Source organism: Aulonocara stuartgranti (assembly GCF_965226115.1).
Source record: "Aulonocara stuartgranti genome assembly, chromosome: 22".
In the NCBI taxonomy this organism is placed as follows: domain Eukaryota; kingdom Metazoa; phylum Chordata; class Actinopteri; order Cichliformes; family Cichlidae; genus Aulonocara; species Aulonocara stuartgranti.
The window spans coordinates 15,771,030-15,912,168 of NC_138957.1; the positions used below are offsets into that span (position 1 = coordinate 15,771,030).

Below are 141,139 nucleotides of genomic sequence, written 5' to 3' on the forward strand. Positions count from 1 at the left end.
TGGACAAAAGTCACTGTTAGTGTTTTCTTTAAATAAAAAATGCGTCCTATGAAATAACACTGGACAATTTGACATGCTTAGATTGTAGAAACTGTGTTGTACACGATGCACAACATCACTCCACGCGCTGTCAGCCGTGAATGAGCTCTGCATTCAGGGCCGGCTCTTTGCGTTGCTCTTTACATTGACCTTCGCTGTCTCTGAGCATAATGGAGGACAGGCCTGCAACCTTCACTTAGCCTGCAGTGCAGCTTTCAAGCTTGATAGCGTGATTTTGGAAGATAATCTTGTAATACAGCACAAAGACCCCAAGCGGACATAAGCTTACCCAAGACCGTGACAGCGGGCCAATAGAAGCACTTGACCGAGATTATATGAAAGCCTCCTCCATGCCCCAGTCGGCGCCTCAGTCTTTATAGACAGAGCGGGTTTCCTGTCCGGATATCAGATCATCTCATGTATAAATGCCCCAAAATGTACTGTCTTCATTCACGAAGGGTATACAGACTAGATTTAAGAAGGATGTACCGGCAAGGATGCGTCAGTCAAAGCTAGCCACTCGTTTGTAGGTTTGCGAACACCCCCAGCACAAAATTGTTCATTTTAAATGGTGGTCAACAATAACAAAGATCATTATACATAATATGTCGAATCAATTGTGTGATCAGTTGATCTGTGATAACTTGAATTCTTATTATGTGGGCAAGTCGAAAAGACTCCACGGAAACGAAAGAAATACATCTATTGTTGTTTTTTAGAACCTGCTGTCCTTCTCTTATATAAATAGCAAATTCACTGAATCATCTTACCTGATTTAGAAGATTCATTTATAATAAGTGAAGCAAATTGTGGGAGTTTCACATTTGTTTGTGAATCCACGTAAAGAAAAAAAAAAAGAATTAAAATCCACTTGACAGTTTAAAGTATAATCCGTTATTTCACGATGATTTGGTAACCATGAGGGCCATTTATATTTGTGAACGAAAGTAGAATTTTTGAAGTCGCCCATTATTATTTGAGCTTAGATTCAGCAATTAAACAAAAGAAAAAAGAAAGAAAAGAAAAGAAAAAAAAAGAAAAAAGAAAAAAGAAAAAAGAAAAAAAGCAAGAAACTCGGCGTTGCATCCGCAAGATGTCAACATCTTGAGAAGATCATTTCAGCGCCGAGCAAGCTGAAAAAATATACAACAGAAAAGGAAAATACTGAAGGTTAATGTGGTGTAAAAATGTGACTTTTTAGTAAGAAAGAAAGAAAGAAACGCAGGTCGGGATTTGCGTTATTTGACGCACACTGCGCCTGTTTTAAGACCCCAAACAGATTTTTTCTCTCTCCTCGTTTAAGTAAAACTAAACGTCGCATGGTCGTGTAATTTTATCAAATGTCCTTTCAAAGCGATCGTTTTTTTCATGTTGTGGGAGATCGCAACTAAACACTGGAACTCAACCAAAGATCTGGCGCATGTAGGCTTCTAGTTTTATTTATTAGAGGACTGAAATCCAACTGGTTACCTATAAGAAATAAAATAACTAAGATCTTCTAAGAATACTCACAATTTCTGGGTTTATTTGCCGAACGCTTTTTATGTAAAAAAAACGAATTTTCTATTTCATTATTCTATTTTGTACTTTGTGAGGAGTTTTATTTTTATTAATGAAGATGAAATCCTTTAATTTCGCTTTACTCGCGTCTTGGTTCTTTCTCGTATTCCTTGTTATTCTTTCAAATGACCTCTTTGTAAATATTCTTTTATTCCCCACACCACTTTATGTCCTTTTGTCCAGTCCCGCTCCTCCTGGCGCCTTGTTTCTCATGACACCCTCTGCAGGCTAATCCAGCCTTGTGATTCTCCCCTGACTAGCCGGAGGCGCTCCCGTTGACCGTGGAGTTGGTCAGTTTCGCCTTGGAGCCCTTGTGTGGTCCGCCAGGCCTCTCTGTCATCGCCCTCGTTTCTGTCACCTGTGGATAAATCAACAGATGTTCGCTTAATCGGGTTCACGTTTGCTGATATATTCCAGCTCGTTCGTTTGTACGCAACCAAGTGCGAGCTCTGATTGTTTCATGTTTCAGTCTGATGGTTTTATAATCCCCCAGTAAGATGGTGGCGGCTGAGCAAGCCCATGTACAATTCAAGTTCAAAAACACTTTATATATTAATGTAGTGCGATTTTTTAGGACACACAAGCAGACGAATTTGCAGTTTGAAGAACTGCTTTGGCGAAACAGAAATAAAGGAAGCCATGATTAGTCTACTCTAGGCTAATCTGTTGGCTATTTTGGTAGTGCAGTTCCCGGCTGGTTTATGCGCAATAAAGCAAAGTGTTTAGTAAAATTGTGTTTTATTGAAAATATAGGAACACGCTCATTAAAAGGCACAATCAAACACCTGTGTTCTTTTTGTGTTGGTCGACTGTTTGTGTATTTGTTTAGACTAAGGAAGATTTTGAGATGAAGAATCTAGTCAATAGATCCTCTGAGGTGCAGGTGTGGTGGCCTATTTCTCAGCCACAGAATGAAAACAAAAAACAGCCTGTAGTAAAGCTCTGAGCTTTTTCTTTTCCTTGAAGACTGAAACTACAGGAGGTTTCACTGCAGGAGATTGAATACTCCTATTTAGCCCCCTTTACGGCCTATAGGGCCTACCTGACAGGGCGTTAAACTGTACTTTCAGATCCTCCCCACACTTGATTGTTTACTTGTTGTCTGACAAGGTTTTATGGCACAAGGATTGGGCAATCTACACGTCGCATTCTCGTCCTGACTACAAAAAAAAGAAAAAAACGGAAAAACAATGCCAAACTATGCCACTATGCCAAACCAAGGACTCTTATTTTGAAGTGTTGCTATTTTATGCACAATTTTCTTTAATTGCGTGTTTGTTCTAAAAAAGCAAATCCAATGTGTGTTTATGCGTGCTGTGTGCGTTAAAGAAAACACAACAAGGAAACTTTAAGGTCATAAAAACGAGTGCCCTTGAGTAAAGTCACTTATTTGTCTGTCTTGGTGTCAAATCTATTGAATAGTCTCGCGTGGTTATGTCTTATACCCCAACCCCCTTTATTATTACTATTATTGTTATTATTATTATCATAAAACTTATCAGCTAGATGCTGACTGTGGATACTAGGCACAAGACAAAGCTGAACTCTAAGGGGTCGCTTTGAGCACGAAGTCACACAAGGAGTGTGTTGTTTTCTCTTCTATTAATAATTTGGATAAAAACCACAGCAGACGGTTAGGGCCCACAACTCTAATAACAGACATACTATTAGCTGCTTGCAATTATAAATTCACGTTATCAGGCAATCTTGCGACTCAAGGCATGAGTGGATGCAAAGGCAATTAAATGGAACTCCATCCGGGGCAAATGGAGCCCTTTGCTCTTTGTGAAGGACCCCCTCTCTCCCCGAACTTGAAGTCGACCGAAGAGACAAAGCTTTGGCTTTGAGAGCTTTTACGCAGCGCCAGACGGCAGTTTTTTTTCTGACCAAAAACAACACACGAAAGGCGGACTGAGGATCCACAGAACGACTTCCTTTAACGAAAGCACATTTGACATAAATCTGGCTCTCAGCTCACTTGTATCAACTGTTTTATGATCACTGTCTTTGTTAAAATTAACAAAAATTGTAATATTTCTAGACATTTCTTAGAGAAATACCGATTTATTCAAAGGAGAACTCTTACCTTAGCTGTGTACAGACACATGTTTCTATGTTGCTGAAATTCCCCAGCCGCTGACTTTGAGTCAGTGTAGGTGGTGACTTCCTATCACGCTTGACCGATTTTGTGGTGTCTGTCTGGCTTGAGGGGAAAGGCGCACAAGAATACTATAGCAGCTATAAAAACCCAGGTCTGTGCAGTGCTGGCTTTGGTTTTCCTGGGCATCCTGTCCTCAATTACAGCTTAAAAGCTTCGGCACAACTCTTAGAATTTGTCTGGATTGACCGAGAGGCGGAGCGTGTGACCGCAAAGACACTCGAGTTGTTTGTGTCCCTGCAATTTATCCACATTAAACTGCCTGTAAGGGTCTGGAACGATTCATATCAGGTTTTTTCCGTTTTTCTTTTTGACACAATCGCTGGGTTCTAGTATTAGTTGGTTCTCGCACAGTATTATTAGTATGTATGATATTTCAAGGTCATGTTTCACATGTGCCATCAAGAGCCCCTCGAATCCCTATATGCACATTGGGCAGTGGGGGCAGACCAGCCGCGGCGGTCTTAATCCGAGCTCAGGTCTCTCATTCACAGCACATTAGAGTCAAGTTGCAGCCTCTCCAAAACAAGCTCCACGGTGGCCTCAGAGCAGGGAGCCGGGGAATGTGCACTGTGGCGTGTTTCCCCAATTCAAATAGCAGAAATTTATTTCACAGGATTCAACACATTTCTTATCTTGTTTTACTTTAGTTTCTGTGAGGAATAGACTCCATATGACCATATGACAATCTTAACCATTTGGATTATCTACATCCAATACTTAAAAATATTCATAGAGTACATTAGTTGCTAACATGTTCCGAGCTATAATTGTAAAAATACTGACAGCGCTGTTATTTTAAAATAATCCATTAATATGTGTTTAGAAACGATTTTACACGGTGGTGAGATTTACGTAAATGTTTTTCGTTGTTCATCTGAGTAAAAATATCACGGAACTGGTGGAAGTTATTATTTGTCAGTACATAATGATATCTAAATGTCATGTAAATTTCTGGACGCCGTCTTCTTGCTTAACAGTGAACATTTGGATACATATTTGGACCAAAATGCTGCGAGATCGCCATGCGTAAAAGTGGAGCAAGCTTGACTGTTGCAACTTTAAAAGCTGCCAGCAGATGCATAAAATTGTTAACTTGAAGCAAAGCAGAAGAGCGAGGCGAAACCCGTTAAAAATGGAACAATGTTGTTATTCAGCAACAAGCTAATTAAATATGGACATTGAAGCATTCTATATTTAGGCAACAGACTGTACCTTTCAGCTGATGAGTATTTTTCTCAACAATTGATCGCTGTTGCTTGCGGAATATCTGTCAGTTTCTTCTAATGTTGAGGGTACGTATTAACTATCACAATAATTTCAAGTAAACGTCTTAATATTATTATTTGATAATCCATTAATGGCACAAGGTTTTGTACACACACTGTGTGTTTTATGTCTTGAAGTTAGAAACTGTTCCTCGAGCTACCTATTTTAAAGACGTTTTGAATTTATCCTGTCAAAATTCCAGTTTGGTCTTATAATGGTTCTAAGACAAGGCTGTGGCCAGCTGAAACATTAGCCGCTACTTTGAACATGACCCTGATAACCAAATGCCCACTCAGCCAAATGCTGTGCCGTAAAAGCCACCTAATGATGACCACTCAGACATTTCTAAAAGCGGACTTTACAAATAAGCTGTTTTCTTCCTCTGATAATGTGTTGTTCGAGTTATATAGTTCATATTAGATAGTTTGGACAATGTAGTGTTCATGATCCTTCTTTTTTTTTCATTTTGCTATTAAACAAGTCTTCATGCACATTTCCCCCCGAAAGACTGAAAAGTGATTTCAGCATCTGAGGTGTAAATAGACTGCATAAAACTTTGACTGCAACAGGCAGCATCCATTTATGGTTCATCATTCTCCTGACACGGTTGCATGTTAAGGAATTTATTTTTAAGCAAACATGGCGATAAAAGCACCAATGTCAAGCTTTAGGACACACGGCAGTCATGTCTCTTACACTCCTACACGCACACACTCTTTCCTGCAAGCGCACGCGCGACGTGGCGCGCGCTCACACACTATACGCGCGCACACACTGCACGCACACACAAGTGGGGCCTGAAAATCTGTCAATTTCTGCCGTGTGGTCGGTCACGTGACCTCCTCCTCCGTGGAGTGGATGGAGATGACTCTCACGTCAGCCTACGTCTCCCAATTTCTGCTTAGCGAACCTGCTTCAAAGAGGCAAGAGGCACGGCGCTTCAGAGCCATGTTCAGGGCGGTTATAGAGGAATCGTAGCCCAGCAGAGAGTTGTAGAAGTGGGTGAATACGATGATGGATTTTGACGAAAGGGTCCCCGTCGGATCGAACATGTATCTGCCCAGCTGCACGTATTATGTGTCGGCGGGCGCTGATTTCTCCGGTCTTCCATCGTTTTTGTCCCAGACCCCGTCCACCCGCCCCATGACATACTCCTACTCCTCTAACCTCCCGCAGGTTCAACCCGTCAGAGAAGTGACATTCAGGGACTATGCAGCCATTGATGCATCCGGTAAATGGCCGCACCGGGGGAACTTGCCTCAGTGCTACCCCAGCGCGGAGGACATGGTACACCGGGACTGCCTGTCAGCTCAATCCGCCGTCGTAGGGGACATGTTCGGTAAAAGCAGCCCAGCAGCCGCCGCTGCCGCATACCACCACCACCACCACCACCACGCGAGTGCTGGCTCCGCTGCTACCAATTTCTATGGGAATGTGGGCAGAAATGGAGTGCTGCCGCAAGCTTTCGACCAGTTTTACGAGACGGCGTACGGGAACGCGTCGGAGAGCTCCTCCGCGAATGGCTACTCAGGGGACAAAACGGCGACCAAGCCTCCCGGCTCCGTGCAGGAGGAAGCGCCATCGTGCCCGGACAGCGAGTCGAAGGAGCAGCGGGATGAAACGAGCAGCCCGGAGTTGTCTTCCGGCAACAATGAGGAGAAAACCGGCGGCAGCAGTACGTATTAAAGTCAGCGCCTCGGTTATGAGAGAAAGTTTGCAATCTTGCGCGCCGCTGTTAAAAATTTTATATGCTGTTTTATAAGCATATAAGGTTTATAGAGGGCCTGCAGACCCCCCACCCCCTTCCCACCCCCCAACAAAACTTTGTTATAAACTGCAGGATCACGTGTTTGGAGTTGAAATTGGCCGTGAAAGACACCAAGGCGGATATTTTTCTGTAAAACTCCCCGATGTTTACCAATATATATAATATATATATAATATATATAATATATTACCAATATATATATATACCCAGTAATGCCCAGCAATGAGTTGCTATACAGATCCGCGTTGATTATATCCACTTATTATGACCGTGCTTGTTTCACGGGTTCTTAGCGTTAAAAAGACCCCTTGCATGTAATTGAGGGTGGTGCCTCTGGTTTAAGGTTTAGCACACACGAGGTCTTATGTTAAAGCTAGCATGGAGCTGCTGTTCCTACTTGTACATTTCCCCTTTATTTGCTCTGTAAAAAACAAAAAACAAACAAACCAAAAAAGCTTTCACGTAAAACTCAATGCAGCAGAGTCTCATTTACCTGCGTCTACCAGAGGCGTCTACTTTAAAGTGAACTTGTTGTTTTCACTTGCTAGTAAAGGTCAAAGCCCAAGTGTATTGTCTAGCGAGCCAGCAGCGAATGGCTTGGTAATCTTTCCAGTGTAATATAATATCAGTATATATGACACTTGAAAGGTTGAAATGGGAAATATGTTATTAATGCTTCATGTTCAGGAAATCCTCTCATGCGTAATCTGGGCGACATCCCACCCGTATAAATCTCTTTCTGTAAAATAGTCACGGCTAATTTGAAGTGTTTAGATTTTCTGTGACGCCTGTATTTCTTCTTCTCCCTCTTCTATTTTTGTGGCTTTCAGGTGGACAGAGGACCCGGAAGAAAAGATGCCCTTATTCCAAATATCAAATCAGAGAACTTGAAAGAGAATTCTTTTTCAGTGTGTACATAAACAAGGAGAAGCGGCTGCAACTGTCTCGGATGCTCAACCTGACCGACCGACAAGTAAAGATCTGGTTTCAGAACCGTCGCATGAAGGAGAAGAAACTAAACAGAGACAGATTACAATATTATACGTCCAATCCTCTGCTTTAGGGGGGTCGGGGAGAAGACGGCCACAGCTCCATTAGTCCTCTGCTTGTGGGACTGGTTACCTTTACAGACTGACTGACTCGCCTGGCTGTGTCTCTCCCCGTGTACATTGTGTACCACATTGGCCGCAGCAGCAGCAGCAGCAGCAGCAGCAGCAGCAACACTGCTCGATGGTTAATTTCAAGTTCGAGGACAACAGTATCTTGTGATCTGCAATACTCAAACAAAGAGGGAGTACGAACAGAGGCGGTCCGCGGACTTTGATTTCGCTCCTCATTGTCTCACTTTTGAAAATGTTGATTTTTTGACATCGCCAAGACTGTGTTTGCGAAGGCCTTGTTCATAATGTGACCTAAGACGCTTCATTTTCCTTTCGCGCGAGAAAAAAAAAGAAAAGAAAAAAAGACGTAATGAATTGACTGATCTAGTGTATTTTGTATTCAAAAGATCTGATTTTTTTTCTCCTGTTTTTCAAATCAGAAAACTTGTGGATTTAGGCTGATGGTGAATATCTTGCCAACCGAATCTATATTGGTGTGACCAAATAATGAATCCGACGGATGACAATGATGTGGGTTTTTTCTTGTTTTGTGTGCTTATTTATTTTGTAGCCTCTCGTTTACCATCTTACTTTGATGCCACGGCTATCCAAGCTAAAATCGGTTAATACACGCTGACTACTGGGATCCCATGTTGTAGTCTGAGCTGACCTCAAAACGAGCTTTTGTCGTATTTTCTGTGCCCTGCAAACCAAGGATTAGCAGACTAATTTTGTATTTTGCGTATCTTTCAATTTCCAAATCAATTCTAAGATGTCTCTTTTGATTTTATCAATCCAGTATTAATAATCCAGGTCTATGGGTCCGTGTGGATTTGCACTGAGGTACACGCCCCGAGATGTTCACAACAGGTAACCTTACGCGGTGGGCCCCTTCGTTTTAAACAAGATTTTCAGTTCACGATTCTTGAATCTTGACAATTGTCGTTTAAATAAAACAGAAAAAAAGAAGAGAAAAAGAAAGATGAAGATTAAAAAGATTAATTTTTAATCTTAATTTTTACCGTCAGGGCGAGGCTGGCCAGGATGATCACACTGAATTTAACTGCTTGGTCTGCCCGAAATATTGTGTATCATCATTATATCATTATATTTCCAAATAATAAAAAGTGGAATATTACCGAAAATCAACTTGACTTGTATTTTGTCAGTGACTTTGCTTTTTCAATGTGTGTGTGTATGTATATATGTATATATATATATATATGTATGTATATATGTATATATCTCACACTTACAGCGCAGCAATCACAGTGAGCTACCTACAGGTATGAAACAAAACAACGGAAACAATGACTTTCAGTGAATTTAAAGGCTGAAATACGAAATATTAACCAAACAGTCGCACTCTCTACCACACTACTGCAGATTAAACTCCTCCTGTGTGAATGAAGCAAAATCAATAAATCATTAAATAAATACCCAACAATTCAGAGTCTTTGCCAGCTGTGTGCTTAGATAGGTTATACAAATATAAAAACAATAATAAACCTGAATCGATACTTAAATTATGTTTGTGCTGCTGTGCTCTCCAAACATTTTTCAGTCTCCCTTGCTGTATTTTGAGTTATATAACATATTTTGCAATTCTTGCATTCCATCTAAAGGAAATCATTGTTACTGAATCTTTGCAGATAGCTTATAGGTCACCTTTTATCTGTCACAGTCATATTTATTGTTGCCAGCATATTGCACCATGTGTACTTTATTCTCGAATCTTTTCTCTCTGCTTGTGTCTGTCCGTGTGCGCAAACTGTCATTTTGCTGATTGGCTTTGGGAACCCTCTCCAACTGGAGTCTCCTTTGGCGAGGGTCGCCATATTTGCTGTTGTTATCGCTGTGTTTATGGGAGCTAGCCGCAGCGCATTGGCGTTCATATATGACAGTCAAAAGGGCCATAAACTCAGGGAGAGAGGCTGAAGTTTATGGTTGCCTCTCGCTGCCATAGTCCGGCCTTGCCTTGCGCATCCTTTACTGCGCGCTGGAATTCCGTCCCTAATTACGGGACATCCTCCCCGTTGCCGCAGCAACGCGGCCATAAAAGCTGTCTGAGAGTCTGGAGCATTTGTACAATTGGAGTGCAGTGCAATAAACCGTCTGAGACCCAAGGTTATTAACTGTGTTACCAAGGAGGCGACAGCAACGACAGGCAGAGGACGGATAGGAAAAGCTTCTGCTCGCTCGCTGCACCGGCTTCATTTGAGAGGCTTTTCCCTGTAGCGTGGTTTATCCACTTCAAATCATTCCTGAGGAAAAGGCTGCACTTGGGATTGGACTCTCCTACCACCGGGCGGCGCTATTGGGACCAATGTCACGGCCCTGGATCTTTTGATCTCCAAACTCACCTTAAAAGCAAACAGGTAAAAGTCTGGACCTTGAATAGTTTTGCTCTGCACTAAAAAAAACCCAATTGTTCATTGCTTGAATTCTTGCCTTGCATGCAAGCCCTGTTAGTCCGAGATAAGAGCCTCTTTTTTTTTTTTTAGTTTAGTTTCCACATTTTTCCTCTGGTGCCCAAAGGCTTACGCGCTAGAGAAAGTCTTCCTGGGGGCCCTAATAAGGCAGCACATCTGTGCCAAGGCTTCATGCTGCATGTGCTATTCATTTTGCTGGGCTAGAGCTTTTTAATGGTTGGAGTGTAGCATAGCCGCCTTGTACCTGGAGAGATCTGCAACCCCTCCCGAGTCTAACCACAAATGTTTTGTATTTCGGGAAACTCTGCCTTAATTATTAGACAAAGGTGGACACAGCTCGTACGTTAATGACACAAACTAGGCAGTGGGTCCTGGAAGGAAAACAAACGGTTTTATTTTTCACATACTAATGCAGCTCATCTTAAATCACAGTAGTCGCCTCTGTGATCATTCTTCTCCGTGCTCTTCCTCTTAAAGGAATCCATTAAAATCATTTGACGTCGTTCCAAAACACACAATTCCCTGTCTACGTGCCAAAGCTGTGATTAAAAAGGTCGATTTGATTGCGATAGGGCAGCAATCGCGTCTCCTTTTCCTTCCTGTAACAGACACTATAGGGCTGAGGTTTGAGGCTATTCTGTATCAGTCCAAGTGGCGAGTGGCTATTCTAAACCCTAATGCGTGTGGACCCAGTCTCTTTTCTCTTTCTCTCTCTCTCTCTCTCCTTTGTCTCTCGTGAAAAATAAATGCTTCCGCTTGGACGTAATAAAACGCCGCGTTATTGTTCATAACTGCACTCGGGACGAACATGATACGATTCAAACGGCCTCTTCGGCCACGATTATATGGGCCTGATCAAAGCCAGTGGTCAGACTAAACTGTGTTCAGGATATAATAGCCGGGCAGCTGTGAAAATGAAGATTTAATAGCTACAATTAATAACTGCAACACAACGGTATCGATAGGCCCCCATGCCACTACAACATCATGAAGTGTGCGGGCCAAAACACTTTAATACCAGGCACACATAATTAATTGAGGTATTTGGTTTCCCTGTTGGCTCATGTGTCCCACGTGCAACAGGCCACTGTGGGGACAAGCGCACATGATTTTAAACCTATTGTTGTTCGTTTATCTGTGTCACTGGGCTAACAGTGTTGTGGTTCATTTTATGTTTTGGGGGAAATTTTACAAACGGACACAAACGCTCCGGCCGCTCACGGCCTTTATTCTGAAATCTCAAAACGCCTTTTAAAAAAATACAATTCCATAATAGATCATTTTCTTCTCAAATTGGCCATTGCATTATATTCTCATGCGCATAAATAACCCGCATCCAGCCTCAGTCATTTAAGTAATTTGAAGTATGCTCGCACTGAGCAGCAGCGATTGACAAACGTCCGCCGTGACTCGGTAAAACTCCAAGTCAGTGTACATATAAATGACAGAAAACCTAAATGGGCTCAATTTATGAATAACTCCCGAATTTCCTCTTTTTTTTTCTTTCTTTCTTTCTTTCTCTCTGTTTTTTTTATTTTTTTGCAAAACAAACTGGGGGGGTGTAAGGGCCACCTGGGCCTGGTAATGGCAAAGCTGGCCAAGATTAACTTCAACCTGGAGACAGAGCAATGGAGTGCACATGGCCAAGGACACGACAAGATGGAAGGAGAGTTTTATTGTGGACCTTATTGCCCCAAATTGGACAAACTGGATGGCTTGTGAATGTGGAAGCTTTATGTCGGCTTTACTGTGGCGCAAAGGGACTTTTCCCTCACAACAACGTGATCAATATTTTGGCAGATTAACGAATGTAAATTTGCGTATTGAAGTCCGCTTTGAGGTTTTTTTTTTTGAATGTTTGTAAGAAAGGAATCCAAACAGCGTAGTGCTGCATGGTGATATCATTTGTAGCGTTTGAGCAAAAGCACACGCAGGCTTGACCTTTTTACATGTTGCCCGTAATGATTGCTTGGATACAATTAAATACATTCTATATTTTGCGTTTTTGGAAAAAAAAAACAGACAAAGAGCATAGTTATTGCGTTGTCTAATTTGAAATTGATAGATTGAAAAAACATGTGTTCATGTTCTTAGTGTAAAATTTAAAATTATATGGACACAGGATTTATATAAAATTAAGAAAGTGCCTTCAGAGGCTTTGTTGGATGGAAAGTAGAATGACAGGGAATTTTAGAAATTTGGTTTTTAAATGATTTAATTATTTTAATTATTTTTCTATGTATTTGTGCATTCTTCAGTTGCGTTCAGACCCATCGACAATGTGTTTTCTTTGTCACGCAGCACTGCTTTGTTAATCTTCGCGAATTTTCCAAGAATTTAATATTTGCCCAAACTCTCAAGTGAAAAGTGATTTTGCTACAAACATGTACAAAGTGACTTAGAACAGTACAACTAAACGATCCGGACTAAAATGAAAATATGAACTTTTCAGAGGCATTATCTTCCGCATGTTTGATAGCAATCACTATATCTGTAGGCAACAATATTCCAAACACTTCTGTTTTTATTGCAGAGGAGCTCAGACTTGCTTTGGGCTGCAGGATGGACAACATAAAACAAGACATTTTGCCAAAGGCGCATTCTCCCTACAGTCAAAAAGACTTTATTACCGTTAAGCTTTGTCTTGTGTCTTTGTTGATGGGTTTCAGAAGGCTCACACGTTTTAAATTGATCTGACACCTTAAAGCCACACCGGCTTAAAGCGAAATTGTATAATAAATTGTATTATTTGCTTATATTTTCCCACTTACATCACTTTTATCGTTCAGGGGCTTGGCAGGTTATACATATAGTACGTCCTACTGTCCTGTATAGCTAAGCGTTGTGCTAACATTTGATTTGCATTGCATTTGTTGGAAAGTGGAAGTCAGTGCTTCAGGCCTTTGTGTACTTGTGCAATGGAAATAATGCTTCCAAAGCTTTTCTAAAGAACACATGCACGAATTACACAATTCAAAGACAGATGTTTTAAAACTTCTGAATCGTGTTGCACCTCGTCACTTCAAGGTAGCGCATAAGGAGAGGTGAGGCACTGATTGCTGTGCTGTCTTCTTTCTCTGCCTCAGCTCCAAGATGGATATCGTTACGTAGCCCCAGAGTGGGAGGGACTGCCCATCTTCCAGCTTTTCCATTGGTTTCACAGTCTGCTCGGCGGAGAGGGGGTGCCTCTAATCATATCCAGCATGTTTTGCACAAGAAATGTCAGCCAGAAAGGGCTACCTTCTCTCTTCGCCAAAATACACCACAATAATGTCATGTTCGGACAGCCCGTCAGGAAATGCGTTTCTAGTGGATTCTCTGATCAGTGGCCGCAATGAGAGCGGCGGAGGTCACTACACCGGGAGCGCACTGTGCGTGCCTCACAGCACTGCCACAGAAGTGCCTTACGGACTACACAACTATGGATACTTCCCAGGTATGGGTAAGCGGAGCGAGGTGGGTCCACAAAACGTGGTTTCCGCCTCGGGCGCTTACATGTCCACCATGGAAATGTGGATGGACGCACAGAGGTCATGTCGGATGGACCAAGATCACCCGGTAGGTCCTCAGGTCGCGCCCTGCTCGTTCCCGCAAAATATAAAGGAAGAGAGCACCTACTGCCTGTACGAGCAGGCGAAGTGTCCTAAAGCCTCCACCGCAGAAGATCTCACATATTCAAGGTTAACTGGAGCCGGCCAAGGGTCGAGTTCTTGTACAGTTACCGATGGCGGCGGCGGGGGCTCAGTGCCTGTGCCGGGCTACTTCCGCTTGTCTCAGACGCACGCACATTCTCATAAACTTTACAACTCCAGCGGCCCCCAGTCGAACCCTTCCCATTCCCATTTTGGCCTACACCCCACTGCTCCAGCTCGCTTCCACACACCTCCAACCTCGACTTCTGCTCCAGCCACGGCACAGGAGGGGAGGAACACCGAGGGGCCCGTGTCCTCGGGAAACGCAGACCTGCAGCCTCACGCTGCGACTGGGACCGAGGAGGCACGCGACTCCTCGGATGGAGACGCCTCGTCAGCTGAAGAAACAGAGGAGAACGACAAAGAGAGAGCAGTACAGTCTAATAAAGGTAATGTCACGGTTCGTCTGCGCACTTTTGTTTTGTTAGCGTTCAGTTAGAGTGGGGCTTTTTAATGACACCTGTCAAGTTTTATTTTACTGGTCAGGGTGAGGTGACAGTGAAGACACAGGTCTGTAAACACTGCTTTTGCATATCTCGTTGTTTCTTATGCTATAAAGACAAGATTCTGCGGGAGGAACGCCCTTAAATAAGCGTGCATTTTTTCATGAATAGACAGAAATTGTACTGCGTAAAATTAAAAGAGAGAAGCAGTGATTATGAAGGCAAATTTAATTTTGCCTGATTATACAAACCTACAGAGTGACATGAAACTCTTTATTGTCGTTAAACAAGCACAACAAATTTAATAATACAAACCTACAGAGTAATATGAAATGAAGTACTTATTATACGATGCACGTTAAATACCTGAAGCTTTATCCAGTGTTGTTTTTTTGTTGTTGGCTGCTGCATAAAAAAGGGCCTAAATTTATTATTTAGGCTTTTATGTTTTTCCAGTGCTATAACGTTTCTGTAATTTGCATCCATCTATGATAGCAGCATAATGTTTGTGTCCCTGTTTACGATTGGCGGAAAATTTTGCATATGTTGCTATAACGTCAACTGCAAGTCTGATGAATCTAACAAAGAAACTATACTTTCCGCATCAAACACACACACACACACACACACACACACACACACACACACACACACACACACACACACACACACACACACACAGAGTAATCCTTTCATTTCGTACTTATAATCAGAAACATTTATGACTTGGTTTATAACACTCTTATACTCTGTTAATATGCAGCTAATGTTAAGTCTGTTTTACTCTCCACGTGTTTTATTATAAGGTCACTCATTATCTATTTAGATAATGTCAAGTTTTCAAATGCAGTTCATCAGTAAACTCTTACATCCACATTTTAACACGTCATAAAACATTTATTAAATGCACTGCTTACCAAATATAGGAAATTTAAGGTAAAGTGTTGCCTGTTGTTTTAATATGAGCGCAATGCAAACATATAGATTAAAAAAAAACTATGCTCTTTGTCTGCCTTTCTCTCTTACACACAGTGGAGTTTCTCATGTTTACACTGCGTAAACCCGTTTATTTACCATTTTCTTTAGGAGACACAAAAAGTGAAAGCACGGCCAACTGGCTGACAGCAAAAAGCGGCCGTAAGAAACGTTGTCCATACACCAAGCACCAGACACTAGAGCTGGAGAAGGAATTCCTCTTCAACATGTACCTGACCCGAGAGCGCCGCCTAGAGATCAGTAAAAGCGTCCACCTGACGGACAGACAGGTCAAAATCTGGTTCCAGAACCGCAGGATGAAGCTGAAGAAAATGACGAGGGAAAACAGGATCCGGGAACTCACCTCCAACTATGGATTTTCGTGATGAACGAGAGAATCACGATGACACAGGAGAAGTAAAATAAAATGTAAAAACAAGATATATAGGTGAAATAAATTACATTCGCCACCCCACACCTCCTTGTCCACACAAAGACTCGTTTTACCGTGGGGTGCAGCGTCCTTTAATTTCCAAACACGCTTAATGTCAATGAAACGTCCTCTGTGAGCTACTGAGAAAAAGGAAAAAAGGATCATCTGAATGTTTTTGACTCTGTTTTTACCCCTGATTGTGTTTTTCTTTTTATATTTTCTTTTTATATTGTTGATCCGACACCTCCGTCGTATGTTTGGGTAGTGTCCTCAGTGCAGTTAAATCAGTGCAGTGAACACCCCCCCCCCCCCCCCCCCACACACACACACACACACGCACGCATACATGCACACACACATGGACCTGCGCCCTGGAAAGTGACGGGGCAAATCATCTTTTTCATCTAAATTTTTAGAAATAATTTTGAAAAAATATTAAATTTTCAAACTGCATGATAAGAAGTTTTTATTTTATATATTTTTATTTTTTCGAAGCAAATTTAAACCAATCTGGAATATAATGCCCTTATATAACCAGGGAGAAATGACAAAGAAAATCCTTCACCCTGTGACCATTAAATGTAGTACTATAAGTCTAAACTATGTATGAGCTGAATGTATAAATTGGAACTCCGTTCGCGTTGAGGGCGTTTACACGAAAACAGTTTGCAAAGTGAAGGAGGAATGTTCCTTTTTGTATATTTCTGTGTACATATGACAATGTGTTTTTTGTGTAATGCTTAATAAATTATCAGCTCGCACTGAACCGAAGCCGTTTGAATTTTTTCTGTGTTCGTGTATGTTTTTCTATAGAAGGAGACAGGGACAGAGAGAGGCTGGAGGGGGAAATAAGCCTTTAAAATGTAAAGTTAAAAAATAACAGAGGCTCCTACACTTGATATTCCTTCTTTATTAATTTTTTTTTGAGTGTGTGTGTGTGTTTGTAGCAGCTGAGCAACAAACTGTTTCTAAGCACTACTGCACTGGCCATCGGAAATAATTAAGATATTAGCCGTCTAGCTGCATACCCAGCCGGCTATTGTAGAGTTTTATGACTGGCTGGTATATGAGCTTTCTCCCTCTCCTCTAAGAGCTGCTTCAGTCGTGAGAGAGTCTTTCGGACGGAGAGGAGGCCCGGCTCACAGCTAGAAAACTGAACTATGCAAACACACTGTGGATAAAACACGATTTCTGCTCAAGTCTGGGAATAACTGGGATTAACGCGAGGATCGCGGTAAGTTCATTGCTGTAAATTTGTCCATTTTGCGCCTTGTTGCAGCGGGTTCACTGGAGTGCATACAGCCCATCAAACACTGTTGTGGCTTTCTCAGTACATTTTTTTGAACACATGATGACCGAAACGACGACCACGGTGCATTATGAACTGGCTGGCTGTGCTTTCTCTCGAGGCCCGGATCGACTGTCGAGTGGTTTAGGTAGTTTCATGTTGTTGGGGTCCATTTCTAACTCTGCAACATGAAACTGTCTTAATTGCCCCAGTTACATACATCGAAACCGAAAGTAAAGCAAATCTGGGTGATAAAGAGGGTGAGATTTTCATTTTTTAAAAGTGGGGAGCGGTGTGTTGGTGACACGTTACAAACCTTCCTATGTAGAAATCAGGGAGGGGTGGCTGACTGTTGTGTACAAGCTCAACCTGTCTTCCGTAGTGCTTTCTTTGGAGTCCTCCACTTGCTTTGCTTTCCTTCTTCTTTCTTTCTCTTGCTAGAATGCGTCTGAATGGGCACGTGTGCTGAATATCAACGTGATCAAAGCTGAGTTGCATTATACATTGTGGACTTGGGATTAAGGGTAAAGCCGTGAGTGTTTTTCGTGAGTAGTAGTGACGCAGACACGCCAGACAAGGCCTCGGTTACGACCACTGCAGTGGAGGGGAAGGGGAAGGTGAATGGGGCAACAGCGACCTCCGTGGGCAATGAGACCGGATGCTTCCACTGCGCAATAGTGGCTCAGACAAAAGGAGGGGAAGGGCTTTATGGTGATATTTAGATCCGCCAGACAGGCTGTTATCTGCAGAGGCAAAAGAAGTGAATAGCCCCTGCGGTAAACTGAGTGAAAAAACACCCTGATTTAGGTTTACAGCCTTAGAGCCATTGGCATAGTGCCGTCTTTTCCTGCTCTGAAGGTGTTTGTCTATTCGAACTTTTAGTGCACAAATAGGCGCACAGCCGCTCCTTTCCCCCTTCGGCTTGTTTGATGTCTAGCCAAATATTGTGCAAGTACCAGCGAAGTGATAGCCCGCATCTAGAAAGCAAATTATGGACACCTTGTGCATTCTTTTGTGTTCCTCTTTTAGATGCATCAGCAGAGAGCAGATAATTTCTACGTGTTGAATTGCCTGTGGCCTTGTGGGGGAGTTGGCCAAGCTCTCACTTTATTTGCGGGTAATAAAAAAAAAACGGGCATGCAGTATGTGAAAACTCAAGGTTGCTACTTTGAAACCTGCAGTAGTTAAATTCGCAGATTTAGGATTTACTGGACACGACAAGCTTAGGCTTACAGCACCATGTTTTTAAAAACACAAATAAATTCTGTGTTAAGCTCTATATGGGAAAAAACCTGAAAATACAGCATATTAAATGTATCCTGGTGCAGGACATTCCCCGCGCCATTTCTTTTTAAAAGGGGGAAACCACAAACACCACATTGCATTTATTCTCAGCTGCATATAAGAGTAACGTTACACCGACGCCCTGGCACCTAGCTGGTATTACAGATAATTTGTTGATGGTAGTGATGATACAGGCGTATACTAAGTGATAACGGCGGTGTAAATAATAAACGGGTTAGAATGAGGCTCTGGTATTTTTTAAAATAATAATTACATATATTATTTATTAGTTAACCACTTCTATAATTTCTAAAGTTTTGGCCAGCGTGTTTGAATCCAGCGGATTATTTCAAATTAGCAAAAAAATATGCATTTAATTTATTTTTATTTTCGCTGTTCTTCTTAAAAACCAAAACACACACACACACACACACACACACACACACACACACACACACACACACACACACACACACACACACACTGCTTCACGGCACGATATGTTTATATTTGTCAAGAAACAAATATATATATTATTTATATATTATTAAATTCTATTACAGCGTAACTGATAAATCCACTAAAAATGCTCAAATAAGAAACCCTGTTATTATTCTTTTAAAAAAATGTAATTTACAAAAAAAAAAAATTGAAAAACAAAACATTCTTTCAATTCTCCAGAAATAACGACACGTTTATTGATGTAGTTTTACATAGTTAATAGTTAATAGCTTTGTTGAGAAAAAATACTCAAACTCCTGCAGAAGCGTTCATTTCATGGAAACTTCGTGTATTGTAATGAGGTTAATTAGGCGCCAGAGACTTAGTTCCAGCGTGTACAGTGACCTGACGTAGGCAGGAAGCTTGATTGTGGTAGAAAAATAACCCTATACGAGAATTCTCCATGTAGCCTGCGCTTAAGGTTTAACTCACATAGGAATACAACGTTTAACTGAAAACTACTCAGCCTCATAATAGACTTAAGTATGTTTCATTATTGGCTAGCTTTTTGCGCCTATGATATGTATTTAATGCTTTAAGCTGTAGCAAAGAAAAACCTGCAGAGGAAAGCGTATGGCCTGTGAGGGGAGAAAAACTGTTATAAAGTGTTATAAAAAACGATTCATAATTCACTAGATAGTCTTATTCAGATCATTGAGCTGCAAAGTTTCTGTGATGTGGTGCTGTTTAAAATGCGTTTTGGTGAGCAGCGATCGTAGGGTGCTTACGTGTCCTATAAAATGTCTCGTAAAAGAAGGCTTCCAAATACATTTTGTATCGTTTTGGATAACCGAGAGGGGATTGGAACGGCAGCAAGTGCCAATAAGAAGGAGCCCGGTGTCATTTATTTTATTCATTCATATTTTTCATCTCGCATAGTGGTTCCTGCTCAAATCTTGATAATTCTTAAAAAGTCGAAGTTGTTATAGGAGAGAGGGTGAGTATTTAATGACCGTAGGGATTGATTTATCCTTTATTGTTCAGCCTTATGATCACGTGTGTCTGCTACCCAATGGCATGGCAGCCTGTCTCCCCATTACTTTCCCACTGTAGTTCTCCGTGGAGCGAAGTTGCTACTTGGTTTCTCCACATTGTTATTTTGTGAGGCTGGGTTTACTGCGTGTGTATGTGTGTGTGTGTGGTGTGTGTGCGCGTCTCGCTTTTGCATGCATCCGCTGTATGACTGTGTACATGTGAAAGTGTAATTTTTCTGCCATGTCGACATCTGGAACGCTCACTAGTTACTACGTCGATTCCCTCATTCTCCCCGAGAGCGAGGAGCTCTCTGTGCCGAGGTACACCTCCGGTCCTGGGCTCCAGCACGCCAGGCAGCATGCCTCCATCAGCGACCACAGCGAGGTCGGGACTTGCACCTTCCCATCCAAGCCCCAGGTATTCGGGCCGTCTTGGAGCCACGTCCCGGCTCAGTTTCCAGCCACCGTCTCCTCTGTGTATCATCCCCACTACGGGCATCCCCAAGGCCCAGTAGGTGGAGATACAGATGGCCGGTATCAATCCTGGCTTCTGGAGCCCATGTCCGGTTCCCTGCCGTTGACCGGATTACCGACGACCCATCACTACGGGATCAAACCGGAGGGACTGGGGGCGCGGGCTGAAGGAGGGCTGCCCGGATCCCACACGGCTCTACTGCTCTCTGAATACGCCAATGGCACCGTGGCGTCAGCATCACCGGTGGAAAAGGACGAACTCTCCGTCCAGGCAGGGGATTTGAGCGGAGAGGGGGAAGAGAAACCGGGCCTGGATCCAAGTAAGTCAAAGCAGAGTCTTTTATGTCATTTGCACAACATGAAGCTGTGAGGATTGGGGTGCCTTATGGGGGTGCGCGTCCTAACAGATGCCATTCTGAACGTGCCATTTCCTTATGGGGGGCTGTTAATAGCCCAGCTCACATTGCTGTATTAGATAACCTCTTGCAGCCTTTAAAGTGAGCGTGAGCAGCGAGGGAGGCAGAAGGGACAAAACATGGACGGGGAGCTGTAGAGCTGTGGATATAGCAGAATTTAGAGGCGCACATCCGCTTTTACGCTTTTACTTTATTTGTATTATATATATATATATATATATATATATATATATATATATATATATATATATATATATATATATATATATATATATATTTGGTTAGTCAGAAGTTCAGGACCTCACACCAGTGTCGCACCCCACTCTTTTCAGATAACCCAGTGTCCAACTGGCTCCACGCGAGTGCCACAAGAAAAAAGCGCTGTCCGTACACCAAGCACCAGATCCTGGAGCTGGAGAAAGAGTTCCTCTTTAACACCTACCTGACCAGAGACCGTAGGTACGAGGTGGCGAGGCTGCTAAACCTCACCGAAAGACAGGTTAAAATTTGGTTTCAGAACCGCAGGATGAAGATGAAGAAGTTCAATAAAGACGGCGCACCGAAAGACGAGTGACTGAACCTTAGACAAAAGCAGCATTAGACTGATAGCGAGCTTGATGTGTAAGAGCTCTTAACTCTGCTGGACCCTGTTTTTAAACAACATTGTCATATTGTTCTTAATAACAGCTATAGGGTTATTTGTCTTTAAAAAAACAAACAAACAAACAAAAAACAGCATGTTGGGCTTTAGTTTTTTGCAACTACCATTATATTGCACAGTTTTAACAGTGCACCCTCGTTTTTTTTTAACTTGTTCTTTTCTCGTGCTGCTTTGAATTAATACCTCGTTAAAGTGTATTAGTTGGCCTTGCCCCTGTGCTTGTTTGTGTACGACTGTTTCTAGCTCTCTGTGTTCCGGATTGTAGCTATATTTGTTGTCTGTCTCAGAGCCAACTGAGCGTATAGTTTGTAAAAAAAAAAGTATTTTATTGTTGTTTCTCTCTTACTATTAGGATAAGCCTTTGACTGAATTTGAATCTAACGTTAGAAACTGTAGGGAAAAACAGAGTAAAATAGGCTCATAAATACAAGGAACCTCCTGAGAACTCTTACGAAATTTCAGTATATATATGATAGGCTAGAAGTTGTATTACATAACATGATTGACTACCTATGTCTTTCAACTACCTACATACCTACATTGACCTTTGTTTTGCAGTGGTGGATTGTAATAGATTTGTTTGCATTACTGGATTCGTGTGACTGAATTTCAGGGAGTCATTTTCAAAGAGCGTAATATTTGTTAGTGAGTGCAAATGGAAGAAAACACTGTAGGCTAGCTACTCATTTTTAATACCTCGCGGTCGTGCTGACCGTCTGACTTTTGGTTCACAAATGTAATTTGTACTTTATTTATTGAATAAAACAAATTATATCTGCGACTACAAGTATCTTACATTCATATCTCACTGCACCCCCACGCCAGTCTGCATTTCATGCTTTCATAATATTTGAAATTCTGAATTCTTGGTACGCAAAAACAAACAAACAAAAAAGCCTGAGCTGGCGCTGGTTTGCGCTGCCAAAAGTTATGACACGTGAAAATACAGAAACAAAAAATAGAGTAATGATAATCAGTTATATTTGGATGATTGCATACTTAGTGAAAATGAGCTTTTTGTTTGCTTAAATATTTTTAATTTGTAAAAAGCAAAAAAACAAAAAACAATCCCCCCCCCCCACCCAAAAAAAAGAGTGTGTACCCACACACACACCAGTGAAACCTAACACACCTAGAACACTGTGTGTGTGTGTGTGTGTGTGTGTGTTGGGGACATAGCTGCATCTTGGCAGAGGATGTTGTTAGCTGTATACAGCCATAAAAGACAATTACCGCTATAACCTTTTATGGGGTGCAAAGCGCTGCGAGGCGAGAGGACACAAAACAAAAAAGACACCGTGGGCTTCGACTGCTGAAGCCCAAAATAATACAGCCGATGTGTTTCTCCTCAGCTCAGATTTGACAAGGGCGCTTAGGCTAATCTGTCATGAGCCATCACAGACGGCGCTAAACAATTTACAAGAAGAGGAAAAACCCCGCATCTTTTTAAATGTATTTTGGAAATTTAGGAACACACACACACACACACACACACACACACACACACACACACACACACACACACACACACACACACACACACACACACACACACACATTTTGAGGTCAAACTGTCCAACTGGCTTTGGAGTAATGGTGTAGGTCTAGTTTAAAATATGGCCCCTTCATTTTAGTGTTAAGACTGGTTCAAGTCTCTGCATGCTGGAGAAAATATTTGACACAAAGAGACCAGCAAATCCGATCTGAGCTACAGTTGCATGGTGTCCTGATCGATCAAAGACAGGAGGAGCAGGTAATTCAGCTTTCATTAAGGGGCTGTACAGAAACTATCGATTATGCTGCTTGGAGGCTAAGTCGTCCTTTAGTCCACAACTGGAGTGCTGTTGTGACGCGTTGGGGGGGGGGGGGACGCAGATGGACCCAAACTTCAAAGACTCGGCCAGAGACAGTGCAATAAAACGCCTGGTCTGCTATACTGTCTGGCATTCCAGTTTTAATGGCTTTATGGCCGTCCAGACACAATTAGGCCGCTTCCAGAATGGCACCCATTTGTTTTTTTCTTCTCTTTCTGTGAGACTGCGGTCTGGACAAAAGGTCCGAGCGGAAATGATCAGTTTTATTGGATTCTCCTCGACGGGGACGCGCAGGACTCACGGTCATTTGGAGGGATCCTTTGTTTCTACCTGGGAACCTTCCGCCCCTTGCTCCTTTGCCGGGCCTTCCTAAAGGAAAAGGTAGCAATAAAGTGAACAGCTAGTTTCAGACACAGCAGTGAGACTTGTGTCTATAAACACGAGTATGTTGCAACACCGGAGCATTTCTCCAAATCATACCCAACATAAACGAAACGTCACCTCCGTGACATCCTCCTTTCCTTAATCTGCCGCATTCTATCGGATTCAGCATTAAAATAACAACGCCTGCGCAGTGCTGCCTCCCCAACGCTGCAATCCCCACGAATCACCAGAGGGTGGCGACACTGTTCTACATCACCCCTCTGCTTTTTGTAACACCCCCTCCCTAATGAGCCTGCACTGGGAACAAACTGTAGCAACATTTTAAGAGTCCAGAGGAATAATTTCACACCTTTTTACAGTCTCAGTGTAGAAGCTGCTTCATGAACCTGCAGCTCTGCGGGGAGGAATGAAAAAGCCTGTGGCTGCTGGATTACTGCTTGCACACCCAAGTAGTCGCTGTGTTCACTCTTGTCGTCCTGTTGTCGTATTTAAAGGTAAACGCCTTAAATTAAATAATTAGTTTAACAGCAAGACTTTGCTAAAATCTGCATCCTCCCGCTCAATTGTTCATTAATTATTTCAAAAATGCATATGTTTAAAATAAGATATAATATGTGATTTTTTCCACACGGAATAATTAAGTTTACAATCCGTATTATTATTATTATTATTATTATTACTTAAAATATTACTAAAAATAACAAAACTATTACCTTAAAACAATATTAGTTAATAATTACATTATGATATTAGTAAAGTTAAATAATTAAAAACGTAATATTACTAATACTACTACTGATCATTATTATAGACGGTAATCGTAATTATTTAAGGTAAAGTAGTGAAATCTAAATATTTTCAATTTAGTATTATTAATATTTTTTCAAGCATGATTTGTGGTAATTTATTGCCCATTTATGGTAACAATATAATCTAATTTTACCAACAATAACAAAACAACAGCAACAACAACGATAATAATAATAATAACCGGTTATATTGCACGGATAGACAAATATAATGAAAACTAACTTGTGAAAATATGTTTTAATGGCACGAGCCATTTTGTAAGATCAAAAGAAAATATACAGATGTTTTTATGTGGTAGATAATCAAAAACTATTTCTATAAGTATACTATACTTTTAGAAATATTTCTTTAAGTACTACTAGATAGATAGATAGATAGATAGATAGATAGATAGATAGAGAGATAGATAGATAGATAGATAGATAGATAGATAGATAGATAGATTCACTGAGGTACTTGAAATAGGAAGCAGAAAGCTTATAAAATGATGATTAGTGATGATATGGCGAAACAAACCCATGAGAATTAAATTCAGCCAGTTACCCTCGGCTTATCGGGACCGTGTGAATTTCTTGCATGTGTGTTTATATCTGTGTGCGTGTTTATGTGTCTGAAGTGTTAATCCTACTCCGCAGTCTTGTGCCATAATAAAACCACGTCTCTGCTGATTGGACGAGAGCGACCAGGCCGGGGTCACATGGGTGAGTTCTTTGGTCCAGAGTAAAAATGGGGTTTGGTGTAAATCTAGGGTGTATTGCTGTCATCTATCACACTACCTCGTAAAAACGACACTGAGGATTCTGGGCCAACAAATCAGAGAGAAAAAAATATGAGTTCTTATTATGTGGATGGTCTTCTTAGCAAATCTACGACGGGCAGTTCCCTGTTCCCAAACGTGGAACGAGCTTCTTGCGGCATCGGACCCCGTGGGGACGACTATAGCTCTACTCGGACTGCTGCGGCCATTGCATTTGCGCCATCCCTCTCTGGAGTTTACAGCGTTAATAATACAGTGTACCAGAGCCATACTGTGTTTACCTGCGGCTATGGCCAGGGGCAGGACGCACACTCGTCAAACTGCAGCCCGTTTGACCAGAGCCGCCTGTTCAGCGACAACTGCTGTCACCCTGGGACTGAACCCCTAACCTCGTCGCCGGACAAACAACACCGGATGTACCCCTGGATGCAAGTATCAGGTATGTGCTGTTTCAAAGCCCCCGGGTCAGTGCGCTTACAAAACATTGTGATACTTAGACTGGCCGTTAGTGGTTCAATTAATTTCGTGAAGCCATTGGTGTTGCATGGAAAGAATCGTAAAACTTTTATTGCGCAACTAATGAGTTCTGCAGCCATAAATTCATTTGGCCAGCGCTTGTGTGTGTTCAGTACGCAGAGACCTTGCCGCTGGGGGTTTTCTCTGCACTCCTATTACTCTTACAGCCTCTTCTCCCCTTTGTGGTTGTAAAAAAAGACCGGCCTGTTGTGTAAATCAGCTCTCCTGCACTCTGCAGCCCCTTTCTAATTGGTTCTGCATTGCAGAGGCTCTGGTATTTTCAGAAACCTGGATCAATATGCGCCACTACTGGCCGCTACACGGGGAAGTCAGATGAAAATGAAACATAGTAATATTTTTTGAAGTGGGAGCTGTAAGTAGTTTCTTCGGTGTGTAGAGCCTGGCTGGCTTTTAATTGGAAAGGCATGCAGAGTATCAAAGGAGGCATGAACCAAACACCCCAGCAGGGCCACTTTAAATTGTTGCAAAGATGCTTTAAAAAAAAAGTTGTGTTAGCGAATGCGTGTGTGCAGGTGGTAATTGAGTAATTACAGGCTGCAATTAAATATGCACTTACAAATGAATTATAGACATTTAAATCTGCTGGTTTTTATTGTAAGATCCAATTTTAAGTACACTTTAATTAAAAAAATACAAATACAGTCCCACATTACAATAACGTTATTTCTGTTCACGCATCTCATCTTCCACAGATCCAAATCGAAAGCGAGGACGGCAGACCTACTCCCGACACCAGACGCTGGAGCTGGAGAAGGAGTTCCACTTTAACCGCTACCTGACCCGCAGACGCAGGATCGAGATAGCCCATGCCCTCTGCCTCTCAGAGAGACAGATCAAAATCTGGTTTCAGAACCGCAGGATGAAGTGGAAGAAGGACCACAAGGACGAGCCGAGCAACGAGGAACAGCACCGTGATAGTCAGGCACCGTCGGAAGGCAGGGAACCCAAAAGTGAAGAGACCCAAAGCGGCCGTGTTGACTCAGGAACAACTGAAAAGTAACAGAAGAGACGGACAGAAAATCAAAATAAAGAAATATAATGTGTTAAATATTGTGTTGGTATGCATCGAATATAACTTCTGACATAACATTTAGGCACTAAGTCTTATTAATCTTTTGACAGTAATCCACATTAAAACACTACACTGCTCTTCTGGATTTCATATTTAAACCAGCACTAAAAATGCTTCACGTGACAAATACTAACTACCTACCCTAACTAGCCTGTATTTTTATATCCTCCGCATATATCCCATAGGAGTACTACAAATATGGCACATTTTGGACTACAGAAAACTACTACTGAGTTAACATTCCTTCAGCAAAAAACGACCTAGTATTTACCTTATAATTTTCAAAAACTGACACGGAAATGTAAACACGAACTGAGCTGGTGATTTAATTGATGGTTTCCTGTTTTCTACCATACAATTGATGTGCCTTATTTTGAACCGGTAAAGGCAAATGTTTTATTTGACTGATTTTGATAAAAGAATTCCTGAGTTTCTTCTTCTCCCTCCCCCCTTTTAATTAACATGGATTTTAATCCGAGGATTTAACTATCGACGCAAATATTTGTTTAGTTTTGCATGTAACCTACCTCAGATTCCTCACCCGCTCACTATACCGTCAGCGATTGTGCCGTAGGCTACTGTGGATATCTAGCTTTACAGATTAGTCTTTTAAATACATGTACCGTTATCCAGCTGGCAATATCCATCATTTTATAATCAGAGAAATATTCCAGTACAGTGAGCAAATGCTGCTGGCTTTCAATCAAAGTCTGCTAGGCTTGTAGTCTGTCCTGTAAATGAAGTGAACGCGCAATCATTTAATAAAAATGATTTTACCCTCTCTATTTGGTTTCATTCCATATTTACCGTGTTATTAAAAATATCCATCCAAGAAAAGGATTGTAATCGCGCCCTGGGTCGAGTAATATTGTGTTCACAGTTACCATTATGTGACCTTCAGTGTGACCAGTATTGGGTTGCATGTAATGAGACATGTTACAGTCCATAATGGGGGTTAGGTAAACAGTGAAGTTGGGGAATGTGAGCTATGAGGATGCGAGATGGGACAGGCTGCAGATGAAGGGAAATTACTGTTGAACTCTGCTTTCCCTCCTCGCTGGGTAAGATGGCGCCTGACGCTGACCTGCCCTCCTCCCTCCCTCCTTTTTCTGTCTCTTTCTCTTCCCTCGTCCCTCTCCCTCCAGCTCTGGGCCATAAATCCGTTGTTGTTTATGAAAATTTACAACATAGCCATACAAGTTTACGACGCGGCCCGGGTTCCTATTGGCCGCAGCTTGTCACGTGGCGGGGAGCCATGAACATGAACTTTTTTTTTCGCCCCGTTTTTTTATATTTAATTTTCAATTGCGGGATAGAGGAGCCTTTCATTTAACGGTCTCGGACTTCCACGGGAACCTTTTCACAGTCGACCTTCGACATTTTACCATCTCTCACATCTGCTTTTGGGGATTTTTTTAAGGGGTCGGGGGTGAGATGTTAGGCAGAACCTCGACGAGCAAGGAGCTTATAGTAAGACATGCCTGGATCATTTGGGTGCCTAGGTAACGGAAAAATGAGACGAAGGAACCGACCCCCATGGAGAAACAAGTAAGGGGTCTCAGCCGGGAGACTTTTCTCTGTCACTGCACCTGCCCACTCCCTCCAGTCACCCCCCCTGTGTTTACATGCAGAGACCTTCTCAAGGTAAGGCAGCTTACGCTCGTCAGCCAGTGCATGTGGTTGACAATGTACTTATTTGCATCTTCTTAAAGCAAGCAACTTACTTTATGGTTTCTCCTGCTTTGATTTTGGTTAGAGACTGAAATCTTGGAAAGAAATGGTTTCGTGTTACACTTGATCTTCATCAGGATTCCCATCACTGATGCTTCGTGTTAAATCTGATTTATCAGATTTACAAGCTCTTATTTGATGATGATAATTATTATCGTTACTAATATTTTAACATGGTTATTCATTTTTGCAGTGATCTTAGTGTTGTTGTAGGCTGTCTGGATTGTATTTGTTGTTGGATTTAAATGGGGATGTGCTTTCGGGTGGGTGGATGATGGGCAAAGTAAGCGCTCTTTGACGCCCTCCTGTGGAGGCAGTGGGGCTATCGCGCTTGCAGCTCGTCGTGGTTTGTTTTGTTTTTTTTGCTGCAAATGAGAAAGGTCGACATCTGTGCATCCACGTGTTTTATTCTATTGCCTTGTATGTGTGCATGTAGGCCTCAGCGTGATGTGCATGGGATTAATGAACAGGATGACAACCACTAAACGTTATTAAACTTAAAAATGCTTTTTTAAATGATCAGATATTTTAATTGCAAAATGTTTCTTTGCATAGATGCTCTTGTTAGCGGTATTGCCGAAAGTAAAATCAGAGAGTCATGTATGTTGCTAGACTGCAATTAATATTTAATAAAATGCATCGATGCAAAAAAAGCATGCAATGTATCCCCCAATCAGTCCTAACAGGGTGATTTAAATGCATCAAATGCAGTGATAAATCTCCCTGTTGTAAGTCATTTCTGCATAAAGAGTATGATTTTACTTTTCTTTCGATTTTTTTTTTTTGCTTGAACTACCGTAATTTCTTGGGGTAACACGTGGATTATAGGCCACGAAAAAGAAAGTGATTTTAAATGTTTTCTCAAAAGCTACTACGAGTGCGTGTGTGTGTCTGCAAAGTCGGATAGCACCGCCCCCTCCCTTCACCAGTGACCATCGTACCCCCTTCACCCCTCTCTCAACCCGACAAGTCAGACACCAGCGCGCACTCACTCCGTTGCTCTCCTTTCTTTTCGATGCCTGTGTTTTAGTTCCTGGGTGTGTCCCTGGCTCAACTCAGAGAAGTAATTTTCGTGGGAACTTTGTTGCCATTGGCCAACCATAAATCAGCTGTTGTTGCTCGACTGTTTAACCAACACAAACTCCGCGCATAGCGCTCCTCTCCTTGTGGGCCCACACTGGGTGTGTAGGAGCCCGGTATTCACCCTTCCTAAAGTCGTGCCTTCTGGGAGTGTGTTAACGCACTCTCTCTCCCACACACATACCTGGGACTGAATAAATCCATCTCACTGTTCCTGTCAATCCTAACACAGGAATGGGCTTGTGCTGGTCAAACGCTCTGCTCCGGGGAAACGGCATGTGGAGGAAACCTTAGGACAAGTCACTGCCTTTGAGAGGCGAAGGTGCCATAAAAATTCCACAGGGAGTAAAACAAACGGGAAGCGCCTGACTGCGCCATGCCTGCTACGCTTCTTTTAAAATTTGTGATTTCCTTCGTGAATTAATTTGAAAGAAAGTCCAAAGCTGACGAACCGTTTTCAAATGGTGAATCGGCTGGGGTTTATTAAGCAATGATACATAACTGCTGCAGGGAATAGCTTCTAACATATCTAAAAATAACATTATTGTTTATTATCAATAATATTTTTGACGGTTTAACTGATCGATTGCAGAGTTGTGTTGAGAAATTGTTTTGGGAATTTTTTTAATGATCACAGTGGCACAAATGACGAGAAAATCTCAAGATCGCCTTTTCTCTGTCATCGTAAATACGTATGTGCTTTTTGTATTAACCCCTAAAAATATAAATATGCAGTTCAGCTTTCACCACACTCGCAAAATAATGTTAAAGTTTGATTGAGTATTCTACATTTCGAGGACTTAAAAAGCATCAAATTCACTCCTAAGCAGCAAATCCTTTCACCGTGTCATTTTTGCAATAAAGTCTATTTTTTCCACCCCTCCACTAATTTCATTAAATTCAAAAGTCATACTTAGCAAAGCCCCGGGCTTTGTAGTTTCTCATGTTATAAAAAAAGAAGAAATAATCAATCTTTAGCTTATATGTAAACAAATAAAAACACGAGAAACTGCAGCTTGGCATGATTGACTGTTTAAAGGTCAATATAGCAGAGGAGTCGCCGTTAAATAAGAGCAAAATAACATCGGGTTTGGCGCAAAAGGATTGTAATAGCTATCATCTGAGCATCTGTTCCATGGAGGCCCATAGTTATATATTTTAACCTGCTTATAAACGACATTCGTGTGTTCATATAAAGCCCATATTTATAGTTATTAATTTTTCAAAGTGGCGTAAAAATCAGGCCTCGGATAGCACATTCTGTGGCTTTATTCGATAAAGTGATGTTTAGCTTTTATTCTTCCCCCAAACATTTATTCATTAGTCTTTTTTTTTTGCTCTTGAAGTCGTTCAAATATTTCACGATAGGGCTATATCATATGAGAGAAAACGCAGCTCTGTTGCGAATGGGCTTTTATTCTATTAAGTGCGCAGACTGTTTACACTCATAGCCCATCATAACATGCATAACGGATTCTGATCGAATTATTTTTGTACACTATCACCGCCGAGATTGCACTCTCAGCATGTCACTTGTTGTATTGTTCAGGAGCTTTTTTTTTTTTTGCCGCAATGGTCGTTAACCTCCGAATGACCCCGTGTGCAGCCCACGCCTCGGAAAGCGCCGCAGACACGCAGTGCAACTGTTGAACCAGAGGATGGCGCACCACGACAATCCAAAACACCCAAAGCCCCGGCTCAGAGTTTGCCCTAGCCACGAGCGCAGGGAAAGCGCGCACCCTTTATATCCCACCCAGTATTTCCTGCGTGCACGAGTTTACCTCTGGAGGTCACCGAGCAGGATTTACGACTGGTCAACAAAAGCACGTGATTCTTCGCCATACCCCATATTTGGGTGCCTACGTAAGAGAGAATCAAGTCCATGTCCCACTCATTTCCATAATTCATCATAAATTGTGCAAGGGTGCTATAGGACGCGCTAAAGCATAAGAGCCACAAATCAAGAACACAGGTTATGCTATTTTACCTCTAAAAATAACCATAAAAAACAAGAGCAATACCTACAACAAGCAAACGGTGGAACTGTCAACAAATGAGCTCCTATTTTGTGAACTCATTCTGCGGTCGCTATCCCAATGGCGCGGACTTCCAGTTACATAATTATGGAGACCACAGTACGGCAAACGAGCAATATAGAGACTCAACAGCCATGCATTCCAGCAGGTATGGCTACGGCTACAACGGGATGGACCTAACAGTCGGCCGGACCAGTACCGGACACTTTGTGGGAAGCGAGCGGACACCGGGCTACTCCCCGAGTCACTCAGCGGCGACAACACCCGCGGTGGAGCCTGTCAGGTACAACCAGTCCGCAAACAGCACCGGGAACTCGTCTCTATCGCCTCCACCTGACTCTCTACCGTGCTCCTCGGTCGCCAGCTCGTCCCCAGTGACCGAGACACAGTCTCAGCACAGAGCTGTGAAAAACTCCATAACGACCCCGTGCTCAACCCCGTGCTCAAACTCGAATGGAGCCACGCTGCTGCTCAGCCGGGACTGTGTGTCCAAAGCTTCCCCTCTGGAGGAAGAGAAGCCCGCGGGAAGTGCACCGACAACTCCTCAAAATGTAACCGACTCAACACAGCCTCAGATATACCCGTGGATGAGAAAACTACACATAAATCACGGTAAACTGCTTTGTTTAATGACTTCGTACTGATTTTGATCTTTTGCAAAAAACAAAAAGCTGTTGTCTGACTGTTTGTTTAAAAGAAAGACAGAAAGAAAGAAAGAAAAGGGACGTGGTATCATCTTATTTAGGACATTTTATGAGCACAAGCCAAATTTTGGCCATTCTGGCGTTAAAGTGATAGAAAGAGCACAAATAAACGTAGTTTTGGAAAAGGGGCATGTGGCGCTATGTGCACCTCTCACCTGTTTGGTTTATATTTGGTTAGCTAGACTATCAGGTACGGGATAGTGTAGCAACAGATGCGAGGTTAGACTAGTTAAATGTATCTGACCCTTTTCTACACTTGATATTTACTAAATGTGCGTTTTAAAATGGCTTTAAATAAAAAGAGGATACTTCAAATATTTTTTGCTATTAACCCTCTTTCTATGGACTCAGTAGTAAAAGTGTGTGGTACCTTGTTACTTGTAAGTTTTAACCATTCAAGCTCTACAAGGTGCCAGTCGTGTGGCAGCGATTAAGACATTCATACCTATAATATTACCAAACACAGTATTGTAAAATTGAAAGAAACGTGTTCAGGAAAGTTGGCGCAAAAGTAAAATTATTATTTAATTATTCTGCGTCTGATCTGTTTTCTCTTTTTGTGTGTGTGTACAAGATTTGTCTGGGCCAGAGGGGAAGCGGGCCAGAACTGCATACACTCGGTACCAGACCCTCGAGCTGGAGAAGGAGTTCCACTTCAACCGGTACCTGACCCGCAGGCGGAGGATCGAGATAGCCCATGCCCTCTGCCTCTCAGAGAGACAGATCAAAATCTGGTTTCAGAACCGAAGGATGAAGTGGAAGAAGGACAACAAACTGAAAAGCATGAGCATGGCGGCTGCAGGCGGAGGAGCCTATAGGCCCTGATTTTTACACCTTTTAATCCTGAAAAAAAGAGCACTTCAAAAAACAAACAAAAAAAACAAAACAAAGATTGTCATATCAACTTCTCCTCCTATTCCAAAAAAGCGCAGAGACTTAGCGGGCTGTGTGAGAGAAGGGACAGAGGAGTGGGTCACCCTATCTATAAACCTTCTTTATGTCCAACAATATAATTTCATTTTTATCCCTACCGTGGTTATGCTTATGTGAGTAAAATGCATTATGTACAGTTCTGTCTAGATTTAGAAAATGAAAAAAAGAGACATGAAAATAAATGTTTGCTTAAATTATTTCTTGTTCAGACGGAAAAAAAAGTTAAATAAATAAAAGCTTGAAATGCTACCCGCCTAGCGCAAATAAATCCATATTTTCTGTGTGATGCACTCAACAATAACAGCTTAATAAGTAGAAGGTTCAGGTTGAGCTACATTTGTGTTTGACCTTTCTTTTCTCTGTATGTACTGTATATGTATGTATTTATTTGTTTGGTGTATTGTACCGAGTTGTCAGATAACTTGCTTCCAAAAGTAGAACCAGCAGTAAAAGCCTTGTGTGGTTATTGTATGTGTTGTGAACACACGTGGACAAAGGTGCCGACTCACCCTTGTATGTACATTAGCTGTGCCTTGTATCTTTCTTTTCTTTTCTTTTCTTTTCTTTTCTTTTCTTTTCTTTTCTTTTCTTTTCTTTTTTTTTCTTTTTTTCTTTTTGCAGGAGCTGCTTTTATTCTCCTTCTTTCCTTATTATTTTATTATTATATTTTTTTCTTTTTGCGTTCTTCATCTGGGCGCAATATCCGAGTAAAAGCGTGTTTTAGCTGTTTTTAGGGTCCCACCGTAAATCTTATCGCAATGTGTATTATCTCCATCGTGATAAGCTTTTTTTTTTTTGTAAATGTTTTTCAAAAGACTGGAAGTCAAACTATAGTATGATAATAATAATGATGTTCATGATGACGACGATGATGGCCAGAATAATAAACTTTGTACTGGAATGGCAACACCTCACTGAGTGTACGTTTTTGTCAAATCTTTCAGATTCAGGGCTGCTGTTTTATGGCGGAGAAGATTTGGGGAGTTTTGCTGGTTGATCTAAAAATCTTAAAGCCACTTGTATGAGCTCTCAGGAAAAAACCAAGCTGGCAAAGTTTCCTCAAATCTCTTTGAATTCAACAGGTCCTCTCGTATTAAAGCATCCAGTTTTACTCACCTTGCTCAGGCGCTGGGGTCCTTAACTGACTTCAGGGGCCGTGGGTCCCCTCTTTGCGCACAGACTCCCGAGCTATTCCCAGAGAATTAGCTCGACTTTTCTTGCTGTAAACTTTATTAGGGCCGTTTCTGGTTCTCTGACATTTGGGTGCTAAATGAATGGGGGGTTTGTCTATGAATTCGATCGTAAAAATCATCCGGAGAGCGGCCAGATAGGCTCACTGGCCATAAACGGTCACGTGGTAGCCATTAAAGTAAGTTTTATGGTTTTGGGGAGTTGACAGTATATTGCACATAACATATAATCGCACTGACGGCGAGGCTTCGTCTGACTCTCTCTTTGCAGGCTGTAAGTGTTACTTGACCGGTACAGACCAGCTCTATTGCTCAGTCTTGCCTCAGTATGGACCGGACGTTCTCCAGGATGGGGACCGCGTCTGTGGGTAAGTTTCACCAGACTAGACGGTAGCTTGAGAACAGCCAGTCTGTGTTAAACAGCCTTATTATTGTATTCGCTCCCTCTATTCGTCCCTATTAGTCCATTACACTAATTTGTCAGTTGTGGAGTGCTGAATACTGGTCTCGGCAGATGTTGCGCAGGGTTGGGTCCAGCTCATGGCTATTTAATTGCTTCCTTCCCTGTGTAACTTGTTTCCCTCCATCTGTGGTGTAACTCATAATCCATTTTTACATCTTGGATAATTATCTGTGTCCATTTCCACCCCCACAAACTTCAACTTGTTGTCGTTTTATTACATTGGAGAAGTCACAGAGCGTGCGCCAGAAAGTTTCCAGGGGGCTCGTGGAGCGTGTAGATTTCCTTGATAAAGTTAAGGGTTAATGCAGGCCTACAGATTTACAGCTCGCTTGATTGGATTCTGTATGTGCTGATGACTTCTGAAACTTGTGGGTCCATCGCTAAAACAAAAGTTGCAGTTGTTATGCTGAGCGCTGCATGCGCGCCACATGTTGGCACGGTATTTGGCTTTAGGGCAGGCTGTAAACTGTCAAGTAAACACAACAAGGGAAGAAACAACAGCAGGGACACGTTTAAAAGGAATTCCGTTTTGTGTCAACCAAGTTGGTTGAAAAGTTCAGATGACCTCTTAAAAGTCACTCTCGCTTTGTGGTGATCTTTTGTCCGAGCAGAGTCGGGGCCAAACGGGTCACTAGTGGACACAGATTCACAGAAACATGATCTGAAAATGAAAGTGTAAACTGTATATTGTTGTTTTTTTTTCATTTAATTCATTTTTTTCCTATCCCGCACTACAGGAGGTGTTACTGCGCCTTCTCTTCGTTGAAACTTCCGGTGCAAATACGCACGAAATCGAATAAAACTGAAAATATTTTGATTTTATAAGTCTTATCATGTTTTGCCAGCCAAAAAACTTGCTGAATGTCTGAATGAACTTTGGTGAATTTGTTGATTCAGCGGGTTTTCAAAGGTCATGCTGTCCGCCAGTCTGAATAATTTAAATATCAAAGTTTCTCTGTTTTTGTGCAGAGGCCTTCATCATGTTTTTTATTCATCGGTGAGTTCTGAACCTTATGACACGAAAACAAATATTTATATCGTCAAATGACTTCAAATCGTTTATACTTTAGTATATGTTCACCAATGCTGGTAGGTATTTAAAATCTTGGCACCTTTAAAAAGTGTCTTGAATTGCTTAAATCGTTTTGATTTCTTCTCATCATTATCATCAAGAAATCCAAAAATTCGGTATTTGCATTTTGTTCTCCCAATCCTTGAAGCAGTGCTTTGCGAGTTTTTTGCACGCGTGTGTAAAGTAAACGCCAGCCTAACAGAAACACAAATTTATACTTTTTCCAGTTTGATTTGAGACATATTGAAAATAAAGCAGGACGGGGTGGAGGAAGGCTGTTTGGAAATTAAAATCCTTGCCAATATTTCAAAAGGAGATACTTCGACAGGGCCCCATGTGCGGCATACTGCCAGGCAGAGAAAGAGAGAGAGAGAGAGAAAGAGGGGAGCGCAGCAGGTTCATCTGGAGGTCAGCCACAGCACCAAGATAAATCTGCATCCTCTCTGAGCCACCAGCAGAGCTCGCTTTAGGCCAAGTTCACTGTCACCCTGCTGCATAGAGAGAGAGGAAAAAAACCCACAGTGGCACATCCGCGGTAGCGCGCACACGCACACACTCACGTTAATGACACGTTTGCTTGGCGTTGCCTATAAGCATAATGCGTAAAAATGAAATTACCAAAGGATGGAGAGCCTGTGGTAATATCCTGCACGAGAGGAAAAGACTGCGCAAGAATAGTGGGAGGAAAACTTGCAGTGTTGCCTTCAACAAAGACTTTTGGCTGCTGTGGTTGCTCTAACACTAATGAGTGATTTGCATATTTTACGGCCCTATTAGTCTTGAGTGGGAGCCCGCCGGATTTATCTTACGTCTTTGGGAACATCACAAAGCTACAATTGCATTTTAGATCTTGTGATGGCATCTTTGCTGCTTATAAATTTTTTTGACAATGATCATTGTGATGGCATGAAATGTAGACATTGTTAAAATCAGCTTTTTCGTTTCAAACGGTATGGAGTGATGCGCGGGGGCGGGGGGGGGGGGGGGGTATCTCACTGGGCTGGGGCTGATGAGAGCGAGATAGCTGCAGAAGAGGAGGAAAAATTGGGGTCAAAAGTTTACGCGCTGAACAACTCTCCGTCATCTGTTCACTCGGAGCCTGATGCCAGCCTTATAATAGCGATCTTGACTCTCCACACAAAAGACAGAATAGCTTTGCATTACATATGTTGCATGGTGCACTCCAGGTGAACCCTGGATGCGCAGTGACCTCGCGTTTGAAACCGGGGGAGGAGACCCCCCACCCGTCCCCAGCAACAAGATTGAGTGGTTGGCGTTTTATTAGGGCGGCTGATTGGTGAATTTCCTTTGAATAAATTGCATTTGATATGTTTGGGGACGAGGGCAAAATTAGCATTTTGAGGATTGATACTCTCGACCCGGTCACAGGGTAATGCGAAGGCCCTCGGCCCCCAACATGAGCCCCCGGATCCCTTAAAAAACATTTAGCTCCACTCTTCCTGATCAACTGAATAGAAGCCTTTAAAAAAACTGAAATGGCACAGATGTTGCGCCTCATAAATAGACCGGCTTAATATATATATAGATATATAGTATCAATATATTGTAGTTTTGAGTGGTTTTTTTCACAAGGTCTACTTAGTGGCATTCAATGAAATAACGCTATTTTAAGCAAGTTCAAATAGTGAACGGTTTGTGAAAGTTGTAAGGGCACAATGGGAACGCGACAATTGACAAGAATAATAACATATAACAATAAATGTCGATTTTTTAATTTAAAAAATACATTAAGGTCTTGCTTCTTCCTTTAATCTTAATACTGATTATACACAGTCAGCAATAATTGCAGAGAAAAAGGTTAAATAAATAAATAAATCAATTACATGAGCATAAAATCAGTGTAAAAAACAATTCTTCTTAAAAGAACTAACAAAATCTGAATGTATCACCATTTTCGTTTTCTCTGGAACCTCTTTTTAACACGTTAAAAAGAGGGGGAAAAGAAGATAAACATTTGAAGGCACAAATATTTAAAAATGAATTAAAATTCATCAGTGGAAAATCTACACAATTGCAGGCCTGCGTATTCTGACTGGTAGAAAATCAACACATTACGCTTATGTGTCGCTTATCTACTTAAAAAAAAATCTGCGCCTTGCAAAGGATAGGAGCGTTTAAATGTCCAAAAACAATTGGATGAGCTCCGTTCCACATTTCTTTGATTCAAAGTCTTTTTTTAATAATTTCATTGAAAACTAAAAAGTCATTAATGACGGACAGACAGCGAATTCGTTCGCATTAAAAACACAAACAACATATGCTGATTGTACACACGTTTTATTCTCATAAATGACAACATGCACTGAACTTTTTTTTTTTAAAATGTCTTCAGTTTGTTTTATGCAAATATCTACACTCAGTGTTAGACATTGGTTATCTGTATATTCCTTGCTGCTGTGGCTCTCCTTGAAATGCATGTCTAATAAATTAACCTTTAAAAATGTAATTGCTTGAACATTTTTTGCTGCAGTGAGTCCGTGGATTATATTTCTTGGCTTTCAGGTTCTGAAATTCTACTCCCAACTGCAAACCCCCCTTCACGCAGAGGAATAAGGAATATGTAGTTGCTCGTTTAGCCATTAATCCTCCAATAGTTTAAGCTCTGATTAAGTCTAATCAAAATTAGCAACGGTAGACAGAGGTTAGTGACTGTTCCTTGCATTTTGGAAAACCAATTCTTTCTTTTTTCTGTGCTATGGCTTTGGACGCTATGCACACGGCACACTGTGCTTAAGGATATATTTTATTATGAGCGTTTACCCATATCCAAATGTTTCCATAAAGGCAAAAATGTGTTTTTTTGCCCGAATCTGTATCCCATCGTGCACGTAGAAATGATTTTTTTACTCCATCGTCATTTAGAGCTCCATATAGACAAGAAACCTTGTGAGAGCCATCTGCAATCTGTCACCATTGTCACGGCACTTCTCTGATAATCTAAATTTACAGTAAACTGTCAGCAAAGATGTCTATTGGTCAAATAGGCCTTCAGTTCCGTGAATATGCTCTGAAAGCATCCTGCCCTTGTACAAAGCTTATTTTATCCGAGAATAAAATTAAGGAAAGATTTCTGAAACAGAATGGAGTTTAAATGCAAAATTATGTGTACAATGTAAGTCAGTATCACGTAATCCAAATACTGTCCATTAGTCTACTGTCCACTGAATACTTTGACACTATACAGTAGCAGGACCTTACAATATATGTATGTATGTATGTATGTATGCATGCATGTATGTATGCATGCATGCATGTATGCATGCATGAATGTATGTATGCATGCATGTATGTATGTATGTATGTATGTATGTATATATATATATATATATATATATATATATATATATATATATATATATATATATATATATCACTCACACACACACACCAATTACGCCTAACATTATGACCACTGGTGAATGAATGAAGAGTTAGCTCTCAAAACTTTGATTCACTTTAATATGCAAAAAGGCTTTCATAGAGTAATATAAAAATACATATAGCAACAAGTAGAATGAACTGTCCATCAGAAGTCGTTTTTCACACAAGAATAACTTACAGTAAGTGGATAATAGCCGATCTGACCTGGCCCATATTTATACAAGGTATATATATATATATATATGTATATAATAGAATGGTAGTGGACTGTAAATTTAGATATCATGTGAAGTCGTCTTACCCGTTGACATTATGTTGACATATTGCCTCTCAGGTGGTCTCTTGGCCATAAGGATACAGTGGATCTTTGGCGTAAAGTACAGCAGCTGCCATTTACAATGAGTTAGGTGCAGGAGAGCCTGTGAGATTCATAAAGTAGCAGCTTTGCCTTGCAGCAACAGTGTGCTAACAAGAAAAGAATGGCAATTTGTTTCGAGAGAGAAAAAAGGCCTTCGAGTTTTCAGTCCTCGGCAAGAGCATATCCAAAATCTAGAAGTTTAGTTATTGAGAAAAGCTGAGAAAAAAAGTCCTAAAAGAAAGTAAAACATATACTACTTCAGTCGATCTGCAGTTGATCTCTTTAGTTTTGAGGTCCCTCTTTTAAATGCAAACTTCTATCTTCTGATCTATGTCATGCAATGCAGTAGTAGTTGGACGTGTGAGCTTCTTAAATAGCTCTAGGTAATTTTACACATTTAAAACTCTTTTGGGGGACCATCCTGGGCGCTGACCCGCGCTAAGTGCTCCCCCCACCCCAACTACCCAAAGCTGAACAGAGCCCGCAAAACTGAAGTCCAAGTCCGGGGTGAACCCCGGGTCACTGCGTCTAACAGATATGAAAATGTCGCCTCTTTGGAAAAAGGGCACGCCTTGTTGTTTAACAAAGACTGTCAATGGGCAAGATTAATCAGAAACAAAATGGAAACGGTGTCACTATGGGGTCAGGCAGAAGTTATCTCTGTTTAGGGGAGCGAATAGAATAGAGGGGGGACGAGAGAGAGAGAGAGAGAGAAAGAAGAACATAAAGAAAATGGGGGAGAAAAGAAAGCTTAAAATATTTCCGAAAATTTGGCCTCTGGTTTCTCCATGCAGAGGCCTTGTTGATGTGGACAGCGTGGATCAGCTTTATGAAGAGCTGCTGCATCTTCAAGAAACACAGATAAAGTGTGGAAGTCACCTCGGACGTGGAGAGGAAACTGGGCCTGGACGTGATGGCTGCCGGCGAGATGAACGGTCAGAGACTTTTATATCATCTAACATGCAGTCAGGAAAAAAACAAGAAATTATACTTTACGTTTTATGATTCCAGATCGTGTGGTTGTTATTATTATTATTATTATTATTATTATTATTATTATTATTATTATTATTATTATTATAGCTTTCTTAGTAATACTGGGCACACTGGACTTTTCTTTACCTGTTACTGTTACAACGCGGGACTGCACTGAAATCTGTGCAAACTGCTCCTTATAACGGTTTTAAATACTTCCAAATTTATTCAGAATTAGAGAAAAATGCTCAGATATAAGTCATTTTTGTTGTGCAGACTAGTTGGAGCTGGCAGGTCTTACTGTACGTGGAGGTTTAAAATCACAATGTTTTGTTTTGGCATCTGGCTGTAATGCAAGACAGGTGCCTTCACGTGTTTGTCCGCTGTTTGGACGAGCTTTTCCCTGACATGTAACGCGCAGAGGCTGTTAAGCCACAGAATGCGTGCAATTAACACTTACCAAGTTTGCAACGTGATATTATCAAACAAACAGACCAGGAATAGCTTCAGATCATTGCCATGTGCTGGCAAATAAGGGGAAAGGTGCAATTTCGAGTTTTTAATGCAACAGCACTTGCCAAAGGAGGTGTCGTGCATTTATACACATTTGTGCAACTTGAGCAGCCCGTGCTTTTTTTTTTTTTTTTTTTAATTTGCAGCTTATGTGTGATCTTCTAGGTTTTTATAGACAAGCAAGCTTTATGCGCAGGCTTTGATGCTCGCATAGAAGCGGCTCGTCAGTGCTGGGTGTAAAGCTTCTGCATTCACCGTGCCTTTGTCAGTAATTTGAAGGCTGTTATATTACACAACACTACAGTTTGCATTGCTGTGCTGGCCTTCTTTTCTTTTTTAACCCCCACTGCAGTTTCTCTTTATTAGGATGCAACAGATTAAAACTCCAACAACCTCTTTCCCTGTTTGTTGGAAATGGCGTTTTGTTTACGAAAAAAACCTTAAGGGTTTGAATTTCATATCCACTTTCTGTTTCAGGGGAGGCGGATTGTTTTAAACGCAGGAAGCCTCGCCCGCATAAGTTTGGTCCCGTGCAGTAAACAAGTTAGTTGATTGGTTTTGCTTTATATACCGTGATTTAATAAGGAAAACACTAACGTAAGCCAGTCCAAGCAGTGTTGGTGGTACCAGTGCCATGCTTTCCATTGGTTCCTGTTTACATGATGCCCACAGGACACGCCGTGATTGGTGGCTCTTCACACGTGACCAGGCAACTTTGTACATTTGACAGGGAGTAGGAGGGTTTTGTGGAGATCAGAAAAACGACAGCGCGATAAAAATTAGTATTGTTGCACTTCACAAATTAATGACCATGAGTTCCTACTTGATAAACTCCAACTATATCGAGCCTTCCTTTCCTCCATGCGACGAATATCAGCAGAGCGGATACATCCCTAACCCCGGTGATTATTACGAGCGGCCAAAAGATACGGGTTTCCCCCATCACGAAGAGCCATCCTATCCGAGGTCAAACTACACAGAATCGGGATACGATTACGGTAACGTCCCCGCCACCGGACTCGACGATTTCAACGATGGGCATCACGCGCAACCGCAACCGGTTCCACAGAGCCACGGTCCTCGCCTCACGGCGGCCCCAGACGGTGGCGCAAACGCCAGCAAAGACTGCAGCCTCGCCACTGAAGTCTATCCCGGCGTAGCGAAGGGCAAGGAGCCGGTGGTCTATCCTTGGATGAAAAAGGTCCACGTTAGCAGCGGTGAGTTATCATCACGGTTAAATAACTGAACCACTGAGAAACAACCACTGGAACACACGCAAGCCTATTGAGGCAACACTAGTAGCAGCCCTTACAACAGCAATTTACGACTATCGAGCAGCAGGGTCGGTAATTAAGGACCCTCGTAAATTTTATTGCCTGTGTTCGTCTGTCGGGGCCATGTGCCTTTGTTGCTTTTTAACCCAAACTACCTCCACCACTGGAGCCGAGCCAAAGTAATATTCAGCCCCGCTGTTTTTGTTAATCATTTCCTAAGCTTGATCTGTCCCTGGATGCGAGTACTTGTGCACTCGGCATCTCCACATTAAGGTCATGTCCGTAAACTGAAACAAGACAGAGTGTAGAACAAGCGACTGCAAATTTCCACCAAACCCACAAATTCTTGCACGATTTTCGAAGCTAGAATGTGTCCAGTGGCGGATTTAAGGGTTTTGGAGTAAACGCAATCAACCTGCATGTAACACCTGCTTGCCTCCCTGTCTATGGCTTTCCCCCCCCCTCCCAGTCAATGCCAGTTACAATGGAGGAGTGCCCAAGAGGTCCCGCACTGCCTACACCCGCCAGCAGGCTTTGGAGCTGGAGAAGGAGTTCCACTTCAACCGGTACCTGACCCGGCGCAGGCGGGTGGAGATTGCTCACACCATGTGCCTGTCCGAGCGCCAGGTCAAGATCTGGTTCCAGAACCGGAGGATGAAATGGAAAAAGGAGCACAAGCTTCCCAACACTAAGATTCGATCCTCAAGCTCGGCCTCAGCTTCAGCCTCGGGGGCCCAGCAGCAGCAGCAGCAGATCAAAACAGGCCAGCAGCTTGTCCCCACGCCGTGCACCGCAGGTCTATAGTGCATGAACGAACCCCCCATCCCTGAAAACCCCAATCCAGACTGAGATGGCAAATAACACAAGTGGAATTTGATGGACCGATTCTCAGTATTTTACACACACACATGGTGTTATCTCTTTCACCTTGCCTCTGCTATTGGGCCCCTGTCACGTCCTTTGTGCCCTTACCCCTCTCTCCGGTCGTCCTCGCCCTCATCATATAAGCTTGAAATTCACCTTTAATTGCCACGGTGGCAACTGAAGTGTTTATATATTTGTTTATTATTATGAAAGAAGGATAATGCACATCAAACTTGGATGAAATGTATAATTGCAGTTAAAAGTGAGTGAGGTAAAAAAGTAAGTTTGACCTCATTTTTTCTTTTCAATGTTCTCTTTGATATTTCCTTTTCTTTTCTTTATTGTTGCTCATGGAAAAGTTTTAATATACTTGAAAGATATTTAGCGAGACTCTATAGATGCCAGTTAGAAAACCACACGGCATTTTATTTCTCAATTTTTTAATTTTTAATTTTTTTAGAGGCATGGCATCAGTCAGAGTATAGCAGTGTAGTATGTGTGTGTTCGAGTGGGTTGGTTTACTGTTGAATGTAGTCCAGGTGACTTTCACATCTAATGTACATAGACAAATCACAATGATGGCACAATAAGAAAAGCGTTTCGTCAAAGTAAGTTTATGTTTGTTGGTGTCATATGGTCTAGTTTTATTTGTGCTATAGTGCGTCCATGTTGTGCTGTGTTCTAAACTGTGAATATTTGTATATGTTGTCTCAGTAATGGCCGTTGTGATGTAGGCTAGTTTAGAATAAATCTGTCCTTGTGAAATAAATGTGTGCTTCACTTATAAGGCTGACATGGCTTCGGATGTTTTGTCACCGCAAATACGGATTTCACTTTCACGACATTCAAGGTGCCATTTTTTTAAAAACTGATTCTCATTTGTTCATTTATATTTTTGTTTATATTTTTTTTGCAGAAATTAAAACTTTGAACTCACATTGTTTATTTTGGTTTACATTGAATTTCTATTCGGTGTGTGGACTATTGCGCTCTGAAGCTTTTGGTAAGAAATCCAGCCATTTGAGATGCGTACTTAAAGTGGTCACATTGTGTTGCAGTCCCGAACAATTTGCCTTGCAACATGTTGGCAACATTGTGGCTGCGTTTTCTTGCACTTTTTAACACTTTGCCAGAGTAGAAAGAAAATATTTGCGATAAATGTTTTTTACAGAAATGTTTCATTTGATAGTATTGCGCACCTCCGTTTTAATACATTCACGGTTGATCCGAAAAGATATTTTCACATTACCAATGCGCAAAATCGCTTTAGAGTGAAACCTAAGAAATGCAATGCCATGCACAAACTTTGACAAAGTGAAGGCATGTCTTATGTCTTTTTGTTACTCCTGAGTGTTCTGAACGCCGTGCGCGTTTTCGTGGATTAGGCTGAGCTGTGACAGAGTATATCAGGCAGGTATCAGCTGATAGCTCCAAAGCTTTATAGGCTGTACTGACACGGGAATCAGACCAAACCCAAACTGTTAAATGTATCCGGCAACACATATTGTTCTTACTTGCCATTACGCGCTGTGCACCAGAGTGTGAGTGTTGGTCACTACCTGCTACATCCAAACAATAGAGAGTTCAGCTGGGGGACACGGCCGGCACTGGCCAATCACCGGCTTAGAGCACTTCTTCTGACCCTTGACCTTTCGACACACACAATGTTAAGACCATATATCAGCACCGAGAACTCCAAGAGCTTTTTCTTCTCATTTACGGGATACCCAAAGAGGGCGCGGAAACAAAAACTGTGATTGTAAGTGTGAATCGGAGGCATGAGACAGCTCTCCTGCAAATAATAACTGAAACGTGCCTGTCAGTGGACGAAGAAAAGGAGCAGATATGAGCAGAAACGGATAGATGTTATTTAGTATGCTGGCACTGATGGTTTTAGCCCACTGATTATGCCACTAACTGCACACAGGATGGGTCTGCAATGAAATAAATGCAAAATTGATTGGAGTGTTTTTCTTTTTTAATCCTCAGAGTGAGAAATAGATAGTTGTACATTTTCGTGTATGCATTGCTTATTGAATGTTACTACAATTTAAAAAAAAAAGTGTTGTATGTTGCCGCAGACATCCTGAAGCTCCCCATTACTGTGCAGCAGTTGCTTCAGATATGGAAAATGTGCAGGAGATGACGCTGAGGCTGATTGGCACCAATTTTGCGCAGACTCCAAGAAGTCCAATTCTGCATAAATTACAGATTTCAAGTCATTTGAGTCGCGAATAGAGGTCACTTCCAATGTACTGAAATTTTAATTCGCCCGTTCACGTGACTCGCTGAATAATGAATGCCCCGGGGTCAGAAATAGATGTGAAATTCTGACTTATTTTCATTTGAAGTGATCCGCAGGGTGCGAGTCAGATCTCTTCTCCTCTGACAAAACTCTGTCCGCTGGACACAGACCGGCATGACTTGTGAGTAGACATGGTTGCTTCTTATTTTATTTTATTTATTTATTTTTTTAGCTTTGCAGTGATATCACAATTTTGCATACAATATCCCGGAAGTGCAGTTTGCGCCATGATCTTTTTGTGCATGTCACTGCATATTCCAATGCAAACAAACCTTTCCTGTTAATATCGCGTTTTGCTCTCTATGGTCCTCAAATCAATTCTAAAATCGGATCCATATAAATTTGTATTGTTTGGAAAATATACATATATACGCCTTTGGCATACAGGGTTGCCGTAGCTCAGGTATTCGAGCAGACGGGCTACTAATCGTAGTGTTAGAAGTTCGATCTCCCGACCCCTCCACACGTGCCGAGGTGTCCTTAGGCAAGACACCTAATCCCAAACTGCTTCCAGTTGAAGGCTAGCACCGTGCATTGGAGCTTAGGTGCCAAATTGCAAAGACAATGAAAAGCGCTTAGTTTACCAAGTGCTACGTAAGTGTAGACTATTTAGCCTGCTTACTGGACCTCCTATGGACAACAAGAACAAGAGCATTACGATGGTCACATTCAGTCTAAACTTTGCTTTTAAATACTGAACACAAATCTGTTTTAAAATAAGTAATACACATATAAGTGCAGAGGTAAAATCTACTGCGTGTGTTTCTGTGTCTCTCTGTGTGTGTGGCAACTGAGACGCTTCTATGCAATACGATTTTAATGAACCAAAATAAACAGTCAGTATTTATGTTGGCAACGTTCAGCTCCAAATAACTGCATGCACTAAACCACGCATCCCAATAAAAATAAATAAAAGTAAAATAATATTAATAGCAATCTGGAATGATGATAGCAATTATTAAACAGCGTTATGATTATATTGCTTTAAACCCTTAAGTGTAAGAAATAAATGGACAGTTCAGTGAGAGTGAACACAATATTATTATTATTATTATTATTATTATTATTATTATTATTATTATTATTATTATTATTATTATTATTATTATTATTATTATTGTTGTTGTTGTTGTTGTTGTTGTGGACATAAGGCTATTTCCAAAATTTACTTGCAACTAAAGCTTGCTGGGTCATTTCCAATAAAAAAAAAGCCAGGAGTCTGTTCAACATGTAAATTAAAATATCTTTATTACAACAATCTCATGCAAAAACATGTCAGTCGTCCTAATCCGCCACAGTGTTGGTGTGGGCTCATCAGAGGTGGCTCCCCTCAGCTTCAGGCGTTGAATTTTGCTTTAGCCTTGATGTTGGGCTGTGTAAACCTCGCAGAAAGAGTTATCTTGGTCTGAGAGTGTCGGTAACCCAAGCCTGGCTGTTAAGAGCTCCCAGTGTCAACATTGTGGGAAGATATGGACCGCCGTCTGGCTAATATCCAGAGGTCTCTGCCTCTAACTCCTCTTCGCTGACAGTGATAAGGAGCCTTGATTTGTGTAAATACCTCTGATACAGTTGTTTAATGCGAAAACAGCCCGAGATTTAAAACATAATCAATCAGCTACTTTTGGCTCAAGGAGAAAATTTTAACTGCTTTATTATGCTTTGTTTTCTTCTGCTGCTTCTTCTTCTCCGGAACTAAATGCAAATCTGGAAAGTAGTAGGTTAGGGGAAAAAAAGTGAAATCAGTAGGCTACCAGCTGAGGACTTTTGATTTCCAACTTCTCCTTGTTTTTGAACTCCAAATAACTTTCCACTCAAGACTCCATGCCTCTGTCCTGGGTCAGGGAAAAGTTCAGGTGCGATGGCAAAAGCTGGCGTAGGGGTTGTCTTCCAGAGCAGGGCCGTGTCAAGCCATAAATCCGCTGACAGCTTCAAATCTACAGAAGACATTAAACAAAATTAGCATTTGCTTTAACAAAGGAAAGAGAGCCCATCTCTTCACATTCATGCTTCCAAAGCCTAAAGTGCAAATTTAGCCTTCTTTCTCTTAACTCTTATCCTTATTTTTCTTTTAAAAAATAAATGTTAAATGTGAGGAAGGTGAGCTAATAAGAGGGGCTCTTCCTCTGCTCCTGCCTTTTAAAAGTTTACCGCTCAAGTTGTAGTTTGAGAGGACAAAAGCTGATGTGGGAGTGGGGATGCTTTCTATGTCCGCCCCAAATGATTAATAGTTGTAGTGGAATTTTTTTCCACGCCCGCTGCTGCTTCAGTGTTGACGGAAAACAAGCGCCAAACGGTGCCGTGAAGTACAAAAGCTCTTCCAGGCTGGGATTTTTGGCAGTACCTGGAATGTTTGAAGGCGGATGTATTTCACGGTGGTACACTATTTATATAGAAACTGCTTCATATCAAGGCAGACATGGTGGAATGATAATTTTAAAAAATCCCCCCACAACCCTTAACCTTTGCGCCAGCTTGTAATTTCAACCATCACTCAGCTGTTCATAGGAAACGCGTAAGTGCATGTAGGTCTAATGGGGGTCCATGTACTGATCAGCGGGGTCGAGCAGCCGCGCTTTGGTCACCTCAGCTCCGCTTTCCGCTCTCTGCTGACTGACAGGCAGCCCTCACATCCACCAAGACGCTCAGCCTCCTTCATGTAGGACAGGTAAACGTGTAACGTGTTTGTATTTGTGCAGACTTTGCTGATGGAGGACCAGAGGCTGACTAAGTGGTGCCAAAGCACGAGTCTGACAATTAGGACTTGGGGGGCGATATTGAGTTGAGTTTTCTGCAAGGCTCCTCTCAAACCTGACTGTGTTGTTACAGAGAAGGAAAAAAAGCACATTCACTGCCAGCGAGGAGTAATTATTATTCCACTCTTAAATTATTTTTAGTAAGGTGTGTGTGTGTGTGTGTTAGAAGTGGGGGTGCCATCCCCATACATAACGCGAATTATTACTCCGCAAAACACTCTCGTTACAGTGTGGCTCGGGGCTGCTGTGCACTCGAAGCTCAGCATAATACGGCAGGATTAGCTCTTTCAGCTGCTAACAGGCACCAAATATATGGCACTTTAAAACTGACAGAACAGTCTTTACCCCTGAATGGGCGACACGTGGAAAAAAAAAAGAAGCTGCTTGCCCTGCGAGAGGCTTGCTCCTCTGCCAGATACATTGCAGTGTCACATACCCCTCTTTTTTCTCCCTCCAAACTGATCCGTTTCTCCTCGGGGGCAATGACTGCCTCCATTAATGATTCACGGGCTCAAATAAAAGGGATTTAAGTTGACGTTGCGTCACGTGAGCGCGGCGCATAATACTGCGCGGTGTTATGGCACTGGGAAGAAAACCGGAGCCCCGGTCTGGCCATATGATGCAGATTATATGCGGGTTACCCCCACTTTCCGCGAGGGGAGTCCTGGCTTTGTAGTTTGTTTATCCAGGGAGGAAAAAAGAAAGTAGAGGCAGTCTGAGAGAAAGAGGATTCCGGGTTTGTGGATGTATTCTGCTGTCACGGACGGATATGTTTTTCCACGCGGACGGAGTCAGAGCTCGAGCTTTGGGAGGATGGATTTTATTTTGAGGTATTTCCGCTGATTGTTCATTACTGTCGTGAGTTATTGCTGCGCGAGGCAGAGGTCAGTAACAAAGGGTCCAGGGCTTCTTCTTTTTTTTATTTGCAGGGAGATCAAATTGACACATATCAAGAAGCTTCATTTATGTATTAATATCTCAGTTATCACAGCTAACAGAGCGAAGCAAATACCTTAGACCAGAGCGATTTATACAGATTGTATGCATAACCATTTAAGGATTTGTCTGGGTCATTAAGGTTGAGACATTGTTCCAGTTTATGCTTGTTTGCCCAACGCTGTGATAAATGCAGCTTAAATTTCAGTCCAAAACTTTAAACAGAAGCGCGAAAAAAAAAGGGGGGGGGGGGGAGATTTCAGTATTAATTGCTGCTTTAACAGCGTGAGCTATACCATTTGGATTAAGAGGCCTGTGTTAATAAAGCAGCCATTTAAATATCGGCTTCCAAGCAAAAGCTAAATAAATAAATAATAATAGTCAAAGCGCTCGGCACCTCTGTAAAACAAAACATCTCGTTGCTTTACGTTTTTGTGCGTAAATCATACATCAAAATGAGATCCGTGAAAGAAAGAAAAAAGTATAGGAAAGCGGTGGGGTTGTGTCGCTCCGCCAGGGAAACGAGGATATAATGGAAGACGGAGTGCCATCCAGGACCGGGCGGCCGCTCTGAGGTCACGGCGCTCCTGCTTGATTTATGGGCGCGGGGACTTGGGGAAGATGGTGCGCCAGAGCTAATGACTATTCGATCCATTTGTGGAGAAATTGCTTGCCGGCCAGCAGGGAAACAACAAATGCGTTATTTGCATATAGGCCAATTTTTATGTTATTATGATTTTGTGCTGATAACCAGCCGTTTGTGGCTGTAACGCTGTTTGACCACGAAGAATATCAGAATTTGGCCTTTTACTTTCTGTTTTCTATTTTGTGTATTTGTTTTTCATAGACTGACGTTGTCTGTGTGTAAGTCTGTGTTTTTATGTTAAAATGAATTAAAATTGACTGCTTCCTTTAAACTGTAAAGATATCTTTACTTGACTAAAAATAGTTTGTTTAAAAAAAACAAAAAAAAAAACCGTCTCATTGGATCTTGCAGTTTAATCAAATAATCCCAAATAAAAGATGACTTAATTTCATTTGTTCTTTTTTATTTATTTATTTTTAAAGATTTATGTTTGACTTTAATTTTTTAAGTCATGACGCGCGGGCCTAAACAACGCACGCATAACAACAATTGCCTTATTATTTATAATTACATTCGATCTTAACAGTATATTGGAGCCCTGGATTTAAAATAAAACCCACACTAATTTAATTTACAAAATCGTTGAAATGTTGGATCATTCTCCGAGAAAATGTTAATATTTGTTCTACTCCTCGTTGCAGAATTCCAGCTTAGTAAATTCTGGCCAACGCACGGTCTCCCAGACACCTTGAACTGCCTTCGGTAAGTCCATATATCTTTATTGATTTGTGTTATGAATGCTTGATGGTGATATCCTTATTCAATTTCTAATAAGCACCACACACGCCCACCGAAGCACTCGCAGGGATAGAGAAGCAGCCTATGGCTTGTACATTTCCTTGTAGCAGCAATATGACCAGCCCGAGAGCAATAATTCCTTCTCTTCCACTTGTCTTTGTGGTGCAATTTGTCACTATAAAAGTGACGAGAGGAATCGCAGCTCTTGGAGCGGTGCCTTACTCATTTCAAAAACCACTTTCTGTGAAAGCCATCTGCTTCTAGCTGCCACAGTTTACAGAACTGAAGTTTTTGAAAATATTTTTTTCTTTTATCAAAATTCCTTTCTTTCTTTTTCCTCTTTTCTTTTTCCTTCCCACATTTTGCGCCTTATTATGTCCGGCAGTATACGAGCCCCGCTGACTTTTAACCCTCTCCTCAGGGCCACATTAAAGAGAAAGTCGAATCAGCATTTTAGCACAACACAAAGAAGTAAATAATTATACAGACTGGCTACTTTTGGTTGGGGGGGCAAAAAAAGCGCAGTTAGCTTAAAAAACCCTCACATGTGAATTTTTGGGTCCCACTCAACCTCCCACGCCGTCCGTGTGTTCTACAGTTTCTAATTGTGTCACTGAATTTTGTCCCAGAGCCTGAAACCAGCAGAGAAGCTGCAGCTCTGGACGTGTTTACAGCCCGGGGAAGCTGAGAGGACATAAATCTACTTTTCTCAGGCTTTCTTTTTGGCTGCAAAAGACAGCATTAATATGCTGAGGGATTCCCCCTGCTGCCGCTCTCTTCTCCCCTGGTCCTCGCTGCATGTCCTCCACTTTGCCTTTTGGTGATGAAACTTGTGCCCATTTTTCACACCATGCTACTGGAGGGGGTTGATATAAATCGAATACAGCTTTGATCAGCCATGCTTTCATAAATCTCAGCTATTTGAAAGCACAACTATATGTACAGATATTTGTGTGTGCGTGTGTGAGAGCGTCTCGGCGTGTGCGCAGTATTTCGGTGTATTTCGGTATTTATTTTATTCTCGTGTTAAAAAGCCATAAAGGGCGTACCTGGCGCAGAAAATGAAAACGCACTGTTGTCTCCTTTTTTTTCGCCAAAATGTGCAGAAATGCGGGTTAATGATTAAGCCGTGGATAGAAGCCCTTTATGTCCCATGGAAATGGAAATGCAGCATGGTCGGGGCCTGATTATTCCTTTGTATTCCAGCTCTCTCTCTCTCTCTCTCTCTCTCCCCCCATCTCATTCACTGGGTTCATAATTCCACTGCAGGCCACGGAGTACATAATAACAGAAAAGATTTAAAACACTTTAGGGAAGGACTGTGCTATTTTTGTAGAGATATAAATATATATATATGTATATATTTTTTCTTCTAGACGCACTACCTCATTTGGTTGGGGGAGGAGGAGAGGCAACCACTTGATTTGAACAGGCTTTCCAAGGCGCTACTTCATTTGCATAATTTTTCTTGTCTATGGTGACGCTCTGGTTCGGGGCAGTTCACTGGTGACTGCATGGTACTAGTGAAGGATCACATACACCAGCATAGCCTTGGCCGACTTTAATATTGCTATGAAGCCCTGGTCATAGCTCTATAGCAGGACGATACATTCAATCTTGGGGCCAGATAAGTCTTATCTCGTTGACCCGACAGCTCACGCCTGCTTTCGTAATCTCGGTTTACCCGTCCACGTCGAGTAGGAAAAAAGGAAAAGAGGAAAAAAAGGGGGCTTCTCTTGGCTCTTCCTTTTTTTTTTTTTTTTTTTGTTGTTGTGGCTGCTAATGCTCGGTGTATGGCAGGGCGCAGTCTGCTACCGCTGCTTCACCCAGTCAGCCCTGTCTTTAAACTTTTCTCTGGATTACTGCTTTGATCGATTTCGTCGCTGAATGAGAAAATATTGCTTGGTGCTCTGCATTCGTCGTAAGAGGATAAGGTAAGCAGGCCAGGAATAGGCTCCCTCGGTTGTAAATGGCTGAGTTTGTATGTCGCGCGGTGATTTATCACCGTATGACTTAGATCTCGGTTCAGGAAGAGTTCACACACACACACACAGTCAGGCGGCCGGATTTCTCCAGCGTGGAGCGGAGGGGCTGCGCAGAGAGCTCAAGTCTGTCTTTTGTCTCTCTTTTCTCTGCCGTTTATGACTATCGCAATGGTTCGCCTGGAGATACACACCACAGAGTTTCGTGATATATTTTCCCGGTCATCACGAGTGCAGACACGGTGAAGACACGTCCTTTCAGTCTGCGGTTTAACAGCGCTGAGGGCATTTTGAAACTGATTTGCTTTTTGTTATTGTATGCAGAACGGCACAGGCCAGAATTGCTCGACATTTACATTTTCCGTGTGCTCATTTTATGATGATGCATCGCATAGTTATGTGTCTGCTTCGGGGCTATGGATTATGAAACATGCAAGAGGGCTTCCTTTTTGTTTTAAACCCTGTTTTTAAATCATTTTTATTGCCCGGGTAACTTTTGCTATCAGACATAAAACAACCCGACTCATCAGTTAAAATCTCAACTGTGTTAAATGCAATATATATATATATATATATATATATATATATATATATATATATATATATATATATATATATATATAATTTAATGTATTTATTTGCTTTATTCAAACGATGTATAATGGCTAAATCTATAGAATCTACAGAGTAGACAGCAAATGCGAAAATGAATGGGAATATTTTATTTCTACTGAAAATCATTAGCTTTATAATAATAATAATAATAATAATAATAATAATAATAATAGCTGTTCAATCCACTGTCTCATTGTTAATGTCCCATTAATGTCCCATTATAAAAAGATTTCCCCCAAAAGAGCAGTGATGTTTGTCTATCATAGTTTATAGTCTCTCCCCGAGGTTACCTACATGAATTATGGTGCTCCAGCAGCAGCCTCTAGCTGTACCATCCCCGGGTTTCTGTCTGCTTAATACTTGCTTTGTTAGGGCTTGGCTGCTCACCGGGCCGCTCATTCCGAGCGGGCAGTCCCGGCTCACTGACCCCCCCGCCCTCATATATCACCGCGACCGGCCGCCGCTCAGACAGCGACAGCAGCCATTATTATGGGCCTACTATGGAACAAAGTTCAAACCATGGGCATGGAGATGCACGGACGCCGGCCGGTTTTTCAGGTTTCCTCTGGGCCTTTACAGTTTTTCTACTATTATGAGGAAACGTAGAAAAAAAAAAAGGGGGGGGGGGATAAAAAAAAGAGACAGACTATGTGGCAAGCTCAGGGATATTTTATTCTCTTAAAAATTATGAATTTTTTCTAAAAGTAAAAAATAAAAGGTTGAAGGTTTGTGGATCCGACGGTATGTTTTTCACTCGCTATACAGGAAATTAGATACACCGTTGACAGCCCTGTTGGTAGAATAACAGTGTAAAAGAAATATTATTTTCCTGTGTGGTAACCCTCTAACAAGCTATTTCCACAGCGCATTTCTCCATAAGGCCTACTCTAACTATATTCTGCTTCACTGTTAGTTAGAATCAAATATTTTAAAACGCCACCCGTCGTCTTTTCGCGTTTCTAAATGATTTGACAGTCTGAAATGCTTTTAAAATGGTTTTATGTTCGCCACAGATGGTAATACAAGGTTAGTGCGTGCCTCTGTGCCCCGTGTAAGCCATAAGGTAAACGGTAATAGTCCACAGAATTGTTGGCCCTATCTTGCCTCCATAGTCTCCTGTGTCAGGGCTGCATTGAAAAGTAAGATGGATCGCCACCATTTCTTCTCCTCACAGTGCTTCTTGTAACCCTAGGTTCACCCAAGGAGGCCATTGGCGGAGAGGCGTCACGTGACCACGGGGTGCCAATGTTATTCTACAAGGGTGTCAAGACCCTGTCAGTTTCTGAAATAAATATTGGGAAACGGCGAGATGCAAAAGGCAACCTACTACGACAGCTCCGCAATTTACAGTGGCTACCCATATCAAAGCGCAAATGGCTTCAGTTATGATGCCAATCAGGTCCAATATCCCCGGGCCTCTCATGTGGAAAGTGAGTACCATCGACCTGCCTGCTCCCTGCAGTCTCCTGACGGCTCCGTGGCTTTGCAAAAGCCCGGGGAGATGGCGGAGAGCTGCGACAGGACCACAGCCATTCAGGCGGCGCAGTCCAAGGTTCATCCCGAAAGCAATCAACCGCAGGTGCCGGTATCAGGCCCACCCCCTCCCTCACAGTCCCCCGGTGCTATCAGCCAAAACACAAGCAACGGATCCAACCAACCAGTCAGTGCCAAGAACGACTCCCCGACCTCTACCGCTCGCAGCAAGCAGATCTTCCCCTGGATGAAGGAATCCCGTCAGAACACCAAGCAGAAACCCACCAGTAGCTCCAGTTCAGGTACTCACTGCATTAACATGACTGCTCCTCTAATATCCACACTCTTTGTTGGTCTGCAACCAGAAAGTTGCTCAAGTTTGGTTTAGAGAGGATGCAATGCACAAGGGGGTGAGCAGGTAAGGGCTTACGAGGAAAGGGGGGTGGGCCCACAACAGAACAATACTTCCCCTGGGAAGGTCACAATGGTGTGTTTTCTGCATCGGGGACAGGAAGTTGTTAAATGTTTTAAATCATTAATAATCAGTGTGTCATTGAATTACATTGCTATTGCTGTAATGTATAATTACCATAATCCCACACATACCCTTTACTATTACATTTATTTATTCTACACTGCAGTTGTAGTGAAGTGCAGTGTAAACTGACAGACTGGCTACACTGCATCCTGGTCAAAATCTGTAAGGATTGTTACAAATTATTTGCGCAATATGACGTTTTAGACTGCGGAAAAACTGTATGCCACATTAACAGTAGATATCACCATTTGTTGTCTCTTTTGCCCTGCAGCTGACCTGTCCCTACTGTAAACACACCTCTCCTCTGATCTCATAATGGTCCTGGACAGACAACAAATACACACAACAGTTGTTTCAGTTTGTCCTGCTGTTTTGATTAGCGAAAAACTCTGTGGGTCAGTGTGCATGTGTGGGAGATGGTCCGTATTTACTTAGAGGAAAGCTAAACATTTCGAAATGCACATCTTCCCACGAACTTCTTATTTTGTAAATTCAGTGGCTATATGCTTTAATTTCGGTGTGCAGGTTATAGTGCACTAATAGAAGCAAAGGCGCGTGGCTCATGAGTATCAGGAGAGGTGTTTTTTTTGTGTGTTTTTTATCAAGTCCCAACCCTTTACGCACGTTCATGCACGCAAGGTAGAACCTGCTGTTTTGGCGCCAGGGAAATTCGGGGTCAGGGGTTCTGAGTTTAGCTCTGGGTAGTCAACTCTTCTTCCTTTCTGTAAAAATAAATGGGTAATAATCTAATGACATTCCAGGATCTTACCAAGTGCAATCGCTGAACTGCAAGGCAGTGTGGCGCTTTTCATTAAGTTTAGTTATTTCAAGTGCACCAAAGGTTTTTTTTAATTTGTTTTCAGCATCACATAGCCGATTTATGGAAACCCTTGATGCACGTTCAAGGTTTATAAGAACGGCAAATCTTATTATTGAGATCTCATTGTCAAGATGAAGACACTGTAGTGGTTTGAAGAGTCTTATTTTTACTTCCATAACGAAGAGTTAATTTCAGAATTGCTTTCAAAGACCTTTTGCGAGCTGGAGGATTTTCTTAATAAATTAAGCAGCAGTCTTCAGTTAATGCGTAATGTTCATAACTTTGTTACGCTGTTAAGAAGTCTTCATGACGTATACAACATATAAAAGCCCAGGCTTTATGAACAACTTTGGAAAGTCCTTTACATTTTACGCATATACTAATTCCAGAAACTTCTTTGTTCACTGGACAACTCAGGCCGGATCGGGTGGATCAGGGCTCTGTTTTTTTTTTTTTTTTTTAGTTAAAATGCAAAGCAGACTGGTTTCAGCCTGAATTGTGCTTGGTAGGGTGCGTTAATGAGTTCGAAGAACGCCCAGTATTTATCATGAAAATTATTTATACGCACCTGTTACTCACGTAGGAAAGATGCATAGTGCTTGACACATACGTTACAGTTAGGATCTTGCATGACCTAAACTAAGTGGCCTTTTGACAATCAAGTCGTCAAAAAAGTAAAACTAAACCGATCCGGTAATAATCGTGTGATTCTAAGGCATTACGTCAAATCCACGTGATCACTTATTTCTCATCCATAACATAACACAATGGACCAGATTATGTCATCCTGCATTGCTATTACTTTAGATTTGGGCGAAAGGCAGTGATAGTTATTAAATGTTGGCCGCCTGCCATAACAGTAAGTAGACTAGCACCTTGCAATTCTGCAGCCAAGATCCAGCCTCTTAAGCTTATCAGTGAGGGCAAGGCGAACTGTTTTATATACACCCTGAGGAATACATAATGCTTGTGTTTGCATTATGTGTGAGCTACCCTGCAACTGTGGGGGGAAATTAGGGTCAAGATGTTTTAGTAGTAAACCTGAGGTTACCTGATTCCATATCAGATACTGAGCCATTATTGTCCAGTTGCACTTTTATTTTTGGAAGTCTGTGAAGCTGTGCATGTAACTAGCTAGCTCATGGAGCCTTGATGATAACTCCTGTGATTTGCCATAGGGGAATGGGTTTATTAGAAATATTGAGATGTTTGGAACATACGCACATACGCACGTTATTAGTGTTAGTGATCATTATGATACATATTTAAGTGGGCAAACTTATTTAGTAAACTCCCCAGTCAACACCACCGCCCCCTCCTGATCACAGAGTTTACTAACAGCTATGTGTTGTCACATGATGTCGCCTTCACTCTCCTGTCTTTGCCTCTGTACCTCTCTCTGTATAACGAATTACTGACTGACATCCTCTCCTTCATCCTGACAGTGGAGAGTTGCCCCGGAGACAAAAGCCCTCCGGGGTCAGCAGCATCAAAGAGGGCCCGGACAGCTTACACTAGCGCTCAGCTTGTGGAATTGGAGAAGGAGTTCCACTTTAACCGGTACCTCTGCAGACCCCGGAGGGTAGAGATGGCGAACCTGCTCAACCTCACAGAGAGACAGATCAAAATCTGGTTCCAGAACCGCAGGATGAAATACAAGAAGGATCAGAAAGGCGTCGGAATGATGCCTTCTCCCGGTGGACAGTCCCCGCGCAGTCCCGTGGGCCCAGCTTCTGGTGCTGGCGGTGTGGGAGGCGGATACCTCAACTCTATGCATTCTCTCGTAAACAGTGTTCCATATGAATCCCAGTCGCCGAATTCTTACAGTAAACCTCATCAAAACGCATATGGTATGCCTACGTCATACCCCCCTCCTTTAAACAACTCCCTCAACAACTGCCCGCCCTCCCAGAAGAGGTATCCCGGGAACGACTCTGCCACGCCCGAGTATGACGCGCATCCCCTCCAAGGCAATGGCAGTTACGGGACTCACATGCAAGGCAGCCCTGTTTATGTCGGCGGAGGTTACATCGACTCAATGCCCAGTTCTGGGGCCTCTGTTTTCGGTCTGGCCCACCTTACGCACCCACCGTCCGCAAACATGGAGTATAATGGAGCAATCACAATGGGTCACAGTCAGCATCACGGAGTGTGTGATCCAACACCGACGTACACAGACCTAACGCCGCACTACTCTCAGGGAAGAATCCAGGAAGCGCCCAAACTGACGCATCTGTAGCAGTGGCGCTGCCTGGATCACTCCGCCCATTGTCTTATCCACCTCCAGACATATTACTGCTTTGTTTATGCGCCTCCTCACGGCTCCCACAATCTCTCTACTTTTGTTTATGTTCCCTATAGTTTTTTCCCCTTTTTAATTTTTTTGGTGTGTGAAGTAGCGTAGGAAAAATAATCACGACTTGCTTGAATTTGCTCGTGTCATTGTCTCACAGAGACCTTTATCTGGGCTGTACGCGGGAGGGGAGGGAGGGGGGCGCAGTATATGCATAGACTTATTTAATCTTTTTTAAATGTTTTCTAATCAAAAACTCAAACAGGGTATTATGAACACATGTTATCAATTTTCAATGTGAATTTGTCCGTCCTCTTATTTATCCGCAATTGAAGAATTATGTTTCTCTCTCTCTCTCTCTTTTTTTTTTGTTGCATTTTGCATTTTGTTGCACTTATGTGTAAGCGTCCTTCAAGAGCCACGAGTTGGAATTAAGAGGGAAAATACGTTTTCAAAAGCAAGGGTCATAAGCTTACAGGCAACCCCTCCCCCTTGCTTGTGTTTTGTTCCATTTTTTGGACTTTCTAATGTTATTTATTTTGTTTGGTGTGAAAGATGAAAGAGTCCTTTAGTATTATTTGACACCCCCTCCATCTTTGTGTGGGTAGAAGGTTGGTGGAAAATTTGCGTCTCGGCCCTTTTTCAGCCCATACATGTTAGTCTGTATTAGCTCCTCAGCAGCAGAAAACCCATGTTCCTGTTAGAGGCTATGTTTCCATTTTTTTCTTCTTCGAAGGAGGTGTTTTATTTTTCTCAGCGAATGTAAAAGTCAATCAGTCATGCAATAAGGGTGGAAAAGAAGGACATATTACGTTAGCTGTTTCTTTATTGAAGTAATAAGAAACAAACTTTTTTTTCGATGTCATACATTCCATGCTGCTCCAGTTAGAACAAATAAATAAAAGAATTGAAATATACCGAAAGCATAGCCTTCGATTTTAATTTAGACTTGGCAGAAGCATTGCACACGATCACAAATCACGAAGTGGACTAAAAAGTATAAATACACATCTTTAGGTTTCTCTGCAATAAAATGGAGGTGAAAAAAAAATCGAATCAGTTTCCAAATATATAGTCAGGCAAATAGACGTAAAAGAAAAGAAACAAAAATGTTTTAACAATAATAAATCATAGAGTAGCCTATCACACATATAAAGTGGCAATATATTTCTATTTTTTCATACAACATAACGTGGAATATTGGCCATAAATATTATCCAATAACATGCAGGCAAATATTGGCAGATATAGTAAAAATGCGTAATAAACGATGCATTCTTTTTTGTTTTATTTTATTTTATTTTATTTTATTTTCCTCCCCTTCACTTGATTCGAGGTGAAGAAAACTCCAGGGTGGCCCTCTCCCCTCCTCTCATCTGCGTGGGCACATCCATAATAATAAAAATGTCACCGGGGCCCTTCTGGAGAATCTGCAAGAAGACAACAAGCTAAATGAGAAATCGTTTAAAAAATAATCCGCTGATATTTTCAGTCAGTCAAATGCGGTCAGAGAGGATATAGTCTGAACTAGAATCATAACGCGGCTTATTGGTCTCATTATTCTACAGATTTGCAGATGCCAGAGTGGTAAAGCCAGCTCGGTACGAAGCAGCTCCGTTGTGAAGATGGCTACAACAAAAGGAATTATCAATTTAAAAGGTTTTTTTTTTCAAAGACAGGACATTATATTCTTTTTTTTACTTTTATAAAATTAAAAAGGTGCTACAAGAATTATTGTTAGTATTATCATTTTAATATCTGTCCTAGAATCTTTGCAGGCATTTTCAGTATTTATAAATTTCCAGTATACAACAGAGACACAGCTGGAGCTAAAAGACTACACTTTGGGTGTGCAATTAACTAAATGTGGACAGTGTATACATCATTATGTTTAACATGCTCCTTTTATTTCGAAACCAATGTTTACAAGCCTACTTTTTTCTACACTTGCTACATTATTTGCTCTCTTTAATTTTGCACTAAATAATAATAATAATAATAATTATTATTATTATAATTTCAGGCCAAACTGATTGATTTAAGTGGGCATGAACATTACTGGCCCTGACATATGGCTAGCAGGCAAAACTAGAACAATTGAACCATGGTGTGTCACTGCAAAAAAAAAAAAAGCTGATGGATTGAGTATTTCTGCATCCAACACAGCCACACACACAGAGACATCCACGCACACGCGTGCACGCGCTTTAACAACAAGGCAAAGATTTAACCCATAGGTAGCACGCTGATATAGTTTTAAGTGAAAGAGAAGACTTGGGCATCTTACATCCGTGGGAAAGTGGTTCTAAATCAGTCCTGCTATAAAGATAAGTGTGTAGGACAGGCTGGGGTCCACTAAAATGCAGCCACCCACTCCTTTTCTTTCACACAAAGCCTGTGCGTAATTCCCCCGAAAAAAGTCATCCGTCTTTGCTCCTAGCAACTCCGTCCGTCACCCCGCTTTCTCAGATGCTACTTAAACGAAAAGTGAATGTAGTTTAAAACGCATTGAGAATTCAAAGATAAAAGCCAGGTGAACACGCTGCTTCGCCCTACTCACCGCTGGCGCGTTACCGCCTCCTCATAAAAAAGGAAATGGTGGCATCTCGTGTAGCTGGATTCGTATTTATCTTTAAAAATATCCCTCCAGCGACAGCTAGACTATGTCTGTGAACAGAAACTGGTTCTAATCTGAGGGGCCAGTGTTTCTCACCGGCTTCCTGCCTGCATTTGATCCGGCAGAGAGTTAGAAGCCTTAAATGTGTTGTGAGGGCACCGAGCTGTCAGACCTTTTGGCGAGTAAGATTGATCGCGCGCAGGCTTCCAGGACTCTTTGTTTGGTATATAAGCAACAAACTGAGAGAAGCCTACCACTTCTCTTCTTCCATCTCCTACATACCGAGCCACTTTTTTAAAAATGAAAATATGGTATGTGCTGCCTAACGAAAAAAATATCTCAAACATGGTTTTCACAGATTATTCTGGAAGAGGCATGAAACCAAACACGGCGGGGAAGGGCAATTCAATAACATTTCCATCCGCATAATAACGCTGCAAATGGATTCGTTGTAAGTGGTCGATTGTAACTGTGTTTGCTTCATTGCAATTTCAGGTAGAAATGATAATGGGAATACAATGAGAGGCTTTCTCAGCACTGTAACCAGTGCCCTTCCAGTAAATCCAGGCTTAGCCTGTGGAGTGGCTTCCTGCTTAATATGAAAAAGGAACCGTTTCAAAGATGTGCAAAGGCAGTAATTATGGTAGATTTTAGTTATCGAAAATTGTGACCAACACCAACAATGATAATAAAAGAAAAAGCTCCTGTGGGTTTACTATAATATTTGTTAGTAGCTGCACGTACACGGGCGTGCATGACCTCGTTATAATACCTTTTTGTGGAATAAACGAAACTGCCATGTGCCTTAATATCATATCTGTCAAGTCAGCATAAAAAGCCTATAATAGTAATAATAATAATCATAATAATAACAAAAATAACACTGTTTGCGAGCGCATATGCATAACACATGCCTGTGTGTCCCTGCGCAAATTTCTGCACAATAGCTGTAAATGTTCAACCACTGTTATGGGTTGGTGAAATGGTCTGAACGTGCCATCTGTCAGTATTAACTTTATGGATGGGCCTTTTTATTGCAGCACATGCCAGCGGATGCACTGCATATGTCATTATTATGAAACCTTTAAAGAATCACATTCATCCTGGTGTCCAAACTCACCTCACAGTGAACAGACTTCATTGTTGTGGTTTGTTTCTGTCGAGAAATCTCAAAATCAGTTTTGAGCGTTTCATTTTTTTTTCCACCTCTGAAGGCTGACTCTTGATTGTATGAATAGCTGGGCTACTGGCGTGAAGTGTGTGTGTGTGTGTGTGTGTGTGTGTGTGTGTGTGTGTGTGTGTGTGTGTGTGTGTGTGTGTGTGTGTGTGTGTGTGTGCGGTGTGTGGTGGGGGCGTTCTCCACTGACATCCTCAAACAATACGAGAAAGACGAGAAAGAGGAGTGCACGAATCCGCGCACCCAGGCTGTGCTCTTTCCCTGTAATAGTGAGCGCGTCAGCCATTCTTAAAAAACACATTTTGTAGCTTAGTGGAGTGGACTGCAGGGCGAGAGGAGGATAAACTCAGCAGACAAAGATGTAAATATAAACAGTCGTCCCCCCCAGCTGAGCGAGGCGTTCTTCACCAGAGTTTTGGATCAATCAGGCAGACAGTGGCTTCTTTTGATTAAACCCCAAATTGTCATTGGGCAGAGGTAATCATGTGACAGGCAATTCGGTCCAATTTCAACCTTGTCTCCATGAATTCAATAGTTTAATAGCAGCTCGGTCCCCATACGGCCGTAATCAGTGAAATAGAAAAAAAAACACCACAAGGAGATTTTTTTTGATGATTTTTTTAATTTTTCGTCATCACTGAGCTGCAATATTTTTTAAGAAATACGCGTGCAAACTTTCCTCGGCTCTCAGGGAGAGGAGATGAATTACGAATTCGAGCGAGAGAGCGGTTTTATCAATAGTCAGCCGTCGCTTGCTGAGTGCCTGACATCTTTCCCCCCTGTCGCTGATTCATTTCAAAGTTCATCAATCAAGAGCTCGACGCTTTCACGCCCGACACTGATTCCTCCTCCCTTTGAGCAGACCATTCCCAGCCTCAACCCGGGCAGCCATCCGCGGCATGGCCGGCCTAGACACAGCCCCGACGGATGTAGCCCGCTGCCTACCGCCTCCTTACCCCCGGAGTACCCATGGATGCGGGAGAAGAAAGCCTCCAAGAGGAACCACCTGCCGACTTCCACTGCTACTACCATCTCCAACGGACCCGTGTGCTTCTCTCCGAAAGGTGGGTTATTTCAAAGCAGAAAGAGCTGCTGTGATCTATCTTCACTCTCTGGTGCTAAATTGAAGACCTGCAAAGGCCCTTCCTCAAAACAACAAATAGGCTTTAAGTCGGTTCATTGTGGCAGATTTATGGTTGTTGCTTTGCAGTTATTGTGTGTGAAGCAATAAAAGGAAGCGAAAAAAAGTTTGGGTAAAGTTTGGTGATGTAAGATGATTTATTCCCCTAGCCGAGGCAGAGTTTTGATGTGTGACAGTAATGAAGAGTGATGGAGTGCCTTTGCCGAGGAGGGCAGCTGGAGCATTCATTAGTATCCCACACCAGCCTGGACCTCACTGCTTCTAAAGTGCACTGAGTTTAGTTCACGCTCACGCTGAGCCTTATTTTATCTATAAAACAATCTGATGAAGATCTTTACAGAGCGACGATTTTTTTTTAGGGGGGTGGTGAAGGCTGTATAAGTTTGGTTCAGTATAGCTCCAGCGGCCATTTTGCTGCAGCGTGCTGTGAGCCACTCTCTGGTGGACTGTGATAGCCATAACGTTAGATTTATGAGCAGCAGGGTTATGTAACTGCTGGGTCCTGCGTTTTTAATCCCATGCTACTGTGCCGCTTATTTTCTAGGCTCGCCTGAGATCGTGGAGAGCGGTGGGGGAGGAGGGGGCTCCCGTCGGCTGAGAACAGCGTACACTAACACACAGCTTCTGGAGCTGGAGAAGGAGTTCCACTTCAACAAGTATCTGTGCCGGCCCAGGAGGGTGGAAATAGCGGCCCTGCTGGACCTGACCGAGAGGCAGGTTAAAGTCTGGTTCCAAAACCGACGCATGAAGCACAAGCGGCAGACCCAGAGCAAGGAGAACCACAACGGGGACGGCAAGGGGCTGAGCGCCGAGGACGGCATTCACAGCGAGGAAGAGGACGAGGCCCCCCAGTACGAGCAGAGCGGGGCCCTACTGGAAAGAGATACCTGCTCCTTTCAAAACAACACACAGCAGCTCCACAATGGAGAGTCGATGAGCTTTGCTGCTGCGCCGCTGAACAGCAATGACAAAAATCTGAAACATTTTCCCAACCCGTCACCCACTGTTCCGGGCTGCATGTCAACAATGGGCCCCGGCTCGGCATCTGGCCCGGACAATGGCGACAGTCCCCCGGCCCTGGATGTTTCTTTACACGATTTTCAACCTTTCTCCTCGGATTCCTGCCTGCAGCTCTCCGATGCAGCCTCGCCGAGCTTGTCAGAGTCTCTGGACAGCCCCGTGGACATTTCTACGGACAGTTTCTATTTTTTCTCGGAGTCTCTAACTACAATCGACTTGCAGCATCTGAACTATTAACTAGAATCAATCAAATAACCCTTTTCCCTTCTTTCTTTCGGGACAATAAATATCAGGCTACAACAACATTAACCCCGATGTTATTTGTATATTCGGCACATTTATTCTGTTGATATTTGACTTGACGATTAATACAAGGTAAGGATGAGATTAAATCACTGAAGCAGCTTAAACGTGGCTTGTAATTACCATAACAACTTGTTCTCTTGGAATGGAAATTATGAGTGTTTGTGAATAATTATACAATATTAGGCCTATGGAACCTGGTCCTTTTTATTTTTGTATAGCTTCCAATGTCTTGGATATTTTTGTTAGAATACAATTAACTTGCTACAATCTTCTTTTTTCTGGTGTTTGAGTGATTTATTATCCATTTTCCAGACTTTCCTTTTTTTTCTTTTTCTTTTTGCTTGAATTATTCATGTAGAAAAATATACAAAATAAAAATAATTTTTAAGAAGTAGGACATGGAGAGATAGAGACGTTATGCAAATTTAACAACAGGTTGGCAATGAATATAAATAGGCTAGACTTCGAAGTGTCGTTGAAGGCACACACGGTGTAATTTTTTTTCCCTAGGACTAAAATTTCTTTGAAAAGTTTGCCGAACCATAAAAAAATTAAATCAGTTTCCTGAAATCTTAAAACTTTGGAGGTTACACTTTTTATTAAATCAAATGATGTATAATTGTACACAAACTGAAAAGAAAAACACTGAAAAATTGCAGCATTTCTTTAAATCTTTTGGATAATTCGCATTTACACTTAAACATAAAAAGATGGTTTTACACTGTTTGATTAAGCACCAACACGGATTTTTTTTTATTTTCTCCTTCAAACTATTTTGCAGAGAGAGAGAGTGGGAGAGGGGGGAAAAGCAGCAAATATGGCAACACGAATCTAGGCATGACAGAGCTCTTAACATTGTATGCATGTTGCAGGCAAATACGCGAGCCATGTTTGCCTTCAGGAGCTCATAAATCACTCCGTGGCATGAATGAGACGGACATTAAGGAGACCAATTGTGGCGTAATGTGCACAAATAAAACCCCACTTACATTTTCATATGGGACTCCCCAATTCCTGGGCTAAAAGGGGCTGATTCTCTGCATGCGTTTGGTAATAATTCATTTTTATAGCTTGTTTAAACACGGCTCTGGCTCGGCGACAGCAGCAGCGGTAGCAGCCTGCTCAGGTTATGAGTCGCACACTTTCCCTCGTGTGTTAAAAGTAGACTAAACTCAAAACAGACTACTCGTGGACTAAATGCGATTCACCAGATAAATAATTACCAGTAAGAGCCTGCTTGCTGCATTGAACAGAGTCGGCCATCACGGCGTACTTTATTAAGAAAGTATCTGTACTTTGGGGGGAATTTTACAATCACTTTTGCACTTGTTTTAAAGGGCTTATAAAGTGTCTTGTTGTGCTGTATTGCACCTGATTTCACTTTGGGAAACACTTATGAGCTCAACTAAAAAAAAAGTTATAGTCCACTTAAACAGGTTTATCTGCAACATGCTTAAAAAGAAAGAAGGAAAGAAGGGAAAGCCGCATAGGCAGCCTGCCTGCACGGATCGATCCAGAAACTCATCTACACGCGCGACATTCAGAGGCTCCAACGTTTATCGAATAATCTGGAAGCCATAAGCAGCTCATTGACTGGCTGGACATTAGTCTTACTGAGCAAGTGGTCTGTGTTTGAGTTTAAGGAGGAGGAGAGGAGGGGATGTATGGGTAAAAGCGGGGGCAGATCTTGCACTCCTGCACTCTGACTAACCACAGGGCCAGTTTAACCAAATCATTCCAAGAGAGCGCGCCTTGTCTGCGCACATGCGTTCACACACAAAGAGCCAAGAAAGCTCCGAGGCCTGGCGAAGTTTCCATAATCAGGCAAGGCAAGATCCACTGCGCCCACTCACTACTTTTTCACAGGCAGCTGGGAAGACGGAGGAAAGGGAGGGGAGTGATGGGTGGAGGGTATTGACCCTACTCCCCCCTCCCTCCAACTGGTGGGAAGTTTGCACCTCTTATCTTTTAAACACTTTGAAGTATCATCGTTATGCGATTACCGGTATGCATTTCTATTTCATTTGCCATACTAGTGGTAGAAGCATCCGCATCATTTACTTGTGTTAAAATTCACAATATCAGACTACAGTCAAATTCTTAACTAGAACAACTTCAGTGAATGAACACCTCCAAAAAAGTAATTATGTGGTATTGCTGCATAACATCTCACATTATTGCACGATCCTTATTATTAACAACGAGTAAGCATCATCTGAATGATGTGCTTGTCCACGTGGGGCGCCTTTACACACTGTTGTATTATTTAATTAAAAGTGAGGCGTAAACAGTGGGCTCTAGTAGTCCCCTCTGACATGTAGTGGAGTCAAAGCAGCGCAAAGAATTGTAAATAATTGATACAGTGACAAAAACACCAGCTGTCTTTGATCCATAACCACCGCTGCGTAAAGTGTTCCCTGGAATGTATAGCGATGAAATATCTCCAAGAATACGATCATATATTTTCTCCAGAGGTTAAAAACATTTGGAGATTTCGAGTGCATGACCACATGCGACCTTTGGGGGCGCTCATCCCTCCGTGTGAGCCTCTCTCACTCGCTCCCTCCCTCCCTTCTTCCCGCTTCATTCCTTTTGCTTCCTCAGTGAGAGGTTGGGCATCTGCTGCCGCTGCCGCCAGTCTCCCACGCACAAGCTCTACCCCTTCTCAACGCCGCTTGTCGTGGGCATTAATTTCGCCAACAGCTTTATTTGATGAACTTAACAGGATAATCAGCCCACACTTGCACCTCGGGCTATGTGGATGCATTAGCTCCACGACTGGCCTGGCGTTATGAGATCATTTGATCACTATACATGCATAATGAATACATGTGGGAGTGAAATCAGGGTGGATAGCAGACCCTATGACCGGAGCAGAGGGTGGAAAGAAATTAATACCACATCATCTTAATGTTCTATGTGTTGTCTTGTCGCTTCATCACCTGTGACCTCCCGGCAAAGCGAGCAGTCATATACGTCTAATGCGACCTTGATGGGGAAACAAAGTTGTGCAAAATAAAAAGGCGGTCTGTGACGGGAGATACGTTTTCTGTCTTTTGCTACCCTTCACCGTCACTCTGTAACAATATTTTTCTCAATGTTCACGCATGAAGTGAAACATTTCGCAAGGGAATGTGACATTAATAGCCCATAGATAGCCCGTGGCAGTGACACGCACCCATCCATCCACCCATCCATCCAACTAGAAGATAATGACACCGTTATACACATGAAATCGTAACTGTTATGCGCACGTGTCACCACACACACACACACACACACACACACACACACACACACACACACACACACACACACACACCTATTCTCGTCTCTGTTCCAAAAATACCTACCTGAGGTCAGAGTGCTAGGTCGTCCTCATGGCGAGGGTGCAGAGGGACAAACGTTAATCTCCCTCTGTGGTCGTGGAAGAGCGCACAGTGGAGCTTAGAAGAAACAGTTTTAACAGTGGCCCCGCTCTTCATGCGACCCCGAAGCTGTCCACCGCTGTCTGCCTCGCAGCTCATTGTTTGCTCGGCCAATACATTAGTGGCGACGCGCGTCACCTTGATCGACGAGTGCTTGGAATTTAAATAGCCCCTCAAACACCAATCTGTCACCAGCTAAAGGGATAAGGACAAGTACCTCACTGGCTGACCCGGGCCCACGTGACAGAACCCGTTCATTGATATCGGCCCGTGCGACCCCCTCCCTTCTCTGATAAGACCTAGTATAGGTAAAGATTGGCACGGTCACTCGGGGTAAGAGGGGAGAAAGGAAGACATCAGGGGGTTGTCTGTGCAGAGGACGGTCCCTCGTTCCGGTTAGAAAAAATGCTACAATGAGCAGTTTCTTAGACTACACGGTGATGAGCGGGGAAGGTGGCTCATGCACTGTTAGGGCTTTTCACTCGGACCACGGGATTACAACTTTCCAGTCGTGCGGGGCCACTGTTAACAACTGCGGGGTGGATGACCATTTCATGGTGAGCAGAGCTTCTCCTGACTGCGTCTCTCACCAGACGGGGTCGTACCAATCTAATGCCAGCTCTCTAAGTCTCCCCTATGGGGCCCACCCGGCCTGCAGCTCTAACTATGGACCCCAAAGTTTCTGCACTACATATAACCACCATGCCCTCGCCCAGGAAGTAGACACCGCAGCTGCGTTCCCTCAGTGCGGCCCACTGATGTACTCTGGTAACATTTCCTCCTCCATGGTTTCTCAGCATCGCCATGGTTACAGTGCCGCCCCCCTGGGTCAACTGCAGTATAGCCACACTGCCTACAGCGGCGGGCACGAGCAAGCGCCCCCTTATCCAGGGTGTTCAAATCCGCTGTCACCTCTGCATGCAGCTCATCTGGAGGCTTGCTGTTCACCTCTGTCTGAGGGCGCATCGTCTGCACAGACTTTTGACTGGATGAAAGTTAAGAGGAATCCACCAAAAACAGGTTGGTGCCAAGTAGCCTATAGTGGGTGAAAGTGCGGATGCACAAAAATGCTGTCTTATAAATGATCCAAAATCTTTAAACTGGGAAGTTTTTCAAAAAATAAAATAAGCACACGAAACACTAATATATGAACTTAACTTTTAATGTAGTACTTTAGATCCTTTCACTTTAACGTAATCCATCTGTGTGATAACACATGTGTTGTATAATATTTGAATCTCTTCTAAGGCCCTTGTTGGATGTTTTTTCGAGTAGCTAATGCTATTTGGCTCGTACCTAAAAGTTGAGCCTTGTTGCACAGACACAGTATAGTCTCAAGGCATATGTGTACTCTGATCAGAGAAGAAAAAAACCCTCTTCTTCAGAGTTACAGTGATTTGTTTTCCTCTTTGCAGGGAGGTCTGGTGAGTATGGCTATGCTGGTCAGCCGAATACGGTCCGGACCAACTTCACAACCAAACAGCTGACGGAACTAGAGAAGGAATTCCACTTCAACAAGTACCTGACCCGGGCGCGCCGTGTAGAAATTGCAGCCGCGCTGCAACTCAATGAGACTCAGGTGAAAATTTGGTTCCAGAACCGGAGGATGAAGCAAAAAAAGCGAGAGAAAGAAGGGCTGTTGCCAGCCAAACTTACATCCTCGGACAGCAGTCAGGAGAAAATGGACGATGCAGCATCCGAGAAATCTATCTCAGCTCCATCTACTCCTTCTCCCACATCCTCCACTGTGTCTTCCACGGGGCCTGATCCTTTCGCCTCCAACTGAGGGTCAAGTGACCCCTTTACTTCTATGGGTCAAGGCGGCCTGTGTATACCAAATTCCATACAAGTGTATCAAAGGCAAAAATTTGTTAATGGATGAAAGTTGTGCCCATACATGATGTGAACAATGCACTATTGGGGAACTCACGGACCACTTCTGGACCATATTCGTTTTATATTGTGTGTTGTGTTTGCAAGATCTATAGCCTTGCCGCCCTGTGCATTGGTTAAATTCTGTCCATTCGCTTTTGAAATTGCAATTCGCCAAAATTATGCTGTGCAAGGGACACTCAGCGCCATCTTTAAGTCTGCCTCTGAAGAGGCAAGTGTCACAAATCTGCACTCACAAATACCTCAGATTTGCCAAACTTGTGCACCTCAGCCAGTCTGATTGCACCGGATGCCATCAATTAGGCATCACACAATCAACGAGATAACCTCGGTTATCAAATCGTTAATGAGTACACTGTTCCAGTAGCCACTTAAACACTGTCTCTTCTGTGTTTCAGGTCTGTGTGTGTCAACTGTTTGTCTGTTGCGTGAGGTTTGCATGATGCGTAATGCTTTCATGTATTATTGAGGAGCTGAGTTTTATCAGTTGCAGAATCAGTCATTTTATGGCTTTGTACGTTTGAAGCTTTAACCTGCTAGCTGTTAAATCGAGTGAAGCACACAACTGTTTGGTCCAAAGAGACGTTTACGGGTCAATCATGTGTATTAAAGTGCGTTTACCTCTAAAGTTTTTTTTTCCTATGTGTCATTTCTAAGGGGGAGAGTGTGCTGCAGACTTTCGATTCGTTGTCATATCAAATGCTAGGGTTAAAATTTTCCTAAACCCAGCAGACAGAAAAGCAAACCTATGTTCATTTCCAACCCCTGAGAAGCTGCACGCGTCTGCTTGACTCAACCCCAAAGTCTCTAAATGTATGCAGCCATGCGCGCCACTGTCCCCGGGGTAAAGATTTACTGGCATAAGAAAGGCATGTTTATCCAGGGCAAAGATGAGAGCGAGGACGTCAGCGTCATCTGTGATGACAACCTTATCGAGCACTTGGCTTATTGAAGGGACAAAAAGAAACTATTGATTAAAACATCGAGGTTACGGTATTGACAAGCATGGTGCCCCCGCTGGTCCTGTCACCCCCCCACCACCACCACAAGTTACACGGCGGTGTCATCATCCCCACCTGATGACAAGCCGAACTGTGACAACTTGCAGCATCGCATGTCATAATTGTGTGTGCACAACACTGCTTTGACCAGAGTATTTATATTTCAAGCTTATGTCAGCTGTCAGAGGAAGAGAGAGACAGGCTCATCTTATTTAAAAATATGCTATTTGGTCATTTGAGTTTTAATCTGATATCGATTATGTTGCTTTGGAAAATAAACTCACGCTATGAGTGCAATAAACGACCCGTGCAATGATGCATTTTAAGTGGGAGCAAAACTGGATGCATTTTTTTTAAACTGCTCTATTCAAGCTAACCTATATCCCCATTTTCAAACTAAAAGAGGGTTCTTTTGGTTCTTTTGTTGTTTTAATTCCTGGTGTGCACGATGCGAGGCCATCGTACCATAAAAGGGCAAAGAAGCGCCAAAAGAGCCATGATTAATGAGCAACATTCTCCTTTACCTTCGGATCCACCTGCGGGAGCTGCTATATTTGAGCTGCGGGGACCTGCTGAGGCAGCAGCGCAGACTACTCTGTCCAATTCAGCCCTAACAAACACGGAGAAGGAGCGTAAGTTATGTGGACAATCTGTCTTTTATTCGTCTATTTATTGTCGGCAGGCGGTGCGTCGCGTTTTCCTACAGAGGACAAAGGATGTTTTGTGTAAAACCTAACAAGGTTATTTTGGTAACTACAGGTACCCTCATTTTGCTTTTCGAGAAGTTGTTTCGGTATAAATAATCCGTACACAGACTTGTTGCTCGGGGCCTGCTTTGGAGACCAGTGTAATCGAGAACAGAAGGGCTGGAGGGAAAATGTCGAACCTCTGGAAATATTCATTTTATTTTTATTATCAAAAAAAAAAAAATAGATTTACCAAAACCGCATACAAGCGTTCAGTATTCATTTAAATGAACGCTAATGACAGCCCCCCCCCCCCCCCCCTTTCCAGGATTTTAACTGGAGATCGCAAAGAAACATATAACACTAAATTAAAAAGTAGTTAGTTACAGTGCCTTATTATGCGCGCAATTCTGCTTTTTTGTTAAATGGCTTAAGCGAACACATTTTTAAAAATAAATATTTTATTATTGATACTGAGAAGGTTTAGAGGAAAAGGTCGAATCACTAAACAAATAATATTTCTGATCTACTATTTATAAGATAGAAATACACATTTCAATTGCAATTTATGAAACACCAAAACTTGTAACGGACTTTAGATTAATGTATTATTTACCTTAAATTAATTTTCTTTCTTTATTCACTATGTGTTCCAAAATATTACGAATGTACGGAGGGTTTTAATAAGTATGTCTAATGTCGTTTAGTTGCCGTTTTTAAAAGCTATCTTACTCAGATTTTCCACGGTGATTCTTTACGTTTGACCTCCATTTATTTTACCTAAAAATATTTTTGTTTTGGGTGAAAAGTGTGACTTTAGTGCTAAAATTAGTTTATGTTGTAAGTTAATGGTGAAGAAACTTTACTTTTTATATACTTTTTGTCTTACGCAATTTACCTCCATGTCGTCACTGAAAGAAAAGTATCTATGTTAAAGCAGACCTTTAAATCCCTTCAAGGACCCTTGGGTGTCCCTGGACCCCAGTTTTTAGGTTCTCTGAAGCTCCCTATACGACCCCGTGCGCTCTAGAAGCCATGCAGAGTGGGGGGAAACACTGGAAAAAAAGGGTCAATCCTCGGTCACGGTTTGACTTTTGTTGTCACAGCACCACCCAAAGCTAAACAACAGTTTACTGGGTAAACAAGCACCTTAACAATGCATTCACAGTTCAACTACGACGGCCTGTTTGACCAAAACACTTTCAGACTCCGTGTTAAACTGTTAAAAAAAATGACCTCAGCGCAGTGAGATAGAGCGATTTCACTGGTCCGACCGTCAGAATCCAGCACTGCGCGGCTGATGTTTCCCATTAAGGACCTGAGATAAACACGTGGACGATGACAGATGTTTAACTCAAACCATTAGGGCTTTGGTGCGGATGACTAAAGGTTTAAAGCTTATGACTTAACAAACTGATGCAGGAATTGGATTCCTATTCCTATTAAGTGACTGAAACAGACGTCTTGTATGCGACCAAGCATATTTGTGCCAGTATACTGAGTTAATTACAGCATTTTTTTTTTTTTAGCTTTTCAAATAACAGTAGAAACAAAAATAAGTTTGAATTTCAACTGAAATATCTGGCGTGTCTTCCTAACTACATAAACGCAAATTTTAAATTTATTTTTGTGAAAACTGCGAAGCAAACAAAAAATAAATAAGTAAATAAATAAAAATAAATGTAAACGAATACGAAGAGGCACTTGGGAAATACTATCATTGCAAAACATAATCCACCAATTGTGAAAAAGATTAACTTATTTTATAATTAAATTAAACCATAACATTTAAAAAAGAGATAGAATAATAGAATAATAAAATGTTATTAATATCAGCTCAAACATTCACCAATATTTAAATTTAAAGTGAATTTGGAAAACAATGAAGAAGCCCTCCAAAGTCTACATAAGCAAGAAATGATAAACTTCTAAAGCAAACTGCATGACAACAATAATAATAAAGTGTCTACGTTTTTATTCAGTTTCAAATCAAAGTAAAATTAATTATTTTACTATATTTTAACCGAATTAAAATATTTGAAAGATATTTTTCTATTTTATTTTGAAATATGCATTTTTTCTGTTTTGTTTACGTTTTCTTCTCTCACTAACAATAACTGTATTAATGGCCTTCTACTGCAGCATATTGAGAGCGATTCTTAATTAGTGATTAGTGTGTATTTTAGACTGTTTCGGCAACCAATTAAACACTTCGGATTTTTTAAAAATGTTTTACATTTTTACACTGTAAATAAATTATGAAACAGACCATTTCTAAAAGGTGATTTAGTTTAAAGGCTCAAGTACACTGCCTGGTGGTGACTGACAAATACTTTTGAAATACTTGTTGAAGCTTTCACTTTACATTATATTGTTGCATAAAAAATAATTTGTGGCGGTGTCTTTCCTCCTGCATGATTTATGAGAGCCAAAAGAGAAGCAGTTGATGAAAAAAGACCCACAGGCTACAAACCTGAGAACAAACAAATCTGTACGTCTATACACACATCCGCCTGGAAACACAGTACCGCATATAAGAAATCTAAATGTGACAGTTTGAAAGCATTAAGGAATGATTTTGCACGTGCAAGCACACACACACACACACACACACACACACACACACACACACACACACACACACACACACACACACACACACACACACATATGCAAACACAAACGAAAGATGGAAATATAACTCCAAAGATTGCATCTCTACTTAGTCTTAATCTTAAAAGACTATTAATTTATGATAAACCTGATAAAATCGGGAAAATAGAGGGATGGGGTTTCAAAATAAGCACACTATAGAAAGTTCAAAATCTGGGTCATTACACCATCCATTGCAAATTTTAATTGGACACTGATATAAAAATTTGTTGCTCAAAACCTTTGTAATTAAGTTCCATTCCTCCAGTGTGTCAGAGAAACTGCTGAGTAGCCTATGCAAATACAAGGTGAAGGCAGATAACTGCAGAAATAATTGTCATGTCCTCACACTCTGCAAAGTTCATTTCATCTTCACATTTTTACAATGTGTGTGTGTGTGTGTGTGTGTGTGTGTGTGTGTGCGTGTGCGTATATGTGTGTGAGTGAGAGTGGGTGTATGTGGTTGTGCACCTGCATGCACACATCAAATACATTATAGAATCAGGAAATTAAAAAGAGTAAACATCAGCTAGGCATTGCAAACAATGATGCGGGGATATGACCACAAACAGTAATATTCTTTTCAAGGTCAGTGAAGATGACTGCAGAGCTTTACATATGAATGAAATAAGCAGACTGTGCTATTACATATTCAAGCAAGTTTGTCGAGTTTGTTTATGGTCAGCTGTGGATAAACACACAAACACACACACAGGGCACAACAGAGTAAAAAACAAATGAAGCAGAGAGCCTCTCTCAGACATAAAGTGTTGGAAACCCAGAGAGACTGAGAGACAGAGAGACAGAAGTCACTCATCAGGGTAGTCGAGGTATTGGCACGTCTGCGCTCATTGACCACTCCCCTGGTGTGATTGGCAGCCAAAATGAATTCCTCCATCGACAGATGTGCATTACCATGTGCCGATAAAGGGACGGAGCCGATGGAGGGATTGACAGAATGATGGTGGAAGAGAAGGAGGGGAACAAGAAGAGAGGTGACATCATGTGGTTAGTAACAGTCTGTCATGCCAGGCATGTTAGACCATGGTCGCTAGGGTAGTTTAGGGAAGGCAGAATGTGTATTGTAATGATTAGAGGTAGGAAAAGTAGAGGTTACATGAGTAACAAAGGCTGGGTAAAGTGGTGCACAGCCACATCTTGACAACAGAACTCACCTCAAAGAGATGTCTGCAGTTTTCGCTGAGCCCCTTTTGTTTGATGAAGCACTCCTACTTCGAGTGCCAAATGGAGTTATACAAAGAGATGTGAAAATAGAAGAGCACAGCTAGGATACTTCAGCAGGTCTGAGGCCCACAGGAGGAGTGAGGACTAGCTAGTAGTCTAGAGACAGTGGTCCATCCATCACACAAGTCCTGACCCCAGGTTGACCTCAGCATGGCAGCCAATGAGGCACCCCCAAACCCCCTAAAGAAAGCCCCCCACCACACATACGCACACACTTATCTAGACACACACACACACATTCAGACACACACACAAAAATAGGAGATCGGGTGTCACTGAGGAGCCTTGATGCTCTTTGTGTTGGCCATCATCTCTTCCCAGAATCCTTTGTTTTAAACATGACTAATGTGAGTACCAACACCTGACAGACAGGCTGTTCATCCTGTCTGTCTCTCCCTCTTTCTCTCTCGCACTCCCCTTTGAAAGGGAGTGTGAACACACACACACACACACACACACACACACACACACACACACACACACACACACACACACACACACACACACACTTCAGATCAAACAGGAATAACCACAGAGAAACATTCTGGCTGAAAACTGTCAGTTACAGTAGCTATGTGTCTTACAAATAAGAGACTTGGCTCAAGGACAGTCATGCCGAATGTACAAAATATTAGGTCCTTTAAAAATTAAGTACAGAGGTTTATTTAGTCTACAGAATAGTTGAAAATCAGTCATGCACATCAGTCATGCACACTTGATGTCAAAGGTCAGATAAACTGTGCTGCTGCCACCATCTGATCACACCGTGTGCTGTCACACATGGGTTTATTTTTGTCACAAAATTTGGGGTATTGATGTCTGAAATGGCTAGATGAAACCTGCAAAAAGTGAAAATCTTTCTGTTTGCTAATAACAGGATCATGCACTGCTTCAACCCAGTGATTCTGACCAGTAATTCGTCATTGCTTTGTGAGTCAGTCAGGTAAAAATGGGGAGCAGATATGAAAATGATGTGGACTGTTGGGTTTTTTGCAGTCCTGTTGTTGCAAGAATTTGTGGTTGAAAGCAGATGGATTGGCTGGTAAGTCATGGTCTGTGTGTTTGCCATGCCAGAACTGGAAACTCCAGCTTTACAATTTCTCAGGCTTCAGCCTGAAACCAGTGAGCAATCACTGTGTTGCCTGTAGTCATGTTCAAATTAAAAGAGAGGACATTCCTGTGGTCTTCATATTATGGCTGTAAAAGCATACTTGGAATTCTTCAGGAATACTTTGAATGAACACAAGCGTTGTAATCTTGTGGGCATCTGGTGAGTCTTGAATGGGAAAAGCATAGGCTGCATATCAAAGATGAACGTAGCTTTCGGGTCTGAAAAATCAAGCCGATGGAGATGTCTTAAACTTGGATTTTATTTAATGTCCATTAGGAGGCGATTCTTCTGGTTTCAGAAAGAAGTATTATTCTGTAAAAGACTATATGACCCTCAGCTCTCCTGAGCCATGCACTGGAAAGTTCAACATACCCACAGGATTCAAGGTTCAAGGTTCCTACGACAACTGAGGAAGTTCAGGGTCTCTCCAAAGATCCTCAGGATTTTCTATACAGGCGCTGTGGAGAGCATCCTCACACAGAACATGATATCGTGGTTTGGGAACAGCTGTGTGAAGGACCAAAAAGCTCTCCAGAGAGTGATCCGTACAGCAGAACACTGCTGCAGGATTGCTCTCCCCCCGCTTCAGGACACCTACACCAGGAGATGCCGGACTAGAGCAGCGCAGATACTGAAGGACCCGTCCCATCCTGGCAACAAACTGTTCCAACTTCTGCAATCTGGTAGAAGGTTCCGCATCATCCGGGCAAGGACAGAGAGACTCAAGAGGAGATTCTATCCCCAAGCCATCCGGGCCCTAAACAAACACACACACCCGCCCTCTCACATCATCTATAATTGACTGAGACAGGACTCTTACAGACACTCTAAACCAAGGCACAATGTACATTCCAAATTCCTTTAATTTTAAATATGTTTATATTGTCTATCCTGTAAAATAGTCAGATGTCTATTCATATTAATGTACAGAATTCACCTGCTTGCTGCTACTACTGCACATTCACCATTCACCCAATGTATATACTATATACATTGCACATGTCGAGGAGCGTGTCAGGCTACATTTCACTGTGTGTTATACTTGTATAACTATGCATGTGACAAATAAAGAACCTTGAACCTTGAACCTTGAAAATGTACATATATATAGACCATGGAGAGCCATAGACCACGAGTTCTCACACTAGTCATCTTCAAAATCTTTTGATGTCATACAATTAAAGGATGATTGTGACACTACTCTGCTGACAAAATCTGTCCACAGATAGAGAGACATGTTAACACCTGCCAAATAGTCAAAGCTGCCTTTGTGGTGGATCCCACTACAGTTGGTCTGACTGCATTTTGCCATAATGCCAAAGCATTTCAGTAAGGTTGAGGTCTGGACTTTGACTGTACCTTTGAAACACCTTAACTTTTGTTTTCTTCAGTAATTCTGTTGATTTGCTGCTGTGCTCAGGATCATAGTCCTTTTGCACAATCCAATTTGGACCCAAGTTTAGCTCTCAGATAGATAGCCTCACATTTGACTCTAGAATATCACAAATGCTACTCTAGCATAAAGATGGATTCATGCTCGACACGATAACGACAAGGTACCCTGCAAAACAAGCCCAGATCATCACCCCTCAACCACAGGTCTAGACAGTTTGTATGAGATGTTTGTGCAAATATGCTAAGTTTGGTTTTCTACAATTGTGGCACTGTGTGTTATGGTCAAACATCCCTACTTTGATCTTGTGTTCAAAGGACATTCTTCGTCTTGAGGTTTCTTTAGATGCAGTTTTGCAAACCTAAGCCATGCTGCCATGTTTTTTTGAGTGAGAAGGTTTTTTTTACAATTTCTCTGAGAACTGCAGTCTTACATTGGCGTGAAGTTTTTGGGACATCCACTCCTGAGAGGACTGATGACAATCTTGAAACATTTTCGACTCTTTCTCACTGCAGAATGACCAATCATTTTGGAATTGATTGAAAATGATCCTATAACTGTTAGGATCTAAAGTCATTGCTGATGCATTTTCTTTTTGGTATTGTACAAACATACATCTAAATACTCCAGACCAGCAAACTGCCAAAACCTCTGCTTTCATGGAGGCGGTCATACTTGTTGATCAGTTATCAAGTGCATTTGATTAGCAGCACCTGGCTGCTAATTACACTCTCAGTTTCTAAAAATAAAAATAAGTGAGGGTGCACTTAGTTTTTTTACAAGACTGCGCAGAGACCTTTTTCCCATGACAGAACCTGCCAAACTAGACTGTAAAACTGATTGCTTGGAAGTTGTTTTTTTGTTTGCTATTTTTTTCATTATGGCAGACTCCAAAAACTGAAATGATATGTGAGTTTTACTATAACTACTTTAGAACCTGCTCTTCATTTTGGTGTCAACTATATGCATGAAGGTATACATTTAAAGTTCAGTCACTGCATTGTGTCCACTGTATGGTGACAAAATCTGCCCACACAGAAAAAGATAAACATCTGCCGAAGACACATTTTGCAATAATGATATTCTGAAATAAGATGAAAACAAGAAAATAATTCAGCCAAAATTTCATGTCTGGCAAAACGTTTTCTATACTTACTGTGATCAGGCGACACCACATTCTTTTAGAATTTCTAAACCTAGAAAAATGGAATTACTTTTACTACTTATTATTCTCATACTTTTAATATTATGTAAAGTCCAATCAAGTGTAAGACCACAAGGTAGGCTATGTGAAATTATTAGGCCTATTTGCTCAGCTCAATCACCCAAACATGTATTTTAAATGCATTTTCTTTGTACATGTTGTGCGTACCCATGCCTTTTGTTATGCATCTTATAGTTTTCCTACTGAGCCAAAGAGTTACTGTAAGGTTAACAGAGCCAAAATATAATCCCATAATCTAAACTGCATGGCCAGCAGCACTTGTCAATAAGCAAGTAGAGCCTGAGCCAGGCCTTTGATATTAAGGTCTTTGAGCCTTTGGTTTCATGAATAAGTAGACAGATGAAGTAGCAAATGCTGAAACGGCCTCAAGCAGGTAATTGCTAACATATCAAAGCAAAAAAACACAGAGCTATAGTCATAGTTTTCACAAACAGATATGAACACACACAGCTTCAAGGCACAAGACAAGTTTCAACACCGCTGTGTCAGCAACTGTCGGGATGTTTGAGCTCACCTGACACCATTCTACCTGAAAACCACCTGTCAGTCTTGCCCACAGGAAGCCCAATCGCAGTCATGTACACTGTGATAGAAGACCATTGGTAACACAATATGAGGAAGATTAGGGAACCATTTGTGCGTTAACTGACACAAATTAGAGTATTCAGCTTCTTTGACAGTTACTGATATAAGTTACTAGATCAGGTCACACCAAAGACATTTTTCAGCATGCTTTGACCCAGCTGTTGGAGTTTTTTAGATTTCTCCTCTTACATTTTTAAGGGGAAATCACCATATTTTGATATTTTTGAGCCAGACAATACCCTCAAAGATGAGTTGATCCCAACTACACGACAGTGTTAGTGTGCTGTTTTGAAGCCAGAAAGAGACACAGCAGTAAAGCAAGCATTGGTGTTAAAATAGGCAGCAGCAATACAGAAGATTGTTATTGTGAAGATGTTTAAGTGACAGATGTGAGGCATAGGGTAACTCTGAGCCTCTAGTATGTACACACCCTGAAGCACATAACACTGTGGGAGTTGAAGAGCAGGATTGAAACTGAGCACTGATAGACTTGTCCCCTTCAGGCAAAGAGCAATTTACATTTCAGACTTCCAACTGTAAGCTTAGTGAGACAAATTAATGTTCAGTTAAATCTCTAACACACTGTGTGTAAGCACAGAGTACTTGCTTTGCTTTTTCTTTACAACACTTTTGGTGTTGAGATGTTGACAGCAGAAGTGGGCAGCCTCCCTTTTTCGTATTCCAGGTTCAAGACCTTCCTGGCTTATCTGATGTAACTGCTTACTGTATATAGTTTGTCATGAGTAACCCATTTTCAAGCATACCCAGTGTTTTTGGCAATGGAACCACTTTGAGCATTTCCATATCCAGTTGTGGTATAATGTGGACTGTACATTGCACAGACTGGTAAAAGTGCTTTTCAGTTTTCTATGTCATTTACAGTAAATTGGGCGCAAACAAGTGGCTATATACAAATGAATCATTGCATTGATTCACTTGTAATTTTGTCTATTTTTGCTATTAGGTTTTATTTTAAAAGAAACAGCGACTCACTGCTCTGCAATAAACCAAACATAAATCTAAAATATTAAAAGATAATTGAATTAAAAAACTCCTTACAGTGCCAATAACACAAATACAGATGAGAGGTAGAGTTCAGGGGTTTGATTCAGCTGAAGTAAAGCCTAGCAAACCTGGGCATTTTTACATAGAATCTATAGAGATTTGCTCACTTTTGGGACCAGCCACAAGTGGCCATTAGAGGAACTGCGGTTTCTAGCATTTCCTCTTTGGCATTTTTTTTCTTTTTTTAGAGAATGCCTTGGGGTTAGCAACAAGTTATTCTGATGACATTTGTTGTCAATGTCATCTCATACAATTAAGTTATCAGGTAATCCATTTATTGGCGATTTGCCCTTTGATGCACAAAAATTGTCTTTACTACCCTTGCTTTCTGTGGTGTCATGTGGCCCACACAACATACTTGATGTGAATTCTTCAGTCCTGACAATTAGTTTAATAGATACATAGGAGTGCTTTGATGACCCAGACATACCTGTTGGCCATGAACTCCCTTTGGAAGCTCCCACAAACTGTCATCACTTGATCCGATCTTAATTTATGCTTAAGGGTAAAGTCTGTCAATAGGATATACCTGATCAAAGCACACCAGATTTGCTTTCCTGCTTTCACTCTGTTTGTTAAAGAAAATGATGCAGAAAATCATTTGCCCTTAGTTTCAGTGTTTATAATTCCTTGGTGCATGTGTTGTAAGTGCCAAGTACTGTAGTTCCTACTTCAAAAATCCCCTGAATCTGTAGTATTTGTTTATTTTAACAGAAGCCCAGAAACTTAGCTATACAATTTCACATTGTTAATATTAAAACTGGAAAAATAAACGTTACAGTTGAAGATTTGTATATATAATTCAACAAGTCATTAGTCTTTTGAGAGTTGTCGAGTTTAAGCTACTGTACACTCTTAGGTGAATAACTGAAGCAGGAACAGAGTAAGCTGAACAGACATTAGCTGATTAAGAATTAAAAAGTGAAAACTCATCAGACACCCAAATGCTTTGTGTATATTGAGCTAATAAGACTGCAACATCCAACACCCCAAGCTTACCTGCAGACAGCTGGACAGTCATCCTCGTCAACCCCCCGCTCTTCTTCCCCCGTGCTCGTTATCATTTGAGCTCCGCAGAGACTCTTCTAATGACAGCACTTGTCTATAATGTCGTTGTCACAGCTCGTGTACGTGTGTGTGTTACCCTGTGTGTGTGTTTGTTTACATTTGTGCACTCAAACTAGTGCATGTTTGCCCTGTAATGACAGCGGCTGTCTATAATGCCTGGTCCTGGCAGGGATCATTTGGTCCTCCGTCTCTCCCACGTCCGCTGTCCGGTGTCACCGATGTCCGGGTGGACGATGATGTGATCTTTAGTCCCCTCTGCGATCTATAGACTGGCATTTGGCTCAGAGAGCGTCCCCCGGCCCTGACATGCATGCTAAAGCTTGCAGCCGTTTTGCCGATATCCCCAGCCCCCAACCCTGCCCGCCTAACCTTCCACAGACAGGAAGTTAACACCAGCCAGGGCAATATTAGATACTGGAGTGGCAGTTTGTTACTAAAGTTTGAGCATTTAAGTATAAAATGTAAGTGATTTCAGTTGCATGTCATGGAAATGCCTTTTCATCTTTAAGTTTTAATGAAGCTGATAGCATTAAAGTGATTTGCTTAATTATTGAGATTTTCTGCTTACAGTCAATAAACTGTTTCCCACAACAATGCAGGTTTGCTGCACCTGATGAGGCTGTGACCTTAAAGACTGCTTGTGTAAAGGAATCAAAGTCTGTGATGGTAGCATATCTGTAAATGTTAGCTGGATATGCTAACATGTAGATGCTTGTTCTTGGCCTGATAAGTCAATCTGAGGTTGGGGAATAGTGTTACCACAGTAGACAGCCCATCAAAATACTGTCATTTTGTTCTGAAATTAAAATTATGGTGTTCATTTGTTGATAGAACCACCCCCAACACTAGACGGTACAGCCTACATGGCAGAGTGCTATCGCACGCTAAATTAGCATTAGCATGCAGTATTTGTGTGGTATTTTTTCATTTACTTTGAGACAGGAGCAACAACAGGAAGCTCCTTCTTATACTTTTATTACTGCAAATAAAACTATAAAACCATTTCTTGTTAGTTTTGAAAGAAAAAAAATTATGATGAATAATAATACAGGGAGTGCAGAATTATTAGGCAAGTTGTATTTTTGAGGAATAATTTTATTATTGAACAACAACCATGTTCTCAACGAAACCAAAATACTCATTAATATCAAAGCTGAATGTTTTTGGAAGTAGTTTTTAGTTTGGTTTTAGTTTTAGCTATTTAAGGGGGATATCTGTGTGTGCAGGTGACTATTACTGTGCATAATTATTAGGCAACTTAACAAAAAACAAATATATACCCATTTCAATTATTTATTTTTACCAGTGACACCAATATAACATCTCCACATTCACAAATATACATTTCTGACATTCAAAAACAAAACAAAAACAAATCAGCGACCAATATAGCCACCTTTCTTTGCAAGGACACTCAAAAGCCTGCCATCCATGGATTCTGTCAGTGTTTTGATCTGTTCACCATCAACATTGCGTGCAGCAGCAACCACAGCCTCCCAGACACTGTTCAGAGAGGTGTATTGTTTTCCCTCCTTGTAAATCTCACATTTGATGATGGACCACAGGTTCTCAATGGGGTTCAGATCAGGTGAACGAGGTGGCCATGTCATTAGTTTTTCTTCTTTTATACCCTTTCTTGCCAGCCACGCTGTGGAGTACTTGGACGCGTGTGATGGAGCATTGTCCTGCATGAAAATCATGTTTTTCTTGAAGGATGCAGACTTCTTCCTGTACCACTGCTTGAAGAAGGAGTCTTCCAGAAACTGGCAGTAGGACTGGGAGTTGAGCTTGACTCCATCCTCAACCCGAAAAGGCCCCATAAGCTCATCTTTGATGATACCAGCCCAAACCAGTACTCCACCTCCACCTTGCTGGCGTCTGAGTCGGACTGGAGCTCTCTGCCCTTTACCAATCCAGCCACGGGCCCATCCATCTGGCCCATCAAGACTCACTCTCATTTCATCAGTCCATAAAACCTTAGAAAAACCAGTCTTGAGATATTTCTTGGCCCAGTCTTGACGTTTCAGCTTGTGTGTCTTGTTCAGTGGTGGTCATCTTTCAGCCTTTCTTACCTTGGCCATGTCTCTGAGTATTGCACACCTTGTGCTTTTGGGCACTCCAGTGATGTTGCAGCTCTGAAATATGGCCAAACTGGTGGCAAGTGGCATCTTGGCAGCTGCACGCTTGACTTTTCTCAGTTCATGGGCAGTTATTTTGCGCCTTGGATTTTCCACACGCTTCTTGCGACCCTGTTGACTATTTTGAATGAAACGCTTGACTGTTCGATGATCACGCTTCAGAAGCTTTGCAATTTTGAGACTGCTGCATCCCTCTGCAAGATATCTCACTGTTTTTGACTTTTCTGAGCCTGTCAAGTCCTTCTTTTGACCCGTTTTGCCAAAGGAAAGGAAGTTGCCTAATAATTCTGCACACCTGATATAGGGTGTTGATGTCATTAGACCACACCCCTTCTCATCACAGAGATGCACATCACCTAATATGCTTAATTGGTAGTAGGCTTTCGAGCCTATACAGCTTGGAGTAAGACAACATGCATGAAGAGGATGATGTGGACAAAATACTCATTTGCCTAATAATTCTGCACTCCCTGTAGAAGGTACAGTGGCTTTCTTTGACAAAATGACGCCAGGCATAGTACAAATTGCACAAAGTAGGGGTGCAAATGTCCAAACTTATCAGTAAGATTATCCCAGTGTTTCACTTTCTGCCAGTGCAAGAGGCTGCTAGGGTCTGAGAGGTAGTCTGTTCTTACCAATCAATTTTCTTCAGTCCCCGCTTGGTTTTGTTGTAGCAGCTTTAACCTAGAAGTGTAATTACATTAGTTACAAACATCTCATGTCATCCCATCTCACTGAGATCAGCTCTACCACAATACCTCTGCCAGATTGTACATTGTGTCTCAATTCAAATACTTGTACTGTTAGTAGATGTAATTGGTGACCCCTCCCCGTTACATTGCATAGCTAAGATGGTGACCATTAAGAGTTAGTTGTATTCCACAATTTTGACCATTATGGGTACCTCATCCAAATAATTAGAGCAAAAGTATAACATTTCAGACAAAATAGTTGATTGTCACTAACCATAACCTTTGATAATTGCCTGCTTCTCTTGACTCAACTAGTTCTCTTTCTTTTACAGCTCAGCCTGCTCCCACTCGAGTCGTACGCCAAGCAGACAAGAGGCAAAGGAGTCACATCGAAGCCAAGTCAGGCACAGGATAGCCAGCTCCCACTAATCTGATGTGGTTACAGATCTTTCTGAAGTTTGCAAATTTCTAATGGCAACTACAGCCACCTTACTGCCTCCCTTTTAAGAACTCTATCAGTTGTAGTCCCCGCAACAAGACAGTATGACTATGTCCTAGCCTCTTATTGTTTGCTATTTGGCACGCTGATTAATTCACAATCAGCCTTTCCTTTATCTTTTGTCATCTTCTCCAAATTTACATCAAATTGCACCCAGGTTTACTTAAAGTCTCCCATAAAAGATTTGTGAAGCGTAACAGAACATCTCTGTAGAGTTTCATGAGATATCATCCATATCCAGGTTAAATCTGCCATAAAAATACATACTTGATATGTAAAAAGCGAGTAAAATAGGATTAAATGGACAAAGTTTGCAGTCATTTAACATTTCATTGATTATGTTGTATACTGTGTGTTTAACCATAAAAATGATCCCAATTAACTTATTGTATAGGCACGTTTGTTCTGTTTATGTGTCTGCACATTCACCTAAAATAAAGGTTTTTTGTTCCTCTGTGTGTGTTTGTTCTGGCTGGAGTGCAGTCCTGAGGGATTGGTTGTGTCCACCTCTGTATCGATGCCATCACACTCTCATCTGCATACCTGACAGCACAGACCTTTCTTTCATCTGCCTCTTTGCTTACTCCAGTGCAACCTTTTAAAGCCATTTTCCATTTCCTCATGACTTGCATGTTTTCTTTATTCAGATTTTTTGTTGTCCTGTTGAACTTTTTTTTTTTTTTTTTTTACTGTGCCTTCTCACCCTCTTGTTGTCTTTTTTGTTTCGGGTCAATACTGTGCGTGCTGGGGATTCAGCAGTTGCAGTTTCTAGATAAACACCCTGTTAGCAGGATTATCCCTGTTGTCCTAACAATGTAAACCCAGGATTAGACCTATCTCCAGGGATACATGCACGCATGCTTGTGTGTTTGATTCAGCTTGCCAGCTACAAAAGGCCTCCTGTCAGAATGCATAAGGTATTAGTAGTTGTTGCACTGAAGAATTTTATCATTTTGAAAAGGTCGCAGTGGCTCTGATATTGTTATGAACTGGAGTGCTTTGAGGTGGCTGCTTTGTGACAAGGCAAATAAAAGATAAATAAAATCAGACTACTGATTTATGAAAGAAACCACCAAGTGACTAAAAATAATAAAAAAATCAACACGACCACTTGAGCTCAATGATAAATGTATGTTTTTAGCATTTTTTTTTAAATTATTACGATAAACATGAATGTATTTTGGCTGAAACTGCGCATTCACATAGTCCCACATGCCACTATTCTGTTTATTTTTGTATTTGTCAACACTGAGCACCCAATACATGGTTTAAGACTTGAGGCTGAGCACACTGCTTTGTTGTATCATATCTTGATAACCAAAACCACACATAGTGGTTTAATGGATTGTTAAATACCAGATTTTGTTTTGGCCAGGTGCAGAAACTTCCTCCTTTTGTGGTTCGTGTGAAATTTCCAGGCAACAGACATCCAAGGAAGTCACTGCTCCTTACCAAAACCTCGATTAGACGCACCCAGAGAGTAGAAACACATTTCATATTTAGAGGCAACCCGCTACCAGTGAAACCCCAGTTCAATAAACAGCTGTACTTTGTTTGCAGGTTAATCCTGTGTTTCTTCCTGTGTAATTCCCATAACGTATTTTATAACTGCCTGTCTTTACTTGTTTATGCTGTATTTTATCCCTATGTCCACTAATGGTGAATGGGTAAATGATAACCAAACTGTTAGTGAAAGACTGGAGGAAGCGCTGAAAACAAATGAAGGCAAGGAAGCAAGTAAAGGGATTGTTAAGAAAGCAGGGTGAGTGCTGTGGTGGAGATGAGGAGGTGCAAGGTCAAAGGTCAGCTCCCCTAGTGATATCTCCTGTGCCAGAGAGGCAGTCACGACCCGGTCAGCAGAGGTTCAGGTGTCAGGGAGACGACTGACTGACAAGGCCAAGCGGGACCTCTCTACAGTCCATCCTGATTGGGCCTTTTATCCTTCCTTCCCTCCCTCTCCCCGTCGCTCCGCACCATGACCCATCTTTCCCTTCGTTCAGACGCTACCCTCTTCACTCTCTCTACTCACTCTCTACCCACAGAACCCTAGCCTGTCATTCTCTCATCTTTCCCCCTTCCTTCTCCCCCACTCACCTTCTTTTTCACCCCTTTAGCTAAACATTACCGCAGATTTTCACTCAGCAGGCCAGGCTGACTGGGGCAGCTCTCTGTGGGACTGCATTTGTCTTCAGTTCACCGACATGCATTCACATTCAGACACACATGCAGTCACTGCATATACAATGTTTGCACAGAGGTTTGCACAGGCAGACGTACACGTAGGAAATGATACACAGTTTTAAAGAAGTAAAACAAATGAGCTCCCACAAATACGGCTCTTGCACACGTGGAATGCCCAAGAAGTTAAAATTGTATAATTAAAGTTAAGATAATCAGGAAATGTAATTGCACTATTCACTATGTCACTATTGCTTGTATTTACATTCACATATTTTTTTACAGTAATTTTGTGCTGTTGGACAGTAAAACCTTTGTTTTGTGAAGTTTAAATATAGAGCGCTCATTTCCTTCTTCTGATGCACCCATCAAATTTTATATACAGGCCTCAGTGAGCTGGGATTTGAGCTACCATTTCAACTGTTCACAACTACTTCCTAATTACAGCAAACGACCAAGATTAAACACTACATATCAAAAAAAAAAACTAAAAACAGGTGATAAATTAAAGGAAAAGCCAATATGAAACACCTCACCAAGATCTGTAACGACTGATTCTCTAAAATCTGGATCTTTACCAGAAGGAAGGAACGTCAGTCTTCTTGAAATATCCCCCCATTGGATGTTTTGATGATGTTAGTAGACGACTCTGCCTACCTCAGACCAAAGTCTCCTGTTAACACTCAGTTTGGCTTGTGGTAAGCTATATAGTACGATTCACATCATTTTCATACTTTTTAAATTATTCAGTGATCCCTCACACTTTAAGGACGGGGAACACTTCCATCAAGATAAAAATGCTTCATGATCAGATAAAAGTGATCACTCAGAACAACTTTGTATTGATTGGAGTGACCCTTTCCGCTAAAGGGATAAGTGGATCCAATCCATGTCAGCAAAATGCGCCCCATAGCATTAAAAAACTGCTGGATACCCTCACTGTAGAGGTCAAGAGTTCAGGTTTTTCCTTTATATGATATAGCGTGTCATAACTGTGGATACTTAAAAGTTATTGACTCCTTCTGACCTGTATTCCAGCCAGAGATGATAGATTATCTGCAACTGACCGCAGGTCTCTGTAATGGTTTCATGTCATCGGCTTCTGGTGATGGACGAACAAACTGCAGCTATTACTTACTGACAAAGAAACTATGATGCCTATTGTTGTCGCACACTGGGAAAGATCATTTATTCAGAGATTGCTTGTGGCAAAATTCTACTCAATAGAACCATCACTATTTAAAGGACAATTTTAGTCTTTGCTAATGGGCCAGCATAAAGTAGATATCACTGTTCTTTCAGTTGTATGATTAGTCCCAGTGTCATGATAGGGAAGTCTGTTTTAATCAAGGACATTTTCATTTATTAAATTATTTAGTTACTTATTTGAGTCAATGAACACCATTACTTTTCCTGTGCCCATTTCAGGGCATAATACAAAGTACAACACTGCAGATCCTAAAACCCAGACACCAGACACGAGCATCAGTGCTGATCAATACGGGTAGTATAGTTTGGTTTTTTTTTAAATAAGATCAAGGAAACTATGGTGTATGTAAGGGAAAACTTATTGTAAGTTAAGTTAAATTTGGCAACTATTTTGTATATTTTTGGTTTATTTTTTAGGAAAATATCTTCAATACAGTTTTATTTACCTGCATGAAAATGTTCCTTTTTGATAAAGTATATAGTTAGAGCTGGATCAGGTGACTTTGAACCTTCCCTTAGTTACACTGCAATGCTCCTGGGGGCTTCCCAGGATGTACTGAGTGTTTCTTCTTTCTTCTTTCATTCACTGTGTGTTTATACACCACTTTGCATTTAATCTTCTATTATTAATCTCTGGCTCTCTTCCACAGCATGGTTTTGTCCTGTCTTCCTCCCCTCACCCCCAACTAATCACGACAGATAGCTGCCCATTCCTGAGCCTGGTTCTGCCAGAGTTCTGGTTCTGGTTCTTCCTGCCAAAAGGGAGTTTTTCCTTTCCGCTTGCTCATAGGGCATCATTTTAAATTATTCAGTGATCCCTGAAAGAACAAGGTTAATTTTAGGCAGTCATTTCTGATTGTTGGAGTTTTCTCTGTGTTATTGTAGGGCCTTTACCTTCAGGTGCAGCATCATCTAATATCTAATTCAAAGTGCCATTGGAAATGATTCTTGGTATTAAGTAAGTTCCTAAAGGATTGAATTCGCATATTGAAATTACAATATTGTGGCTGCGTGTTACTTAGAGCCTTTTGAGTTGACTGCAGAATCTATTTGCTGTTAATGGCTGTTAATGACATTAATATGCCAGCAGCTCTATTAAGAGATCATCTTGTTGCAACAATTTTTAACGAAAGGTATGCAATGTTAATCAAGTGATTCAGCAAGCCTCATTAAAGCAAATAATGTATCTCATCTTTTAACTAAAGCCTGTGATGATGGGTTCTGAAACATAGCTGAGTTTTTAACGCTTCAGAAAGATTTCTCTCCAACTTTCTCATGACTTCTGGTGTGGGAACAGGAGTTTATATTGATAACCATTTCACGTCTGCAGAGCTTCACCCTGAGGGTATGAACAAGGTTCTCATCACTCTCTTACCATCTCATCATCGTGGTGACTGGCACGCCGGAGGCCAAGAGACAACTTGACATAAGCACTGGCAGGTATGCGCACACAGACGTACACTCTGGCAGGTGCGGGCTGCAGGAAGGGCTGCCAGTCGTTTCTTCATTGTTGCTTTTCATTAACTTGTCTAATGCAATCAAAGACTGTCAGCAAGAGTGAAAGAAGGAAAGAGAAAGAGAAGACGAGAAGAGAGAAAGAGAGATCGCTTACTTCTTTCCACAGATATGACTGCCTAAAATTAAACTCGTTCTTTCTTTCTGATAACACTGCATCCTGCCTTTGGTTGCTCTTCAACGTCCTCAGGCGTTTTTGCTCAGACAGATGCATCACATACACACAAATATAGAGGTGAGAAATGCTCACGGCAGCATACATGCTATAGTGTCAGCTCATCATAGCATAAGCACACACCTGTAAAGAAAAAGAAGTGTTTTTGAAAAGCAACATTTTTAGCAATGCATTCAGGACTTTTAGTGAAATGCCACAGCTTAATGAAATTAGGACACAAAACATTTACCTCCCTGCATAAACCCGTGGCATATTCCTTTGCTTTTGGGCGGTGCGTCACTCTGTTAAAGGTTAAAGAGAAGATATTTTAATCAGGGACTCTTTACACAACAGCAGCTCAATAAGGTCAACTAGTGTCACAACATTCAGCTTGGTGTGAGGAATGTGTGTAAATACAAGTGTGTGTGTGTGTGGTTGCTTTTCTTTTCTTTCTTTTGCTTGTGGAGTCTTTCCAAATAAGGTCTTTTCAGCCCTTTGGTGCAATCTTTCTTGTTCTATGCATTTTCCCATAAAAATACCATCACTAAATAACTCTAACAAACACACACACACACACATATGCACTCTGAGTCACATGTAAAGCGCTGGTGTCTGATGGGGTGATCCGCCGGCCAATCGGCCGTATTGATTATTGGGCCAGGGAGGCTGGTGGAGCGGCAGCAGTAATTAGGGCTTTTTGGTGTGGATTAGCTGAAAGAAAAGGTCACCCACTCAACATCAGTGGCAGGACCACAACCAGAGAGAGAGGGAGGGGTGGACAGACGAAGGGGACTGTCCCCAAATGTGATGACCATGATTGACAGGGCCATGTACCTACAGATGCAGAGATAGGCTGACAGGCTCATCTAAATTTGGTCATTTTTTCTCTGTCCTTTTGATTTGTGGTGAAAACACTGTTAAAACTGAAGTAATACAAGAGATATGGGGATACAGTACTATTGAGAGTTATACAAAATATCTATAAATAGTATTAATTATAATAATCTCTCTTACAAATTTAATCAGGTTGTTTTCTACAGCAAATAAAGTTCAACCAGTCGGTGTGTATGGACTTTGGGTTTTAAAGAGTTTGGGTTATATTTGCATTGCAAAAAAGCATAGTTCATGTATAAATGGGTGTGGATGGTTGAATGTGGTATGTTGTATCAAGCGCTTTGCTTACTTAAGTAGAGTAGAAAAACCAGTCCATTCACCATTTACCAATTACCACTCTTTGGAAGAGCAGCACTTTACAACAGGCCACAATGTTTGCAAGATAATTTAGCTAAAAAGCACCAAACACCAAAAATACGAGTTAGAACTCCAGTTCAGTGACTCAAATTAGCTATGAAGGCCAGCAGATAGCTTCCTGCCAGAGTGACCCAAGTTGGCACACCTGGGTCAATGCAAACCTGCAGTACAAGTGTGTGATAGAAGACGTTACTTGGAAAAGTAATGCGTGCAGATGAACTGAATGAACTTTCCAACAAGTCACTTTTTATCTATAGCTCAAAATCACAAAAAAACAAATTCACCTTCAAGGGTTTTGCAATTTGTACATTTAAATCTTAAGAGAAGAAATTTCACATAGAAAGCCTGACAACGCTAATGAATTGTGTTACATAGTTAATCCCTGAATAGAGTAATTCTTTACATTACTTCTGTGTTACTCACTGCATGAACTGTCACATAATTACCAGTTAACAATATAAACTTTAGGCTGCAGTCCCACACACTGACACTAATCCCTATTGTAATGAGGACACACACATAATCTTTGCCTTGTTGTTTAAGCCTTAATACGAAGTTGCCAGCAAAATTAGTAAAAAATAAATAAAAAGCCTAAAAGGCACTTTACATGAAGATTTTGTGGCCACATGTATGGGTGGAAATGGAATCTACAGTGGTAAAGGCCTGACTCTGTGTTGTGTTTTGCAGTTGGGAATTCTGCTGTGGGCACTTTACTGTAAGACTCTTGTCCGGAGAGCATGACAACTCTTTAGAAGTTGTAGACTGCACTACCATTTCCCCCTCCTTGCCTTCTCTACTCACTATGCAGCAAATTAAAGAACAATATAATGAAATTAATGACATAATTGTTTGCTTAGTAAATGCAATGTGATGACTGAATTGCGTCCGGTAATACGTTGCATTACCAACTTACAATGTAGCATTACTTTGGAACACATTACATCCCCCACTGGTGCAGAATCCATAACTTTCAAATCCAGTTTAAATTATGGAAGAGAACTGATCGTATAAGAGACATAAACTATGCACTGATATGGAAAAAAATATTAATCAGGTGCATGAACGCAGCTTTAAATGTTGCTCAAATTGAACCATATAGGTGCAGCTTTACGTGTTTTACAAGTAGCAAAGCTTCTTTCTGTTATCTGTGTCTTTAAGACATGCAAGTTGACTTCTCAGTGGTATGGCAGGTCTAAGTGCATCTAAGGAGGTCACGAACCTCTGAGGGTGTGACCTGGACAAACAGGGCTGAGGAGCTGTAACAGCACATGGAATGTCTCTTTTGTTTTTGCTTAGTTTCAGTTTTTGGTAAAAAGGAGGTAAATTTCTCCTGCTGCAGTTGCAGGTAGGAGCGCAGAAAATGAAACAACACAACCCCCCCCCCCCCCCCCCCCCCCCCCCAAACTTCTTGGCAAAGAATGAAGAAGGGTTTATATAAGAAACATTACACGATAACAGTAAAACCTGTAAAAGCTCAAGAACAGCTCTGTGTTGCTATTTTCATATGCACTGTCTCTTTTCTCTTTGTGATTATCAGCTTTCTGACTGGGTGTAATTTATTATAAAGAACACATTAAACAAAATGTTTTCAGTGTTTTTATCCACATCTACTGGTCTGCTTTTTTAACGTGCTTGCCCCATTATATATGTTCACTGGTACAATGAAGAATCAATTGTTCCTTAAAGGGAAAAAAAAGCTGCTCTGCTCGATGGCATTTTCTGGGTGTCAGCTCCCCTTCTTCTGCTCCACAGCAGCTCAGTGTGAAGCAGCAGCAGCAGCTGTGGTAGATTTAGGAGCTCTGGTTTTGTGCAAAGCTGCAGCACCCCTAGTGGTGGAAACACAGAACAGGTGCTACATTTCTGCAAAACCAACCAGACAGAAGGAGACAACTGCTGACTGAGGGAATTTGTGTTGATAAGTACTGCATTGCATTGCAAGCCTACGTGACTTTTCTGTCTGTCTCATCACACAAAAATATGTGTGTCTTCCTGAGTGTGTGTGCAATGCTGGAGAAAACTCTGTGACACTTTGATATCTGTGCACAGGCTGTTTGTGTTTGACCTTTTTTTCATATATATGAAACAGCGTGCTTGATCTGTAAATGTCAGCGGAGAGCCAGCGGAAGATCTGAAGATGTGTTTTGTTGTGTGACAATAAAGGACACACATAACTGACAGGCAGGAAGCAAACACATGAGGGGCAACAAACCTTGAATTCTATCAGGGTCTAACACAGGCTGCCTTTGTCTTTGAAGTGGATTTGAAGACAGTGAATGTAGCAGATATCTGCCTGTATCTGATGTCGAAATCTGCAAAATCTTTCTGCTAGTGCGGTGTTTTGCTGCAAAATATTATATCTGTGAGCTCACACAACACTGACTATTAAAAATATAATCTCGGATCACAGATGATGATTAAGACTTCATAGAAATGTTGTTTCCACGACAAAGGTATGCAGCCCTGACCTTGTCTGACTGGGTTTAAAAATGTGTTTGGTGGTGGATGTTGACCAGGGCATTAACTGAACCTATATGGTACACGTAGAGGCAGGACAGTCAAGGCCGGCCTATCCGGACATTCTACGGCTCATAGAGTTCACCACAGGGTCAAAAGTGTCACCACATACATCACAGCTGTAGCAGAACGGCACACACAGTTGCCATGGTGATCAGCCATTTTTTTTCTCCCCCTTGCTGTGCTAAGCCAAACAGTGGTGGGTGGCTGCCAAGATACGGAAAAAGGACAAAAAGGATTGTGTGCTCGGCCTTATGTATTTTTCAAAGTGTGTATGCAAAGTAAGTGTGTTTATTTGGCCAGGCGTATTTTCGGTTGCTGTTTGCGTCGCATGTGTGCCTTCCTTGTTTGATCTGACTATCTGTGGTCTCAGCTGTACTCGTCAAGAACGCTGTGCAACAATGGCTAAGGTATCCGTGGTGGGAGCTGCACAGCATGATAAAGCTGGCAAAATGGTGGTGTCAGAAGCTCCATTGAACATAATCAGGCGGTAGTGGATGGGCTCGGCTGTTGGGTTTGGGACCATAAGTCTGGCGATTAAACATGCATGGGGAGAATCCTTCATCACAGGGGCGAAACAAAGCCGCCCTGCCCTTCCCACGTGTTCCAGCATCGCCATTGAAAAAGCCTGTTTCCTTGGCAACCGAACTGGCTCTCTTTGTCACAGGAATGGAGAAGGAGGCAGAGAAGGGAAGGGAGGGGCGTGTGTGTGTGTGTGTGTGTGTGGGGGGGGGGGGGGGTGTAGAGCAGGGGCATGACACTCAATGCTGACCTCCACCTGACCTCTAGGTGAAAATGCCATATCGGTTTCCTGGTTTCCTCAAGAGAACATTATGATAGGCTGTTTTTCTTTTTCTTTCTTTTTTTGATTACTTCCATCACCTGAGTCCAGCAAATTTTATGATTTGTTGACCACGAAGACTACTCAGTGTCACGAAAGTCAAAATCTTTCTATTTGAAGTATCATGCAGGGATACAATGGAAAGGGAGCAACAAAACATTCCATGCCAGCAAAAGGAAGGTCATTTACACAGGCTGTCATTACTCCACACTGACAAAGAGTACGGTCTAAATGCTGTTCAAACAAAACCAACATCTTTTCTTCTACTGCCCCCAGTGGCAAAATGTATAACCAGTGAAGGTTGAAGGCAGAAAAAAAAGAGCTGAGTGAAAGAGAAATGACTCATAGTGAGGAAATGGAGGATGCATTTCAGAAAGCATAGTGGTGAGGGTGAAAAACAAGACAATGGCTAGTTAATACAGGCAGCCAGACAAAGAGAGGAAGCGAGAGGAAGCGAGACCAAGTGAGACGCCGCTTTTATGTCGACCCACGACTGTTCCCATAGCAAAGGCTGGTACTCTGGCTCTAATGTTAACCAAGTGTTTCCCTAATGGGCTTAATGACATATGGAGCACAGATTGCAGCAGGAGCCGTTTCACTTTGAAACCGCTGTCGCCTCCCTCAGGGCTTCGCGGGCAGAACATTATGAAGACGTGGAGACTGAGGACACAGGTCACGTCTGGTGAACTTTAATGGTTTTCAAATTATAACTGAAAAGGAGCTTTTCATGAGCTGAAAGATCTTTAAATGTCACTGTAAATGACTCTCAACAGGTGTATTGCTGTTCTTTTCCCGTTGCCGAAACAGCAGAAGTAAAATGTCAAGGATTGCTTCTCAAAAGCGATCATTATCTAAGACGACCCATGATGATGCGTCTCATGCCGTAAATTCTCACCACTGGCCCACATGACATCTCCCCAAGCATCTCCTTGCACCGTATCGCCCGCCATTTTGTTTCAATTTGTTCCCATCACCGATATCTCTTCGTTCTCTCAGCTCCTTTAGTCTGTCCACATCTCACTTGTCGTCTGGCTGTCATCTTCTCGTGGACTGTTACTGATGATATCAGGTTGCTGTTGGCTTTACGATGCTGGAAAGTGGAGCTAATGGGCTTTCAAATGCTTCATTGTGAATGCAACCTGTCAAGAGGGGAGAGATAGGATCAGATTTGATTAGGGGGCGACGGCAACAGAATAAAATGTATTTTAAAAAGCGAGGGAAGTTTGTTTTTCCGCACGGCTGCACGTGAGAGACAAAAGAAAAGAGAAAGTGCATTACGTATATGTACTAATTCCCTGCTGTGAAAAAACCTTATTAGATTTCATGTGTATTTTTAGAAGCCTTTACATCCCTGCTCCCACTCTCCTTTTCAGTTTCTATTTTCTGCATGCGTCTCTCCCCAGCGAAGTAGAGAGTAACACTGCCTCTTTTGGCCGGATGTGGTAAATGTGTTTGTCTCTGGCAGATGAATGATGTCAAACAGACATATTTATATTCATTTAGGACTGAGGAGGAGGAGAACCCATCTGTAACGGATGTGATAGGAACCTCTACGCATGAGCGTGCACATTTAGGGGTGTGTCTATGTGCAAGTGTACGCATGTGCATGTTTGAGCATGGCTTCCAAGGTATCCATCGTTTGTGAAAAATGAATCATGCTTTTGTGTGTGAGCTGAATCTGTGTTTGCGGACTTGTGTGTCTAACAGCTTGTGTGTGTGTGTGTGTGTGTGTGTGTGTGTGTGTGTGTGTGTGTGTGTGTGTGTACAACATGTGCGTCTGCGCACTTGCGAGGTCATTCCCCGGTCACTTGTTCAGGCTGTGTGATGAATGAAGAGGAGAGGTGCCTGCAAAGCCAGAGAGATTTGGGAGAAACATTGTTCCACGGGGTTAAAAATGGTCTTGTGTTATGCCAGAGGCTGGGGAAACATTACTAAAAAAAATGTAAGACTGCAATTAAAGTGGATGTTCATCATATCCAGCATTTAATATCAATCTTGGCAAAGTAATAAACTAATAAAATATTCATATTAGCCATTTGATTATGCAGATTTGCTCAACGAGAGGTTTTGCAAGTAAACAAAGTATCCAAAATTTGCTCCCACTATATGTCATATGTCCATTGATTCTTTCCTGCAGGAAAATTCAAGTGGAAATGGCTGTGTTTGGTTTGGACAGGAGGCCAGCAGGGTCAAAGACATCTCATTCAACAAGGAAGAATCAGGTTGCAGTAGACAGGAAGTTAGTGAACCAAACAGGAAGGACTTTACACAGAGGAGGCTACTGAAAGCCATCATTGTCTGTTAGCACAGGCCAGCAAGTAGGCCCAAGTATTATTTGTCTGTGTTCGAGATTAAATATCACTATAACTTTTTTTTGTTTGTTTTTGACAATTTTTTTTTATCAAAGTAAAAAAAAAATCACAGTAAAGATATAACAATATTAACACAACGATACTGTAACTAACGCAGTGTGTGTGAGTAGTGGTCATTTGTTTGGAGGCGGTCAGCTGGAATCTGAGGAACTACTGAGGTTAATTTATGCGTGTGTGTGAGGGAGAAAGAGAGAGAGAGACAGAGAGAAAGATAGGCAGCTATTGAGAATGTATGCCTTGGACAGTGTGGTCAGGCAGAAGTGCATTGTGGGATCGATGTCCACACCTTGTCCTAAATTATTCATTCTGTCAGCTGGCCTGTCCACCATCTCTGTGGAAACCGCTGACCAAGAGCTTTACCTCCATCCCTGCGGATTCACCTCTTCATCCCCTCCTCAGCCCTCACTTCCTTTTCTTGCTCTCGCTCGCTCATTAGCTCTTCCCTGACTCGTTCTTCTACAGCATCTTTCACCCTCACTCCTACTTTCAGTCCTTCTTACCCCTCCGCTCTTTTCATCTGTCTCTCTTCTACTCCCATTATTCAGTATATCTGTCTTACTCATTAGTCCTGAACTCCCACTGACTCGGTTTCTATTTTTTTTTTCTTTTCCTCTTTCTCACTGCGTGCTGACATTCTCCCCTCTGCTACCCCTGTGTTGCTGACTAAGATTATAATGTGTTGGCTTTGTTAGGATGTTTATGTTTGTGTCTTTGAAGACTGCCCCAGTGGCCTTTTGGAAGACAGCCATAATCCTAGTGCGCGGCCGGTGGTTGTTCTGCGCGCCGTTTGTGTGTGCGTACGTGTGCATGTCCGTACGTCCTCATACATGTGTGCACATGATCAACTCTGAGTGTTCTGTGTGTGCGTGCAAGCATGAGAATGTGAGTCAGTAATTGTGACATGGCTCATACATCATGGCCAGAGCCCGTTTGATTACAAGCGGAGGGGCCCGGTGATTAATCGTTGGATTCAGCTTCCTGGCCCGAATTGTGACACCCGGTCACAGAGCATCTGTACTGACACACCCCCCTACCCTTACTGCCCTGAGCAACTGTATGCCTATACCGCCTACACCTCTCTACAGACAACCACACATACACACAGATAGCCACTGCCTTCATCTCACTTTCTCCCCTGCACTCCATTGCCTTACAGTTTCAATTTTGCCTCTATCAGTTTTGCCTCTTTGCTACTTTAGTTATCATATGTATATCCAGTATATCTCTGTTTTTACCTGAGTTCGTAACATAATTATTAGGCCACAAAGAGGTGTGAAACAACCACAGATGATGTCATAGTACCAAATGATGTTGCTTAGCAACAAGGAGAAGCCCCTCCCCACAAAAATTTGACTAGTGCTCATCCGAAAGACCGCAAACTCAACATTACATTTGCTTAGGTACCTGATACTACACCTGGAAAGTGCCGAAGGGCCAATTATACTACAAGTCAATTTTCTCCTAATGGGACAAAATAATGAAAATCTCTACGAAGGATACGATGACCTTAGTTTCATTTTTAAAAATCTTAATAAACGTGGTAATGTAGCTATCCGAATTAGCACAGAATTAACTACAGAGTGCAATTTCTTTATGGCAATGTTTTTTTGTTTGTTTGTTTTTACATTTGGGTGACCCTCTATGGCCTAATCAGACATTAGGTTCATGCAGAGTATACAGTTCATTGTTAATGAAAAAAAGGAGAAAATGAAAATATAACATACAAAAGAAATCAAATTACAACCACTAATGAGCAAAGGATTTCTACACACACAGATGTGAGAAATGTGATAAAGGTGAGAAAACAGAATATGTGTGAATGTAAGACATGCAGGATTAAAGTCAGGAGGAAACAAAGGAAGAGAAACTGTGTGTGTGATCAACCAAGCTAGTAGGAAACAGAGACAGTGTGTGTGTGTGTGTGTGTGTGTGTGTGTGTGTGTGTGTGTGTGTGTGTGTGTGTGTGTGTTTGTCTGTTCCCCTGGCTCTCACCTCCATGCGGTATCAGGATGAGGAATGGTCCTGCCAGCGATCAGCCCAGGCCTGGACCAAAGCTCTGCACAAGGATTCCCTGCTGAAACCATTAGTCTGGGCATTAAACACCATTAGAGCACACAAGCGTGCACGTGCACACACATTCATGTATGCCTGACTTCAAAGGACATTACACTGACTTACGTTAATTTTCTCGAGACTTACTCAAACGCTAACCACAATATTGCTTACCTCTACCATACCATAACCATTGCCAGTTGCCTAAATTTAACCTTAAAAAAATGTTGTCTACTTAAAACTGATTTATGGGGACACCACAAGGACACAAGTCCGCGTAATATCACTATGTAAACACATTTAGGTCCCCACAATATAAGTTATACCTGGCGACTCACTACACCTTGACACAAACACAGGCAGACACACTCTAGAAAAGACGAAGAATCAGTGCTAGAGGACTGCTTCAACCTGGGTGTACAAGAAAGCAGGAAGGAAAGAATAACAAAGAAAGGATGGAAGATGTGGGAGAGCATTGAAAATTCACTTTTACTTTAATGTCTCATTTTTCATTCTATCATCTTCTCTATTTGCCTTTTCTAATGCATAATTAATTAACAACAAGTGGAGAAATTAATTTCCTGGAGGGCTTTTTTATTTTATTTTGGATAGGCTTACCTCATCGCTCCCTCACACCGCTCCCATCTGCATGTATTACGGGTCTTGTGTGTGTTTCTGCACTGTCTTGTTGCATACTGGAGCGTGCGTGCGTGTCCTCAGTGATCCAGGTGTAATTGGGTTAGTGACAACCAGGACAATGTGACACCTGCAGGTCTCAGCTGTGCCTCTCCCTGCTGAACTGGCCTGGAGTCAGCTGGAGCTTTGTCATCTGGACTGGACTCCGCTAAAAATGGCCATTCTGGGACTGATCCCAGGTTAGAGGCTCGGCTGAGCACAACACACATATCAGTCTAAATCCCTAAGCTTTTGTCTTTTTAGCCTGACATGAAGCCCCAGTGAAGGACAGCAAAAGAGATTATGTGACGTCCATCCTAGGGTATTCAGAAATGGTGGCAAACAAATCTCTTAAGAAAAAAAACCCATTGTGGCAGTTTCGGTTATTTTCCTTTTCAGAGTAACTCCTAAAATAATAAAGTGGAGCAGCTAGAAAAATAGGCTGCATAAATATAGTTTGGGATTCAGCACTTAGTTTGGTAAGTCTGACAAACTGAGCAGGGGCAGCACAATTGTCACTTTTAAAATAAATATTTGGTTTTACATAATTTCCTTAGAGATTAACCAAGTATTCTGATTCTGATTATTTGGTTTTAAATAATATAAATATATATCTGATTTAATCAAATGTAAACCAAATGTATATGAATAATATACTGTAACAAAAAAAGAAAAGGTTGAGAAATGCAACATTTCAAGGCAAAATTCAAAGCTTTTTGAGACATTTTGACTTTTGACAGTTTTTGTCAACTTTACAATAGTTCTGGCAACTTTAATTTTCTTTTTCAACAAAATACAATATCTCAGTGAGGAATTTTAAACCATAAAAGTTTTAGTTTGGCACTGATTTTTATGCCCTTTCTGACCCAACCTTCCCATTTATCTTGGCTTGGGAATGGCAGTGGGAGTACGCCTGTGATCCCCTTTGTGCACAATGCAGGGTTTTTTATTTCCTTCTAGTTGTGAACTTGGGCCTTTTAATGTGTAGAGCAAACATGCTACTCCTGACATTACTGAAACGCTTTAAATGTTCAAGGATATTTATGTTGCTATAATTGTGCCTATATGGAATACTGAATAAATAAACTAAGAGGACACAGCTGAAACTTAACCAAAATATTATGTGTTTTCATAGTGTAGGGGTTAGCACAATCACCTCAAAAGTGAAAGGTCCCTGTTTGCAGCTGGGAGGCTTCTAAGGGGTGGGGGAGATAAATGGGAGGGCAGATTGATCTGCTGCAGGAAATACGGGAGGAGCCAAAAGTTGCAACTGTAAAGTTTTGTGTTACTGATGCTAGAAGTTCTTTTGTTCACTTAACAGGAATTTCAGTGTCTTTTGAAAGTAGAAATACATTATGAGCTTAGCCCAGTGCAATTTATCTAGCAGCATTTGTAAGAGAAAGAAATCAACTTATGTCAACTGATCTTTCTCATACTTCATGTTTGCGAAAAGAACTATCACTTCTTTATTGTTCACTAAGATAATTTATGAGCCCCAAAGGTAAGTTTAAAAAAAGAAAAAAGATGTTGAATCTTGTTGCCATGATTTCTTTTTATGTTATTTGTTTTGTTTTGCTTTCTTTCCAGAGTGGAAAAAGGATTTACTAAGAAAACTACCAGTATGATGTGTTGCATGCATTGTAACAGTCATCAAGAGACAATTGTTGTTGTTTTTGTGTAGGCAAAAATGGAGAAAATCAGCAAATCGTGCTGATGATTGTGAGGTCCGCTGAGCCACTGGTGGGAAAAAATGCTGGAAATGACACAAGTGAAATTGACCAATTTCTGTGCAGTTTTGGGTTTTTTTGTAACTGCTATTTTTTTCTAAACTTGTTGATTCAGAGAGAACTGAAAGTAATGCATCCTTATGCAGGAGAACACAGTGGACAATTAATTTTTTGTCTTCTTATCGTGTATGTACTGTACGTCCCATTCTTGTGAAACATATCTCTCTCTTTCTTTGAATTTGGAAAAAATGTTACTTGGACTTGAGCACGAACTGGTTACATCTTAGCAGTAAAACGTCAAAGGTCAAGTATCTCATGTCTGCCCTTTTCTTGTGAATCATTACACTTGGCGCAAAAGTCCAGTTAGACTCGAGGGTGACCTGCTAATAATTTAGCAGCCAAAAGTCAATGTTGTGACCTCTGAGAGTATTTATAGGGTCTTAACTCGTGGATTTACATGTGAATTATAGCAAAATTTTATAAGAATGTCTTAAGATAAAATGATGAAGTGATTACATTTTTTATCCGAGGAGACTGAACTTGCTGTTGGAAGGCATTCAACTACAAAGTGCTACTTCTACTTTATTTGTAGATTAAAATGATGATTATGAGCTTAGCCCAGTGCAATTTATCTAGCAGCATTTGTGGGAGAAAGAAATCAACTTATGTCAACTGATCTTTCTCATACTTCATGTTTGCGAAAAGAACTATCACTTCTTTATTGTTCACTAAGATAATTTATGAGCCCCGAAGGTAAGTTTAAAAAAAGAAAAAAGATGTTCAGGGTTTGCATAAAAATCACAGAGGAACAGCATCGCTGTATGCTTTTCTCTGAAAGGCACCTTGTGTATCACATAGACATGCAGCAAATCGTCACTGGTCTGTGACAGTTTCCCGGATGCCCTCTTCCTCTCATCAGGCAGAACTTGTGATCACAGACTGATATCATCACGCCAACGTCTCCTTGTCACATCCGATTTCTGCTGCTCATGTCTGAAAACTGTCTCTCTAGGCCATAGTGGCGGCAGACCATGCTAACCAGCGCGACGCCATTGGAAGCTAATAAATCATCTGTGGTTTTATTTCAGATTTATTTGGACCGTAATGAAGACGCGACGGGCCCCGGGCTGTAACCGACAGCGACAGGGTGACACTGATGAATGGCTGAAGGTGCGTTCTCTACAGTTGGAAGGAGAGCGAGGACTGTCAGGCTGCCACAGTGCGCTGTGTGTGCGTTTAATCAGTCACACAGATCTGCTAGATCACACAGTGGGAGCATAAATAGCATTACCATCTAATATGTAATTACTACTCTTCACAAAAAAAACATGTGGATACAAGCACCAGCTTCCCCATCAGCTTTGTTATCATTATCACCATCATAATCATTATCACTGGAAAAGTGGCTACAGTCTTAACCACTCACTTCATCAAAATCATTACTGTATTTATAATCATCATTACAGTCAATATTCACGTCATCCTACACATTTACGACATGATCCTTGTCACCTCATTATCCACATTTTATTAACACAAAACACCGCGGACAACAACTATCACTGTAGCATCGCTGTTCTGCTGAATGTGCTTTTGAACGTTTCCATTGTTACCACGCCATCATTAACATTACAACCACAGGTATATATATCCTTCTATTCATCATTAAATTCATCACTTTTGTCATTATTATCATTTTATCAAAATCACAATTACAATTATCAAACTACATATTAAACTATATATTAAAATCACAGTTCCAATAGATTCTGCAATCCATTGCAATCTCTCACTTAGCGTTTCTTTTATTTGTTAAAAAAACAATAATGGCTTTTGATAAACCGGCTTTACTTTCTGTGTTCACAGAAATCTTCATTAAGATAAAACTTTGGTAAACAAACAGGTGCTTCATTGAAATATAGCTACAATTTGGTTTGATCCATATCCAAATAGACTCTCCCCTGAACCTTTAATAACTTTCTAGGCATTGCTGTCTAAAACAACTACAGCATTTAGTCCTTTCTGTCCTGGTGACATGTTAAGTAGCTGTGACTACTATACCCAATATTCTACCTCAGTTACAAATGTTAGAGGGACGAAACAAAATTTTGCTTCTGGACCAGGACTTTGGTTTAACATATTTTCTCACTGCTCTTTATACCTTCACCACCTACTGAATTGCCCAAGATTCCAGGAGTAATATTCATTTTTTCACCAAGACTGTTAATTGATGATAAACAGACTGTCTGTATATTAGCTGAATACTGGTACAAGACATTAGCTACTTCAGCGAAAAGCCAAAGATGCAGACTGTGAACACTGAAGTTTCACGTAATTGTGGCAAGAAAGAAAAGAAGAAATCGAGTTGAAAGATTTTAAATCTGATAACGACACACAAGGGCTAAAGATGACAGAGCCGAGAGAGGTGAAAACACTTACATTTGTTTATTTTTAAGGTTTGGCAGTTTTTATAGAATTCAGCTATGGTGCCATAGTTTTTCATTACGCGCAGCATTTTCACTTTCATGCAGTTCTTCATAGCAATGGTGCAAAACTTCTTATGTGTCAACTATCTGATAACAATCTTGTCTCTTCCACGAATGAAATGATCCAAAAACATTAACAAAGTAACTGTCATCCACATTGTCTTCAACGTTTTATCAATATTATCATCGTTATCATCATCGTCATCGTCATTACTACAAGCAAAATTGAAAATCATTACATTTAACTTAATCATCCCTGTCGTCACCATTGTCAAACATCCGACTTCTTCTCCTCTTCGTGCTGTATGCATTCTCTCTCCAGTGCTGTACTCTGTTACACTGGCTCTGTGTTTGAATAGCATGCTTTCCGTGTGTCATCACAGTCAGCCAAGGACAAATCGACTGAGCCAACTCAATGCTTCAAGCCTGGCAGCTTCCAGTCATCTTGTCAATCAGTGAATCCATACGAAGCTTGTCTCAGCCTGGCCTGACAGAGTATGGCACAGCAGTTTGTGAAGAGCATTGAAAGCTACGTATACATCATACACAACACTGTGGCAGCAATTTGACAGCAAGTTTGACTAACTTCTCACCAAACTGGGGAAGCTACTGTGGAAAACATATGAAGCTGGGATTTACTGGAAGTAAATCTGCAAAATGAAAATTTGACTTCCAGGAATATTTCATCAAGGACCTTTTTTGAGTAGAAAATATATGTCACACAAACATCTGAAAGTTGGCTTAGTTTTGTTTTAGTTTAGTTTTGTTCCTTTCTCTTTTTCCCCATCAAATTTCTGAAGCCACAACTGCCCGTACCTGCTGTTACCGGCTCCAGTTTTTTGCTTTTGTACTGACATCTTTCTTAAAAGGTGCACAATACATTCACCAAGACACTGACATTAATGGCTTCAATCAACCCGTTTTAGTTGGATGACCCTAACCCTGAAAAGGGACTTTCTCACCAGATACCAGAATGTTATGGGTCAACATTGCTCAGTTAAATATTTGAAACCCTATTATTCCATAATAAAAGTCATTAGTCCATTTTTCAAATCCAAACCATGTTAAAAAGTCTTTAGCCTCCCCTCAATCATATTTTTAAATGATCTTGAGAAGTAATTCTCCAGGCTTTCTGGAGGCCTTTAAAAGTTTTTCTTGGCTGCATTTTCACTAACTGTCCTTGTACGTTGTAAACTTTTCAGAGGAATATTTTTTGTTTGTTTAACCACCTAAGACTGACCTATGACTCATTCAGGCACCTAACTGAAGGTAAGAGATGAACCAGTGTTGTGTTTACACATAACAGATAACTTAGCAAAGAACTTTGTATATGTAGGTACTTTGCTACTAGCAGCCTGTCACAAAAAACATAATTTTGTTTCCATTTCAGTTTCAGCTTGTGAAAAAGGCCAAACACAACACAGTCTGATACAAGGTGATTCCCACCATGGTATTAGCAGAAAACCTAACATATCTGGACATGCTGAGGAGTGTATCCTTAAAAAAATTGAAAAAAACAAAAAGTGGCAGACAAAGAAGAAGTGACAGGCCTAAAAATCTACACCAGATAAAGTAATTAATGCTGAAAGTCATGTCCTTAAGAAAGAGGGAAAAATTGAGTCAAGACCTTTTGACCCTTTAGTTGGTCTAGCTTCTGTTCACTGCACATCACAAGCAGTTCACTAATGTATGAGGTATGCAAAATTACACAGGAACAGCAACAGATCTCATAGAGTGATGAATCCAACTTAAAATTTATGTATCGAATTGACAGAAGCAGAGCAGAGCGTGTCTGCCACCCTCTATAACGGTGGAGGTTCTGTCATGGTTTTGAACTGCATTTCACCCAATCGAGGTGGGGATGTTGTCAGAATTATGAATGCAGAAAAGACGTTTTGATCCATCTGGAAAGTGTTGAGGCTTAATTTTTCAGCATGACAATGATCACAAACACACTGCCAATGTGTTAAAAGCATACATGGAGAGAAAAACATACAATGGAACGCTATCGGTCAAGGATTAGCCTCCTTGGAGCCTGGAACTCAAGATTTCTAAAGCAGTGTAGGATCATCCTGACCAAGAACAGACAAAAAAGGCAGCCAACATTCAAACAAGAGCTTTACATGTCCTTCCAAAGGTCTGGAGAGCTACTCCTGAGGACTATTAAAAGAAATTCCAAGAAAGCTTGAGAGATCAGACTGTAATGAAGAATAAATGTAATACCAAATATTGACTTTTAAACTCGTTAGAATTCCATAAACAATGGTTTTGCTCTATATATTGTAGTTCCATATATGTTTACACATTTGCACCTGTTTCCCATTTTCCTAGCAAATTACAAAAAATTGAGGGTCGGCCCAAGACTTTTGCACAGTACTCTCCATCTAATGACCGAAATCACTGTTGAGAAAACAGAGACTAAAAAAGGTTTTTCCATGTTTAAGACAAAGATGATTTCCACATGAAGCAACACCTGCTTTTTCTCTCTGTTTTGGTCCTCCATCAACACCGAGCATGTGTTTTTCACACTTGAAAGTGGAGCTTTTTAAAAACACAAAAAAAGCCAAAACCACTAGCTTTGCAGCTGACAGCGAATTAGCCAAACTGAACTGTTGGGAAAAAATTATGTCTGTCTGTTCAGACATAGACGGAGCGTAGAGACGAAAAAAGGACAGCTTCCTGTTGAATCTGTCTCGCTCTTACTCCCGGCACTCCTTACACAGCTATCAACATTTCCTCAAACTGTGTGCAGCTTTTCAGAAAAAAATGACAAACAACAAACAAGAACCAGCTCTGCATGCTACCTTCAAAGCGCTTTGACTGGTTTTGCCCCTGGCACAGTTTATCCTCACTCCTGGCAGGAAACGCTTCTGCAACCGCAAAAACACTCTGGACGAAAAAACAGCATTTGTATTTCTCCAGGAATTTATGTGCTAAGAAGGTGGTGTTTCATGGTGGCACATGGGAGCAATTATTTAATTTAAATGCCAGTGTCAGTTAAATGCTAGATTGTATTCAAGACTTCTTTCACAGCTGCCATCATATTATGTCACAGTAGAAAAATAGCAAATGTAAATAATTGCATTAATTATTGCTGCATTAAATTGAGATTTTTCAGCTACTGTCACGCTGTCATGGCTTACTGGGATACTTAAAGAGAAGCAGAATTTGCATAATTTACAACTCAAATGTATCCCAGCTCGTCTTATTGTGCAGCTTGTCAGTTCTTTAACTGTCTAGAACAAGCTTAGCTGTCCTCGCTGTAAAAGCGACCCTCATGCTTACAGCCTCAGAAGAACCCCTCTGATTGCCTGTCCCTCCCAAAGAGAAGGCTTGAACAACTGTTGAATAGCGCTCCTGTTCTCACATAAAGATCTGTGTGTCTGTGATGATCATATTCTAAGCCAGGAGTGTCAAACATGAGGTTCGAGGCCCAGAATCAGCCTGTCAAAGACTCTAAACCGGCCCACTGGAAGGCTTTGGAAAATAAAAAGGAGGGCATACATTTTGGACTTTTAATTGTATTTTTATACATTTTGCAGCTTTTCCTGCTGATAAAGTCCTGGCCATTCATGCTACACCAAAGTAATAAAGTAAAAGATAAACAATTATGACTGATTTCTTTTGGGGGTTTTTTACAGTGGGTCCACAGTAAAACGTCGAAGGTTCGTTGACAAAATTTTGCCTTTTTCGTATTCTGTAACTGCTTGCAAAAGGTTGTCATCATAGTACGTAAGTCACATCTGCTTCTCTCCCATGTGTGGTACCTCAAGGCTCTGTCTGTGGACCAGTTCTCTTTTCATATTAATATTGCTATAAAAGTTATTGTACTAACCTGTCACGGTCCCCGTGTCTCTCTGGTTGGCCCACGCTGGCTACAGGTTTTGTTGTTGTTAGTTTTAGTTTTTTGTCTCTCCTCCTCCTCTCTGCCTGGGTGGAGCTCATTACGGGCTCTCACTCTTGGCCCACGCACCCCTGTGGATGGTGTCCACCTGCGGCTGATCTGGCTGATTTCCCCAGCTGCTATTTAAGGCAGTGGCACAGAGCAGCTCACCGCTGGAACGTCGAACCACCTGAGTTCGTGCTCGCGGCATATTCAAAGAAGAATCGCTTACACGTGTTTTATGTTGTGGAACTAACCTTTTGTCAAGGCTCGGCTGTGTGGCAGGCAGGAGGAGGACCCAAACGCAAAACTCACAGACACGGGGATGAACTCAAAATCACAGCTTTAATGCTGGAATGGCAGAACATAAGAAATACAAAACTAAACTGGGAAAAGTAAACTAACATACGCGAAGAGACACAGGGAGATCCACACAACATGAGGGACGACGTCACGCTGAACAGAGGGAGACGCAGACAGAAATACACAGAGGGTTAACGAGGGGAGTGGGAACACACGGGGAACACAGGTGACACTGATAACCATAACGAGACAGGGCGGGGTGAACTGAACACTGACGGGAGAGGTGAAACAAGGAGCACAGAGGTTCAGACAGGAGGAGAGAGAGCACAAGTAGAACACCAACGTAACAGGCAGGGGAGACACGGAATAAACACGAAAGGGGACGAGGGCTCATAAATACATAGAGGGCACACAGGGGGAAGAGAGAGCACGGGGAGAACTTAGACATGATGGGCAGGGGAAGCATGGAATAAAACATAAGGAGAGACGAGGGCTCACAGATACACAGAGGGGCACACAGGGAGACATGAAGGGCAAGGGATCAAAACTAGAAGCCATGGAATAAATCACACACAAGTACAATAATACGAAAATCACAAAGAACTAAAAACGCTGGGTCAGGAGACCCAGGACCGTGACAGTACCCCCCCCTCAAGGGCTGGCTCCAGACAGCCCAAACACAGAAAAACAAAACCAAAAGGAAAACAACCCAGGGCGGGCGGCGGGGGCCCAGGACGGAGGGCTCGGAACAGAAAACAAAGAGCACAGAAAACACCGGAGCCCAAGAAAACAACCCAAAACACAGAGCAGTTCAGGGGGCCGACCGTGCGGAAGGCAACGGCGGAGACGCGGAAACAGTTCAGGAGGCCGGCCGCGCGCAAGGCAACGGCGGCGACGCGGAAACAGTTCAGGAGGCCGGCCGCGCGCAAGGCAACGGCGGCGGCGAAGGAGACGACGGAGCAGTTCAGGAGGCCGGCCGCGCGCAAGGCAACGGCGGCGGCGAAGGAGACGACGGAGCAGTTCAGGAGGCCGGCCGCGCGCAAGGCAGCGGCGGCGGCGAAGGAGACGACGGAGCAGTTCAGGAGGCCGACCGCGCGGAAGGCAGCGGCGGCGGCGAAGGAGACGACGGAGCAGTTCAGGAGGCCGACCGCGCGGAAGGCAGCGGCGGCGGCGAAGGAGACGACGGAGCAGTTCAGGAGGCCGACCGCGCGGAAGGCAGCGGCGGCGGCGAAGGAGACGACGGAGCAGTTCAGGAGGCCGACCGCGCGGAAGGCAGCGGCGGCGGCGAAGGAGACGACGGAGCAGTTCAGGAGGCCGACCGCGCGGAAGGCAGCGGCGGCCCTCCAGTCCCAGGCGTGCCGGCCATGGCCCGGTGGGCGCAGGGCCAGACGAGGCAGCTGATGAGGAGGCTGCGGCAGACGAAGGCTCTGGAGAGGAGGCTGCGGCAGACGAAGGCTCTGGAGAGGAGGCTGCGGCAGACGAAGGCTCTGGAGAGGAGGCTGCGGCAGACGAAGGCTCTGGAGAGGAGGCTGCGGCAGACGAAGGCTCTGGAGAGGAGGCTGCGGCAGACGAAGGCTCTGGAGAGGAGGCTGCGGCAGACGAAGGCTCTGGAGAGGAGGCTGCGGCAGACGAAGGCTCTGGAGAGGAGGCTGCGGCAGACGAAGGCTCTGGAGAGGAGGCTGCGGCAGACGAAGGCTCTGGAGAGGAGGCTGCGGCAGACGAAGGCTCTGGAGAGGAGGCTGCGGCAGACGAAGGCTCTGGAGAGGAGGCTGCGGCAGACGAAGGCTCTGGAGAGGAGGCTGCGGCAGACGAAGGCTCTGGAGAGGAGGCTGCGGCAGACGAAGGCTCTGGAGAGGAGGCTGCGGCAGACGAAGGCTCTGGAGAGGAGGCTGCGGCAGACGAAGGCTCTGGAGAGGAGGCTGCGGCAGACGAAGGCTCTGGAGAGGAGGCTGCGGCAGACGAAGGCTCTGGAGAGGAGGCTGCGGCAGACGAAGGCTCTGGAGAGGAGGCTGCGGCAGACGAAGGCTCTGGAGAGGAGGCTGCGGCAGACGAAGGCTCTGGAGAGGAGGCTGCGGCAGACGAAGGCTCTGGAGAGGAGGCTGCGGCAGACGAAGGCTCTGGAGAGGAGGCTGCGGCAGACGAAGGCTCTGGAGAGGAGGCTGCGGCAGACGAAGGCTCTGGAGAGGAGGCTGCGGCAGACGAAGGCTCTGAAGAGGAGGCTGCGGCAGACGAAGACTCAGAGGCCGGGCCAGGCGAGGTTGCAGAGGCTGAGGCCGGGCCAGGCGAGGTTGCAGAGGCTGAGGCCGGGCCAGGCGAGGTTGCAGAGGCTGAGGCCGGGCCAGGCGAGGTTGCAGAGGCTGAGGCCGGGCCAGGCGAGGTTGCAGAGGCTGAGGCCGGGCCAGGCGAGGTTGCAGAGGCTGAGGCCGGGCCAGGCGAGGTTGCAGAGGCTGAGGCCGGGCCAGGCGTAGCAGAAGCACAGGCGGATGTAGCCGGGCCAGGTGATGACGAGGCGGTCGCTGATGCGGCGTGAGGCTGAACGGGCCCCTCGGACCCTCCAGCGGAGACAGGAGGCTGAACGGGCCCCTCGGACCCTCCAGCGGAGACAGGAGGCTGAACGGGCCCCTCGGACCCTCCAGCGGAGACAGGGAGGTGCTGGCCGGGCTCACTGGAACCCCCAGCGGACGAGGTAGATGGCGGCGTGGGAGCCGCGGAGTCCTGGATGAGCTCATCCGAGCTTCCAGCAGGAGCTGAAGTAGAGCCAGAGAGGATTGGGACCCCGGGCTCAATGTTAAGCTGGCTAGAAAACCGCACTGCTACGGGGAACTGGGCCAAAGGTTCAGGCGCGAGCTGAGCTGCTGGACACACGGGGACCTGAGCTGCTAACGGTGGAGAAGTAAATGACTGCACCGGGGACTGAACTGATGTCTGTAGTAACGGTGGTGGTGAGGGTGGAGTAGGTGGTGGAGTTAATGACTTCACAGGGGAATGAACTAGAGGTAGTGACGGTTGTGGTGCTGGTGGTTGAGTGGGTGACTGTGCTAAAGGAGGCTGCACTGGGGACACCGGAGACTGCACTGGGGACACCGGAGACTGCACTGGGGACACCGGAGACTGCACTGGGGACACCGGAGACTGCACTGGGGACACCGGAGACTGCACTGATGGTTGTAGTGGAGGTGTAACGGGTGAAGGAGTGGCTGAAGTGGCTGTGGGTCGGACGGCTAGTGGCTCAGCTACAGGGTATGGCAACGGCAGGGCTATGGGTTGAATGACTGGCTGAGTAGCAGCCTGAGTGGCTGGGTGTAGTGACGGTTGTGGTGGAAGAGAAACAGGTGGCAGTGTGGATGATGGAGCTAAGGGCGACTGAGTGGCAGACCGAACTGATGACTGAAGCGATGGTAGAGGTGAAAATGGAGCTTGTGGTGGAGTTAATGGCTGAGCTAACGGGGACACAGGAGACTGAACTGAGGGTGGCTGCGAGGGAGCTAACGGAGCTGTGAAGGACTGCGAGGGAGCTAACGGAGCTGTGAAGGACTGCGAGGGAGCTAACGGAGCTGTGAAGGGCTGCGAGGGAGCTAACGGAGCTGTGAAGGGCTGCGAGGGAGCTAACGGAGCTGTGAAGGGCTGCGAGGGAGCTAACGGAGCTGTGAAGGGCTGCGAGGGAGCTAACGGAGCTGGGACGGGCTGCGAGGGAGCTGGCTGAGCTGGGACGGGCTGCGAGGGAGCTGGCTGAGCTGGGACGGGCTGCGAGGGAGCTGGCTGAGCTGGGACGGGCTGCGAGGGAGCTGGCTGAGCTGGGACGGGCTGCGAGGGAGCTGGCTGAGCTGGGACGGGCTGCGAGGGAGCTAACTGAGCTGGGACGGGCTGCGAGGGAGCCGACTGAGCTTCTGGTAGCACAACAGGTGAATTAGAAGGCTGAATGTCCGGCTGTGGGGTGGCGCGTCGGCGGCGTGAATGCCGTTTCTTTTTCCCCGCAGATGGCTCCAAAGGGCCGGGAAAAACCACATCCGGCCGGTGAAACTGACGCGGCTGCTCCAGGGTGGCTGTTGTCTGTTGCTGCTGGGCCAAGTCTGATATTTCCCGAGTTCGCGCCGCCTCCCGGGCGTCATTCAAATTGGCCAATAAGTCCAAACATCCACTGACCTGGCGGAGATGAGAATTTCCTTTGAGGATTGCTTCGATAGCATTTATCCCCACAATCTTGGCCCTTGTATTGGAAGTGTGGGTTATCCACTCGACTAGGCGTTGGACACGTATCAGATCGCTCTCCCCGGGTAAGTCTGCTGGGTCCATGTTGTGGTGACGTCGTACTGTCAAGGCTCGGCTGTGTGGCAGGCAGGAGGAGGACCCAAACGCAAAACTCACAGACACGGGGATGAACTCAAAATCACAGCTTTAATGCTGGAATGGCAGAACATAAGAAATACAAAACTAAACTGGGAAAAGTAAACTAACATACGCGAAGAGACACAGGGAGATCCACACAACATGAGGGACGACGTCACGCTGAACAGAGGGAGACGCAGACAGAAATACACAGAGGGTTAACGAGGGGAGTGGGAACACACGGGGAACACAGGTGACACTGATAACCATAACGAGACAGGGCGGGGTGAACTGAACACTGACGGGAGAGGTGAAACAAGGAGCACAGAGGTTCAGACAGGAGGAGAGAGAGCACAAGTAGAACACCAACGTAACAGGCAGGGGAGACACGGAATAAACACGAAAGGGGACGAGGGCTCATAAATACATAGAGGGCACACAGGGGGAAGAGAGAGCACGGGGAGAACTTAGACATGATGGGCAGGGGAAGCATGGAATAAAACATAAGGAGAGACGAGGGCTCACAGATACACAGAGGGGCACACAGGGAGACATGAAGGGCAAGGGATCAAAACTAGAAGCCATGGAATAAATCACACACAAGTACAATAATACGAAAATCACAAAGAACTAAAAACGCTGGGTCAGGAGACCCAGGACCGTGACACCTTTGACCTTCTGTCTGTAGATTCTGGACCGAATCACCGGACCTGTCCAAGTGGGGCAGTGTGTGGAGTGTTGGAGCGAGTGCGGCTGAAGAGGAGTGCGTGTGTGCGGAGGAGCGGTGGCGGTGACTGAGTGGAAGAGGAAGCGTGTGTGTGGATTCCCCCCCCCCCCTTCTCTCCCTGGAGCCCTGGACCCCCTCCCAACTCACTGTACATATATTTTGCACTAAGGTGATCCCTATTGTAAATAAATCCCCTTTTGTTTCCTTGAAAGAACTGTCTGCGCGTGGGTCCGTTCAGTAGCCATGACATAACCCTTCTCTTTGTTATCAAAGAGCCAATAGTCAAAACTATTTACATTAGTGAAAATGTTGGTCATGTTTAAGCATACACTGTTGTAATATTAAATAAATGATAGGATTTGTGAAGAGTAACACTAAAACTCCAACACAAAACAGAGCTAAAACTTTAAATCTGCTGCACTTTTATGTCTGGCATCAAAAGGGTCCTTTAAAAAAAAAACACTTTGAAATTCATTCAGGTCCTTTGATTGAAATCTTTTTTGTTATGGCATATGTTTTTTTGCACGTGCACTGCACACTCTTCATCCTTCCACCTCTCTAATTAATGCTGTACACCCATGGTGAGACGAAGTGGGCACATTTGGTGTCTCTGGCTGGCAACCACCATGACTGATAAAATAAACAGATAAAATACTCAGGGCTGGCACCATCTCTGTCCTTCCATCTTCATCCCATCCTCTCACACACTCTGTTACGCTCCTTCACTCTGCCTCACCACTCTCCTTCTGCTCCTCCACAAAGTTGTCACTCACTAGCTGCAGAAAGGTTTATCACATCTCTTATCCAGTTATCTAACCTCTCTTTCACTCCTCTTCCTCACCCTTTTTCATTTTCTTATTTCATACCCACACTCCTTCTGGCTCTAAATGAAAAGTTGTACTGTGTTTTCTATATTTGCTGCACAGTTTAACAAGGTATTAGCATACCCTGTGGGCCTTAATTTTAGTTTTCATATGGGTGACAAACATGCTATCATACACACATAGCAAAAGCACACACACACACACACACACACACACACACACACACACACACACACACACACACACACACACACACACACACACACAAACACCTATAGGTGCGCAGAGCCAGTTAATTAGAGCTTGAAGCCCTTCTCTCCTAATGAACCTGAGGGTAATTAAAGAGCCCCAGGACACGGGTGTGTCTGCGAGCTGGTTCTAATTAAGCCCCAGCGAGCTGATTTAGCTAATTAGCTAAAGGCTCGATGTCGAACACCAAAGCATTCCAGCTCCAGCATAACACAGGAACTTACAATGCTCCCACATCGTCCCTGGCAACACTTTCATTTCCTGCGGCATTAATCATCGGAGTTACAACTGTCACCATAGTGACTGCCATGTAAGAATGAGTAGAGGAACAGGCTGCAACCCTCAGGGTGAGAGGTGTGAGTTAGCAGCCGGCAGGTATGGCAGGGAGGGACTGGAAACATGTGCCACGGTTTTTCTGAAGAACGTGGAAAGTATGCGACAAAAACATGATTATTATCCAACAGCTAGTAATAAAACAAGGTGAACGCATAACTCAAGCTAATTGGCTCAAAAGAAAGCAAGGATGTTGTTCTTTTTGTTGCACTAGTGAATATGACTTTTATGCGAGCTAAACAGGAAAACAAAGGCAAACTGTAAAATTATCATTCTGTCATATGTTAAGAATCCAACGATATGAATGAGGTGTCAGTGGCTGAAAGATGGTTAATGTCCTCGTTGAGGTTTTTGTGTTTTTTATTTCACTTGCAGTTTGATTCGATTTACGATACAAAAAAAGCCACAGGAAAAAACTCTCAATGGTCCTACTATGTTCACATGTGATCCCAAGAAGACCTCACTACATGTTCGTAGGTAACAAGATGGTAAAGAAATGAAAGACATTGTCAACTCATGGAAACTTTGACATGCAGATGAGCTAGGAATCAAACCACCAACCCACAATGCTCTACCTCCCCAGTGTATTTTACATGCTAAAATCTTAAAAGTGTGTTTTTTTTCTTTTGCTATTTAAAGGTGTTTTTTTTTTTATATTTAATAGCTAATTAGTCAACTTGTTTTTTTTCAACAACTATATTTAAAAATTAAGTTTCACTTTATTTAATTTTATGTCTACTGTTAAATGTACAGTTACTCTAGCAGAGCCCATTCTCAATCCCAGCTCATCAAATACTACCCATTAATTAAAGTTGTCTTTGGTGTCAGTGCCAAGATGCATTGGTTACCGGTTGGTCGCGGCACCAATGCCAGAGGGGACTTTGTGCATATCTCTCAGATGCTAGGAGCAGTTTTGGATGCTCTGGAATGAGACCATATCCCTCACAGGGGTGTAATACTGTTTTATAACTAGCAGTTTTAAGGAAAAGAAGCACAAAAATATTATGAGAGACAGACATTAAAATGGTTATTTTTATCACAAGGTATGATTTTCAAGCTATTTGAAAGTTCTAAAACTTGTAAGAATGAAGACAAATAGACTTTTTTTTAACTAGTGTCATCCGAGGCATCCTCGTTTCCATCTCTCCCTCTTCCCCTCTCTCCAGCTTGTGTCACCAATAACTCAGCTTCCAACTTCATAGCTGGAGCGCATCTGATCCCTATTCATTTCCACGGGAGAGAGAGCGAGCTGGTGTTGGCCACTAAGGCCCTGATCAATCATGATCTAGAATGACAGCTTGTTTTAGAGATGGAGGAATGGATGCAGAGAGTTAGAGAGAGAGCGAGAGAGAGTAGGGATTTTAAGATATTCAGACATGGATATTTCTCTTTCTGAAACGTGTGTGATTTGTCGACATAACCAGATATGATCAGAAAACGGTCAGAGGATAAAGAGTTAGAGGAGGGGGAAATGGAAAAAGAACATCCCCGGCCCTGTTGGTTATTAAGAGATTAAATCCCGTCTCTGACAGACTTGTCAGTGCAGAAGACAGAATCGAGCACGGCCGGTAATTTGACTAGTTCCCTATCTCCTCTGCGCTCACTTGGCCGATGACAGCCAGGCGACAGAGCGTTGAATATGCAAGCTGTCTCTCCCTCTATCCCTCTACCATCTAATAGCTGTGAACCCTGTCAGGGCTACCTTAAATGGACACACACACATGCCCTCACAAAACACATACAGCCTTGTGAAATGGTACAATTTCACCCATTTGCATTTTCACAAAGCGGCGTTGACCTCCAAGGATATTGACAGATGAAGACTTGCAGATTCAGCTCCCTCACATGTGTGCTAGCGAGACGAATTCTCGCCACTAACGTCTAGCGTAAACTCCAGTTTTGCATTCCTCCATGCATTCCTCCTCAATAAGTGAGTGTGCGTATGTGCGTGTGTGCATGAAAATCCACTGACACCTCCTTTTATCCTGATGTGCAGATACTTCCAGCACACCCACAGTGAATTCACTCAGGCCAGGTGTTATTTTAGCACTCACTTTCCGGAAGATGAACGAGGGACGTTTTCCTCCTCCTCTTCTCATCTCACACTTTCAAATCCCTTGTTCTGTCTTTCCCCCACTCAGTCCCATCCCTCCATTTGGAAAAGCCTGACCCAGTATTACGGTGACATTATGGGGCCACTTACCGCCCTGCTAAAATAAACCCTTGTGAAGGAGGCGTGTGACAGAACGAGGTTACAGCACGCCGTCGCGCAAATTAATCAAACAAATAAACGAGGAATTTAGACTTAAACAGGGAAGATCTCCCCCTTCGTCTCTTGTCTCTTCTCTTGTCTTGCAGCTCCCGTGTTTGCCCTCTCTGGGACACAGACGCTTTCAGACAAAAAGCACACACAAAAGTCCAATTATGCATGTACAAAAGCATTAGTGCAAAGATAGCAGCTACCTGCACAGTCATATGGCAAAGTCCATCAAACTCAGACCTGCTTTGAGATTCAGCCACTGACTTTTTATTTTGTGACACTGTGAATAGTTCCAAAGCTTTAACTTCTTCACAGTGAGAAAGTCTTTTTTTTTTTCCTCTGGACCAGATGTCTCCTGGAACTCGAGTAATGAAAAGTAAAGCTTTAAACCATGAAATACATGACATAATTTAAATATTTATATCCAAATATTAGTCAAGCAACCTGTTTCCCATTAAACTTCACACAGTTCGAAGCCTACTCTTTCAGCAGTACCAGTTACAGACAGAGCCAGCTTTTCTTCACTAATGGAGGCATGGATCTCTTCAACTAGCTAACAAGTCCATTAACTGGTGTTAATGAAAATGTTAGCTAGTTGACAAGAACATAAACAACAACATCAGAAAGCATCAACATCATGAAATTGTCATTTGAACTTCTGAGCTTCTTTCAAACCCAACTTACTTTACTGAAATTTTTCAAAAGGATGTTTAGAGGAAAAGCATGCAGACACTGCAATAGTCTACACTCTACAATACCCATGTGTCTATATGTGTCTGTAGGAGATGTAATTTTTGTTTTGTCTTCACTTTATTATTTGTTCACCTGCTCTCCCCAGTAGGACTTTTTCTGCTATTTCTTGTTATTTTTCTATAATTCAAGCAAATAACCATCTACAGTTGGCATTAGTGGTAAATTTTTCCTCTGTGATTAAACATTGAATGAGTGCATATAGACAGTGGATCATGAACTCCCTCAGCAATAAAACTGGTCCATGAAGACTGTTAAGTACGATTAAGTTTTTGTTTTAGGAAGGACATTTTTAGAGCACCTATGTCTATTATGTTTTTATATTGGAGCCCAAAATTGTTCTCAAAGTTCTCTGGTTAAAGATGTCTGTCTTCTTGGAAGACCAAATTGCAAGCACTTAATAAGGGTGGTATTTAATGTTTTTTTTTCTTTTCTTTTTTTTAAATAATTTCCAATGCACTCTCCCATTTTCCAGTCATGGAGCAATTTTCTCACTGCAGTCAGGAATGCAAACTACCATCCAGCTTTTAGTGGCAAACATTTGCTCCAGCCAGCTCGCTTTCTTTCAGGTTTCCTCTCTGAACTGGATTATGCTGTGAGCATTTATGCTGCCTACAAAATGACACGTGATTCTTTTTGTGTGTGTGTGTCTGTTTGTCGCTGTTAGTTGGTTTTATTTACGTATTTATCCTATTTTGCTTTGTGGTGCAGCTTTTATTCACCATTAACTATCAGGTAGAAAGCTAAAAGGACTCTTTTGTCAGTTTCTCATTTTTGTTATTCATATGAAACAAAGAATAAAAATCATCGTCATTTACTTTTGAAAATCCCAAAATACACAGACCTGGAACAAGGAGGGAAAAAGTGGATTTTTTTTTTCCGTTTAAACATCATCAGGTTCACGTAAACATTTAGTCCCTGTCATCTCTCAGCAATTTCAGATTGCACCCAGTGTTAAATGCTAGTTACCATAGAGATGGCTTTGAGGCCCATTCTGCATGCAGGCGGCATCTTGATTAATCTTGACGATGACAGTGCGACTCTTGATGGGGACAGCTCCACATTGATCCATAATGAAGCCATTGAGCCGCATGACGAATGGAGGGGAAGGAAATTTGTGAGCCCGTGATTAATGAAATAATTAATTAAGTAATTGGGCTGAATTAATTATTTATTTCTCAATCCTTGAAGTCGGAGAAAAGTTTGATTACATTTTGAAATTGGGGGCCGAGGAAGTGGGGGGGGGGGGGGGGTGTCGGTGATGAGGTGAGCTGTGTTTTCATTCTCAGTCAGTGCGAACTGGAGCAGGCATCCCAGTACGAGTGAGAAATTATCTCTCATCCAGATCATATAAACTGATAATTTACTTCTTTTTGGCACATTTCATGGAAGCTTTTTCCAGTCACAGAAAGAAAATCTCTCCATGTGATGAAATGAAAGTGCGGGATGATTTGTTATTTAGATGATCAGATTTATGACCATCTGGGTGGCATGTCTAAGAGCTCTAAGAGAACCAAACACAATTGTTTCTGTTTTTCATTTTGTTAATAACAATATAGATGATTAACTATCTTAATGGCGAGTTAAGCCTGTGATCCTATTCCCACATATGACTCCCAGAACATCTGGGAATTTAAAAATTTCTGATTCCACATTGTCCTATCCATCTGCTGCCTTCTGTAAAGAGGGTGTGTGGGAGGTTTCCTGGACCTGCTGGAAGGAATGGGAGCTTGTCCAGGTAAAACATGCAGCAATTTTGGATTTTCTCTCACAAAGCTGTCACCCTTCACAAGCTCCTGCATATGTTATACGGAAAACCTGTTCAGACTTCCCATAACTTTACAGAAAGAATAATATGTTGGTTCTTTTTGGCCAGCTTTTTAAGCAAAACCTTAAATTTGTAGTTATTGGAAATCACTGGAGATCATTCTGCTAATGATGTATAGCACTCGCGAACATGTCTGCAAATCCCAGTCCGAGGTCTCCTGCTACATATCATCACTTTATCTAGGTCTGCTGAAACACTAATAAAATAAGTCACAACCTTTTATTTCTTTGTGTGTTTTTTTCACCACCATACTTACACCTGGGAGCTACAGGCTGCCATAACAGTATTTCACAACTGGCCATTATTGTGGCAGAAATAACACAGAGTCACTGTCTCCCATTTCTGCAGACAGTGTGCAAGAGTTAAAACATTTTCCTGTGAAATCAGTAGCTGTTAAAATCGCTCCAGTCTGTCTTCTGTCTGTCGCTGTGTTGACTTTTGGACCTAATTAGTGCAAACTGGATCACATCAAAATACACAACGTCAAGGACAAGTTACATAAACTAATGTACAAAATAACTACTGCCACTCCAAAACATTGATACCAGAAGATTCTGCACAGTGGAAACATGTCCACACCTAAATGCCTCAGTGTTACATTTGACCAGGCTTCTAATTTTGATAAACATATTTATAGCCCTGAGCAATCCTGTGTTTTTTAACTAAAAAATCTAGAAGCCCAGTAGCTGCGAAGATTTACTAAGTCCTCTAACTGGTCTCGTGTGACGCTTATTTTTTCATCTTTGCACTGCACTGGCTCCAGATGAAGTTCAGACTTCAGTTTAAGATTCTGGTGATCACTTTCAGAGCTCTCCACGGTCAAATGCCTGCTTACTTTAGCAAACTCCTGCATTCACGTATACCATGCAGGTCATTGAGATCTTCTGATCACACCTGTTGGTGGTTCCTCATTCAAGACTAAAAACTAAAGTAGGCATTAAAGGTTGTGTTGCTCCTAAAACTATGGAAACACTGCATTTGCATTTTGAGATCTGAGCACTCCACTTAAAGTAACAAAAATCAACTCAAGACTGATTTGAATAGGCTTGCTTTGAACTAGTGGATATTATTGTTTTGATTTATTATTTGTATTTTTATTTGTTGATTATTGTTGTCAAGCACTTAGAAAAGTGCTATATAAATACATTTTACTTGCATGCAGTTCATATTCAGATTCTGCTTTTCATTGCATTATCTTTGCACTGCAGTTACACAACAATTAACATTAGGAATTATGCAAAATAAACTCTGATTATCTTCAGGCATCTTGAACACCTGGTTAAAGTTTGGGAAACACTTACAATAAACAAATTGGTGAAAGGAAATGGAATTCAAACTCCTACGGGAAAGTGAGACTTGTTGGATACTCACCTTAATATTTTATACTTACTACATGAAGGCACACTGCCTTCCAATACTAATAAACGTCTTGTAGTGGGAAAGGAAATCAAAGAAAGTAGTGGTATGCCACATTTGTGTTTGATGATGAATGTGCAGAATCCACTGAATGCGTAACTTTTAAATTAGTCTTTTAAAAGGTTAAGAGTTGTAAACACATCATGTAATGTGCATTTATTCTTCATCAAGTGTCCCGCTAGTTTTGCCCTCCTATCATTTTTTCCTAGAATGATTTTATCCCCATAATTGCCACGCAAATAAAATAATATTACAAATTTTTATAATGAAGGTAATGGCAAAAATGGATCCTCTAATGTCTGTGCATTACAGCATGACCATGCATACATCTTGTGTGTGTATTAGCCAGTGTGTGTTTGACTATGAGTATGTGTGACTGTGTCTGTATGCAACGTGCGCAGGTCTCCCTGTTGCGTCGTATCGGAGATCATTGTGCATCCATCAGTATGCCGTTAAGCATTGGCCAGTGAGGATATGAAATGGCTCTCACTTTGGGGCTATCGCTGATCAATGCTCATAAACATTTAATGTCATAATCAGCCATCAGGCGGCACAATAACACATCAGCAGCTTTGGGCAGCGACAGCAGGATGGCAACGCACACGTTCGTCCACTAATGCATGCACAGAGTGCACAGCTTTAGTGTTACATCTCTGGTACATTGAGTATGTATATTTTATGTAACAAAGCCACGGAGGTGGAACGAACTGCCGCTCTGCGCCATACCCACACACACACACATTAAATGTCTTGCCTCACACACCATTAAACAAACACACACCATCAACCATTTAGGCACTAAAATAATGTACGCGTGCTCAGCGTGTGTATGATGGTATGCTATGGTCTGAGTGAGAGACGAAAGAGAGAGAGAGAGAGAGAAGGTGGGAGAGGGTGGGTTGAGGAGGTGAGGTATTATCAGGGGAGGGCTTTACAAAGTAAGCCAATTTATACAAGGTATCCCTGCACGAATTAGCGGCTAATGACTCTATTAGCTTTCATTTTTGCACCGAGGAGATTTGCCTGCATAAATTAGGACCCGATCATTGGCAAAGTGTCACGGCCAAAGGACAGTTTATAAATACAACAGCCAGGCCCTGTCAGCCGCACCAAGCGCTGATATAGACGTCTCTGCAGACTTTGTCGTTGAGCGCAACAGACTTGTGCCAGTCAGACTGTGACAGGGGACCGTGTGGGTCCCGGGGGGAGCTCTCTCACCATCGTCCCTGAAAAGGTCAACTTGACGCGGGCACAGCCCATTGACCTGCCCCTCTGTCAGCTCCGCTGATAAAAATCAGATAAACTTAAGACCACTTATTGATCCAGCCTGCAGAGCCTTAGGCAAATGTTGGCCGAGCTCTCCTCCTTCCTCCTCTTCCTTGTTCTCCTCCTTGCCCTCCTCTTTTCTGCATATGATTAAACACTAGCAAATTAAAATATAGGGCTGAATCAGTGAGGAGGAAGAGGGAGAAGCAGAGACGAAAAGCAAGAGGAGGGACGGCGGGCAGGAATCCGTGACTCTCTGTGGAGAGGAGGGGAAGGAGTGTTATTAAGAGGTGAGAGGATGAAAAGTGGAAGAAGGGACAGTAAGATTAATAGCAGAAATTTGAGCAGAGACAGGGAAATTTCATTAACTATGAGAGCACTTGTTAGAGCTAAATGGTCAGAGAGAGGTGGGAGGTGGAGACTGGAGAGCAAGACAAGCTCTAAAAGGTGTAAGAAGTAGTAAAAAGAGCAACAAAGACGTAGCAGATGCTCATGCAGCTTACAGCTTCTCTTTACAGTTAAAGAAAAACGGATGTGAACACAGCAGATGAGTGAGAGCAGCTCTGGTCGGGAATGAAGAAATGAGGGGCCCTGCGGCAGGAAGGATACAGGCGAGCAAAGGGCTCAGAGTCAAAGCTAGGGAGAGGAGTAGAGACGGCTGTGGGGAGACAGAATTGGAGCAAAACTGCAGGAGAAACGAGCGAGAGCAACAGAGGTGTAGCACATCTGGCTGGCAACACTTTCACCTCAGTAATCAGAGCACACATCCTCCTCACTCACACCAACTCTTTTGCCAGGCTGGGTGTCTGTCTGCTGCCCTCTGCACCCGTGCTATCTTTACACATTTCCTCCATCCAGTGAAACTATACTTTTTTCAACACACACATACTGTATGCACACTCACACAGACACACACATATCCACACACTCCCGGTGTCTCACTGTCTCCGTGTTTCCCTCAGGAGAATGAGCATTACAGCTCAGGGCAAAGAAGTGCCGATAAGGCGACAGGAGTGTGACGCGAGCGGGGGGCCGATGACCACAGATAACACACTCGCTCGTGTGGCTGTGTGGGTAGGTGTGCGTGTGAGGCCCACAGTCGTCAGGGTGTAAGTGGGAATGATGAGGGTAACCCCGTTATCAGCTCTGTCTGTATCAGCACCTCCATCTGGCGTTGGCTCTCTTAGCAGTGGGTGTGTGTCTGTGTGTGTGGGTGCATTTGTCTGTGCAGGTCGATAGTTGTCTGGTGAGAAGGAAGTGCAGTCTGGGTCAAACTGGTGACACATGCAGAGCAGCCTTTAGTGTCTTTCCAGTTCTCTTTTGCATTTGATTTGGATGTGTGTGTATGTGTGACAGAACAGTCGTGCAGTCAGCACAGAAGCAGAAAAACAGACTTTGTATTTAAAATATTCAAGTTGCAATTAGTCCCTATCAGTCTGCTCACAGCAAGGCTTTTGAGCCTTTCACACAGTAGAGTATTAGTCTTTTATATCTTCAGTTTGAACAATTGGTTAAGTGATGAAGCAGTACAATTGCAGCAAGTTGTCAGAATAAAAATGTTGCCCTGTATCTCGATTAAATTAGTTAGAGAAAAATTATACGCTGCATAGTTGCAGGTAGGATGCACTTAAAGAAGTGAGGACGCAGCAGCAGAGGTGTTATAAGTGAGTGCTGGGATAAGAACATGAATCACAGCTTTAGTCCTCTGCTGCCAACAACTGGAGAAAATGAGGAACAGCAGAAACTCACAGTGAATATGAAAGATCCTCCTTTCATGATCTTCTCACTTGTGGGACCTCTCCATTTTGCTCTTTTCTTAGCCACTGTGGAGAGAAAATAAGCACGTTGTTCCAATGCGTTCATATTGCCAGAAAACCTCTGTGCTTCCAGTCAAATATTAATTTAAAAAGGCAAAGCATCACATTTAATAGTGGAGGGCTTTGTCAAGGACTTCTAGGGGTCAGTCATTGTAAGTCGTTGATTGTAATGTTTTCCTTTAAATTCCCCGACGGTTCAAAGATTTTTGTTTTAAATTCCAAACAGTCTTTACTGTATAGCGCAGTTTAACATCCAGAAAGTGATTTGTTATAAATGCAGCATGGCTCAGCTGTATATTATAGTGATTCTGTCCATCATATTTTCAAAGAATAGAAATATTTTCTTTTGACAATAGGAGAATCCAACATATTAAATGCCACTAAATATCCCCCTGACCAGCAATTCTTCAGTTTATTGTTCTTTGTCTCTACCAAATTATATTTACCCAAAGCATATCCAAGATACAGCTTGTTTATATGCACAGTTTGCTGGTGGAAATAAAACTTTTACAAACACAGTTACTAGTGCAACTCATATCAGAGGCAATTTCATCTCTCTCTACTGCACAACAAGATATCCCACACAAAAAAACCACCTCGGTGGCAACACAAAGAGTAAACTTTATCATTCTAAATGTATGTATATGATGTCGAAACATGATTCATATGGACCAATGCTGATATAACTCATTGAAGATGGGTCGTTATGATTACACAGAGTGCTCCCTGCTGGCCATTATCATTCAAGTGCATCTTTACACTGAAGGACACAGCAAAGCCTGTTTGGGCACTGTGGGACAATTTGTGGCTTTTTGTATGCGCGTGTGTATGTGTGTGTGTCTGTGCGAAATTGAGGAATATTCAAGCTTTTTTCGCTCGCTCTCTCTCAGAAGACACGGGGAACAGGTGCACTCAACACTGCAGAATAAGTTCTGAACTGTCTGATCAGTGCCATTAACCGTGAAACAATTCGGTGCACTTCAACGTTTGCACGGGTCTGTATACGCGTGCGTGTTTGCGTGCAGTCACAGGGTGAGCACGTCTATTTCATCATAGGTCGCAGTGGACAGTAAAAAGATGCAAATACGCCCAATAAAATATCTGTTATTCCTCAAATCTAATACTGATGATTCAGTAGCTAGCCTCTCAATAAAACGCGGCAGTAAATGGCAACTGGATTTATTTATAATCATAACTCGACCATAAAGTTAAGTGTTCCTAATAGTTATAAATGACAGGCTGCCCGCTACTTTTGCTTATTGGCATGCCTTCTTTGGGTATCCCTCCTGATTCCCAGTAATATAACATGTCGCTCGCTCTCACCGCGCTGCGAAATGAGATTAAACTCTGACATGAGCTCCGCATCATCCAGCGACAAGCCCGCACCGTGAACTCTTCACCGGGGCACGGCACGGCGGCGAGAAGACGCGAGGATCCAAACAGGAAGGAGGCGTGCGGGCCGCGCGCTCCCTGGAGCGACAGGGCGCGCGCCTCCTTTCCTGAAAGAATTACACATTCAAGCCTGCCATCTACCGACGGGAAAGCGCAATGGCGAATTCAGAAAACGTTGGCGTACGCCCTCTTTGGTACAATACGTGTCAATATAATATTCATATGAAACCGGTTATAATGATGCTGCCTGACGTTTTTATGTATAGTTGCAGGCCTACAATTATGCTGAATATTAACTGATAGCTTGTAAATATGTTGTATTTGGAGTCTGTAACGTTCATGTTCACATTGTGAGTCATAAAGTGCCCTCTTTAAAAAGAAAAACTCCCTAAAAGGGGTATTCAAAAGCTTAGGTCTTTTTCATGACTGTATAATCCAGCAGTACCCAAGCTGCTTTAAGGCATGAGGTCTGAAATCATTTAGCTAAATGAAAGAGAAAAAAAAAGCACCAAAAAAAAAACCCCTGAAATCTTTTGTCACCTCCTTGGCCACTAGTTTCATTACAAACCCTTCAGCTATAATATCTGCATGTAGGTGAGCAGTGAGTATACTTTCATTCTGGTACAATAACACAGCTAATAAACTGAAGGTGAACTAATATTCCCATAATGTGGTTATCTCAGTAATTTTTACACCATTTACAAGTCATAGCCTGGTCATAAAAAGTGCCCAGTACATAAGAATGGGCATACAGTACACATGCATACAACAGAAGAGAAGGAGCAGCGGGAAAAAGGAAGAAACAGAAGGGTGTTTTATTAGACCAGTTTTATTGCTCTCACTCAGGTCTCTTATCCTGACTTTAAAAGGGCTAAAGGCAAAAGGGTTTAAGTGTATGTATGTGAGAGAGAGAGTGTGTGTGTTTGAGAGAGAGAGAGACAGATTGAAAGAGAAGGGAGCAGAGGAGGTGGGGGTTACTGCCCATTACTGATGGTTGTACATGTAGGCCAAGGCCACATTATGTTGGACTGAGTTGAACACAGTAATTTTGGCCAAAGACTGTGTTACTGTCTACTTAATGCGAAAAGAGGTGGGCAGTTACAGTTTAATCTGCGGTGGTAGTATTTCATCTTGCACTGAAGGATTTAACCATTATATGTAATTCACTCTTAATGTTGCGTGAAGCACTTTCTGACTTTAATATCAGAATGGAAGAGCAGAAGACTGAAGCTTTCAGAGCAAACAGAGAAGCAGGGTTGGGGTTATCACTTCCTTCTGTTGAGCTCAACAAAAGGTTTGACATGAGCTTTTTCCTCACGCTCCAACTTCACAATATTTACACACCTTTTTAACACGAGCGTTACTGTAACGCACTCACTTGTGTGTCTTTTGGAGTTTATTTGCAGTTCTGTGGATCAGCAGCTCGCACGCACACTCCATAAAGTCTCCTGAGAGATCCCCAGGTGGCCTGAGATGCATTTTATGCTGGAATATTTATGTAATTTGTTTATGATGCAGCCAAACAAAGACTTAATCCTCGTTATTGGACCCAAGTCAAAATCTTTGAAAGGACATCTGAACATCACCGCATTGTTTCATCCTGATATCACGTTGCAGTAATGAAGGTTATGTAAGCAGTGTGTGTTGTGTTGTGTTCTGTGATGAGTTATAATGCTCTTTGATGGTCAAACGTTATCTCTTATCTTGCAACTTAATGGTTTCAAACTCTTTGCACTTCTGAAAATTTACATTCAGGTTTGAACAGGTCAGTCCCTTTGCCGTATTTTCTCTGAATTTCCCCACTTGCATGAGGTCAAAGTGCACAGACAACACAGAAGAATACTTTTTGCCCAGAGCCTAACTAAGAAGGCTTGTAAATTTTTACAGAAAATGTGTCAGTCGTTTTTGCCTTTGGCTTTTTTCTTCTATTTGTGGCATTGAAAACCAAAAACACGCATTCTCAAGTTGAAAACGGGACGGCTATGTGAAGTGTTTCCTTCGGAAGTTAAGGCAAAAGGAGACGCAGAATGTCAATTAACAATAATGGCACTGCTAAAATAAAATGAAACAGAAGAAAGGGCAACAGGTGTGCTTTGAGAAACTTATGGCTGGCAAGTAAAGGACGAGAGGAAGTTAAAAGCGTGGTGGACAGATCATGATCTATAGTATAAGATCATGTGGATAGGGGTAAAGGGAAAAGATGAAACTAATTTTTTTTTTCTTCTTTTTTCCTACTGTTTAGTGAAGGATTTGACTATTCTGATCACCCGCCTCTAGATGGCAGTAGAAGACAAACAGTGGCTGCTGGTCACATCCAACTGGCAGGAAGGTATGTGTGCGTGTGTTGTGGCCAAAGTTCCACGCGCATTAACCATGCCTTAATGTCACTTTTAGGAACCTAAACTTGGTAATAACATTTAGCACAACAAATGAACAAGTCAGATTAGACTACACAGCGATAGCAAAGATAAAATGATGATTAGAGCTGTGTTAATAGGCATGCATCAGTGAACGCTGATAGCCTATAGCCTGCCTTATCATCAACACACACACTCACACGCTCCCACACACAGGATGCACTGCAGCCTATATAAAAGTGTCACACACACACACACACACACATACAAAGGTCCTCTGAAGGCAGTCTCTGAAGTGTATAAAGTGTTTACACGGAGCAAATGTACCTCGTTGGTTTGATGGTGAAATTAGGCTACGTGGGCCATCTTGTGTATCAATTCATAACTGTCTAGCTTTGTGTTCCAAATTGATTCCATCTAATTCTATTATACAATCTGCTAAAACCTGCATCCGTGATCACTTACACATAAACCCATAATTGACAATCTTCTTGGCTGTCGTCATATTAGGGGCGGATTAAATGCAACGTGGAGGCGCGTATACCGGCCAGGCTATAATTAATATGAACTGTTTACGGCGTCGACGGGGCCGTGTTGGTTAATGGCGTTGTTTATTGTGTTGCAGGAACCCTGCGTTTCCGGTGCATCAATCCTCGTGTCAGTGGCTGGGCCTCGGTGTCGCCGAGGACTGATGGTCGTGCGGTGATTATAACGGAATAAAAGGACGTAATGAAGTGCTTTCCGCCCCGTTATTCTCGTGCGCCCGGCTGCTGTCAGCCACCTCCACGTTGCCTTGATGCTCCACCACTCCTCCCACACCCCCTCGCCATCTCACCATCATTTCACTGTGCTGCACAGCCGGCTGCCTGATTTGTCTCTTGAATTATTATTATTATTATTATTATTATTATTATTATTATTATTATTGTTATTTGCAAGGTTGATATCGGCAAAAAAATAAAAAGTAAAAGTAAAAATCGTTGACATACGGAGGTGAGCAGTGCTGTGTGCATGTCTGCTTAGTATTTGTGCGCATACTGCTATTATTTCATATCTGTGCACATATAGTGCCTTTGTGCCTTTGTGTCGTGTGTGCACGAGTAAGGGAGAGAGAAAGAGAGAGAAACTAATGGAACAGGTTGGTAGTGATTAATTGAAGAAATAGAGAGTTGATTGTAGTAATTAAACAAAACAAGGTAAAGCAAACGACTGGGCCGCCATCTGGGCCCGCAGGCAGAGAGCGCATGCATTTACCCACTGCCAAGCACACCATTTATTTACCCATATAAAGATGCTAGGGGACCGGCTGGGGCTTACTGTGCTTGTTTGTGCATGTGTGTACATAAGCAGATTTGTCACAGACAAAGAGAATTTTATTCGTCATACAGCAATGTGTAGCTTGTGCGGCGTGGGCAAACTAATGTTTTGTTTTCAAATAACTTACTTGGTTTCTCGGATGGGGATGTTGGATGTGCCTGTTTGGGCAACAGTGTTGTGTGTGTGTGCGTCGTAGCCTGTGTTTCAGCATATTTGCATCTGTGATGGTAAAGACATCTATCCCCGTGTCACTCTGTTGATCATCCTTTCTGCTCTGGTAGATAAACAACACAAACAAGTGATGCAGCGATGGAGAGTGGATGTGCAGAGGTGCATATCAGAGTTGCTGATGGGACCAGATTAATTAACGGACACACACACACACACACACACACACACACACACACACACACACACACACACAGATACAGACAGGGGCCTGCGTATACACACATTGCCGTGTAATTTCAAATGCAAATGCTTTTTTACGCAGGCACACACGAAACTAAGCAGACATCTATACTCGCACACATTCACTGGCTGTTATTTTTGAAGCCAGTCAACCATCAGCTAAATCTGGCCTCTTCATTTTGCCGAGCGCTTCAGAGAGAAAGCTGTGAGGAGTGGTGTGCGCATATGAAATTGCTTACATTATATGCTGCAATGTTTTTCCAATGGGCTGGAACATATTAAGCTGAAAATGAATAGCAGGTCTTCTCGACACCGTGTTGTGCGGTGGCTAAGCCTTCACTTCCCCTTCTCCGAGTGCTCCATCATGACGACAGTTGTCACTTTTATAGTTTGCGTATGTGTCTGTGTGTGTGTGTGCGTGTGCGCGCATACTGTGTTGGCGCCATATGTTTGAATAGATCTGCATGTGTGTGTATGTTTATGTCTGCGCCTGTGTGCACTGGCCCTCCATAACGGGTCATATGTTGAGACAAAGGATCGCATCTGCCTGACTCCTGCTAGAAGGCAAGTCATGCATATCTATTTGCTCTAGCGTCAGTCGTACAAATCAGGAAGATGTTCAAATAATGTGCATACAGCTGATTATCATAAATATGACATCTTTTATATATCCCAGCAGGTACGCAGTGTGCGCAACTGAGCACGTGCGCGTGTTAGGGTCTGTGCCTATGGGTTCGTCTGTGATCTACGTGTTCACATATGCATATTTATTCCTGCGTATCCATGCTATGTGTGTGTATGTGTGTGTCAGACGGTAGCTCATTGGTATGCTGAGTGTCTCCGGTTCCCCTGTGGTGCTGGGTGGGATAGGAAGCATCTGTCACCTCTGCAGAGATCCAGCACGCTGCCGACTTAACCCTTAAATCGCTGCTTCACCTGAGGGCTGCTATAAAAGAGAAAGAGTGATCGGGAGGGGACGAGAGATAGCGGGGGAGAGAAAGAGAGATTTCTATTGGCAGAGTCACCCATGTGGGTGGGTCTCCTGCCAAGATTTTCCCTTGATTGATAAATTTAAGGGAGGAGCAAAAGCAGACAGGCTGTCCCGGTAGGAGGTGGAGCTTCGTCTCTGCTGTAACCGAACAATTTGACAGGCAATTGGACAACCAAGAAAATTGCTGACATACGACTCTATGTCTTCTACAATTTCTTCTCTTCTCTCTTTTTGTGCCAGCCTGCAGGTGTGTGTGTGTGTGTGTGTGTGTGTGTGTGTGTGTGTGTGTGTGTGTGTGTGTGTGTGTGTGTGTGTGTGTGTGTGAGAGAGAGAGAGAGAGAGAGAGAGAGATGAGAAGTCAGAGAAAAATGGGTGACAGCAAAGAAATAGTACTTTTTTGGCCTTGAAAAACTAAGTTTAGATAAGTTTATATAGATGCTCAAAAAGACCAGTTTCAGGACTCAATGACATATCAAAGCAGTAAAACCTACAGGTTTTAGCATTAGCACTGTCTGGAATGTATGCATGCCCTGCTGTCCCTGAGGTCTGGACCTTACTAACATTTTGGAGCTCAAAATCAAATTTGTGGGGAAAATACACCAAAAAAATCAGATTGTGCTTGAGAAGTTCTTAGTGTCCACTGAGTTTTTAGTGCTGAGAGATAAAGCTAAGCAAGTCAGTGCAGTTCCTTGGATCATCCGCACTTCCACGAATTTCTCTAAATACCTGTGTGTTGGTTGCACCACGTGTTTGAGATGCTGGCGCACTTGTGTGGCTTACAGAGGTTCAGAATTTCACTTATTGCACCTTTAACACCTACAAACTTTTCCTAATGTAGAAAACTATAAAGTATGGGAAGGTTAAATAAAAGTGAATGATGCAATGTAGCTCATGTCAGAAGCTTTCTGTTCCTTCAAAGGTTTGTGCTGGCAAGAAGCTAGTCAGTGGCGTACATCTGTGGATCAAAGCCAAAGAATTTGTGACCTTAAGAAAAGTCAAAATTTCTGATTTTTGAAGCATTTTATTGTTAGCACTTGTTATCTATGTTTTTGTGGCTTTGTGCCCTATTACACAGTTAAACACGGGGTTAAGACCGTATGTAACATTTTGTAAACAGTCAGCAGAAGAAAGAAATGCAGGAAACACAGAGAGTGTGCGTCTATTTGAGTTTTAATGCGGAGTGCATTTGTGTGTGAATAAGTATGTCCTCTGGGTGTCATCGAGCTGTGGTATAAATCAGCTGGGTGTGTGAGCGTTGAGCTGCAGTAAATTAGCCAGGTTTTAATTGTGTCTGTTATAGATGACTATAATTAGTCAAGGCTCTTCTCAGCCTCCACTGCCCTGACATAATCATCTTCTAGCCAAACTACACATCCTTTCGTATCTCCATTTCTTCATTCTTCATTTCTCTGTAGCCTGGAGGGACAGGAGGATCTTCTGCTCCTCCTCCTAGGTTCCCCCTGTCTGACAGCTTCTCAGAGAAACCCACCAGAGAAAGCCTCCCTCTCTTTCTCTCCACTCCAAGGCTTGATGCGATCTGGCTGAATGTAGTCGTGTTTTGTTTCTCCCTGCTTGCGGGATAACACAACTTTCAAATGATCCCTGTAGTGTTGCTATGGACAGAATTTAATCTGAAATGAGATCATCAGCGCTACACCTGCACTCACACGGTTATACAAACTCAACAGCCCAGCATTAATTCAGTTTTTGTAATGTAATGTTCAAGTTATTCTTAACTTTATGGTCTGGAGGAACGTAATACCCACTCCGACCCTCGCCTTTGTTGGCAGCATAGTGTGGTGAAAGGAAAGGAAAGAATCTTCTTATCTGTGACTCAGACATTTCGTAGCTATTTTGATTTAAGGAACCAAAAACTCTCTCTTTTTTTTTTCTTTTGCTTTAAGAAAATGGGCTACGTTGTTCCATCATGTGGAAATGCATTCTGTGATTGCTTCCTCCTCTTATGATGCAGAATCTCTGCTCTTCAAAAATGTTAAATGGGTAGATTAAAGGGAAAAAAACATTATACAGTATCTTAAAGGGGTCATTAAGCTTGAATTGTCTAACAGCATGGAGTTGGAGCGGCTGGCTGACAGTTTCTGTAACTTTTCCAAAACAGACAATCCAACAAGCAAACTTTATGAAAGTGATAGGATGGATGCAACAAGTGCAAAACTGCGAATGATTTCAAGGGGAAATAGTCTGAGCATGTCCACATTTAGTGCATCTGACTCATTCAGCCTATTCATTCTGATTTTGAGCTTTGCATTTTGGAACGTTTGACTTCAAATATGCTTCGAGCACACACCAGCGTTTAGTGCAAAAGCTTAAATCCATATTAGTGCAGAATTCACAAATCTCTTCAAGTCTGTTTCAGAAACTATTGCTTTTCTTCCAAATTATATTTACTCATTTGCTCTCACTTTTTAATACATTGGTTCAATATTGGTGTCTCGGAGGGCAATGTGATTCACATTATTTTCTTACTCCTTAATCTATTCAATGATCCCTGATATTTGTGACATTTCTCCCGTCTATGCATGATTGTTCTTTAATTTGACACTCTTCAGCAGTTTCACGCTAGGTTCGCTGTCGTTTGCATAATATGCTCGTGATTTTTTAAAGCATATGTTCACGATCGGTGCAAAAGAAATTAATTTCCAGTGTTTATGAAAGTGACCAGTAACAATTGATCTGTATATAGTCACAGTCATGCAATTGCATCCACCTGAAGACAGAAATCACAACCTCTCCTTGCTCATCTCTAATGCACCTAATCACCAACGGGTGTGAGTGACAGAGGGGCTGGGCCAAGGAGACCTGACATAGCTGATGGCCTTTACCTGATAAGGCAGGACAAAACTGAAAAATGCTGCATGCACTGATTAGGCTTGTGTTCGATTCCTGCGAGTGACGATTCATCAGTGTCGACCAGCAACCGTTTACTGGGTTCTCGGGTGTCAGTGTGGTCACATTGCTGCTGGGACCTCGCCAATCTCTGTCACACAGAATCAACATCTGAGAGAGCTGGAGCTCACCCCTGCCCCGTTTAAAACACGAACACACAACTGCAACAAAGCCCTGCCTCTTATCACGGCAACAAACATGATAAACTGTGTACACTAACACTACCTGTACACATAAAGACCACACAAAGGGTTGGCTGGCTACACACACAAAGACAAACACACACACCGAAATAAGTGCACACTAGTCTATGCTGAGATATGACCCCCCCATGAAGTGCCTTGGTCACCCATCAGGACCACTTTGTCAAGGCACAGGTAACCGTGACGACTCTAATCCCTCGGCAATCGGTCGGCCATTCATCACCGCAGAGGGAAGGCGCACGAGAGGAAAGAGGTAGAGAGAGAGAAGGAAGGAGGAAAGGGGGGAGAGAAGAGGGTGGGTGTCACAAACAGGGGCAACGGTGCAGACAAATGGCCCCAAAAATTCAGTATTAATCAACAACTGATTTGCTGCCCCTTTAAAGCCAATACCACTTAAAGACAGGAGACACAGAGAGAGGGATGGAGGGAAGAGAGGCATGTGAGCTAGAAAACAGAGACAAAACAAGAGAAGGGGAAAAAAGATGAAAAACAAATGAAGGAATGAGGGAGAGAAAGATTGAAAAAGAGCGTAAAGAAACAGGAAAGCACCTTATTGGAGTCTACTGTTGCATTACGTGTTGGGGTTGTGACATAGTAAAATGCTGTGTAAGGTGCTCTCCACACACACACACACACACACACACACACACACACACACACACACACACACACACACACACACACACACAAATACATGTAGCCCCCTGTTGATTTGTCACTGGAGTTGATCAATAGCTGTGATGGAAACAGAATCAGCTCAGATGGATTAAACGTCCCAGTGGCTCTGACGTTATTTTCCCATTAAGAGAAGGCTAATCATTACACACACACATGCCGACACACACATACACACACAACACTTACAGCTACTCACACAGACACAACTGAAACACGTACATATGCAAATTTCTTACTGCACTGTGCAGTCTTATATCATTTTAAGCAGCTACCAACATAGGAATGACTTTACACACATAGTGCCTTAAAAAAACTACATCATCACACTGTTATCAGTCCTAGAACATAAAGTAAAGCGCTAACACTACGACTGTATTGATCTGTGCTGGTTTTCCCAAAGAACAAACACTATGGTATTGAACAAAATAACCCACTTATCACTTCAATTGCCAAGAAACACATTTGTTTCTATATATATATTATTTTTACATAAACTGCCTTGTTATGTAATGACAGTCAACTTTGATTCCAAGTTCAGGCCTCTAATTTCTGGGGGGGTTTTTGTTTCTTTGGTTTTCTTTTTTTCTTTTTTCTTTTTTTTGCTTTATTCGTGTACAGCGTGCCTTTAAACCAAGCTTTTAAATAGTGTTGTGCAGCCCCTGAGTGCACAGCATTCCAGCATTTTTAGAAATGAAAGAATTTGTGACTTTTTGGCAGCAAAACGATTCAAAGCCCAACCACACAACAAAATATCACAAACCTTATTGTGGATGAGACTTGGTTGGGTGCATTTATATTCATTTTCGTTATCGTCATCTTGCTGTAGGATGCCACAGCTAGACCCTGTGCCTCCAAGGAGGCTCAATTTGTCACACAATTTGTACTTTCATCCAGAACACAACAAAACTGTCATTAGCCTAGCAATAGCTCAGCTGTTAGCAAAAAGGCTGCAAATTATTTATTATAAGTCATCGAGTGTAACTTAGATTCTTCGGTGGCATTTAGTTTATCAGTTTTCAGTCATAGTAGGCCCTTTGTGTTTTATCTTTACCTCAGCCATTGTAAATTCGTTAGCCATTGTCCTGCTAATTTTGACCTCTTTTCATTCTCCTAAATTCTCTTTTTCATTAATACCTGGATGCTTGACTCTTATATAATACCGCATATTAAACATACTGATTACATGTCTTAATGAACCTATCTATATTAAGAGTGAATAGTAATAATATCTTAAGCACTAGCTTGCAGCTTACTAGCATAAACCCATGTTATGGCAAGGTTGCTCTAATTTGAATTCGAATTACAAGTAAATCAAAATACATGTGAATATTTCCAGATACTGGCAATTCATTTTTATAATTTTTTTTAAATGAAACTATGAATTTTTCATGGAAGTTGTTTAGTCAGTACTGTCACCAGTTAGATGCTAGGCTACTTACTGCGCTACACTCTCAGGTGCTATGAATGAATCAGAAAAATAGAAGCAAAAATATGTGTACTTACCAGAGTGGGCGGACACCTATAGGACTCTGTTCACTCAATGCTAACATGTTCCAGGGGTTTTGCAGGGGCATTTGTCTTTCAGAGCACAAGGAAACCACGTAGAAATAGTCAGAGAAAAAAAAATCTGTTCTTTTAAAAACAACGATCACATTGGCATCAAAACACACCATAAGGAACACACTGCTACTGTTAAGCAGGGTGCTATATCCAGTCCTCAAAAGGACAGTTTGAAGTGCTCTGTGTGAGACCTGCAACTGTGAGGGCACGCATTTGAATAGAGAAGGAAAACAAAATTAAATCGCATTTGCAGATCTGTAGATGAGTAATCGATGAGAATTTTCTACTTTGTGATGCACACAGTTTCTTGCATTTGTGTTGTGGATAGCATGCTTTGTAGTCTGCGCAAACTGAATCTAGGTGAGCAAGTAAAAAAAAAAAAATTGCTTTATATCTTCATATAAGTTCCTAAGAGTTATTACCATCACCATGGTAATCCAGACCTCATCTGAGATAACAAAATAATTATTTAAAGAATACTACTACGCCTTTCATTTCAAGACTGAACAGACAATCCATTTAAATAAAGGAGCAGTTTTCAAAGTTTTTCTTTAGAAACTAAGGCTCTTTTCACAGTTGTCCATTCTTATATGAAGCACACTGCAGAAAAAAGTGCTTGTACTCCTAACAGAGAAGGCAGGTAGCAGCAGACATGACACCCAGGCTGGCTAGCAAGAAATTCACCAGGAGTTTAGCTGTGCTACTCACCTGAAGAATTGGCAACAGCAGTGTAAAAACAGAAACTGCATGTGTTCTCACATGGACGATTGTCAGGTGGTGTCTAGTGCAAGACTGCATCGCATGTGTGAAAATTGGTGAGGTGTCACTGGAAACAATTTCTATGTAAATAAAGACAATCTGTCATGTCACTTTAACATTTCATTAACATATGTATAATGTCTATTAACCCAAAGGTCAGAGAGAAACATACAAAAAAAATCTAATTTAACAAAACAGTAATCGACTACAAAAGGTGATAGATGGTTTTTAAATATTTTATATCACAGAGTATTTACACTTGGTACGGACGTACCTTGTCAGCATCAATGCAAAGTCATATTAGTGGCATAAATATATCAGTGCTGTTTTTTTATGTGATTTGTGTAAAAATACAGAATTCTTTAAACCTTAAACATAATCCTACAACAATTTCAGGTAGCCATAGAACTGCCAAAGAACATGCTTTACCAATGAGTTAAGCTCAAGTCAGTAAATACCCTACTGTACATAAGCAAGGACGCTGAGGTGATATGATACATTATTAAGTGTGATGCAGGAAAGAACATGAGGCAGGAGTGGAGAGAGAAAGAGGAGAGTGATAGCTCTGCAGGGAAGAAGCATGAGACCATCTGGTGCTGGCTACCTGCTGTTCCCCCCTTTCTCTCTCCACTCACCTTCCAGCTCCCTTCTCCCAATTTCCCCTGCAGTCTATGAAGGCATTCAGTCAGTTAGTGTCAGAGAACCGGCGTATGCACACTGGGGACTCCACACACAAGCACACAGTGCAAAACAAAAGCAAGCAACCAAGACCGTTTCAGTTAATTTGTGATATTATATATTTTTTTATAATGCCCATCCTCTGCATGCTCATTGGTACAGTTACTTCTTTACCCCTCAACACACTTGACTCTTCTCTTTGTCACTAATCATGCAGACATGACTCACACACACACAGACACAGAAATACAGCAAACACAGACACATATACAGAGAGACGCGCACACACTGTGAGAGGGCCTCTCTAATGGATTCTGAAGATTCCAATTTCCCCTCTGCCACCAAAGACAGAAAACCCTCTGAGCTCAATTACCCCTGTCTCACACACACCAGACAAGACTACAAGCACATACACACGAGCACACACTTGGACACATCATCGGTTGTAATCGTAGACATGCACATACACATTTCCCTGCACAGCTTAAACCACTGTGGCATGTTGAGAATCGCACAATCCAAATCTCACACACAGTCAAACTGAGCAGAGCATTAGTCTAAGGTTGATTTTATGTGATAGGAGATAGCAGGACGAGGGAGGGGAAGAAAAATCGAGGGGTCGCTGGGAGGTGAAGCGTGGGGGGAGAGGTCAGAATACACACTCACACACAAAAAAAGAGAAGATGGTACGACAGAAGATGGCAAGATAGGAGGATAGGCTCAGCTAAAAGAGACAGAGAGAAATATGGGAGCAAGAAAACTGCAAAGCCAAAGAAAGATGTGAAGGAGATATAAGAGCAGAGTGCAAGGGAGGTGCAGGCCTCTGGCTTTTACAGAATCCACTCTTCCAGAAACCTTATTAAATTCTACAATTAGCTGAACGTCTCAGGCTATAAATAGGTTCACTTTTCCCATTCCAATGATGTCAGTCAGCGGGCCAGGCTTCGACTGGGGGGGAAACAAAACAATTTAAATTATAGCGAGGCTCTCTCTTTGTCTGGCCACCCTTTTAACGGGATAATTACTAGTCTATTCATCCGCGCTCAGCCAGGGCGATATATCACCTCACTGCGCAGCAGCCCCACTTTCTCTGATAAACGTCCTTTACTGAAGAGAAGGGAAGGTGGGGGGAGGCTGAGGGTTAACGTGTGCCCGTTGATATCAGTTTACTGTCTGCTGCTAGCTTCCACACCAAAAGCCTTGTCCACTAGACTGAATAGCCTCCTGTCAGAATCTGGAGAGCACGAGAAGCACTGCACCTTAGTTTCCCGGAGTGACACTGGCAGCTTCCCACGGGGCCTTGCAATGAGGAAATGGACGAGAGAGCGAATGAAAGGGAAAGAGAGGGAGCGAAAGGCATCTATTATTCAGCACGGGCCCGACCCCTGCATACGCGCGCCATTAAAAATAGGAAATCCATAGCGGAGACAAATGGCTTCTAAATGAAGCGCTACAGGAGGAGAGCGGAGATAGGGACCCCTGTCACATGCGCTTTAATTGTCTCCCGGGGCGATAAAAGGATTTATCAAATTCATCGTGCCAGTAAGGGCTGTTAGGCCTACGACGAGCGGTTGAAGAAACAGCGCAGCACGTGTTTGTTCGTTCGAAGATATGTGCCAAGAGATGGGAGCGGTGAGCAATTAGAGTGATCATAAATTGTGCCAAGCTGAAACAACTCTAGTGCCAATTGACTGTTGCGGTTAAATAAAACCCAATGGACAGGCTTGTTCGTAAAATTAAAAAAGAAAAAAAAATGTGAAGGGCCATAAAAGACATTGTTTAAAGTTACTGTGTAAACCGCAAGCTGTGATTGAAATGTGTCTTCTCAGTAGGCACGTGATTACTTGGAAGGAAGTCCAACCGAAATCTCATGTTTGTCATGTCATGAAAAGCACAAGCAGCGTCGTACCCAGCAAACGTATTATCATCGTCTTCCAAACAGCCTTATCAAAAAACACCATACAAAGATCTGTTTGACCCGTTTGAGGTTCTACTCCTACAAAGAGCCACTGGGAGCGATGTTTTTAAATTTGCCACTGCTGCAAGATGGCAGAAAAACAGAGGACTGTAGCCACAGGTTAACATGTTAGTTGAGCTCTACTCCTTCAGTAAGAATTGAAAAAATGAAATGAATGAAATATATAAAAATACAATGATAAAGGAAATCACTGATATCCTAACAGTTGCCCTTGATAAATGCTTTAGAGCCAATCATATAAGATAACTTGTAATGAAATTTAAGGCCATGAATGTGCTAAAAACACAAAACAATTAAAACTACATAAATTTGCTATATGTCTCAGGGTGACAACCTTTGGACTAAGTCAATCTGACGTATACTTTCCTGCTACAGGAAATGCTGACAAATATATCAATACACTGCCCAAACTAGTACACATACTATAGCATGTGTACTCCAAATTCAGTTCAGTTCAGGTTTATTTATATAGAGCAAATCACAATAACAACTGCCTCAAAGCATTTTTATACTGGAGACAACCCCAACAATCAAATGACCCCTTGTGAGCAAGGACTTTGCAACGGTGGGAAGGAAAAACTCCCTTTTAACAGGATGAAACCTCCAGCTGAACCCAGGCTCAGGGAGGAGGAGCCATCTGCTACAACCAACTGAGGGTAAGTGGAAAGAGAAGAGGAAAGAGAGCATAGGGAGACAGACTAAGGAAGAGAGGGAATAAAATTCATAATAAATATGAACGTTCTGCTTACACAGTGCCCAACTTTTTAAGTAAATCATGTGGACTTTTTAAGTTAAGTAAATGTTTGTGGTTCAGCTATAGGCACGGGAATGAGAAAGATCGGGGTATAAAATACTGATGAAAACTAAAACACTGATGCTTCTGGGTTTTGTTTTGTTTTTTTTAATAAATTTGCTGACATTCTTAGAAATACTTAATTATGATATGACTGGTATACTAACCAGCAATACTATCCTACGTATTTTTGAACACATCCATGCAAATAAACCTGACACTTACGTTACGTTACGTGTGTGTCATAGCCTATGTGTGCCACTCTAGGATTGAACAAAGTGACATTTTGGAAGGAACACCGGTTGGCCAAATTTAATTTAATCCACGCTTATATTATTCTTACTCTGAAGAAATCATAATCTGTACTGGGGAAAAAACAGGCATATATGTGACAGTATTTTGTTTTCCTGAAACTCACAGAGGCTTGCAGCATGCAGGGTTTTGTTGAGACGTTATAAATGACCCCATTAAAATTAATGACAAAAGTAATTAGGATTTAATTTAAAAAAGAGCACTTTTTACGACTGCTGCAATTAATCTCAACATATGTTTCAACTGACCCTAGTTGTGTTTAGATTATAACAATGTGCCCCTCTGCTTCAGATACCAGTGCACTGCTCTTTAGAGATTACATAGGATGCTTTGAACCAGATAGATATGTGTGCTAAGTATTAAATATGAA

General features: G+C 42.3%; 9 protein-coding genes and 3 long non-coding RNA genes across 17 annotated transcripts; 10 read left to right on the plus strand and 2 right to left on the minus strand.

Moving 5' to 3' along the window:
* The first annotated feature begins 5,647 nt into the window (after positions 1–5,647).
* On the plus strand, positions 5,648–9,039 carry hoxa11a (homeobox A11a). The gene is made up of 2 exons (XM_082522054.1): positions 5,648–6,701; positions 7,625–9,039. Exons 1-2 carry the CDS (start codon positions 6,038–6,040, stop codon positions 7,855–7,857), a joined length of 897 nt encoding a protein of 298 aa, XP_082378180.1. The 5' UTR covers positions 5,648–6,037; the 3' UTR covers positions 7,858–9,039.
* A 988-nt stretch (positions 9,040–10,027) lies between these two features.
* Positions 10,028–16,635, plus strand: LOC309699450 (homeobox protein Hox-A10-like). The gene is made up of 3 exons (XM_082522459.1): positions 10,028–10,272; positions 13,413–14,407; positions 15,548–16,635. The coding sequence occupies exons 2-3, from the start codon at positions 13,546–13,548 to the stop codon at positions 15,820–15,822; spliced, it is 1,137 nt and encodes a 378-aa protein (XP_082378585.1). The 5' UTR covers positions 10,028–10,272; positions 13,413–13,545; the 3' UTR covers positions 15,823–16,635.
* A 330-nt stretch (positions 16,636–16,965) lies between these two features.
* On the plus strand, positions 16,966–59,418 carry hoxa3a (homeobox A3a). 5 transcript variants are annotated; one of them, XM_082522056.1, is made up of 6 exons: positions 16,966–17,103; positions 34,787–34,883; positions 40,605–40,745; positions 50,718–50,778; positions 54,604–55,186; positions 57,688–59,418. In XM_082522056.1, exons 5-6 carry the CDS (start codon positions 54,721–54,723, stop codon positions 58,479–58,481), a joined length of 1,260 nt encoding a protein of 419 aa, XP_082378182.1. In that variant the 5' UTR covers positions 16,966–17,103; positions 34,787–34,883; positions 40,605–40,745; positions 50,718–50,778; positions 54,604–54,720; the 3' UTR covers positions 58,482–59,418. The 5 variants fall into 5 exon arrangements, with proteins under 5 accessions (XP_082378182.1, XP_082378181.1, XP_082378183.1 ...); XM_082522055.1 differs by lacking the exon at positions 16,966–17,103 and adding an exon at positions 28,085–28,485; XM_082522057.1 differs by lacking the exons at positions 16,966–17,103; positions 40,605–40,745 and adding an exon at positions 28,085–28,485.
* On the plus strand, positions 19,128–22,248 carry hoxa9a (homeobox A9a). The gene is made up of 2 exons (XM_082522063.1): positions 19,128–20,710; positions 21,139–22,248. Exons 1-2 carry the CDS (start codon positions 20,158–20,160, stop codon positions 21,378–21,380), a joined length of 795 nt encoding a protein of 264 aa, XP_082378189.1. The 5' UTR covers positions 19,128–20,157; the 3' UTR covers positions 21,381–22,248.
* LOC309699173 (homeobox protein Hox-A7-like) lies at positions 22,380–27,622 on the plus strand. Its single transcript, XM_082522064.1, has 3 exons — positions 22,380–24,159; positions 25,111–25,671; positions 26,462–27,622. The coding sequence occupies exons 2-3, from the start codon at positions 25,305–25,307 to the stop codon at positions 26,767–26,769; spliced, it is 675 nt and encodes a 224-aa protein (XP_082378190.1). The 5' UTR covers positions 22,380–24,159; positions 25,111–25,304; the 3' UTR covers positions 26,770–27,622.
* On the plus strand, positions 30,587–34,431 carry hoxa5a (homeobox A5a). Its single transcript, XM_082522062.1, has 2 exons — positions 30,587–32,300; positions 32,967–34,431. Exons 1-2 carry the CDS (start codon positions 31,706–31,708, stop codon positions 33,215–33,217), a joined length of 846 nt encoding a protein of 281 aa, XP_082378188.1. The 5' UTR covers positions 30,587–31,705; the 3' UTR covers positions 33,218–34,431.
* Positions 40,752–43,402, plus strand: hoxa4a (homeobox A4a; the record flags this gene model as incomplete). The annotated part of the gene is given in 3 exon segments (XM_082520512.1): positions 40,752–42,515; positions 43,042–43,296; positions 43,299–43,402. Coding segments are annotated over 3 exon segments (771 nt in total). The 5' UTR covers positions 40,752–42,103.
* Positions 58,882–68,269, minus strand: LOC309699176. The gene is made up of 2 exons (XR_014274266.1): positions 68,150–68,269; positions 58,882–59,965 (listed from the first exon to the last, which is right to left on the minus strand). It is a non-coding gene; the product is annotated as an uncharacterized lncRNA (long non-coding RNA).
* Positions 59,955–65,068, plus strand: LOC309699169 (homeobox protein Hox-A2a). Its single transcript, XM_082522060.1, has 2 exons — positions 59,955–63,393; positions 64,015–65,068. The coding sequence occupies exons 1-2, from the start codon at positions 63,030–63,032 to the stop codon at positions 64,725–64,727; spliced, it is 1,077 nt and encodes a 358-aa protein (XP_082378186.1). The 5' UTR covers positions 59,955–63,029; the 3' UTR covers positions 64,728–65,068.
* A 286-nt stretch (positions 68,270–68,555) lies between the features above and the next one.
* Positions 68,556–70,010, plus strand: hoxa1a (homeobox A1a; the record flags this gene model as incomplete). The annotated part of the gene is made up of 2 exons (XM_082522061.1): positions 68,556–69,248; positions 69,644–70,010. Exons 1-2 carry the CDS (start codon positions 68,638–68,640, stop codon positions 70,008–70,010), a joined length of 978 nt encoding a protein of 325 aa, XP_082378187.1. The 5' UTR covers positions 68,556–68,637.
* Positions 70,011–95,845: 25,835 nt separating this feature from the next.
* LOC309699174 lies at positions 95,846–125,889 on the minus strand. 2 transcript variants are annotated; one of them, XR_014274263.1, is made up of 3 exons: positions 125,757–125,889; positions 124,366–124,439; positions 95,846–96,278 (listed from the first exon to the last, which is right to left on the minus strand). It is a non-coding gene; the product is annotated as an uncharacterized lncRNA (long non-coding RNA). The 2 variants fall into 2 exon arrangements; XR_014274264.1 differs by lacking the exon at positions 95,846–96,278 and adding an exon at positions 122,752–122,872.
* Positions 101,541–104,905, plus strand: LOC309699175. Its single transcript, XR_014274265.1, has 3 exons — positions 101,541–101,739; positions 103,054–103,135; positions 104,835–104,905. It is a non-coding gene; the product is annotated as an uncharacterized lncRNA (long non-coding RNA).
* Positions 125,890–141,139: the final 15,250 nt, after the last annotated feature.

Coding starts and splice junctions, on each gene's coding strand:
- LOC309699173 (XM_082522064.1), top strand. CDS start 25,305: ATGAGTTCTTATTATGTGGATGGTCTTCTTAGCAAATCTACGACGGGC. Junction 25,672..26,461: donor CCCCTGGATGCAAGTATCAG/GTATGTGCTGTT, acceptor CATCTTCCACAG/ATCCAAATCGAAAGCGAGGA.
- LOC309699169 (XM_082522060.1), top strand. CDS start 63,030: ATGAATTACGAATTCGAGCGAGAGAGCGGTTTTATCAATAGTCAGCCG. Junction 63,394..64,014: donor CGTGTGCTTCTCTCCGAAAG/GTGGGTTATTTC, acceptor CTTATTTTCTAG/GCTCGCCTGAGATCGTGGAG.
- LOC309699450 (XM_082522459.1), top strand. CDS start 13,546: ATGTCAGCCAGAAAGGGCTACCTTCTCTCTTCGCCAAAATACACCACA. Junction 14,408..15,547: donor AGCAGTACAGTCTAATAAAG/GTAATGTCACGG, acceptor CATTTTCTTTAG/GAGACACAAAAAGTGAAAGC.
- hoxa11a (XM_082522054.1), top strand. CDS start 6,038: ATGATGGATTTTGACGAAAGGGTCCCCGTCGGATCGAACATGTATCTG. Junction 6,702..7,624: donor GGAGAAAACCGGCGGCAGCA/GTACGTATTAAA, acceptor TGTGGCTTTCAG/GTGGACAGAGGACCCGGAAG.
- hoxa9a (XM_082522063.1), top strand. CDS start 20,158: ATGTCGACATCTGGAACGCTCACTAGTTACTACGTCGATTCCCTCATT. Junction 20,711..21,138: donor GAAACCGGGCCTGGATCCAA/GTAAGTCAAAGC, acceptor CACTCTTTTCAG/ATAACCCAGTGTCCAACTGG.
- hoxa3a (XM_082522056.1), top strand. CDS start 54,721: ATGCAAAAGGCAACCTACTACGACAGCTCCGCAATTTACAGTGGCTAC. Junction 55,187..57,687: donor CACCAGTAGCTCCAGTTCAG/GTACTCACTGCA, acceptor TCATCCTGACAG/TGGAGAGTTGCCCCGGAGAC.
- hoxa5a (XM_082522062.1), top strand. CDS start 31,706: ATGAGCTCCTATTTTGTGAACTCATTCTGCGGTCGCTATCCCAATGGC. Junction 32,301..32,966: donor AAAACTACACATAAATCACG/GTAAACTGCTTT, acceptor TGTGTGTACAAG/ATTTGTCTGGGCCAGAGGGG.